The 144,179-nt window shown below is 43.6% G+C and overlaps 2 protein-coding genes across 21 annotated transcripts; both read right to left on the minus strand.

Annotated features, from left to right (window-relative positions):
• Positions 1-65,244: 65,244 nt before the first annotated feature.
• On the minus strand, positions 65,245-99,124 carry CYLD (CYLD lysine 63 deubiquitinase). Of its 20 annotated transcripts, none has more exons than XR_014551213.1 (18): positions 98,998-99,124; positions 93,134-93,816; positions 92,483-92,785; positions 91,141-91,246; positions 88,295-88,390; positions 86,420-86,536; positions 84,071-84,450; positions 81,764-81,929; positions 80,563-80,704; positions 78,850-78,972; positions 77,978-78,069; positions 76,984-77,050; positions 75,388-75,520; positions 75,186-75,294; positions 72,891-73,009; positions 72,494-72,710; positions 69,695-71,255; positions 65,245-69,393 (listed from the first exon to the last, which is right to left on the minus strand). XR_014551213.1 is itself a non-coding variant. In XM_083626019.1 (17 exons), the coding sequence occupies exons 2-17, from the start codon at positions 93,605-93,607 to the stop codon at positions 71,071-71,073; spliced, it is 2,829 nt and encodes a 942-aa protein (XP_083482145.1). In that variant the 5' UTR covers positions 93,608-93,816; positions 98,998-99,124; the 3' UTR covers positions 65,245-71,070. The 20 variants fall into 20 exon arrangements, 12 of the variants coding, with proteins under 12 accessions (XP_083482145.1, XP_083482139.1, XP_083482138.1 ...); XR_014551214.1 differs by having other exon boundaries at positions 92,618-92,785; positions 98,998-99,123; XR_014551215.1 differs by having other exon boundaries at positions 98,910-99,067.
• Positions 99,125-105,680: 6,556 nt separating this feature from the next.
• WFDC1 (WAP four-disulfide core domain 1) lies at positions 105,681-120,253 on the minus strand. Its single transcript, XM_083626135.1, has 6 exons — positions 119,709-120,253; positions 110,558-110,753; positions 109,259-109,342; positions 107,699-107,839; positions 106,981-107,022; positions 105,681-106,390 (listed from the first exon to the last, which is right to left on the minus strand). Exons 1-6 carry the CDS (start codon positions 119,832-119,834, stop codon positions 106,332-106,334), a joined length of 648 nt encoding a protein of 215 aa, XP_083482261.1. The 5' UTR covers positions 119,835-120,253; the 3' UTR covers positions 105,681-106,331.
• Between the last annotated feature and the right edge of the window lie 23,926 nt (positions 120,254-144,179).

Here is a 144,179-nt window from a genome sequence, read left to right on the forward strand (position 1 = left end):
GACATCTGAAGGCAGCCCTGTTCAGGGAAGCTTTTAATGTGTGACATCTTAGTGTATTTTTGGTCTTTGTGGAAGCCGCCCAGAGTGGCTGGGGAAACCCAGCCAGATGGGCGGGGTACAAATAAATTATTATTATTATTATTATTATTATTATTATTATTATTATTATTAGAGCATAGCAAGAACAGCAATAAACTACCATGGGAAGAGCAGTAGCACAGTGGTATAGCATTTGCTTTGCATACCAAGCTTCATTCCCCAGCATCTCAGGGTAGGTCTGGGAATGTCCCTTGTCTGGAACCTTGGAGAGGTACTACTGGTCCGTATAGGCCATACTGTGCTAGATGTGACTTGGTATAAGGCAGCTTCTTATATTCCTCTCCCCAAACTTGGATTGTTTGAATGGTTTACTAATCAGCTGCAAACTGCAATAAAGGATGTTCCATTTCATGCCAAAGTTAAGCACTTCCAAGTCCTACTAATGTCACTGGGAGAGATTTCAGCCCCATCTAAGTCAACGGGGTGTAAGAATGCTTCCCTTACTCCGGACTGTGTCTTAAAATGTTACCCTATTAATCCCATCCTCGCTTCTTTCCTCCTGCCCTTGCAACCTCCTCTGTTTATCCCAAGATCTTTCTTTCTGTGACATTGATGTCCAGCCTCAGTAGGTTAAAAGATAAGAGTCCAATTGATGCTGAGTGACACGCCAAACTAAACTTGACCTCTGACCTTTCCCCCCCACCTGCACTTTCTATGGACCCAGTGATGAGCTGCCAATATCGTAACAAAAAAACCACATCCCTTATCTTGTGTTTTTTAAAACAAAAAACAAAACAAAAAATTGTTTCCCGTATGATGTAGATATTGATGGAAGGGAAGGGAAGGATACGAAATGGCAAAATTAAAACCATGGGTCATCAGCTGCTAGACCCAGGACCTAATCCAGCCACCTGAGGGTGGGGCTTCCCATCTAGCATCCTCCTAGGGAATTTGATTCACTGCATAATTGCACTAAAATGCTAATGTATTTGCACAATGAGTTTTTAAGGGGGCAGGAATCACAAACTGATGAGGGGATGTGGAGAGCTGATCTGAAAATTGCAAACATGAGAAATGGAGAGAAACCAAACATACCCTAATGTTAACATTTCTGTATGCAGTTTCGCTTAATGCATACACTTTTGCAAACCTGTTTTCACAGATACAATGCATGTTTGCATTTTCACAAATATATCACATAGCATGCTGCTGATGGGAGGTCAGTTAAGTACTCCCAGCCTCCTGCACTGACCACTATTGGGAGAACCGTAGGCAAATGACCTGTACACAATCAAAGAAGGCAGAAAAGAAATATCTAATGCTGTTTTCTTAAAGGTGTGCCTTTTGGGATTTGGTCCATATGCCTATCTTTGATTTTCCTGCACCAAAGTTTAAGAACAGCTATTGAGGAATAGAAAAATACTCAAACTTGCTCAGACATCCCAGGGCATGGTCTGATCCCCACACGTTTTGCTAAAGCTTAATAAATCTGGGTCTGGTCAGTGCCTGTAAAGCCTTGAGTTCTATTATGGGGGGAAAAGTCTGGATATAAATGTCATGATTTTTTTAAAAAAAATACTTAAAAATATTCCTACCTGTCACTGACTGCCCCTTCCAGATATGTTGCCTGCCGATTTTTCCAAATAACTTAATAATCAGATGGTGTTTCCAAGCTCAATGCACCTAACAGGATTCTTTCTAAGATTGCTATTATTACAAGAGGCGGAACAAAGAGCGCTCAGTTTTACTGACAGTTGTGATTATAATGTATGTGATGTGCACATAGCTTCCTTTTATGAATTTCTGTGTCTTCATGAGGCACAGTCATGTGGATTGCATAGGAAGCAATGGAAACCAACACAACACAATGAAGATGTTGTTTTTTTGATAGCAGGTTACAATATCTAACTATATATGCAAACCCCAGCTGATGTGCACTTCTATTCATTGACTAGCTGGATCCCCATTGGATAGTGGAATCCACCACTTGCTGAGCACTTGATGCTATGTAATGTGAGCACCAAGCAATAAAGAAGGGTATTTCCATTGCTCTTAGCTTATCTGTGATTCCTGAGCTACAGTTTACGGTACCTTCTCTCCATAAGGAAGGTTTGATATGGACCTCACAAGTTGAATATAGTAGAGACTGTCCACACCTCTTCTGAAAACAGCAGATTCATAGTGCATCGATTCTGTATGGTGGTCAATGTTTGTAAGATGAGGAAGCAGATCCTTCATGTACTTGACTTCATATGCTAAATTTGGCTTCTCTCTTCTGGTATCACATCATGTGCCATGCGCCAGTGGAGTGATACTCACCAGGTACTGATGCTTAAGCAGTTATATAGTACTTTAGAGGAAGGGTAATCAACACAGTGCCCTTCAGATGTCATTGGACAACAACTCCCATCATCCCATGCTGGATGACGCCGGTGGAAGTTATAGTCCAACAGCATCCAGAAAGCATCACACTGGCTGCCTCTAGAGTAACCCAGGTGCTTTGCATGCATTATCCCAGGGGTCGCTAACATATTACCTTCAGATGTTGCTGGACTACAGCTCCCATCATCCCTAGTCAGAGACCACACTGACTTGGACTGGTGGGAGTTGGAGTCCAACAACATCCAGGGGGCACCATGTAGACTATCCCTACATTATCCTTTTGTAAGCCTTACAGCAACTCTGTGAGTTGGGTCAGCATTATTAAAGACATGCCACAGTGCATCTGTTGGAGATAGGTCATCAGCAAAAATAGTGACTTGCCTATGACTACCTAGCAAGTTCATGGTAGGGATGAGATTTGAGACAGGGACTCCTAGAACTTTTGACCACCTCCTTCATTTAAACAAGGAACACTACACAACACTACTTCACACTTTTGAATCAGATGCCTCCTTCAACATGAATGGAACGATCTCATGTAGTTTGGGTATCTATGTGTACGCCTCAAGGAGTCCCTGTGCTTTTAAGCATTTGAAATTTCAGGCCATCATCCTAAGTATGATTACTTGGCTATATGTTCTACTGCAAGTAAATTTCATTGATTTCAATTAGAGTGTAATTCTTTACCAAAGTAGCTGAAACAGAGTCTTGGGTTTTCACGGTCTGTTTAACAAAGCAAAACACTTCTTCCTGCCAGCGAAAAAAGATTTAGGCTGAGTACGTACCATCCATTTAAATCTCATTTCCCTACTTCATACAAGAATCCTGGGAATTGTAGTTTACCCTCACAGGACTACAATTCCCAGCACTCTTGACAAATGACAATTCCTGGGATTCTTTGTAGGAGTGTGTGCTTTAAATGTATGGTGTGCATGCAGACCCAATATTTCTGCTGTAATTTGATGCTGAGTAGAAGAATTCCCATTGTATTGGGCTGAGTTTCATTGCAGCCTATCAACATAATGACATGAAATTGACCCTTAAGACCGAAGTCAAATTTTTAAAAACACCACCATTCAAACCACCCTTTTTCGGTGGGGTGGGAAAACATGTTCTGCTGAGAAATCAGAGGCACAAGTCTTCCAGCACTTGCTACATTTGTAAGTTACAATTGCCAGGTTTCCAAATTGCAGTTTGAAAACATATCCATGGGCAATTTTGATTCCACTCAGTCCCTTGTCTTCTGTCATGTAAAGATGTCAAAGCTGTCTCCTCGAAATAAACGGTGCTCAAGCAAACCGTGATTCTTAACAAGTTACCAAGGAACATGGTGAAATCTCTTCTTTTTGTTTACTACAGCATGTCTTGATTACATCAGCAACATAAAGGAAGATGCAATGGCAAAGCAAATGAGGATGACTTAATTGCAACAGTGTCTTGTGGCCACTTTGTAACAGCAACAGCACTCCTAGACCTCCTGGTTTATTCCCCAGATGTGGGGAATATTGTGCTGTTTGCCTGATTATAATGCTAGAGCTTTTGTCCTGTTTTCTAATGTTCCTTTTGCACTGCAATACCTGTTATGGGCTGGTGGCTTTTTGATCAATATACCACCATCTTGCACTAAATTTCATTCTCGCCATTGAGCATAACAAACACAACAACAACAAATTTTAAATTTATATCCCACCCATCTTGCTGGGTTTCCCCAGCCACTCTGTGCGGCTTACAACATATATAAAAACACAACAAAGCATCAAACATTTATGTAAAAACAAAATATCCTATATCCTATGTTGTGACACATCAATGAACAACATTGGACAGTGTCACTATTCCTAGGGTTGCCCTATGTCCAGATTTTCCCTGATACGTCCAGGATTCAAACAACGAAAATAGCGCCGGGGAGGGAATTTTTTTTTTAAAGCCAAAATGTCCAGAGGTTTGGGGGCACAAAAAGCTGTGCCCTGGAAGGGGAAGCAAGCGGTCACTTCCTCTCCTGCCAAGAGCAAGGCCTTTGCTAGCTGTGCAGTGGAGAACTTAGAAAGAGGTGGGGAGTGTGGACACAACTACTGCCTGCCCAAGCCTGGCACTGCCTCTGCAGGTGTGTAGCACTGAGCTGTGTCATCGCAAGAGCCCTTAGGCCACCTTCTCAAAATCAGGCAGGCTTTGGGAAGGTGGAAGGTGGAAGGTGGAAGGGAACGTGCTCCTAGTCCACAGGTGTTGGCACAGAAGGGGCCTAGAGCAAGGCTTGGGTGACTTAAGGTGGCTCTGGGTAGGGATTGTGCAAAAAATACATAAGTATCTCAATAATTTTGGTGGTTTTCTTTAAAAAGGCTCAACAATTTTGGGGTCTTCCTGGTTTTCACTTTTTGGAATATGGCAACCCTAAGCAATAAGTTTATTTTATTTTTATAAAAAAACAAACCAAGGCAGGTAAAAGGAACGCCTCTTCCCATCTGTGTGAAGGAAATGTGAACTTGCCATTGTTATTCCTTCTACAGAATGTTGGGGTCTCACTCTGGGGTTGGGTTGAAATGCTCCACATCTGTTCTGTTGGAAAAGGAATTCTGAGCAGGGGTGGGTGGGTGGGGGTGGGAATAAAGCATTCTCTCTCTCTCTCTCTCTCTCTCTCTCTCTCTCTAGCTCAGGATAGCTCAGCATGAGGCTTTTAATCTCAGGGTTGTGGGTTTGAGTCCAATGTGTTGGGTGAAAGATTCCTGCATTGCAGGGGGTTGGAAGAGATGATCCTAAGGGTCCCTTCCAACTCTGAAAATCTAAATCTAAATTTAAATCTAAAATCGCACCCTTTGGAAAGGAGCCCATAACAGCCCAACTGTGCAGAACTGAAATATGCTAGCCGTCTAGTGCCTAGCCAGCCCCTAAAGATAAAGCGTAACTTATTCAATTATTTAATAATAAAAACCTTAACAACGTTGGTTTTTGAAATATGGCAAGCCTAAGAATTCTCCCACCCAAAACATAATTTCCCCAAAACACCCAACCCAAAACTTTGGTCAAGCCAGGCATAGTCGGCCATTTGGTGCCAAAGAAGGATAGAACTTTTTTTATGTATGCTACAACGGCAGCAAGAATACTTATAGCAAAGCACTGGAAGACGCAAGATCTACCCACTCTGGAAGAATGGCAGATGAAGTTGATTGACTGTATGGGACTGGCAGAAATGACTGGCAGAATCCGCGACCAGGGAGAAGAGTCGGCAGAAGAAGATTGGAAGAAATTTAAGGACTATTTACAGAAATATTGCAAAATTAATGAACTTTGAAAGATGCTGGATTGAATTTATGTGGTCTCTAGCTGTTATGGTAAAAAGAATTGGTATAAATATTGTTTAAGTTACAAAATTTAAGAAGTAGAGTGGAAAATAAGGTGTTAGTTAAATGGAATGTTAAGAGATTAGGATTTGCTGGATAAACAATTTGAACTAGAAAACAAGAAGGGGAGGTATGAGGAAGTCAAGGAAATATGTTATTGAAAATTGGTATTGAAATTGATTTGTTTTTAATATTTTTTTTTCCTTTTTCTTTTTTGTTTGTATAAAATTGAAAATTCTAATAAATATCTATTAAAAAAAAAAAAACTTTGGTCAAGCCATGGCTTGGTAACATTAGGCTAGGCCTTAATGCTTAATATAATGAGGCTGGTGTTCTGCAAAGCTTAAAACACACAATAATGTGTCTTTTGTTGTGAACCCTCAGGGTACATTTTTTTCTTCCCTGCCAGTTGAGCTTATTTTGATCAGCTGATAACATAACTCACAAATATGCCCCTTGTTTTTACTGTATGTGTGAAAATTCACCGCTATGGACTTTAAGGCAAAGCATTCAGCTTGTAACAGGCATGGAGGCAACTCCTTTGCATATCAAATGGACATTAAACGCCTCTGTTTTATAGATGCAATGTGTTAATTGATGAATAGGAGAGAGAGCTGGCAAAATGGACATGAAATTTGGCATTTGTCAATTGTAGGTCTTCACTCTGCAGAAAAAAAATCTGACTCCATTTCAACACGTGCTTTTGACTCAAATTTTTTAAAGATGGATTCTATTTGTCATTGTGGTGATTTTTTAATTTAATTTTTTTAAAAAAACCATGCTTTTTGCTGAAGTGGCTTCAGAATTTTATAGCCCCACTCCAACCTCAGTAAAATAAATAGCAAAACATCAGAGCCTCTGGTATCAAAAAGTCATTGCCGCATTTCCAAGGGTCATAAAATAATATTCATTTGATTGATGGCTGTCAAGATGACAATTGCACCTCCAGTTGGGAATCTAATAGCCTCCAACTCTATTCTTGGCCATGATTTATTTCAGGATTGTTATCTGTGCTTGCCTCCCACATTTCCACAACCATATGTTGACGCAGATGTTGGCATGCTTCCTTTGTAGAGAGGTGTTGCTGGGATCTGTTCTGTGGAATAAACAGCTTTATATTTATTTACTAGCAAATGAAACTTGCATTCTGCATGCACAGATACAGACTCTTGGCTGCAACTGAAATTCCCTCCTCCCCTGAGTTAAGTCTGAAGAGGCAAGAGAACTTTGACGGTCCACCTTGCCACCCCATGTACAGCTGGGCATGTTCTGGACTTGAATGCTGGGCATTGGCTGCCAGTTTACTATTGGGTAAAGTTCAACGTGCTGGTTTGGGCATATGAAGACTGATACAGCTGGGGAGCAGGATAGCTGAAAGATAATCTCACGTCTTATATACGCAATTGATCACTGTGCTCCACAAGAGAGGGCTTCCTGAGGATACTATCGTTATGAGGAAGTCTGTTCCACACAGTACAAGAATCAGGTCTTAGTGTTGTAGCACCCACCCTTTGAAATTCCTTCCCATTAAAATATTACATAGGCACCACCTCTGTTGTCTTCTCAGCACCTACAGAAGATCTTCCTCTTCTAACAAACCTTTCAAGTAGAAATCATTCCCAGTCTGCTGTGGAATTGTTTTCCAGATGTTTCCATAGTTTTATTGTTTATAACAATAATAATAATAATAATAATAATAATAATAATAATAATTTTTTTATACCCCGCCCTCCCCAGCCAAGGCCGGGCTCAGAGCGGCTTACAAGCAATAATAAAAACAAGATGAATGATTACAACTTAAAAACAAAAATAAAATACAACATTAAAATAATGGAACATTAAAATATTAAAATGTAGCCTCATCGCAGGAGGAGAAGGAAAAGAAAAAAGGCCAGGCGGAACAACTCTGTCTTACAGGCCCTGCGGAAAGAAATCAGATCCTGCAGGGCCCTGGTCTCATGAGGCAGAGCGTTCCACCAGGCCGGAGCCAGAGTTGAAAAGGCCCTGGCTCTGGTTGAAGCCAATCTAACTTCCTTAGGGCCTGGGACCACTAGGGTGTTGTTATTTATGGACCTTGAGGCTCTCCGTGGGGCATACCAGGAGAGGCGGTCCCATAGGTACGAGGGTCCTAGGTCGTGAAGGGCTTTAAAGGTCAAAAGCAGCACCTTAAATCTGACCCTGTACTCCACCGGGAGCCAGTGCAGCTTGAAAAGCACTGGGTGAATATGCTCCCATGGCAGAGACCCCGTGAGGAGCCTCGCTGCAGCATTCTGTACCCGCTGGTGTTTCTGGGACAGCTTCAAGGGCAGCACCGCGTAGAGCGAATTACAGTAGTCAAGCCTGGAGATGACCGTCGCATGGATCACTGTGGCCAGGTTGGGGCGGGAAAGGTAAGGGACCAACTGCTTGATGCGGCGAAGGTGGAAAAATGTCGCCTTGGCTGTTGCTGTAACTTGCGCCTCCATGGAAAGGGAGGCGTCAAGGATTACACCCAAACTCTTAACGGAAGGCAATGGCACTAATTGGGCCCCCGCAAGAGAAGGGAGTTGGTCCCTCATCCCCATGCCATCCCGACCCAGCCATAGGACCTCTGTCTTCGAAGGATTTAGTTTCAATTGGCTCCCATGAAACCATCCAGCCACAGCTTCCAAGCATCTGGTCAGTGTGTTCGGGGCCGAGTCGGTGTGGCCATCCATCAGCAGATAGAGCTGAGTGTCATCAGCATATTGGTGACAGCCCAGCCCAAAGCTCCGGATAATCGGGGCAAGGGGGCGCATAAAGATGTTAGGGGGGCCACTAGGTGGCGCATCAGAAGATGGCTGACAATAACATCTCTCCGACCCACACGAGGTAATTTGGAGGCTATGATGGAGGTAATTAGCTTCCTTAACCCCCCCCCCCGGGATTGTGGGGGGGACGGCCCTTCCCTGCTGTGCCCTATACCACCCCCGAATTTGTGGGGGTGGGGGCACTAGGCACAAAGCCCTCCTGTGGGATTCCGGCACTCCTGGACGCCGTCCCTGATTCACGCCGCTAGTTGCAAGCATCTTCAAAAGAAACAATTTGGACGAGATAAATTGCACATGCTTCGAGGAAAAAGGGGAGTAAAGACTGCTGACAGAAGAGATCTCTGATAACAAGACAAGAATAAAATATGAGAAGATACGTCAAGATACGGTATGACAAATGACTGAGGGGGGAGGGGGGGGAAAAACCTGCCTTCCTTTTTCTTATTTGATTTAACAAGAATCCCCTCCCCTAATGAGTCAGAAACTAAGGACTTAAGCTGTGGATTTAAGGCTGTGTGGAGATAAACTTTCGAACCAAAGCAATGTTTCAAGATGAAGCTGGAAAGCTAAGAGTTTTTGAATGACGCAGTTAAAAATGCCGTCGCCATTTTGGGAGGCATTGTTGGAGCTCTTGGGTCTGGGAGGAGAAAGAGAGAAATAGAGTTGTTTACATATCGTGGATCAACTCCTCGGTGGGACTTAAGAGCGACAAATGCCAAATTCATGATGGAAAGAGCGATGCTATCTACGAAGGAGATATATGGAAACCATCTGGACTTAGTGGAGGAACGGGAAATCCACACAGGATTATTATTTTGCTTATCGGCTTAAGGAGACTAACAGAAGAGATCGTAAAGGAAAAACAGAAATTATATGAACAAGATATGATGTGGAATGGGACTGATTTGGACATTAACGCAGTAATAAGAAGATGATTTGAATCCCCCTTTGGATCTTGAAGTATGGGTTCCCCCAACAAAATTTAAAAATTTGGCTTTGTAATTTGGAATTATGTGGTGTGATTTAATTTGATGTGATTGGCCAGTTAATAAAAATTATTTTAAAAAAAATAAAGATGTTAAAAAGCATCAGGGAGAGAATTGCGCCCTGCAGCACTCCACACACCAAGGAGCGGCGCGATGACATTTCCCTCCCTAGTGCCACCCTCTGTCCCCAACCAGAGATAAAAGAGCACAACCAGTTACGGGCTATGCCCTGTATTCCCACGTCTGCGAAGCGGTGGTCCAGAAGATCATGATCGACCATGTCAAAGGTGGCTGACAAATCTAAAAGGATCAGCAGTCCTGACCCGCCTCAATCCAGTTGTCTACGGAGATCATCTGTTAGGGCAACCAGAGCCATCTCCATCCCAAAACCAGGACGGAAACTGGACTGAAATGGATTTAATGCCGATGTTTCCTCCAGAAACCTACCAAGCTGTTCAGCAACCGCTCTCTCAATTACCTTACCCAGGTATGGAAGATTTGAAACTGGGCGGTAATTGGATAGGTCTAAGGGATCTAATGAAGTTTTCTTTAAGAGTGGATACACCACCGCTTCCTTCAGTTCCCCTGGGAATGTCCCCGTGTCAAGGGACAAATTGATAATTTCAACCAGGGGGGTCCGCACAACATCTGGACACTCCCTAATCAGCCAAGACGGGCACGGATCAAGGAGGCAGGTGGTGGGCCTACCAACTTGGAGGAATCTATCCACATCAGTAGGGAGTATCCGATCGAAATGGTCCAACACTGGACCTGAAGTCAGTCGAGGGGCCTCCAGTTCAGTCACTGTATCTAAATTGGCAGGGAGGTCACGGTGGAACAACAGGACTTTCTCCGCAAAAAAGCTCGCGAATGCCTCACAACTGTTGATCGAATTTGTGCTTAAATTTGGTTGTCCTCCTAAGGACGTTATTGACCTAATTATTCTAAAAAGTTGTGCCGGGAGAGAGCTAGCGGATGCAATGGAAGCTGCAAAGTAAGATTTCTTAGCAGCTTTAATAGCCATCTCATAGGCTTTCATAAGCGTCCTATAAGATGTTCTTGAGGCTCCGTCACGAGTCCGTCGCCATACTCGCTCTAGCCGTCTGAGATCCCGCTTCATTTTCCGGAGCTCCTCAGTAAACCAAGGGGCCCGGTTTCGACGGGGTCGCAGAGGGCGCTTAGGCGCGATCTCATCAATGGCTGCCAAGAGCCGGTTATTCCACTCCTCAACAAGGTCATCTAATGAGTTGCCAGGAGGAGCAGGGTTCCGCAAGGCTTGTCGGAATCTATCAGGATCCATCAGTTTTTGCGGACGAGCCCAAATAGGTTCACCACCCGAGCCGGGGAGGAGCGGGAAGTCAGTCTTGGCTTTCAGAGCGTAGTGATCAGACCATGGCACTTCCACAGCGGGGAGCATGATCACATCTATGCCAGCCCCAAAGATCAGATCCAGCGTGTGGCCTGCTTGATGAGTGGGGCCCAAAACAAACTGGGAGAGCCCTAGTGTTGCCATGGAAGTCACTAGGTCCAGAGCCTGTGAGGAGGGAGCGGCATCGGCATGGACGTTGAAGTCTCCCAAAACCAGTAGGTTTGGGAACTCCAAGGCCCAGCCCGCCGCCACCTCCAGCAGGTCTGACAGGGTGGCTGCAGGTGTGCTGGGTGGTCGGTACACCAGCCAGACAGCCAAGCTCTCCTTGGTGCCCCACACGAGACCAACACATTCAATGCCGGAGATCACCGGTGATGGCAGAGCTCTGAAAGAGCAATCCTCCCGGAATAACAACGCTACTCCTCCCCCCCGACTCACAGTCCACGATTGATGGAGGACAGAGAAACCTGGGGGTGTTATCTCATGTAGGGAGACTACTTCGCCTTCCCGTACCCAGGTCTCCGTCACGCAAGCCAGGTCAATCCCCTGCGAGAAAAAAGTCACGCATGGTGGCGGTTTTGTTGCCTATGGACCTGGCATTGCACAGCACCAATGACGGAGGTGTGTAATCCTTGCTCTCCCTACCCTCATCCCTTGGGATGGGGCGTAGATTGGAAGGGGTTCGAGGATCACTGCATCTTGAAACCCTTCGCCGATAGAGATTTCTAGCCCCACTGCCATTCCTCCCTAGCCCTTCAATAGTGGAAATCCCAGATCCCATACTAGCCTCCCCAATAGATGGGTAACATCCGCTCAATAACAAGTCATCCTTGGGCCAGGACTCCTGGGTCAAAATGGTATGGGAAAGAGGTGGAGGTCTGATAGGGTAAGTATCCCTAGAAGATGAAACCCAACCAACCGCACCCCAAGCGGGGGGGGGGGACAGTCCCATGGTGTTTGTGTGTTTGCCACCCTGGACTTCTTTGGAAGGAAAGTTATGATTAATAATAATAATAATAATAATAATAATAATAAAACTGTGTCCCAAATTTGAGGTGCTAATGTAATGAGGTGCTCTATTTTCAAACATTTCTAGTAACCAGAGTGCCTGGGGCTGAACTAGAACAGGGGTTACCAACGTGTTGTTGGACTCCAACTCCCATCAGACCTGACAACTGGCCAAGCTGGCAGGGACTGATGGGAGTTGGAGTCCAACAATAGCTGGAGACCACCACATTAGCTACCACTAGAGTAAAGAAACCAAAGTCCTATCTTGCCCAGTGCTGTGTTTTTCGCAGAAGCTAAACAGATACCTCTGGGAAACCCACAAGTATGAGGACAAAAGCCTGCTGTTGCTATCCGGCAAATGGCATTCAGACGTGTGGTATCTCTGATCCAACAGGTAGCATATAGTCATTGCGGACAGTAGCTATTGATCTGCATCATGACTAGTAGCCTTATCCACCATGAATAAAGCCTTGTCTGCACTATACATTTAAAGCAGCACTTTAATCAGACATGGCTTCCCCAAAGGATCCTGGGAACTGTAGTCTGTTGAGGATGTCAAGAGTAGTTATTAGGAGACCCCTGTTCCCTTCACAGACCCACAATTCCCAGAGTAGTCTAACATTTAATCCACCTTCCCAGTAATCTCAGATATAGTGTCCAGGTTGGGAAAGGCTAGCATTAAATAATAATAATAATAATAATAATAATAATAATAATAATAATAATAATGTTGTACTGTAATCAGCTGAAAGTTATCTGCTGCTTCCTTTCAACTTCTCTAAAGGTGGCCTGACGAAAAACATTTTGAGGATAAAATACTTGATTAGCCTCTCCCTGGTTTGTCTATTTGAGAAAGATAATTGAAAACACAATGGATTTTGAGGGGAGAGAGGGGAGATGGTGCATCCTTTGCAAACACATGCTATTTAAAATCTATAGCACATCACCTATATCAGCTGTGTGCTTTAATTACAAAAACACGATCCTTCAGCTATTGCAAGCGCAGGGCAGAGCAACATGGCTAGTGATGAGATTCTACCAGACAACCAAATACCACGTTTTTGTTTGTGTGTGTTTAAAGAAAACACATATCATAGTAACATAGGAAGCTGAGTCAGACCTTTGGTCTGATTATGTCAGTATCTACACAGAATGGCAGAGAATCTCCAGGGTTTCAGACCGGGCTTCCTTCATAGTCCTTTGTGGAGGTGCTGAGGATTGAACTGGGGACCTTCTGCATGCAAACCAGATGCTCTACTGCTGAACTATAGCCCTCACCCAACCTGCACCCCCAAATCTTATTAAACAATACCCCCCTTAGATTTGCTAGCTTTCACTTACGCATCTGCTATTAAGAGGGGCCCCATTTTCCAAAGCTAAATGCTCTCCTAGGTGAAAACACTAGTGTATACCATGAGAAGGAGAGTATAAAAGGAGGATCCAGATTTACAATATTAATACTCGTCTGGGATGAGCAAATGAGTCCATTTTGGTTTCTCATTCTTCCCATTTTTTCTCCGCATTTGCACGCCAGTTTGCCATTTTTATTTTATATTATAAAAAACCCTCATCAAAGCCCATCAGCATTTTAGTGCAAATTTCTCCTAATATGTACATTTTTGCATGCATTTTTGCTTATTTTTTATTTTATATTTGCAAAACAAATTCTCCTAATACAATTTATCTTTGTATGCTGTTTTCTCTATTAGATGCACCTACAGGCACTCTTCTATGCACCCTAGTTCTATGCACACATCACTTGGCTGGAGAACTGCATTGCAAAGTTCAGAGAAGTGTGCATTTCAAGGATTGCTGTGCTTCAGTTTGTATCTTGTTCTGCAAAGTGCAAGTGAGATCGGTTTGCCTGTAAATGAAAACTGAATTGAATTTCTACACAGCCGTTTTACATCAGGACCAACACAGTTGATGGGGATGGTTTTTTGGTCTACCGAATCCTAATGCTGCTAATCTCAGCAGCTATAGCAGTGCCTGGGGTTCTTGTAAAACAATCAGCTGCCAGCGTATTAACCTTCTGTTATTTTGTTTGCCACAAAGCGGGGGCCACCCTGCGAAACACTTTGCAGGCATTTTATTTGCTATGTTGATTCCTATTAGATATCATTAGGTACACAATAATTATTATAATTACGTGCATTGCTTAGGCTACCCTGCTAAATAACAACCACGTTTATTCAGAAGTCATAATTGCTGCATCTAGACTTTAAAATGAAATCTAATTAGATGTCAGTTTATCCTTCTAACCCCCCTCCAACACGCACAACCCCTCCATAGTAATCAAACTGAATATAGATAATGAAATCCTGTCCAGCAACCGGTTTATATTTCAAACACATTGCTACGTCTTATAGAAGTAGTATGTGCATTATTAGCAAAGAAACGTGGATGTAAGCTTTACTGCATGAACTAGAAATGTAAGAAGAGCCCTGCTGGAAGACACCAAAGGTCCATCTTGTTTTGGATCTGGCTTCTTATAGTGGCCAATGAGGCTCAAGCCCTCTCCTGCTATGGCATAAGGAAACAAGATGAGTTATTGGCCGATGCAGTCCAGCATCCTGGGAAACCAGCAAGCAGGACCTGAGCACAAGAGCTCTCTCCCTCCTGTGGGTTCCAGCAACTGGTATTCAGAAGCACTACTGCTTCCAACCTTGGAGGTAGAACATAGCCATCATAGCTAGTAGCTATCAACAGCCTTCTCCTCTATGAATTTGGCCAGGCCTCTTTCAAAGCCCTCCAATTGGTGACCATCACTGCCTCTTGCGGGAGCAAGTTTCAAAGTTTAACTATGCACTATATGGCTTCCAACTCTCTTTTAGACCCATAACTGTTTAAGCATCCTGACAGACACATTTAACATTTAGCAGGACCAGATTAACTACGCCCCTAAATACACTCTTCCATAGGTTCACCTTGTATAGCTTGCAGCCATGCAACCTCATAGCTCCTGAGACTTGCAAGTGACCTGCTTCTATTTTCTGAGGTAGTCCACTGCTTTAAAACTCTCTGCAGTTTCTGCGCGTATTTAACATATAGAATAAAAGAACAAGAAGAACACACATTTAAAGAAGACTGGAAAATGTTTACTGAATATATGGGTGGAAATTGTGTTCATTTAAAAAGGTTGGTAGAATTAAGATAAATTCAGCAGTGTAAATAAGTTTTGGTGGATGTAACAATGGATTACTGAACAGTTTAGTTCCTGTAAAATATGCAGGGATGTATGGTATGCAAGGGACGCTGGTGGCGCTGTGGGTTAAACCACAGAGCCTAGAACTTGCCAATCAGAAGGTCGGCGGTTCGAATCCCCGCAGCGGGGTGAGCTCCCGTTGCTCGGTCCCAGCTCCTGCCAACCTAGCAGTTTGAAAGCACCTCAAAGTGCAAGTAGATAAATAGGTACCGCTCCGGCGGGAAGGTAAACGGCGTTTCCATGTGCTGCTCTGGTTTGCCAGAAGCGGCTTAGTCATGCTGGCCACATGACCCGGAAGCTGTACGCCGGTTCCCTCGGCCAATAAAGCGAGATGAGCGCCGCAACCCCAGAGTCAGTCACAACTGGACCTAATGGTCAGGGGTCCCCTTTACCTTTATGGTATGCAAAATGAACCACGGAAAGAGAAGAAGGGAAGCCATTGATTTAAGGTTGTCTAAATGAATTTTTTGAAAGGAGGAGAGAGAGGACAGATTTGAGACAAAAAACGGCACGATCTGCTGGAGTGCCAAGGCAAAAGGTGGACCCTCCTTGATCTATCAAGCATGTGGGAAGGTAATGAGGCATTCAGATTTGTGACATAGAGGCAAGTTGAGAAAAATCAGGCTGGATACTTCTTTCCTTTGATGGGGTTCCTACTTCATGCTAGCAGTTTGAGTTTCTTATTAAAATGAGTCTCAGTGTGGTGTAGTGGTTAAGAGTGGTAGATTTGTAATCTGGGGAACTGGGTTCACGTCTCCGCTCCTCCACATGCAGCTGCGGGTGACCTTGGGCTAGTCACACTTCTCTGAAGTCTCTCAGCCCCACTCACCTCACAGAGTGTTTGTTGTGGGGGAGGAAGAGAAAGGAGAATGTTAGCCGCTTTGAGACTCCTTCAGGTAGTGAGAAAGTGGGATATCAAATCCAAACTCCTCCTCCTCTTCTTCTTCTTCTTCTTCTTCATCATCATCATCATCTCTTTGTTACTTGCAGGTAGAAGGCAATCATGTTGAAAAACAGAGAGTGGCTGGAGCCAAGCATTTTGCCCCAGTCCCAAAGTTGCACAACTACTCCTGTCTCACTGCTGGTGTCGTCCTGCTCAGGATCATGTCTGAAGGAGGGGAAGCTCCCCAGGCAATCTAGAACTGTGAGCAATTGGGATGTAGCAATGTTCCAGAAGCATTTGGGGGGGACAGAGATGGGAGGTATCGTTCCCTAATTGTCGCTGGAAGGAGAGGGGTGCAGAAATCACTTACCTCGCTCTATAACACGCACCCGACCATAACACGCACGTAGTTTTTAGAGGAGGAAAATCCATAGGCATGCCACCCGTAGGCATTCCCTCCATAATACGCACAGACATTTCCCCTTACTTTCTAGGAGGAAAAAGTGAGTGTTATGGTGCAAAAAATACGGTATTTGTCTGCCCTCCTGGATCCTGTACTGAAAGGACTAATACTTTCCTGTATTGAAAGGAAGCCCTCCCCCCAATACCAATGGAACATTGAGATTTGTTAGGTGTTTAAAAGAGAAATTATCATTTGAAATAATTCGTGCACATTTTTATGCAATTAAATTAATGCTTTGGATGTAGCCCTATTTTAATTTCCAGTTTACAATTCAGATAAAATTTGCATGTGGGAAAGTGCCTTTCTTCAAAGTGAGTACTGTACAGAAGATGGAGGGGGTGCAGAGTTATTCTGTCAGCTGAAAGACCAGAAACTTTGGGCTCCTTTTATCCTTGAAATCCTCCCAATCCAGAAGGTCTATGCAAGAACCCCATAATTTACAAATAGTGCCTGAGTTTGCTCCACCCCCCCCCATCCTCTTTTTCTTCTTTTCCATTTGTAAGCCAGAGGGTGGGAACTCTCTCATTGATGATATATGTAAGTTGCTCTTGGAACCATTGCAGGGGGCAAAGAGTGAGATAAAAATGCTATGAAATAAACTTGGAGCACGATAATAAGAACAGTCCTGCCGGATCAGTCCTACATTGCACCCCAAACCATGTCTACTAAGAAGTAAGTTCCATTGAATCCAGTAGGGCTTACTCCAGGGATGTTTCTGCCCTTTAATGCATCAGCATCATTTGCTTCAGGGGCACTTACCCATGCAAAATGAATGTCACCATTCTGTAATCATGCAAACAGTGCACATCATTGTTTCATATTACATACATATCATTGTTATCTGCAATTGCATATCATGTTTCCCATTCAGAATAGCACATGCAGAACTGCAGTGCAGATCAGAGAGTCACAGTTGCTCATTGGATGTGTAATTGGTCTAATTGTGCAGCAGCTTGCGCAATTAAGCTGCTGCTGCTTTTCAAAGAATCTGACAGAAATATCACAACCCTGCTGCCTGTCATGGATGCTTATCCACAACAGCAAATGTGTGGGCTTTGCTCCAAGAATTGACAACTCCCAATATTTTGCAGCCTCTCTGACAGAGGAAGGATGCCCTGAGCTGACTGCAGACCTGTGATTGTGACTACACTCCAAATCAGATGAGAAGCATACTGCGAGTTTCAAGTGCTGCAAAAATGTTTGTTGAAATTTGGAGCTTGTGAACACTGGCTAAAAGAGCATCTATCTGCAGAAATATCTGGTTATTTCATGCATCACAATGGGGCATTGAGCATCTGGAAATCAAAGCAAGCTGCCCACTTCTGATTCAAAAGAACCCAACAGCCCCAAACCCCAGACATTCTTGTCTCTTGCAGGTACACATACTTGATCCATCAAAACTGCCTTTCATACGGAAAGGTTTGCTCAGTTCTCCCACCAATGTGCATCAGGACTACAGTCCTAGCACGCAGAAGCTTGCTCTCTGTTAAGTGGACCATGCTGCCACATAGTGGAAGTCCAGCGCATCCTGTCTTGGTTGCACATTGCAATGTGTCCCACATACGTAAAGATGAAATAATGAGGCTTGTTCGTTCCTGTAATAATTAACGGTGCATTTGCACTCCACGTGGATCACTGTTGATGTTTACTGTTTCATCAAGTATGATGGATGCCTTGTGTTTGCAAATTCAGATTAGCATAATTTCTTAACCAAGGGACCCATGAAAAGGTTCAATTATGAAGCAATCTCATTAATACCAGGGCTTGTTAAACTAATAGAAAGAGACAAGCCCAACAGCTCTGATATGGATACGTGTGCCTCGAATATAATTAATGGAGAAGTATTCTAGGCCTGAAACAAGCTAGTATTCTATGAAATATGACATGCTGGAATAACCATGTTAATAGATGCCATGACGCCTGAAATCCAGTGTTTCTTAGACATTTTTATAACCTCTTATTTCCCATTAAAACACAGAGCCATGACAAAATTTACAACTCACCTAGAAAACTCTGGCCAAGCCTGGGCCAACTGCTATCATATCATATCGTCCCCCACCCCAACAAATTAGTGTTTTGTGAGCTAATTTCCATGAGTAGATTTTTTTCATCGAAACAGGAATGGGCCAATCTGTCAATTTCTGATTCTCTCGGTTTCTCATTTTTCCACTCTTCTGTTCCATTCTCCACTTCTCCACATCAGCCTGCATTTAAAAAAAAAAGTTCTCATGAGTACTCATCTACATTTTCGTGCAAATTTCTCCTTAATAGGCATACTTTCTGTGCAATGTTGCCTAATATACACATTTTGGCAAAGCAAGTTCCCCTAATATAATTCACTTTTGTATGTCATTTTTGCACATATACATTTCCACACACATTTTACCCTAGTGTGTGCATTTTCACCCCAGCTTCCCAGTACATCAGGGGGACACAACACTTGCCCCACCCCAGGCACCAGCAAACCATGCTACGCCACTGCCTAATTCCAAATGTCCGAAACCAGAGTAACCACTCTATTTTAATCAGCTGTATCTTCAGCTGTCTTTGCATTGAACCTACTGGACTCTGGGAGCTCCTGTAATAGGGTGGGGGACCTGAGGCCTTCCACATGTTGCTGGACTACAACTCCCATCATCCAGTGCTACTGGTTCTACTGGATGTGGTTGATGCAAGGTGGAGCTAGAGAACATCTGGAGGGCTGTGGGTTCTCCATGCCTGATGTAAACAAAACTGCTTTTGCTTTTGCTTTTTTTTTTGGAAGGGAGTCTTCTTGCTTCTCCCACATTCTTCCTTGATTTTCACATGGTCTAAAGCATTACCAGACCAACCCAACTTGTAGCCACTCCAGAGAGATGATTTGATGTCCTCTGTAGGCATTAATCATGCAGAAAGCATATATCAAGATGTTAATCAGATGTTAGCTGAGTGTGGGTGATTGCTCCACATTTTTCCACACCTGTTCATGCCCAGCCATCATCTTGCTACATCTTTGCCACACGTTTGATCGATACATGTGCACAGCTTGAAATTATTTGGCAGACCTTGGTATTTAGAGGTGGTTCTCCTGGCTATGGAAAAGCAATCCCTTGTAGCCAGGAATATCCACAGCAATCCCCCTATTTAGATTCATTTCAAACTGCAGAGCTATGTATCTATGAGGTACTTTATACCAAGTCTGATTATTTGTCCTTCCAGTCTGGTGTCATCTACAGCTGGGGTGAGGAACCTCAGGCCCAGGGGCCAAATGCAGGGCACTCTTCCCTATCCTCCATTCAGATAATGAAGGGACAGTCTCAGACTTTAAGGGGTCATTCCGGCATGACAAAAAGGTTGAGGTATGAAGCAGCAGCACTGAGAGGTGTGGCCTGGGGAGAATTCTGAGGGCCAGATGGTGAGGCCTGGGGTCATATTTGGCTAATGGGCCTGAGGTCCCCTCATGATTGAGACCATAGTGAGCTTCAGGGCCTTTAGTCCCTGGGGAAGATCTTTATGACTAGCACACTCTACGCTTGTACTGTTTTGCTGAGTAAGTGTAGCTGCCAGCCAACAAGCAACCACTTAAATAGATAAACAGCCTGCCTCTGCAATCAATTTTCCATCAAAAATATAAAATCCATACAACAATAACATCAACAGCTGTAAAAACCCAAACAATTACAACGTTAAATCAGCCATAAACACAACCTGGAGAAGTATGGGGAAATGAAACGGTGCCTGAACTTGAATAGTGTATACCAGGAGTTGGAAATCTTAGGCACAAATCTGGCCCTCCAGACCTTTCTTTCTGGCCCTTCAAACTCTCCAGAAGCCACACCACACACCTTCCTAGCTCCATACCCTTCTTTAGTGTTTTCTCTTGAGTAGAACATGTCCTTCAACTATGATAATGCTGCTTGTTTGCCTGGGTGGAGGATGGAGAGGGGTGTCTGCCTGTGTGTAGAAACCCCTGACTTTTGCATGGTTGGAATCCACCCAACTGTACAAAGGAAATATTCCCTTCCATTGCCCTTTCCCCTTGGGCCCCATCCACCCCAGGCATGTGGTCCCTAGATTGTCCAGAATGGAATTTACAGAGTTGCTTAAACAAGGGTTCTGCACCTTCTGCTGTAGACAATATGGAGCTAGATGGACCTATGAAGCGTCTCCGGAATAGCAGGGAAGTGTGGGTACCTTTGCAATCCTGCTAGGTTTTCCCAGCTGGACATAAGGTTTTCAGGAAAGGGCTGGGGTTCAGAGAGCACTTTGTACATCGAAGACCACAGATTCAATCCCTGGGATCTCCATGAAAGGCTGGGATAGATCCTTGTCCGAAACCCACCCAGACAATACCAGGTTCAATCAACAAATAGACGGAGCAGAAAGCAGCAGAGGATAGTGTCTGGTGTGACTTTGTAGGATTACATGGAAATGCTGAGTGAAGCAGAAGATGGTGTCGTTGGTGGAGATGGTCTGCAGAGAGATGGAAGATCAGGCCCCAAACTGAGCCACTAAACAGCCTTTCCTTGATTATGTGGCACTTCAGAAATGAAGAAGAAAAAGCCCCACAATGTCCTATGGAATCTATAAGTATTATAAGCATGCAGGGAGAAATAAAGATTTTTTTTTGGCAGCTTCTGATCGTTTCCAGTGAAATGGGTCACGTGCAGAAGACAATACATCCCTAACAATTCATTGTTGCGCCTTGTACCCACTTCCTCACACTAATTTTTGGACTGATTATCTCCATGCTATTGTGCTCTTATGCTCTTATCCAGTCATTGGGTTTTTTTTTTTAAAAAAAATATTTATTTATTATTCTTTTTATAATCTACAACACCGGGATTTTGAAAATCAGTTCGGGTCTTCCTGCATTATTTTTTTAAGGCCCAGTTACCAAAAATACTTTGGAAGGGATGAATGACTCATATTGTAGATCACTGAATTCTATAAAATATTCAGTGACTCACAGAGTCCTAGCAGAAACCACAGAAGAACCTCCCCCTTAAAAAAAAGAGGGGAGCCTATTGTTCATAGGATAAAGGTTTAAAAAAAATCTAAAAGAACTCAAAGCATTAAAAACCATGTTGTCAAATTTCCAGTAACCCCTCTGTGTGTGTCTCTTTAAAAAAAAAAAAAAGCAATGTAATGAAACCTAATAAGAGAAAGCCTGTTTGCTAGATTAATTTCAATTTGTAAATGTTGATTAGTTCCGTGCAAGGGTGTAATGATCCAGAGGGGAGGGGGGAAATATGACACTGGAAAAGGGTTTCAAAGAATATAGCAGCTGTGTGCAAAAGCCTCGCTGCTTAGAGTTACAAAGGAGGCACAGTTTGCTTTGGGAATGATTCAGCTCTTATTTATATGAAAAAGAAAAAGAAGAAGAGAAAAAAGGCCAATGTTTCTTTTCATCTTAAAGCAGAACATTTAAGGGTGCAATGTCCGCTCTCGCTGCCTTGGTACAATATGTCCCACTGCTGAAAATGAATTGACTGCATTTGTTAGGACACAAGTAAAAACTTTCACAGCAGCAACAGCAGCTGATCCCCTGCTTTGGGAGGGGTCTTCAATGATGCAATGTTCTCACATAGTCCTAATCTCTCTGTCTCCCCACCCCAGTCATATTTATTTTAATCAGTCCAGCACTGAGCCACAGGGTACAGGGAGCACGCCAAGTGAGGTTTCAAAACTTAAATTTGGTCTCCGGGGGCTGCTTCTCACTAAACATTTTAGTCTTGGGCATGCCTGTTAAATGTGCACATCTTGAAGCCACTTCAGTGCAGAAGATTCTTGCTGCTGCAACTTCCTTCTCATTTGCCTTTCATTTTCGCCGCTGCTGTAAGGTGTTTGGAGGGGGGGTCTTAAATTGGGACTCTGGCATGAGAGCCTGTGTGGACTCGCTCCCTGAACCAACACCAGAGTGGTTTTGCAAGGTGAGAAAATGGGTGGTCTGAGCGCAGCTGTGCTGCAGCACCACCACTGCAGGTGGCCAGAAGGTGGTACTGCAGCTCCTAGACCAACAGACAGAAGGAGCCAATAGAGTTCCATTGGGCTCTATAAAGTGGCCTAGCTCTTCAGTCCAATCCACTCACACAATCTTCTTTTCCAAGTCTGCTTGCCTGTCTCCCAGTCACCCTGACATCTGTCTAGAATTCTGCTGTGAAGTTTTCATTGCTCAGACCTGGTGACACTTCTCAAACCCCTTTGCGGACTTTCTATCTCTTTCTTCCCCCAGGAGAAACTATCTCTCCTTGTTTCCAAAGCTTTCTACTCAACCCCCGCCCCCCCGCCCCCCTCTCTTTCTGTGATTGCTTCCAGTTGACCTGTTTAATGAGCATTCATCTTATCCACTTGTTTGATTGATAGAATTCAAAGAGAAATTCAGTTTTGTTTGCATTTTAATGAGAAACTGCCTAATTTGCGCTTCTCCAACCAATACACAAACCAAAATGCAAATATCTGTTGAAACTCGTACTTCTCCCATTTTTGCGATGCCAACCAAACAATTGGTACAAAATTGCATAAATTAAGGGGAAGTGTTCTTAAAAATGCAAATATTTTTTTAAAAATAGCATGCAAAACATGCATTATATTGGGGAAAATTTCTTCCAAAAATGTGTTTATTACATGCAAAAATGACCTTATTAGGAGAAATTCACACTAAAATGCTGACATAAGAAGAGCCTGCTGGATCAGACCAATGACCATCTAGTTCAGCATTCTGTTCTCACAGTAGCCAATCAGAAGCCTCATTTGGGAAACCTGCAAGCAGGATTTGACCACAAGAGCACCCTCCCCTCCTGTGGTTTCCAGCAACTGGTATTTAGAATTAGTGCTGCCTCCCATGGTGGAGGCAGAACATAGCCATCGTGGGTAGTAGCAATCAATAGCTTGTTGTGTCATCTGCTCCTGACAAACTGTAGTAAATCTTAACTATGGCTAAGATTAACTATGGTGGACTCTCCTTCACTGTAGGCTTTTAAGTGGCCATCTGTCATGAATCCTTTAGTTGAGATTCCTGCATTGCAGGGGGTTGGACCAGATGACCCTGGGAGCCCCTTCCAATTCTATGATTCTATGAACCAATCTGGATTCAAACCATTGTTTATGGAACATCTCACGTCACAGCAAACCGTAGTTAATGGTTTTCTGTGAAACATAACTTTCTCGGCCGCACATGCTGGGCGGAAATAAGTCACAGTCCTTGGCTTGGCATTGTGTCTGAACTGGGATTGGGGCTTATGTCACTCCAAAAAAACAACAACCCACAATCAAATAAGGCTGCCTGCAGAACAAGCTTACAGATCCTGAGTGAAACCAACCATGCTCCCTGGTTCAGATCTCATAGGCGTGTTGGGAAGATAAAAGGGCAGGTGCTTGTGATTGTGCCCTCTCCATTGGAGCAAGAGCGGAATAAAAATGTCATAGGATTGCAAGTGCCAAGAAAGCTAATAGGACTGTACTTAAGTATTGATATTAGAAGAGGCAAACAGGAATTTACCTGGAATACTTTAGCCACTTGTTGCTTCTTGAAACATGAATGATAGCTTGACTACTTTTAAGAGTCGTGGTTTCCCCTACAGAATTATGGGAGCTGTCGTTTGTTATGGGAGCTGTCGTTTGTTAAGAGAGTTGTTAGGAAGGAGGTCCCTGAGAGAGCTACAGTTCCCATAGTTCCCTGGGGAGAGGGATTGGTTGTTAAACCATTTTGGAAACTATAACTTTGTGAGGGTAATAGAGGTTTCCTAAGAACTCTCAGCACCCTTAACAAACTATTTTTCAGTGTTCTTGTGGGTAAGCAATGACTAAACGGTGGCATCATAGTGTGAAGGATGTGAACGTGGTCTTAAATTATATAGGCATAGCTACCCCCCCCACACACTCATAAAAGGGGGTTCTTGCTTATATCCCGATTTCAAATACACATAGAGAAGTCAGCACCTGAATTCATGAACAGTGATGGATTTCCCTTCTAAGGTGCAAGATCATTGAACACATCAGGGCTTTCATTGTTATTAAAGCTGCAACAACATTTGTATTAACAAGTCACCTTTGTGTCTCCAAAAGGCAAGAGGTTGATAGGCATTTACTGGGTGGGCGGGGGGGGGGGGTAGGTTTGGAAACTGAAGCAGCAAAGAGAGCCTGAAATCCCACCCAATTGGAGAACACAATGGTGTCAGGGGAGGTAGAATTGTTCCTGCTGTGACAACTGAAGAAGAAAAATGAAGGATTTTCCCCTCCCCACAGACCAGCCCTCCCCTACCTCACTGTTTACTCCCTCCTAAGTCCAGGCTAAGGGCCAAAAAGAAAAGGGGGGTGGTTGAATTTTGGCAATGGTGACAGTGTAAACAAATGGGGGGGAGGGGTGTAGTGGGTGTAAATATGGCAGAAGGGGGTGTAAACTTCTCCCTGGTTATTTACAAGGCATTTATTTTAGATAAGTGCGGTTTGAGTGGGTGACCTCATAAGTGCCTTCTACCCTACACTGTTGTTAATTGTCTGCTTCTTGAGAGGAGAGATTAGGTTCCACTAATGGTGTCGCAGCATAAAAGAGAGATGGAAGGCACTGACTTTGGAGCTGAGAGGGAGGGAGAAACGGAGGGAGGGAGGAGACAGGAGAGGCTGAAAAAGAGGAAGAAGAGGAAGGAAAAGGAAAAGAATGTATTTGTGCTTTCTTTCCACCAGATCCGACAAAACGACAGCAGCAAAGGGATGCAAGCAGCAGGCCAGTCCTAAGGACCACCCTAGAATCATGGAATTGTACAGTTGGGACCCAAAAGGTCCTCTAGTCCAACCCCCTACACAAAATCTCTCTCTCTCTCTCTCTCTCTCTCTCTCTGTGTGTGTGTGTGTGTGTGTGGTGTCATTCATTCATTCATTCATTCATTGCCATTTATATCCCACCTTTTCCTCCAAGGAGCTCAAGGTGGTATGCGTGGCTCTCCCCACCCCCCATATTTCCCTCACAACAACCCTGCAGGCTAGGGTGAGAGCTGGTGACTTGCCCAGGGTCACCCATGGAAGCTTTGTGGCAAAGTGAGGAGGTTGAATCCTGGTCTCCCTAACCCAGGCATCCCCAAACTCGGCCCTCCAGATGCTTTGGGACTACAGTGGTACCTCTGGTTACAGACACTTCAGGTGACAGAAGCTTCAGGTTACAGACTCCGCTAACCCAGAAATAGTACTTTGCATTAAGAAATTTACCTCAGGATGAGAACAGAAATTGTGTGGCGGCGGCGCTGCAGCAGCGGGAGGCCCCATTAGCTAAAGTGGTACCTCTGGTTAAGAACAGTTTCAGGTTAAGAACGGACCTCCAGAATGAATTAAGTTCTTAACCCGAGGTACCACTGTACAACTCTCATCATCCCTAGCTAACAGGACAAGTGGTCAGGGATGATGTAGTCCCAAAACATCTGGAGTGCTGAGTTTGAGGATGCCTGCCCTAACCACTATGCCATGATGACTCTCATCCCCTTGCACATAAACGCTGCTGCTGCAGCAACAACATACCTCCCCACCAAAGAGTCACCAACATGCCGTTCCTCCCAGAACGACAGCTACCATTGGCCCTGGCCAACTGCTTCCTGTGGAGGAGAATGAAAATAGTAGCTTTGAGAAAGGGCTGGTTTTCAACAAGCCCATGGCACAAATGGAAGAGGTTAACTAACCCACCAACCTCATCCTGATCCTGGTACAGAAATCCTGTTAATGAAACAGACAAGGAAGGTGCACGGTTGTATAAACTTTTCATGTGCACAGATACAGATCTAAAAATGATTACCATAAAGGGGGAAAATGCATCTCACCACACTGGGAATGGCAGCAACCAGGTGACATCTCTGTCTCCTCAGGTGCTGATAACTGCTAGGGGACCCCTCCAGGTCTCCATTCTTAGAGTCGGAGGCAGCAAGCTTCTGAACGCCAAGTGATGGAAACTGCAGGAGCAGGTGTGCTTCTTTGCATTGAGGTTCTGTTTCTTGACTTCCCAAAGGCGTCTGGTTTGCTGCCGTGAGAACAGGGTCCTGGACCAGATGGGCCTTTGGCCTGGTCCAGCAGGGTTCTTTTTGTGTTCTTAAGCAGGAACAGACCCGCCACATATGACAATGAAGTGGCCTGTTTCAGGCGACACCAAGAGGGGTCATCAACATTTTCATTCTTCATTTGTATTCCACCTTCTCAATAGTTGAAACCATGCTCAAGGGAGCTTACAACATGAAAAGATTTACATAATTACTTGTTTCTTCTTTTTTTTGTGTCTTGCTCTGTGCACTTGTAATTTTGTACTTTTTAAATTTTTCAATAAAGAGTATAAAATAAAAAAAGATTCACGTAATTTCAGAAAATATAGCAAAAGTGGTCATAAGCAATAAATAGAAACGTAGCAAAATGTATAAAACAACATTAAACGATCCCCCACAATAGTCATAATCAGATCAAAAATAAAGATGCACAAATTTGATATCAGTTAAGCCAAGACAATATCCAACCTCTGGAGTATGTAGGTATCCTGAGAAGCAGGTCTTGAAGGATTCACAGTGAAGATGAGCAGAGGAAGGCAGGAACTGGAGTCTCAGTGGTGCAGTAGGAGTTCCTAGTGAGAAGAGGGTGCCATTTGGGCGCTAGGGAGCAAAATGCTTTGAGCCAGAATGGGCCCTGAGTCAAGCAGAAGGGAGATACATCCCACTGAATCTTGTGCCTGTTTCACTGCAGGCTTGTGCCAAGGTCCTCCATTCATTTCTGGAGGAAGCCCTTGTTTTGCCTTTCATCACAGCCACCCTCTGCTCCCCAGAGCTGTTTCGAACATGCTCCTGCCTCTGACCTCCCTCTCGTCACCTCTGTTCCTTGGCCTGCTGCAAATTTGCCCTAACATTCTCTCTGGGAGCGCCTGGAGCTTGAAGAGGCTGGACGTGACCTTGGCTTTGATCTCGGTGCCCTCCCTTCTGGCCCCAATCAGTTTTGCTACAATTCTCATGATACCCACAGGGCTTCCAGACAGAAAGAAAGTGTTTCGGGAGGCAGGTAGGAACTGTGATTGGCACACTCCAAATGGACGGAGAGACCAGCTTGCTTCATGCTAATTGCAGTTTGATTTGGTAGAAATGCCCAGTGGTTATTCTTTCTTTTTCTTTTTTTCTTTTTTCTTTTTTTGCATTATGTAATTGTGTAATTTTTTGCATTATGTAATTCGGATGTTTACCGTATATGTTAATTTAGATTTATACTTTCCCTTTGAGTGGCTTCCAAAAGAATATGAAAATATGTCATAAAATAAACTAATATGTTAGTATTAGCAAAGGATAGCAACTGAGGGCCACATCCCCATCTGAACAACCTTCCGCAGGAGACTTGAAGTCTCCAAACAACTCTTGACAAACTAGAGTTCCCAGGATTCTTTGGGAGATACCATGACTCTTTAAAATGGTACGATGCTGCTTTAAATGTATAGGGCCTTAGTAAGGTTCACATAAAAAGTGAACCCAACAGAATTCCTTCTCTATCCCCATTGCAATCTACACATTGTACAGAGGAATTAAGAATACAGGCCTCATGGAGGGATTGTCTCATTGAATTGAATTGTATTTTTGCTTTAAAATGGGTACAGTGGTACCTCGGGTTAAGTACTTAATTCATTCCGGAGGTCCGTACTTAACCTGAAACTGTTCTTAACCTGAAGCACCACTTTAGCTAATGGGGCCTCCTGCTGCTGCTGCGCCGCCGGAGCACAATTTCTGTTCTCATCCTGAAGCAAAGTTCTTAACCTGAAGCACTATTTTTGGGTTAGCGGAGTCTGTAACCTGAAGCATATGTAACCCGAGGTAAACTGTATTTGTATTGTAGATTATTCACTTCCCTTCATTCCCCACCCCATTCATAAAGAGATGCCTGTAATATTCTGGAAAAACTAATTAAAAGAAGATAATAAGCAAACAAACATGTATAACAATCCAGCAAACAATTCAACTACCTTGTCTTCAGAGGGCTGGGATTCTTTCACTCTTTGTATCCAACAAAGTGTGATGGGACACAGGTAAAACATTACCTGAGAGCCATAAAAATATCACATTAAAAGTCAGATAGCTTTTATGGCACATATTAGTTCAGCACATATTTTCCACTCTCCCCGACTCAACGAAAACATATGATGCCATCTTTTCATTTAGTGAGAATAAGACAGTTGTATGCCTTCGTAACCCACCATTTGCCCTCCTTTTGCATCAGGAAATCTCACCTCTCTGACACATTAAGCAAAGACAGAGAGCACAGTGGTGGTTAATGTCCTTTGGGACTGGTGGAGCAGAAGGCAAGGGGGCCAGAGGTAGGTGGCACAAGAGACAACAATAAGCAGAGTCAGCTAGCTCAAGTTTTGTCACCCTCCTCTTTCATGCTGAGTCACTGGAAACATGAAAAGTCCTAATTTCAGAACTGAGAGGGGAGTTTGCAGGGGAGGTCAGATCTAAACAATTCTCCAACTTGTCCTGGAAAATGATTAGGTTTGTCAAGATCTGTTCCACAAGAACCCATGTTAAGAGACACTGCTTTGCAGAAATGTATAAATGAGGCGAAATTGCCTACAAAGACACTTAAAATGTTGGTGAATTTCAAAAGTTCACAAACTGATGTGGAAACATGCAGAACAGGGTTTAAGAATTGGGGGGGGGGTAAGAAACTGAGATAAACCGAAATGGACAAATATGCCCATCCCTAGTGAGTGAGCCCTCTGCTGCATTTATGTCCTAGGCAGATACCTAAACATGCTGGTCCTTGATTCTAACCCTAAGCTAAGTAAACAATCCCACAAAAGACTCCTCTGACAATTTCCAGTGTAGCTCACTTGATGTGAAAATCCATGTGAAGAAAAAAACAACAAGCAAATAACTAAATTACTGTACCAGATTAAGGGGTGGAACTGCAGGGGCCAGGGGAGAGAGACCAAGAAATAAAAGTGAATAGTGTGTTGAATGACACAGCGTTAACGTCATCTTTTCACCCCATTCCTCTTCCTCCATATTATTATTATTATTCTTTTTTAATAAGAGGCAGGCATTTTTACAGCCAGATCCATGCTGAGCTTTTGACAACATTTATATGACACGCATTGGCCAACGAGATTAATCACAGATCTGGAGCTTTAAAGATCCCCGTGAGGATAGGATTCGGTGCCTGCTTTCAATATGAAGATAGTTTTCCGAATGGCAACTTGGAGTGCAGCATGTTCTTGCAAATCTTCCACTTATAACATGCCTGCTTAATAAGAAAACACACTTGCCTTTGACAGTGAAAAATTGGACCCATCACTGTGTTAGCAGACGCGGTTTGTATCATTTCCCCCACCTCCTTTACTGGTTCCACCTAGACCTCAGAGAGCCCCGACATCCCGCAAAAGCAATGACACTATTACAACCTGACAAGGGCATATGGAGCCGCATTCCAAACACGTGTCACCTACCGTAACTCTCTCTCTCTCTCTCTTTCTCATAATTCCAGCTTTAACAACGAGTCCAGCTGTAGAAAGTAATTAAAAAAGAAAGGTGAAGGTGACATGATGGGACTCACTCAACGAGTGCAGCAACTACAAGCAAAAGGGGAGGGGTCTATAGAGAAGTTGGGAACCTCCATTAGCGGTAAAGAGAAGTTGCAAGCAAACCCAACCTGCTGATCTCCACAACAGATACAGACTGCTCAAAGAATTATGCCCTCACCCCTGAGGGCTCTGGGAACAGTGACCGACATGGACAAGGGAACTTTAACAGCTTAGAGTTTTGTCTAAATATACGTAAGCAGTATCTTAATTGTCCAAAACAAAAAGATATTGCCCGGGTCTTCTGTGGGAAGCCATGAGTGTTCAACTGGTATAGAACCCATAATAGTGTGGACATGTCCTTGAACAGTCTGTTTCTCGCACAAGATACCATGCGCTGCCTGTGGAGAAATCCAGGTGTCTTCCCCTCAAGGATGCATTCCTTGGTCTCATCCAAGAAATGTGAAACCCTGGAGAGTTGCTGCCAATCAGTATACTGAGCCAGATGGACCAATGGTCTGTCTCGATATGGCAGCTTGTTATGATGTATAGTTGCCCCAGAGCATTGTGGGAAATCTAAATGTTGGCCACCCAGCAATGCTTAGAGCCACAGGTTGAGGGAGGGGAAATTAAATGACAGCCTATGGGAAGGGTTGATGGTGGCCCTCTAGCAGCTGCCCCCAAATGGTAGGTGCTAACACCTCCCATCTCCAAGGGTCTTTTCCTCTCCAACGCAAGCCTGCATTTTATTTTTTTCCAGATCCCATCGCATCACAGGCGAACAAGCATTGATCTCGCAGCGCATCAAAGAGCTGCCGTTAAAGCCACGGCATTAAAACAGGATTCTATCGATCCTGCTTTGAGGTTCTTGATATTGATAGAAATAATGTTTTGACTCAGACGTGGTTGGCGTCACCAGAGAAAGAGAGGGAGAGAAGGGGTAGCTAATGCCCGCGTCTTCTGGGTATCAATTACAGCGTTTTCATCAAATACTTTATTACAGAGACTGGCAAACAAGGAGAGAACATCTAGTGTCATATGCCATGTCTCAAACCCCTCTGTGGCAGAGATAACAATGGATCCATTCTGTAAGCTGACATATTTTTTGTTTTCTAATGTATTCCACCCTTTTGTGTCTGCGTATGCTTAAATAACAGGCACAGATGTACCGTTTTCCAAAGGTCTTTGACTTGCCATGAGGCTACTGTCCCTACCAGTGAAATAAATTGATTACTAGCGACAATGTTAACTATTATACAAAGAGCACAGCTCGGGGGGCCCTTTGTTTCATTTTAAAGCAAGGGGGAGAGGAAAAGCGATTATTTGTTCCTTATGACAGTTTGCAAGATTTGCCTGGTAGCGGAAGAAAAGATTTTTTTAAAAAAGAAAATAGAAGGGGGGGGGGAGATTGCTGATGAATATGGAAGGGGATGGCACCAGGCCTCCCAGACAGATCTTCAAACTGGCCCTCCATTATGATTTATTCAAGAGATAAACACAAGAGGTATTTAAATGGCATGGGCCATGATCACTAAAAGGAGGACATCCGTAATGAAAAAGTATGCTGTACTTGGTACTTAGAGGTAGACAGCCATTTGGGATCTGCTTTAGGGTCAGTCTGCACAAATAGCAGCAGATCACATGAGAAACTTGTTCCAGGACTGTACCATACCCGGGTGCAGTAATGGACCAGATGAGACCAGTAGGTTGTGTCTTAATCCAAAATTGAGGTACAGTTAGCTAGGGGTTTGTCTGCCCAGCTGAGGGATGTCCAGCTTGTTTTGGAGGGATCTGCACTCCCCCTTAGAACAGGGATGAAGAACTTGTTGTGACCCTCCAGAAGTTGTTGGACCACAACTCCCATCAGCCACAAGCAGCATGTCCATTGCTGAGGGGTAATGGGAGCTGCCATCCAACAATATCTGGAAGGCCACAGGTTCTCCATCATTGCCATAGAGTTGTACAGTTTGGCCCATGAGGCCATTTCTCCCAAACACACCCACCTACTTATCAGCTGTCATCACTGGGGACATCAGTTGATGGGCAGGAGGGCAGGGTTTAACCCTGCATTGGCTGCACATCCTGTTTCCAGGAGGGAAGAGGATTGCACAACTAATGGAGCAGGATTTAATCCACACTCATCAGCTGATGGGCAGGGGCTAAAGCCCTCTGCAAAAGTTCCCTTTGAAGAAGCTCTGCACTTCCCCTTTGAGGTGAGCAAGCCAGCAAGAGGACTGAGCAGCCTCTACACACACCCTCCTCAGCCACACACCAGACTTCACACCCTCTTTGAGTGATTTTAGCTGACAGGACTGTGTCCTTGAATTTTGATAATGCCTCTTGCTTGTCTGGATGAAGGACACAAAGGGGAGGTGTGAGTATGCATAGAACCTAGCCTACATTATGGCAGACTTCACATTCATTGCTCTTCCAGGATAACCAGCCTCATATATTCAATATACTTAAGACTAATTAATGTGTGAAGGGGTTAATACCCTAGAGTAAGCTGTCCTGCCAAGCTTAGCTAAGTCCACTTCCCCTCATCTTGGGAGGAACTAGGTAATAAAGTATTTGCTCCCTCCCTCAGCCCACCTGAGAAGTTCAGCATGCAAAGAGGTTTGAGCTGGTTGCTCCAGCTCAGACCACATGGCTCTTAACAACCCTCTATTGAGTTCCTATGCTTTCAACCACTTTGGAACTTACATCATTTTGGAACTAAACTAAGTTTTACTGCATGTGCAACAGTTCTGACTGTATAGAAACACACATGAATCTGACCTTTGGAGAGTTTGCAAGTAAACCATTTTTAACTTGCTAAATGTGTGGTCTTTTCCTTTGGAAAAGGGGACTATTTTGGAGAAATGAGGGTTTCCTAACAACTCTCAGCACTTTTAACAAGCTACAGCTCCCAGGATTCTTTGGGGGGAGACATGACTGTTTAAAGTGGCATCATAGGCCTTTAAACATATAGTGTGACTGAGCCCTTGTTTACAAAGGGACATCAGTGAGTTATGTAGGCAGTTTCTTTTAATCCTCCTTGCTGCATTTGTTTTAGCTCTGACCCTAGCAAGATAGGGCAGAAATTGTCAATATGGTGCCCTTGAGATGATATTAGATTACAACTTCCAGTGGCCAGGGATGATGGCAGCAGTAATCCATCAATATCTGGAGGGCAGCACGTTGGCTATCTCTAGAGCATGTTGATGGTCCAGGTCCTCAGAATATCAGTTGGCCATCACGACTCACTAACTCAAGTATTTAAACCTATGCAAAAACTTAGGGAGCTGGTTGTTCTTCACTTTGCCTGGCAGCTGAGCGCTGCTTTAACAACAGGTATGTGTTATATGCTAAATGAGGCATGGAACAATTGCCTTAGGTTCGTGTTAATATCCACAAGCACAGATGTGGAGCTCAATAAACATGACAAGCTATACAAAAGTGGGGGGGGGGAGATTTCATAAGCAGGCAAGATTGAAATACAGTAACTGTATTTCTCCTCCTCCCCTCTGCTCTGCTCCCCACTTATAAGTAGCAAAATAAACTGACTGCAAAAGTGGGGCAAGCAAATCTAGAGCAAAGCAAGTGTTTCTGCAAAGGAAGGTTCTGAAGACATTCAAAGAGTGCACAGCCTGAATTGTGAGTGAAACAAATCTCCTGCTAAAACCTTAGTGGGGTTGCCCTGTGACCTTGCTTGATTCTCTTTCCCTGTCCCTCTTCCATGGCTGCTAGCCATGATGGCTATGCTCTGCCTCCATGGTTGAAGGCAGCAACCCTTCTGAACACCAGTTGCTGGAAGCCATAGGAGGGGAGAATGCTAGGGTCCTGTCTGTGGGTTTCCACAGGCACCTGGTTGGCCACTGTGAGAGCAGGATGTCGGACTAGATGGGCCACTGGCCTGATCCAGCAGGGTTCCTCTTGTGTTCCAAAGGATTTATTTGTGGGGTGGGTGTGACATGACATGGGGTAGGTGTGGTCTGCATTGGGCTTGCTATGTAGGCAGGATTGTCTGGAAGCCCTGACTTCATCAATCTGCATTATCCCCACTCTGTGTTGTTGCTCCTGCATATGCCCTTGACACCTCCAAGTGCTAGGATCATGCCTTATCAATCAATACTTGGAATCAAGTCAAGTGGGGGCAGGAAGGCAGGCAGGTCTGGGGCTGGTATGGGTGGGCAAATGTGTTCTCTCCATTTCTTCTCTTTCCACTCTTTACATTTCACCAGTTCTTCATATTTCCACATCAGGGTTGTTTTTTTAAGTCTTCATGAAAATTCATCAACATTTTAATGCAGATCTCTCCCAACAAACACTTTTTTAAATGCAATGCTGTCCAATATGCTTGTATTTTGCAAAACCTGTTTCCCTAATATTTTGCATATTTTATACTATTTTCACTAAGACAGGCATTTTCATGCCACTTCTCCCTAGTTTCTGCACTTTTGTGCATATTATTTGTCCAGAGAGCTACATTGCAGAATTCAGAGAACTGTGAATTTTGAATGACAGCTGTGTTTCAGTTTGTGCATTGTTTCTGTACAGGTGTGATATAATTTGTCAAATACCTACCTTAGGGGTAGCTAACATGGTGCACTCCAGATGTCATTGGACTCCAACTTCCATCAGCCACAACCATCATGAACAATGATCAGGGATGATAGGATTTGTGGTCCAACAACATCTGGAGGGCATAACGTCGCCTGTCCCTGAGTCGCCTGTAGCCTTTTTGGGGTGGGGGATTACATCTCCCAACAGCTTCTTTGGCTGGAGAGAAGAGGAGGGAGGGAACAGTTCTCTGTGGCTTGCACATGCCATTGGTAGGTAGGGTTGAATGGGAAAGGGCTCAGTGGGTGAGTTGGAAGGGAGCAGAGTGAAGCAAAAGATAGTGGAGGGGCATTTCCCCACAGCTTTGATGAAAATCTGAGCCAGGGAAGAAATGGGTGAAGAGGGGAGCATTAATACCTGCTTAATACTGTAGTTAGGACAAGTATTACAAGCTCTACAAAACTCAGTGTTTCTGAGCCCAGAAGTATAACTGTGGAGACATCACTACATAGTTTCAGATGAGGCTTTCCTGTTTCTTCCCAGAAGTCATTGCAGCTGCATAAACCAAGCCAGTGAATGTTGTGTCTAGGGGGGATCTGAAACTATGTTTACCAGCAGGCCAACAATCAGCCATGACTCTCAGGAACAAGGGTTAAGGGTTGGCATGGTTAGGAATAGGCCAAGGCCCATGGTCAGCAAGAGGCCCACTGCCAGGGCCACCTAGACCTACTGCGATGAGGAGGTAGGCTCACTGAGGTGGGGGACGACGACCATGGAAGGTGCTTTGCTAAGGGGCCTTCCAAGCTCTGGAGGAAAGTTCCAAGTGCCAGATGGAGAGGCCTTTGGCTTTGAGCCCTAATATTCCCTTCCTCTGGGCTCCATGGGCTTCTGCTTGAGGTTTTCTTTCTGTACATTCTGTCCATCAGCTTCACATGGTGACATACTTTGTGCTTTTACAGCTCAGGCTACAACTCAGGGCCAGTTTAACCAGGGCTACTGCAATGACAGGAAGAGCAAGCATGAAAATAAACCATCTTTAACAGCAAGGATTGATACAAAACCATAAAACTTCCCCATTCCCAACCACTGGGCCTAAAAGCTTCCAAGAGAAAGTAAATGAAAATTCATGATACTGTATTGTGCCCAAGAGCCAGCTTAACTACCGGCGCTACACAATTATTTATAGCTGGAAACTATCAAAGGGAATTGCTCGCCAGCCTCCTTGCTCCACGCGGTAATTGATGTGAAGTGAGGCATCGCATCCCCCGCTGACCCTGGCATAGTGAAAGTCAGATGGATTACATCAAACCCAATTATGATTGATATGATCAAAATCCATGATGCACGACATGCCATAACAGGTTTCCTAAGTGTACCTATTGATTGATTCGGCAAAGACAGGAAGAGAGGGCTGGGAGGAGCATGCGGATGCTCTCCAGTGTATCACAGTGGAGTGGCCTATGAAAAAGGGAGGAAGAACAACCCTCTGACAGCTTCTCAGAGTAAATATTATATATGCACATATGTTTTGGTGTGTGTTCCTTTCTCAAAGAGTTGCCTCCCTGATGCCTCTAGTTCAGAGGATGCTCACAAAAGGTCTCAGTAAAGAACCTGTCAAAAGTTTGTTAAAATCAGCCACATCCACCTATGTACCTACCAGCACTCTGACCTATGACACATGCGAATGGTCTCAGGAAATACCCCCTGAAAAAATAAACAATGTACAAGAGGCTGCTTGCCCTTCCTGCTCAGTTCCAGTTTGCACTGGTTCCACCTCTCCTACATAAACATGCCCCCTTAAACACACCCATGTGCCACAGGATGCCGTGATTAGACACCCACCCTCACATCCCATACTGAGCAGTGGAGAGGTACAAACATCTCCATGAGTGTGGCAGTGGCTGATGTACATAGGTGCCTTCCCCACCCCCACCCCACTGATGGGACTGCTGATGGCAGGCATGCCTGTACCATGTTGTGCTCCTGTCTGCTTTTCTGCTCCAGACAGCAACAGATGATGGGAGTTGCAATCCAGGAGTATATGGCATTCCAACGGGGAAGGTAGCAGTTGATATTCTTTTTGTGACAAGGCAAGAACAGGAAGTCTGTGTACTAAATGCATTCCCAGGAGGTTGCTGTAGAAAGCCAGAGGTTTTATGGACACTAGTCATGGAACCACCAGAACATCAACATTATAAGAGCTGAATAAGTTTAAAAGTTACTGGATCACATTACTGCTTACCGAGCAGTTGGGTAGAATACTGCCTGCACACTTTTCTTCCTTTCAACCCAAGTAAAAAGGCTAGATTAGTGTTTGCCAACCTGGTGCCCTCCAGTCTTGGACTACAACTCCCATCAGCCTCAGCCAGCGGCTGGAGTTATCCTGGCAAGTTCACAGATGTGGAAAAGTCATCCCAGGTTCTCTGGCCTCAGGATTCCCCAGTGTTGGATTTCAGTAAGTCGAGCTTCCCTGTGGCAAAGATGCACTCGACAAGCACAAGGGCCAGTGACCGACCCAAGTGTCGTAACACTGATGGAAAACGGTCTTTGAAATTCATAAATTCAAGGCAAACCTGTTTTACCGGGGCTGATAGTGCTGTATTAGTTGTGGGAAGTTAATGAGGTCCTGTGTTTGAGTACAACCAGATTAAAATGAAAAACGAACCACATTACATTCTGTTTCAACAATTATTATCAGTTGGCTGTAATATAAATATGCAAATTTACCCAGCTTGAACTTTCACATTCTCTGTAGAGACCATTCATCTCTTTAAAGTATTAATTTAAGTTGTAAAAGGATCCATACATCACCGCCGTGTCATTTTGAAAACAAATATTAATCAATTTTGGGAGGCTCAGGGTTGCTGCGGCGCAAGCGTGGCGTCCACTTACGTCGGAAGCAAGGCAGTGGCAAGGGGAAGGGAATTTACATATTCATCCTTGACTTAAGGAAATCGTATGATAAATACAAGCACGAACACAAGAAACTCAGCAGACTTAAGACCTTATCGTCATCTAGGCTACGACGAAAAGGACTGTGTTTGCATCCTCAATGCAACAGTATGCAGATTAGGAGTAAACGCCTTATTCCTATCTGTATAACCTTGAAAACCAGGGACAGCTGATGTGCAGGTATAGGTTCCTCTTACTCACTCAAAAAAGGAAAAATGGAAAACATTGCAGGAAAAAAATTGTAGAGAAGGGTGGTTTTTAAATAAGTTCCCTGAAAACACTAAAAGGATATAATCATAATTCCAGTGTATAAGAGTTAGCTTTTTCATTATGAGGTTGCTTGGGGAGATGTTTCTGTAACCAACAATATAGTGCCCCTTCTCTTCCCCCAAAAGTTATTTACAAATGATAAGTATTCTATCCAGCTGAGCGGCCCTCCAAGGTTTAGGCCAGGACTGGGGAACCTGCAGCTCTCTAGAGATACTGTTGGCTGTTGGGCCATGCCAGGCTGAGGCTGATGGGAGTTGGAGTCCAACAACACCAGAAGGGACACAGGTTCTTCACCCCTGCTTTGGACCTTTTCTTCCTCTTCCCCTTCTTACCTAAAGGACTGTTTTCTCTGCATGAACTTGCTGGCGTGTTGATCTCATCTGCAGGCATCTGTCTGCAAGCCTGGCATTGGCACTCAATATCTTGGGGCAGCTGCCAGGGCACTTGTGTTCTGGAAGGGTCCATCACCACTGACCGCAGGCTATTTTCTCTGGGACGGTTGCATCTCAGAGCAGAGGTGGAGTTAGCTGCTCCAGCACCTGGAATGGCACACATGCTGTGCACCTGGGGGTGGGGCAAGCATGGGGGCGCCGCCTCCCCCAGCGAGCGTCCCAGGATGGCAGCGCGGCAATGTCACCCCCTTCAGGGATGACACCCAGGGCAACCCCCTTTCTCTGCCACTGTCTCAGAGCTGCCATTCTAATTTCGCACAAAAATTCCTTCAGAGTATGGAGAACTCTGTGCATTTTAGATACAGATCATAAAAACACCAGCTGTATGTCATGAAACGTATTCTCTGAAGTTTAGGGCATGAAACAGGAGCACAGGAAGCTGACTTAGGCTGAGTCGAACCATTGGTCACTTACCTCAGAAACTGTCTACACTGACTAGTAGTGTCACGTTTTGGTCTCATTGTGGAAAGAGGCAGGGCTGGAGACCCTGCTGATGAACCATGGACAGCTCCAAGTGACCAACTTGCTACAACCAGGTTGGGATCAGATTGAGGCCTTTTCTCCTGCAGGCTCCACCACTTGAGAGAACCTCGGAGCCTTAAAGGGCCAACCCTCTGGCCTGAAGAAGATCGCTTCTCCTTCATTTCATCGCCTCCCTTGCTGGTGTGTACTCCCGCTGCTGCCAGACTGGTGATGTGCAGTGGGAGGCAGCTGGTTCTTTCAGCTCAGGGAGAGGTTCCTGTGAGGCTCCATGCTCTGGCCCTGTAGGCCCCGGTGGTCTGGGATGTTCCTCTTGGAGTTCTTAGCCAACCACCTCAGGAACAAGGGTCTCCCTATCTTCTGCAGTCAGCTCTGTGTCCTCATCCAAATCTGGTGCCCATGCGGCCTCTGGCTTTATGTCCGGATCACAAGAAGCACTGGTCCATCTAGCTCAGTATTGACTGGGAGCAGCTCTCTGGGGTTTCAAATGGGGCACCTGGAAACTGGCTGTGATTGGAGAGGGGAGATGGGCACGGAAAGTGCTTTGCCAGCATGCATGGACACTCTTTGCATCTCTTCTTCCCAGAAGCAGAGTTTCTTTCATTTTGTACCACAACTGAACCCGAAGTATGAAACTGCCCCCCTCTTTCCCCCACCCTCCCCTCTCATCAATTTTAAATTGTTTGCACGTAAAGCCAGGATAAGGCCCTAAATCTGCTTCAGTATCGGCACTAAAAAGTGAATGCAAAGCCAACTAACTAGACGTGGAAAATGAAAGTTTGACTGGTGATTATGTTCCCCGTAAGGTGAACTCTCTTCTTGTCTCTTCTTTGATTAGCACACAGCCATGCCAAGCATCGCCACCAAGTTTTTATTGCACTTTAAATCTTCATTTGGAGATGCAAAGGGGCTCTGAATGAAGATTTAGGACTCCATAAAACTGCCTGGCAGTCTCTGGCTATCTTTGCTGCAAAAAAGGGGGGTCTGAAAAAAACATATTATTCTATGCCGCTTGAAAGCATCTATCAGCCTCAGTGTTAAATTTTGGGTACAATATCTACTGGTTCTAGCCATGTATGCAAGTGTGCTTGGTGTAATCCCGAATGGTATCTCCAGAGAGGCTTTGGAGAGACCCTTGCCTTAAGCCCTAGAGAGCTCTTGCCTGTCAGGGCAGACAGTACAAATCTAGATGAACCAATGATCTGACTCAGTATAAAGCAGGTGCCAGCATTCCGAATGAAAATCTCAAACACACCACACACACTGTAGCTGCTACACTTTCATCGATGCTATTGGGGCAAGCAAGTTTGGGCAATGTGGTCGCATTTACCTGGGGAAACCCAGCCAGATGGGTGGGGTAGTAGTAGTAGTAGTAGTAGTAGTAGTAGTAGTAGTAATAGTAATAGTAATAGTAATTAGTCTACACATATACTAGTGAAAGGAGTCTGATTGTAACCATAAGGTAAAGGTAAAGGGACCCCTGACCATTAGGTCCAGTCGTGACCTACTCTGGGGTTGTGTGCTCATCTCGCTCTATAGGCCGAACCAGAGCAGCACACGGAAACGCCGTTTACCTTCCTGCCGGAGCGGTACCTATTTATCTACTTGCACTTTGACGTGCTTCGAACTGCTAGGTTGGCAGGAGCAGGGACCGAACAATGGGAGCTCACCCTGTTGGAGGGATTTGAACCGCCGACCTTCTGATCGGCAAGTCCCAGGCTCTGTGGTTTAACCCACAGCGCCACCCGCGTCCCGATTGTAACCATACTGAGCATTTATTTCTCAGGGTGTTTGCTGTTGCTTCTTTCAAGGCTTTGGGGTAAAGCAGTGTGTCCATAACCCCCCACCAAAAAAAAAAAAAGTTATCAGAATCAGTGTCCTCCATACTGGGGAGAATGTCAGGGCCAAATAGATAGGGTCTTTGGCCTCTGAGTCTGAGGTCCCCCACCATGGTGGAGGGGGAAAGTTGCATGTACCCATTTCTTCAGTGACACTCAGACCAGGCAAGCTCAGGAAGCTGCCCCCAAGACCCATGTTCAATGAACTTCAGTCCCCCAAGCCACCTCTACTCCAAAGCTCCTCACTTCCCACCTCTAGACACCCAATCCCTGCTGGCAATCTCCTTCCATGAATATGGGGATCCAGTCACAAAGTATTTCTTTATTGTGGGTTTCCCTTCAGACCGTAACCTTAATTTAATAGGGGTGTTTTTTTAATGCATCATCTGTCTGCAAAAGTTCCCCCACCCCCTTCAAACAGTTCCCTGAAAAGAGGATTCTGTGCAGACCAATATAATTTTTATATATTTTTAAAGCTCTCTCCATTCAGGGCTGTCTCCTGATATACTCCTTTTGGCTACAGTGGCACATTATACAGCATCCTTTAAAAAATAAAGATTATAAATGGCAAAGGTGTCTCGGGGTAAAGCTGCTAACAACATGGCATGTGGACTCCATTGTATGCAGTCTCCAGCTGTTTTCACATGGGATGAATTGTGACTAGGGAGGAATGTCATAATCTGGTTTTTACGGTAAGTGATGCTGCAGTAGGCCTGGGGATGGTTTGTGTGAGCGGGAAATCACAGTGTTCCTTTGACACTGAGAAACCTGGGCTTGGCTGGGTCATGGGAAGCAGACTGAAGCATGGCAGGAACTAAGTAAAGAAGGGCCCTGGTGGATCAGGAGAAGACCCCATCTAGTTCAGCACTTTGTTCTCACTGTAGTCAAACAAATGCCCAATGGAAGCCCACAAGCAGGACCCAAGTACAACAGCACTCTCCCCACTTGTGATCCCTAGCAAGTGGCTTTCAAATGCCTCTTACAACATAGGCAGTATGCTGCCACCATGGCTGGTAGCTATTGATAGCCTTCTCCTCCATGGGTTTGCCCAATCCTCTTTCAAAGCCATCAAAACTGACAGCTATCACTATCTCCTGCAGAAATGTAGGTGTCACTCCCAGCTTTTCTCTATTTCTTTCTTCGATTTCTTTTAAATGCAGATTCAACAGAAAGAAAGAACAGCAGCTGGCATGAAGAATAAGAATAACCCATCAACCCTAATGTTAAACATCTTTATTGATATATAAGCAGTCCATACGTCCAAATGGACATCCAAACAAGACTGGCAATTGCAAGACACAGGTTCATACATAGACAGCGCAGTGCTCAGAGACAACGTTGTTGACCCTAACTGGCCATGGTTCTCCTGGATCCAGCCTTGACCTTTGGCTCCTGCATTAACAAGGAACAAGCAGATGGGCAACAGGAATGAGGCTTAACTTCCCAGCTTCCAAGTGCTTCTATTTGGCCACTTCCCCACCCCACAAACCCCAGCCAGGATCTGAGATTCTGGGAAGCCCAACAGGTGGAAAACAGCTAGAGATGAGCAAATCTGTCCCTTTTGGTTCTCCCCATTTCCATTCTTTCAAATTTGAGTTCAGTTCTCCACATTTCCACATCGTGCGAATTTCTTCCAAGACACTTCTTTTTGTACGCAACTTTGCTAACACGTATATTTTTTTGCAACGCAATCCCTCCTAACAGAATGCAATTTTTTTGCATGTTGTTTTCACACATAGGTGCATTTCTGTGCACACTTTACCATAGGATACACATATTTGTCCACGTTATCTGTCTGGAGAACAGCATTACAAATTTCAGAAGTGTGTGAATTTCAAGGGATGCCTGCGTTTCAGTTTACCTAATTCACATTTTCTGAAACAATAAGCAATTTTACCTTTAAGTGAGGACAGAATCGATTTTCTCTCCCACCCCTAACTGAGCAACCCAGGAAGAGATATTGCAGGTAATGAAGCAACAGGTGGGGAAGGCGTTAAGCAGTGGTGACTGATCCATCAGGGTGGATGGGGCACAGCCCCACCCACCTCAGCCTGCAGCAACCTGCCTGCCTTCTTACCTCCATCCAGTCCAGGAGGAGGCAGCACTGCCTCTCTGTTGCCCTTGAGGATCTCAGCAGGGACAGGGGGTGGGCACTAGAATCTGTTAACTTTGCCTCCCACAACTGCTAGTCTCCCTGCCTTTCACCCTATCCATTCCACTGGGCCCCAGCCACCATGGGCATTAAGCAACCCTCTGCTGCCCACAGATTCTCCCTTGCAAAAGCGCTGCCCCCTTGCCTCTGCCTTCGTGTTAGGCAGGAAAGCTTGAGATGCACGAAGTGAAGAGGTCTGCATACCCCTCCCCTCCGTGCACTTCCATGTCAGCAGCTTTCCGCATAGCATAACAAATATTAAAAGGCGAACGAAGTCTATTAGGCAATTACCGAGGGGGCTCGTGAAACAGGACTCGCCCCTATAAAGCCAATGAAGTTATGACAGCTGCGGCCCGAGAGGAATCAAGGCAGAATAAAAGAGCGTCTCTGTGGCAGACAAATGATGATAAAGTGAGCCTTTTAGTCAACAGTCAATGGAAATTGACAAGGCCAAAACCCACAACTAATGAACAGCCAAACCTTTGCTACTACCGGTAAAGCGCTACTGAAAGTTTCATCTGAATAAAAGGGACGGAGATTGAATTTAACTGATCTTTGTCATTTTGCTTTGCTTAGAACACATACACATATTTTTTCCAAGAACTGCATGCATTTTTTCTGTGCCCGTCTGGATTGCAAAATTGGGGTGTAGAGAAGATGCAGTTTTGTCTGCCACATCACAGGTGCACCAAAATGGACTTGAAAATAGCATGGACTTCAGATGGCTTCCACGTCACATGTCTCAAATAATACCAAAAGAGCCATTTTGTCGTCGGATGCTCTAGTCGGACCAGCTCTCTGTTTCTTAGAGACGAATCTCAGCTATAGAGCTGTGTTTGCCTGATGGACACAACGCACCACATCCGATGGGTGTGGAGGGTGTAACAATCGCACACAACAATGGGACAGCTGCACATTAATAAATATGTAATGTTCGATTAAAAAATATGGATAGTATTTCTTCCTCCTCCCCCACTTCAATCCCCCCCCCCAAAAAAAAACAGCAACCCAATTGTAGACTACCCCCAAGGCAGAAGATGCGATCTGGCACGCATATTTCTTGCTGGCTTTGGAAATCTAAAACTCAAACGCTTCCCTGTCCCAGCTGTTTCCCATTGTTCCTGTTTATCAGCTCAAAGGGCGAAGAGAGGAACAAAGAGGGGAAAAAATTTCGCTTGCATTTCAAATGTGCCAGTCAGTCACTGCATTGTTAAAAGAAGAAAGCTTAATTGTCTCTGCTGCCAAACTTTCTGGTGAATGTCCAGTTTTTAAGAAAAGCTATTCAGCTGTGCAATTTGTTTAATACATGCAGGGAGGAGGGAAACTGCACATAAAAATCACATGCTTTCCAGAAGGGAGGGGAGAGGAGAGGAGAAAAAAACCCATATCCATACATTGCAGATCTGCGATAGCTCCATCGTGGCATTTGAATTCATAAACGGATCTGCTAAAATGATGGTGTTTGATGCAGCACTGTCCATGTGCGTGGTGCTTTTAGAGCAACAACCAAAAATGTACACATCCCTGCCCCAAGGAGTCTGCAATTCGCAGTTGTAGAGAGCTGCTTGGGGCACTATCCAACATTCCTGCACAGCCAATAAGAACATGAGAAGAGCCTGCCGGATCACGCCAATGGCCCCTCTAGTCCAGCATCCTCTTCTCATAGTGGCCAACCAGATGCCTGTGGGAAACCCACAAGCAGGACATGAATGCAAGAGCACTTCCTCTTCCTGGGTGGCTTCCAGCCAGTGGTATTCAGAAGTATTACTGCCTTGGGCTATGGAGGCAGAGCATAGCCATCATGGCTAATAGCCAATGATAGCATTATTCTCCCAGAATGTCCAGTTCCCTTTTAAAACTATCCATGTTGGCAGCCATCACTGCCTCCTGTGGGAGTGGGCTCTGGTTAGATGTTAGTCCTACTTCACCCACCATTCTTCCTCTTTCCAAAAGTGACTTTTGGACTATAGAGCACTCTAAAAATTATCAACTTATTTTGTCTTCACAACAGCCTTGTGAGGCAGGGCTAGGCCAAAGGACAGCATCTTACACAGAAACACCCAGTAAGCAGCATAGAGGAAGGGAGTTTTGCTTTCTTTTAAAACAGAACAACACATATTTATTCTGATCTTAAAGCTGCCTTTCCCTTTGCCTTAATTTCTCTCCCCTTATTGTTATCTTCGACTCTAAACGGATTCATTTACTTAGCACAGCCCCTTTTTATTGCGGGGCAAGTCTTTGTCTTTTGAGCCATAAAGAATAATTGGCAAGCCTTGGCAGAGCCAATGATATTATTGAGCCTGTAATTGTCTTGTGTCTTTGTTTACAAGTCGGAGAGTCAATACCATATGATTGACACAAGGCCCAGCTGCATTAATGTCACATGCAGAAGAAAAGAAAAAAAGAAATGTGGGCTGAGAGTGCACCTCTTTTAAAAGATTTGGAATCTTTGACTTTGGATTGGCTAAGGAAGCCAGCGAGGAACACCGGTCATTATCCCTGATGATGAGAAGAAGAAATGTCCTCTCTGCTGCAGAGAGGTACATACATACGAAGTCTCCCTCTCGTCATCTTTCAGGATTAGTCTGAAACTTAAAGAGGACAGGCCAAATTCATGGAACATAAGGCTATGATGAAAGCTGTCCTATGCCTCTGAATACCACTTGCTGGAAAGCTCAGGAAGGAAGAGGGCTCTTGTGCCTGGGTCCTGCTTATGTGTTTCCTACAGGCATCTGATCAGCCATTGTGAGAACAGGATGCTGGACTAGATGGGCAATTGGCCTGATTTAGTAGAATCTTCTTGTGTTCTTATAGACTCACTGATGTTTTGCTGCATTAATTCACAGCACCTTCCTGCCATCAGGAAGTCTGTAATCTAAAAGTCTAAATCAAGCTTTTTTTTTTTAGGTGCATAAGAGAAAATGGCAAAACAGCGGCATTTATGATCAGTAATCCCAATTAAAACAAGCCTTTTCTTCTTCTTTTTTAAAGTCACAATCCATCATCCCAGCATGGAGAAATGAAACCCACCCTCCGGACATGAGAGTGTCATAAACAATTGATTTGACATCAGGATAATTGATATCAAGCAAGCTGTTTTTAAAGACATTCAGATGCACAAAGATGCGGGAGGCATCAAAATAGAGGCAAATCTCAGTGACGTTACTAATGCACCAGCTCAGTAATTCAAATCCTCTCCCTCCCCCCCCTATTTTTATTACTCTTATTATTTTTATTCTTTCCATCTTGGCTTCCAAAATTAATTCTCTCCATAATTTCTAACAGAATGGCTCTGATATTTCCAAAGACAATATTACCTCTAATGAAATAAAGCAAAACACCTGTGCACAGACGGAATGAGTTCCATCCTCAGCCATGGAGTCATTTTACCTCTAGTTCCTTGGTCAATGAAGGCTCTGAGAAAGAGCATCTTCTCTGCCTCTTCCTGCGGCCCACCTGTTCTTTTCATGTTTTCCTGATGACACATCTCCAGCCTCAGCGACATTTTCTTTTTAAGTCTAACCACCTTCGTCAGAAAGAATAGATCAGGATCCCAGGAAACAAATTCACTTGAAAACAGCCTTTGAAGTTCTTTCAAGCACATAAATGGAATAGAGAGCCTGCTTTAGACCAGGAGCAGCAAAGCAGAAGTTGCTGGACTACAACTCCTATCATCCCTGGCCATTGGGCATTGGGCATGCTGGCAGGGGGTGAGGGTGGGTTGGATCCCAACATCTGAAAGGCCACAGGCTTCCCCACCCTGGCTTTAGATAAGGAGAGGGAAACTGGAATGTAAAACCCACGCAGAGAAAAGCTGTAGTGGCATTAGCTGCAGAATTATCTAAATATGTCAGCTCTCTTTTGTTTTAAAATGGTAAGCTCCTAGTCCTTATGATTGCAGAGATGTACTTGGAAGTATGTGGTTAACGCCTGCTAATGGCGATATGAATTGATCAAAGGGCAGGGATTCAGTGATGGATATAGCTTCTTACCAATCTTCTTGACTAGCACAATTAGTCAAAAATCGTGCAGCTTAATCAAAACTGGAGTATAAATTGTACAAAATGAGAGAGAGAGAAAAGTTAGAGGCAGATATCCTTCGTTTAAATGATGTATACAAGGTAGAAGAATGTGGGCTACCCAGACACAACTTTGTGGTTTTGCAGCACAGGGCAGCCTAAAGAAATGTGCATTGTTTTTGAACCATGTGGCTCTTTAGATTTACAGAGATGGGGAAAATTTTAAAAAACAACAACAGGAAGTTGTCATCTCTTGTGAAAAAGGCCCTTAACTGCTAGCAATCTGGTATCTCTTGGCAAAGCCCACTGGCTAATTCAATCATGCTGTCAATATAATTAATAAGGGCGGGGGGAGGGAGGGGCGGGATCTACAGAAGGCTGAGAGAAACAAAGAGAGCTAGACGGACCTATGATAGTAATAAAAGATGACTGCGGAAAAGAATTGCATTATTCAGTCTCTGCTATTGATGTCATAAGCACAGCCATATGCTGTGCAAGCTGCGGTGCACACCCCAGGTGATCTCAGGTAGAACAAGATGCACTCTGCACTGTCTATCAGTCGAGCAGATGTTTGGGAGAAGGAGACAGGACTGCATGTTGCTTTGGTTTTTAAAACCGCCCTAGATCAAGGTGGCCCTAATGGACTTTACATAAACTAACCTACGTGGTCAGAGTAGAGCAGCTATAGATTCTGGACACCCATAAATCACGTGAATAAATTGCCAGTTGTGCATAAATGACACATCTCAAGTTGACAAGCACTACCAGAGTATTTACTGCGGGTGACAAGAGCATCCTAAAGCAGACCTGTTCCCTCACTCAGTTCACCTGCAAGATCACCTTACTCTACTCAACCACTTGTTTCTAACATCAGTCTTTTAGTATGGCAGCATCTACACTTTGGAACTCCCTGCCTATCGAAATCAGACAGGTGCAGCCTACCCAGACATATAGAAGGTTGGTGTGTATTTCATCTGTTTTTAGTTTATTGCTGGGTTACCCCCCCCCCCATTTTTTTAAAAAATGGTTTTTTCCCAATGCTATATTGAACCTATAAAGACAAACACAAAATCAAATAACATAAATAATGTAAACGTTTGTCAGTGTCTAATACATTTTAAGCTAGGTCTTCTAAGCATCGAATCAATTTCCCGTCTTCTCCATACACGGTTTAAACAAGTATTTACATAGTGCACAATCATATCGGTCATCAGAGTTAAAATATTATTAATAGTTTATCTTCATCACTTAATCCATGTAATGTGGAAGCTATTCAAAAGCTGTCACAGATTTCATACTGTTACTGTATCTCTTAAATACATCCCATTTTGTAGTAAAGGTTTGATTCGACCCGTCCCTCATTCTTTCTGTTAATTTGTCTAATTCTGCATATTCCATTAGTTTTTGCACCCACTCCGACCAGTGGCGCAAAAAATGTTTTAAATAGTTGTTTTAAACTGGGTTTTTTGTTTGTTTGTTTTACTGATAATTGAATTGTTTCATTCTCTTTGCAAGCCATTTCAAGATTTTTTGTTTACAATCAAGCTGTGCGCAACTTTTATGAAATAAATAAACAACTCCACAATATCTAAAAGGGCTGTTGCGTTGAAGACGAAGCAAACTTCTATTCTCCTGCTATGGAAGGTAGGACCTGAACCAATGGATTCAAGTTCCTAGACAAGAAGATTCCTACTAAACATCTGTTAGACCATGAAACAGACTCCCTCAAAAAGTGGTGGATTCTCCTTCACTGGAGGTTTCTAACCAGAGGTTGGATGTCCACCTGTCATGGATGTTTTAGTTGACATTCCTGCATTGCAGGGGGTTGGAATAGATGACCCTCAGGGTCCCTTTCAACTCCACTGTGATTCTATGATCCATTGCATTAACACTTGTGGCTTCCTGTTTGTGGACAGATCTTCAGGTAAGTTAATGCAACAACCGTTGCAGATCCAACTCTGGCTGGCTCCAACTCTTGGAGTCCATCTTCCATCATCCTTGACTATTGGCCCTGCTGGCTGGGGACTGATGGGAGTTTTGAGTCCAATAACATCTGGAGGGCCACAGGATGCCTCAGCCCTGATCTACAACCTGGTAGATAAATGTTTGCTGCCCCACAGAAAATAATTCCGGTACCTTGGATTTAGCTGTAGCTGTAGCTGATTGGGGAGTAAAGGGGGGGGGGAGGAAGAAAAAAAAAGGAGTAGCACATCGTCCCAAACACAAGAGGGTGGCAGCAGAGGTTCATTACCTTTACAACTCAGTTTCTAATTCCATGCAAAAATAAATAAGTTGTGCCACTTCTATATTGAATTTATAAACATTTTAAAAATTACCCTTACCATCATGAACAAAAATCACCATGAATGCATAATAAAATGGACATCTGGAGGGGGTGGGGCATACACTTAGCCTGCAATTGTAATTCTACCTACCTGGTAATAAACCCAATTTAATTCAATGAGACTTACTTCTGAGTAGACTTGGTTAAGATTGTAATTTTAGGAGGACTTGACTGGCCTGTTTGTGCAGATGGGGGAGCAGGGGCACAAATGGTCTGGGAACTGTCTGTTGAATTTGGTTCTCTGAACAAAAGTTTGCTTTCCCTTTACCCGGAGGAAAATTGCTACTCTCCACTGCTTTTCAAAACGTAATAACTTTACCTGCACGTCAGTGACTCAGACCCTGGCTGGTCCCTGAATTATTACCGTGAGATGAAACATTTCTTTAACAAAACCGAGGCCTTTAATATCTCCCCATCTCTGTTATTAGATGGACAAATGAATTTCGCTTTGAACATAACATGCGGCATTGTCTGAAAATTGCCGGTATGAACTGAAGTTGGCAGGTATTTTCTTGCTCCCCTCGTCAGTGATTGTCATTTATTATATGTTGCACCTTTCTCTGTCAAACGTTGTGGGCGCGTGATATTGATTTGTGTCTGCTTGCCAAGCAAAGGTCACTTTGATCAACATACTACAAAACCAGAAAAAGTAGGGTTCTGACATTTCATTACCTGGGAGAGGGAGAAAAAAACAAGAGGCCTAAAATAAATAAGAATATGTTTGAGAATTGAACACTTTAATATCGTGGTGTGGAGTTACTATAATTAACACAAGGACCACTCTAGTAAGGTTAAAGTGGGGGTAGATTGACATGCAAGACTGTTGTGTATGAGACCAGTACTGTAATAACGTATCTGTGATCTTGAAGAGGAGAAGCATTTGTGTGTTTTTTTAAAAAATACATCAGTTTCTGGAACGTGAGGTGTTTGACTTATGATAGATACAACTTGAGCAACACTTTTGATGAGTTGCAGGTTGGGGATTAAAGGGGCTGCGGGGGTTCAGAAAGACACAGACATTTTAAAGAAGTTGGAGCCATTGCAGGAAGTTTCAATGTAAAAGAGGCTAGCACCAGGGTATTTTCAAGTCGCCTTATACTGGGCTCAGTTCAAGGTTCTGGTATTGGTATACAAAGCTCCACACAGTCTGGGACCAGGATACCTAACAGAGTTCCACATCCCCTAGATAAAGCAACTAATCGCAGGAGAGGGCATCTGGCAATTCCCATATTTTCAGGAGGTCCATTCCACACAATTTGAGAATGGCCACGCGGCCTGCCTTTCACCCCTTAAAGTAGTCTGCTGCGCTCAAATATGGTGGAGGACCTTGGCCCATTAACAGTGTTGATGTTACGTTCAACTGCCCATCTACTCAGCTTCTATGCATGGAAAAAAGGGATGTGCACCTTGTCCTTCACCATAGGTGCCAACTCCTAAGGGCTGAGGCACTTTTGTGTCATCGTCCCCCATGCTGGCCCCCTCAATGTTCAGAGGGCATTTGGCTCTGCCCCCTGGTTCCTCATGACATTGCGTGCACAACATCAGGATGCCATGTTGGGCCCCCTCAATCATCCCGAGAAGATGGCACCTCTCTCCTTCACCTCCAGTGGCACAATGTCTTTGGCTGGCCCTTAGAGAAGCTTTGCTGCCTTCACCACTTAAGAAGAGCCATGGCTCAATGGTAGAGCATCTGCTTTGCATGCAGAAGGTCCCAGGTTCAATCCCTGGCATCTCCAGATAGGGCCAGGTATCTGAAATCCCGGAGAGCCACTACCATTCAGCATAGACAATACTGAGCCAGATGGAGCAATGGTCTAGCTCGGCATAAGGCAGCTTCCTATGCTCTGATACCTGCTGGGTTCTCAGACCATGGAAGGCCACAGTTGATGATGTGGTACTCAGGCTTGCATTATTCTGCTGCTTACTGGCTTGGGAAATATGTTTCAGGAAAATAGATTGCGAAGTTCGGGACTTTGCTCTATAAAAACAAAACAAAACCCCTGTGTGTTTTAAATTTCTCTTGAGTAAAGTTTGAGCAAGGGGTGGGTCATAACACATCATCCATTTGCTACAAGGACTGTCAACCTTCCCAACTGGCAAATGGTTAACGGTAAGCAACAGATTTATAACCTGACATAATTAATTGCCGAGATAGTGACATTTCCCATATTATAGACAATTGTGAATTATGAGCCCAGCTGTTAGCCTTCTCATTCGCTGAAATCGGTTGATATATATGTTTATTCGAGGTCAGCTCGGCCTCATCCATTAGAAATATTGTTTTTTCTAAACATTACATTGATTTAATTTAACTCTAATCAATTTAAAATGGTTCTGACAATTAACAAAAGCTTCAAATATGACCTTAAAGTAATAGGATTCATTAGCTATGTTTAGGATTAAACTTATCCTAATAGGGCCATTTTTCTTCCAGAGACTGACCGGTGGTCAGTCAAAATGAAATCAATTATTATAAATTATACAGTTTAAGTTGATTATGTAGTGCCTGCTAATTTGTATAAATAAGGACGTCAAACAATAGGAGCCATTTATTAATAACTCTTTCTGTCTGTCCTGGGGGCCCCTATCATACATGCTGGTACAGCTGCAGGGTCATCTGTTAACTATGAAGTGTTATATTTGCTGCTGCCAGACATGCATGCTAATTAAACCCATAATTAATTGTAACAGTTATAGTTAAAGTCAAAATGCTGACAGCATTTCTTGCCCTATTATTCATGGTAATCAACTGAATCAAAGAGAATCTAATCAACAATTCATATGCTAGCCAGGGGATCAGAATACGGGAACAGCCCCAAAGGCAGCTGGTACCCACAGGTCTTGGGACACAATAAGAAACATAAACCTCTCAAATTGCAACACACCAACATGAACTCGTCTCCATTGTCTTGCAGCGCAAACGCAAGTATAAGTCATATTTAAGGATTCAAAGGCTTGGCCCACATGTAGCAAGAGCGTCGCATCTTGACATGCCAATAGATGCAGATAAATAAGTAAAGTAACAAATGGCTGGTTGGCTGCGAGGCCTGCAACTGAGAACTCTAGGGCTTAAAGAAGGAGAAGCATGCTGCTAGCAGCAAGCACATCACTAGTAGCGATGTTTAGAAAACTAAGGGCACTTTCAGACTGTTACTTTTTTGCAGGTGGAATCCAATGCCCAGCTGGGAAATTCAGGGCAACAAAACCCACTTCCAAAAATAATCTGAGATTTTGCAGTCACAAAAGTGATGACGAAATGCACTGGGCAATGTGGGATGGCAATTGATGGTTGCAAAGTTGTGTAATCTTTTCACAAGCAAATCAGGGTAAGTGCTAAATAGTCATTTGGAAATAACTTAAGTCATTTGTTTCAAAACTGGTATCTTTACGTACATTTGTTTGTTCCTGGATTGTTGCAAGACAACCTCCCAGAAGATAGTAGTCCCTAAGTTGGGAGACTGGAGCGGGCCAGAAGGCCACCTGGTTCAGTGTTTCAGCACCTTTTATAGGGCTACCAAAGATGTTAAGCCCCAAAGCTCATACCAACATCTTACTAGCAAAATGCCCATCTTCAAAGTGAGGAGGGGAGGATGGAACAGTCCATTTCCAGTCCATTCACTTTGCAGGGGTCCACTCATACACCTGAGTGCTGATTTGCTTAATGCCTTTGTGAGCTACTTTGAGCCTAGTTTGGAAAGGCAGAATATGAATGAAGAGGAAAATCAGTTGAGCATGTGCTCTTCCTTTAGAAGATATTCTCCTAGAAACAACTCTCCTAGAGGCAACTATAGGTGGCCAGTTACAGGTTTGAGGGAAGTTTTCTATTGTAGTCAATTGAACACATGTGCTTGGTTGCAGTGAGTGGCCAGTTTCTTCTGTTTGCAAATGTGTCCATTGGCCCTCAAAAGGTTGGCAACTCTTGCACTAGGAGGTGTAGGCTCACACAAATGGGCTCTGTTCCCAGTCTCTACGCACCAGGCACAATCTCACTACCGGGGACCATGAACTCACACAGCTCCCAATGTGGAATACAGCCCATCTCAAGTCATGCCTTCAGCTCCAAGCATTCAGTAGAGGACCAGGACATTTGGAGCAGGGCCCAGCCAATGCAATCTCCTCCTCTTCCTCCAGACCTTGACCAAATACATGGAACTGGAGATGCAAACCTTGGACTTCAGCCATTGGCTGTTGAAAGCACCGCCCATTTTCAAACACCTCACTCACAGGAAGGTGATCGCCTCGATCAGCACACCTACAGCCAGTCGAACCAGGTGACCCATCCTTTTCATTCATTCATCTGTTTGACACCATCCGTTAGAAACAAGAGAAACCACACAGTCGTTAGTTCTCGAACGCCTCGCATTGCAATTCTTAAGAAATAATAACCAACTTTTAGCGGCGGTTCCCCCTTTGTTCCTCCCCCGCCCCACCAGCCCGGTTATTGAGCTGAAGTTAATGGCTGGCTCAAAAGTATGTCAACACAACAGCTGGAGAGCAACACTTCCTTGTAGCTTTATGTGACAGCATATGCCAGCCACTCAGAACATGTGATAATTCAAACTGGGGCTGATACTACAATAGCAGATGGGCTGCAGCATTGTTATTCTCACTCCAGCTCCCAGCCCTTGAGGGATCACTAAATAAAATCAAAGCAGATGGACCATTACAAGCTCATTCGTGTCCGACTACAAGCACCTCTGCCTCCCAGTCGTGATATACGGCAGCTTGGCATAAAATGACACGGCTGGGTAACATGACCTAATGAAAATAGCATCCGACTTGGCAAGTGAGGAATGAGGGTAAAGAAATATGCACAGATCTATTTATCATAGTTCTCTTTACTTTGAACCGAGGGTGGCTTCCGCCTCCCCTTCCCCCGCGTAATGGTTTCATTCCTCTGCACCTGATGCGCTCTGCCTTGAAATTCCATCACAGTCCAGATTTAGATGTGCTGCAGAACAATGTGGTAGAGTGCTGGGGATGGAGAGGAGGCTGTACCACTTCAGGACGGCAGGTGGTGGTAGTGGCACCATTTTCGAATGCTTAACAACAACAACAACAACAACTCAATGGAGGTAGAAAAGTAGCACATTAGAGATTAGCACATCCTTCCTGAAGTGCTCCCCACCCCAACCTGATGTGGAACATTTAAAAAAATAGTATTTCCCTACTTGCAGTCTGAAATGGTATGGCCTGCTGTACAAACTGAGGACTCTACCATCTCACTCTGCTGCTGAGACAGTCCCAGCCAGAGAGTACAGATGTGGGGCAGAAGTTCCATCCGAGTTCTAAACTGGGCTAAAACTGTACTCAGCATCTCACTTATTTTTTCCCCTTAGCATCCTTACGCACATCTTGAAAGCAGATACAGCACAATGGCCAAGGCTGCAATTCTAAGCACATTTATGACGGAACGCACTGAAGCCAGTGGAACCTCTGGGCAAACATGAGTGAGAGCCAGGATTTCTCTAGTGCAAATATCTGCTAGGGAAGCCACAATGTTCGGCTTCACTTTTCCTCTCCCCCTCCCTTAGAACAGGGTTAGACCTAACGGGCTTAAGTGTAGATGTTTGCTGAAACTTAGGATAAACTAGTTTTGTACAAATTTGTGTACACCATTCCTGCCCTTCAGGCACACAGCTGCTGATTTTGCAACTCTCTCATTCTTCAGAAGGCTCTTGTTTTCAGATATGTATTATGTTTTATAGCTGTGCTTGAGATGGGTAGGCAATGCATTATGAGGCTCTGTATTTCAGAAGGGTTTGAGTTGTGGAGGTTATTGCTGGGTTGACAATGTGCATGGTTTGATATGTGGCTCAGCATGTATTGCTCATTATGGATGATGTATCATTATGCATTATCTATTACCATGTATGGCTTATTTTTTTGAATCATATCCATAGAATTATTTTGCGGTTTTTTGCATTGCATTACATAATTATGTCACATTGTTTATTATGGTCTACGTTGTAAGCTGCCCCATGGTCTCCTGACAAAGGGCAGGATGTAAAGTTTAAAAATATGTAACTACATTTCTTTTCTTTTTCCATTTTCTGCACCTGCATTCTCAAGCAATTCCTTCCAACATTGCTTGCAAGAACTTGAATTCATATTGCCCCACATTTTCATACATGTAATGATCTGTTTTTGGGTTCTCATTTTGTTTTGGTTTTTATATTTAGTTTAAAAGTTTTGTAAGTCAATTTAGGTGACTTTTTTTAGAAGGGGGAAGCAGGGAAGCAACTAATACATGTGAATAAATAAATAATTCCATTGCTGTCGTCTTTCCTAGTCTTGATACCATTCACTAGTCCAGCCTCTCACCACAACTGCTGTACAAGAATGGAGTTATGCAAATCTACTAACGTGAGTTGGGTGGAAGACTCTGAGGGAATAACTCACTCCAGGGGATCTGCCTTTTGAAGGCAATCAATTACCAATTCCTGCATCTTGATTATTCAGGGAGAAAAGAAAGCGTGGAAGAACCGATATGGATGCGATAATGTGGCCTGGAGAAGAGTATTATGGGTAGCACCCATATGACATGCGAGTTCATTTACATGTACAACAGCTGCTTGGCTTCGCCGTCCTTGAGAGATCATCACCTGGCTTGCAAGAAGGGGGTAGGGAGGAAGAGTTTATCCACCTTTAGGCATATTGCTCTGCATTGATTAATAGCTGCTGCTGCCCATATCATTATACATTTAAATGCAGCATTATGCGCCACTTATTCACTAATTTATTGTAATTGAGAGCTGGGAATAGAAGTACCTTTGCAAATTGCTTCCATAGGCTTGAGATCAAAACAGCACAGAGAATCCAGTCGATGATAGGCATGGTGAGTCCAAATAGCCGGCATAAGTGTCTTTTATACAGCTAAAGCCAGTGCTTCAAATGGAGATGGGGGAGGGCTGTAGCTCAGTGGCAGAGAATCTGCTTTGCATGCAGAAGATCCCAGGTTCAATACCCAACATCTCCAAGAAAAGCTGTCTGAAACTGTGCAGAGTCCCTGCTAGTTACTTTAGACAAGGGATGGGGAATCTCAGGCTCAGGGGCCAAATGAATCTCTTCAGGTCTCTCTATTAGGCCTTTGAGATTCACTTCAGGACCACCCCTTCCCCTTCTTACTGGCCTCACTTCACATCCTCCATGAGTGCATTTGTGAGGCACTCACAACTTTGATAATGCCCCTTTCACACCTGGATGGAGGATGGAGAGAGATAGGGGCGGACCAAGACATTTTGGCACCTGAAGCAAACCACAAAATGGCGTCTCCCTTCCCACCAGGGAAGGAGGGGTGAATGAAGATCTACATCAGGAACAATGGGGAGAATAATAATCTACACCAGGATCTGCTGCCCCTGCGGATCCTGCTGCCTGAGGCAGTCGCCCCACATTGCCTCCTGGGTGGGCTGGCCCTTGAGAGGGCTATGCGAATGTATGTAGACACTCCACTACTGCACAGAGATGAGCTTTACATTCATTTTTTTAAATAAATATTTATTAGAGTTTTCAATTTTATACAAAACAAAAAGGAAAAAAATATATTAAAAACAAATCAATTTCAATATGAATTTTCAATGACATATTTCCTTGACTTCCTCATACCTCCCCTTCTTGTTTTCTAGTTCAAATTGTTTATCCAGCAAATCCTAATCTCTTAACATTCCATTTAACTAACACCTTATTTTCCACTCTACTTCTTAAATTTTGTAACTTAAACAATATTTATACCAATTCTTTTTACCATAACAGCTAGAGACCACATAAATTCAATCCAGCATCTTTCAAAGTTCATTAATTTTGCAATGTTTCTGTAAATAGTCCTTAAATTTCTTCCAATCTTCTTCTGCCGACTCTTCTCCCTGGTCGCGGATTCTGCCAGTCATCTCTGCCAGTCCCATACAGTCAATCAACTTCATCTGCCATTCTTCCAGAGTGGGTAGATCTTGTGTCTTCCAGTGCTTTGCTATAAGTATTCTTGCTGCCGTTGTAGCATACATAAAAAAAGTTCTATCCTTCTTTGGCACCAAATGGCCGACTATGCCCAAGAGAAAAGCCTCTGGTTTTTTCAAGAAGGTATATTTAAATACCTTTTTCATTTCATTATAAATAATCTCCCAGAAAGCCTTAATCTTTGGGCACGTCCACCAAAGGTGAAAGAATGTACCTTCAACCTCCTTACATTTCCAACATTTATTATCAGGCAAATGATATATTTTTGCGAGCTTGACTGGTGTCATGTACCACCTGTATATCATTTTCATAATATTCTCTCTTAGGGCATTACATGCCGTAAATTTCATACCGGTGGTCCATAACTGTTCCCAGTCAGCAAACATAATGTTATGTCCAACATCTTGTGCCCATTTAATCATAGCTGACTTAACAGTTTCATCTGAGCTTTACATTCATTGCTCCACCCACTGTTGCCTCTGGTCCCACCCAGCACCGGCACATGGCCCCCAGAAAGGAATGTGGCAAGAAAGGCTCATTATCCCTGCTGCAAATAAATGAACTGGATCAGCCTTCCCCAAACTGGAGCCCTCCAGATATTTTGGACTACAACTCCCACCAGCCTCAGCCATCATGTCCAATGGCATAGGTTCCAACACTTTGAAGCCAAAATCTGAGACACCATGTCCCCCCTTTTCATTTTTTCATTATTTTATAATTTTTTATTAGTTTTGCATAAAGGTTATACACCATAAACATAACATTTTCACGCATTAAAAAAGGGGTTCTTTCAAACCTTGAGACCTCCTTCCTTTCCTCCACAGGTTCCAATTCTAAATTTTATGTTCCCGCTTTTCTATCGCAAGAGCATAGTGGCCATTTTGGTTGCTGTGATCTCATGTGATTTCGCACCACAGCGCCCCCCCCCCCAGTATTTTTTCAAGCACAGCACCTGGGATTGAACCTGAGAGTTTATGCATGCAGAGCAGATGTTCTCCCCCAAAAGCAAGAGCAATATATAACAGCAGAAAATGGCGCAGAGCATCAACCCCAAGGTAGCTTTTTGCAATACATTTGGGTAAGTTAAGGCTCCCATCTGCCAGCTCATTTACAAGAAGACCTTGCACATGTAAATCTACGTTTATGTAGTTTCTGCCTTCTTAAATTTACTCACCTTTAATTTCCATACAGATGGAACTTTGGTCAAAAATTTATTTGAGAAGTCACCTTACACCAGGCCAAGCTGTTGGTCGATCTAGCAAGGTATGATCCACTCTGACTGACAGCAGTCTTGACGTATCTGCTACATGAGAGACTGCCTCACCCCTTACACACCCAATGCATCCTGCAGGCGTCTGTCTCCTTGCAGTCTCCCAAATACCAGAAGGCCACTTCACAGCAACTCAGAGCAGGGCTTTCAGTACACCCTGCCTCAGCATCCCTGCTGAGCTAGGACTGGTACCCACTACTTCTGCTTACAGCAAATAATTGGAAGACATTCTTGTTTTGACAATTTCCTGGCTCAATAATTTTTATTTGATTTTAAAGTATCTGGCCTGGGTGCTTATTTGTATTGTTTTCCAAACCACCTTTAGTTGTTTCTGCATTGCTTCTAAACCATTTTTAAATGGTTTTCATTGTATGACTGCAAATCCCCTTGAGCATTATGAAAAAGGTAATTCATAGATTCATAAGAAGGTAGAATAATAGAATGATCTTCCTTGATCCTTTTAAAAACTGGAGATGTCAGGGGCTGGACACTACCAAGGAGACCCAGTTCATTAAGCACAGTCTCTCTCCTGAGGTGCCGTGATCACCCAAGGTCCCAGTTTCAGCTCTGGACCACACTAGAGGCAGCTTGAAGATGGGTGCTGGTCCTTCTGCTTAGAACAGGCATAGGCAAACTCCAGCCCTCCAGATGTTTGGGACTACAATTCCCATCATCCCTAGGTAACAGGACCAGTGGTCAGGGATGATGGGAATTGTGGTCCCAAACAACTGGAGGGCCGGAGTTTGCCTATGCCTGACTTAGAAGGCATGTGCTCCGCCCCTGAGTTTTGTTATTCATTATATATAAACAATACACCCAGGGCCCATGCATTGCAAAAGCTGTGGCTACCCCATTCAGCTGCTAGTCTTCTTATGCAGACACAGTGTGCTGGTCTGGGTAAGGCTCAGGTCCAGGTCCAGGTGCCCTGGACACATCAGATGTGTGATGTGGACATTTACAAAGACATGAAGTTAATCTATCTGGCCTAGACCAGACCCTCTAGGTATCCTGATTTTCCAGTGATGCCTGTGATTTAGAGAAGCCATCCTGGTTTCTGATTTGATCCCGGAATGTCCCACTTTTCCTTAGGATGTCCCTATTTTCATTGGAGAAATATTGGAGGGTAAGGAGTTATCCGACCCCCGAGCTGTTTGAAGGCAATCCTGTATAGGGAAGTTTTTATGTTAATAATAATAATAATAATAATAATAATAATAAATTTTATTTATATCCCGCCCTCCCCAGCCGAAGCCGGGCTCAGGGCGGCTAACAACAATCAAATAATCAAACAATCAAATAAACCAACATTCTAAAAATATTTCATTATAAAAATTAATTAAAATCAAGTTGATGGCAACCATTAAGCAAAACTCTGCGCAGGTTGCCAGAGGAGGGAGTCAGGCTGCGCCCTGACCAAAGGCCTGTTTAATGTTTTATTATGTTTTTATATGTGTTATATATGTTGGAAGCTGCCCAGAGTGGCTGGAGCAACCCAGTAAGATGTGTGGGGGTATAAATAGTAAAATTATCATTATGGAATGGGACGTCCCTATTTTCAGCAGAAAAATGTTGGAGGGTATGCTAGACGCAACTGCAGTTAGTAAGAGTGTGCCATGATTTCTAGCAGAGGGCTGTCCCTGCTCCACCAGAGAATAAACCTAGGACTTTCTGCATGCAGCACACTTGAGTGAGTTCCTTCCTCCTGCTTCCTAACAGATTAAATCAGGGATAGCCAATTAGGAACCCTCCAGCTGTTGCTGGACTACAGCTCCCATGAGGCTATGGCAGCACAGCCATTGGTCAGGGATGGTGGGAGCTGTAGGCTTAGAAGATCTAGACAGCATCATCTTGGCTATCCCTGCCTTAAGGGCATACAATCCTGATTACATCAGGCCACAAAAGAATGGAAAACCTAAGTTATACAAACCATGCAAAAATAGAAAACCTATTTTCCTGGCAGAGTAGCCCTGCTTTTTAAAAGGTGCATCACAGACAGAAGTTCAACAGGCACCCCTCTCAGTAGGAACATGCAATAATGGAAGAGCTACACAAAAAAGGCATGACTGTCAAATAATTGCAGGAAAATCAATATTATCACAGCAGGTACAAATGAGGTTTGATGTGTGGCCATCGAGAGTCACCACTGCTGCAACTTCATTATAGGCCCGTCGTTGTTTTCACGACCAAGACCGCATATCTTCAGCCTTCTGTTTCAATAAAATGATTTCCCTTTCAATTTGGGCTAATACTCTTTCAGCTCTAGTGTAATTGGCTATGAATTGAATTGACACACGCTCTGCTCATTAATATACACTAGGTTTTAATTACTTCTATACTCAGAGGTTCATAAATGATCATCTCATGCAACCCTCATAGCTTGCCTGACAGCAGGTGTGAGGAACCTTTAGCCCTCTAGACGTTACTGAACTACAACTCCCATCAACCCCAGCAAGGATGGCCAACTGCAACTTTTGGAAGGTCAAAGGTTCCCCACACTTGCATTTACAGAGACTGTGTCTGAGGACCAATCCATGCACTGTAAGCTTCCAGTTTGCTTCACAGATGTGCAGCAGTCAACAAAAGATAGGGCAGGCACGGTTGTCATTAAAAAAGAAGGAAGGTGTCATCAAAATAAAAAGATTGAGTGAACATAGGACATAGCCTTATTCAGAGTCAGACCACTGGTCCATCTAGCTCAGTATTGTCTACACTGACTGGCAGTAGCTCTCCATGATTTCTGGCTAGGTTTCTCCCAGCCCTACCTGGAGATGCCAGGAATTGAACCTGGGTCCTTCTGAGTGCAGAGCTGATGCTCTACTACTGAGCTATGGCTCTTCCCTGAGAGATGACCAGAACAGATCCAAGTTTGGAAAGAAAGTCGAAGGAAGAAGATGCAGCTGCAATTTGATACAGCTCTTCCTCTTGAAGAATGTGGTGGACACAGCTCTTCACACAGCAAACGACTTGAGTCGCAGGACTAGGCAAGCAGTCACGCACTCCTTTGAGCGGGCTGGGCCTGTGAAGTTTGTTGGTGTCCTCAGTACCAGTTCAGTATCTTACTCCCAGTCACCACCCCTAAAGGGGAAGGCTCCTCACAGATAGAAGCCAGCGCTGCCTCTACTGTAGGAGATGCCTGACCAGGGGTGGGGGTCCAATAACAAAGGGGCAGAACACCTTGTGGTCCCTCCCCTTGATCACTGGCTTTCTTCTCCAGCTCTGACATTTCCTGAAACCCTGATTTCACTTCCCCAACCTTCTAGGACCTTCTCCATGTCTAGGTAAAGGTAAAGGGACCCCTGACCATGAGGTCCAGTCGTGGCCGACTCTGGGGTTGCGCCGTTCATCTCGCTTTATTGGCCGAGGGAGCCGGCGTACAGCTTCCGGGTCATGTTGCCAACATGACTAAGCCGCTTCTGGTGGCACGTCCCTTTTCTCCATGTCTATCCAGTCCCAAATTCCACAATCTCCTCCCACTCCTCTTCAGGATCTGACCTTTCTCTCCAGGACATCTCTGCAGGACTCATGACAACCTCTGCCTGGAGAGCAACCACAAACGAGAGCATCCGGTGGAGCAAATGTCCGATCCAGCATGAAGCGACTTCATGTCCTTACCCTCATCTTGAGCAAGCTCCCTCCCTCCCCTTTGCTACTTCTTCAAAGCCCTTCCTCTGGCTAATTAGCCAACTTTCTTGAGTCTTAAGGAGGAGAATCACTGCCAGCTGGCTAGCATCCCAGCGCTCCTGTCTGCCAGACACTCAGAGAGCAAGCAAATGTTTCTGTCAATGTCCATTGAGCAGGGGACACAGAGCGCCCAGTGAGCCTGGGCCTACCAATGACTGCAGAGCCTCAGAATAGTTCCATAACTGGGTCCGCAGAAACCAAAAGGCTAAGCCGCAAGATGGGCTCAGTATTTTCTTTGCTGCCAAAGGCAGATTAAAATCCACCACAATGAAGAGAGAGACTCAAATATATACAAGCGGCTTCTGTATTACACTAACGGCATAATCAGCTGCATGAATTTGAGACTCTTTGGATTATTGATAAACAGCCAGTTTCTGCATAGTCGGTGGTTCACAGCATTTGTGGTATTTGGGATTTTGTATTGGTTTGGGAGGAAATGCTGTTTATTTAAAGCAAACCTATACAGAATCCCAAGCGATGAATGCTACAAAGCACCAGCTATGGATCGCCGGTACAAGTCTGTTGCAGCAATGAGCCTCTTTCAAGTTCATGCAACTGATGGTTGGGTTCTGATTCCTTAGGGAAAGCTCTATCAGGTGCCAGCTTCCAAAAATAATTGTCTCTAGTCTGGCCAAGGGGGTTGTTTAAATGGTGCTGCCTGAAAAGTCAGTAATCACTCCACAAGACTCCCCCCCCCCAAAAAAAAAGCTTGTGGAGCAAAAACCAATTTTAAGGTAGGTTAGGTTGCATTTTATATAGAAACACAGCTGGTAACAAAAACCAGTTTTTCATAAAGGCAATGGCAGGTTTGAAGGCCATCCACACAGGATTTTTGCTTGTTGTTTGGAAGGTTTCTCCTGCCCCACAAATCAAAATTCGCTCTCTATTGCTGGGTGTGGGAAGTTGCACCAGTGGTCCTTTAGCCTGCTGCTCCTATGCTTGAACTTGGTGGTAAAATTTCACCCACTGCCGCACTAAGTCACCTTAGGGAGACTCTAGCCTCCTCTTCCCCGCTCTTTGAGGGTCCCTGGCACACAGCAGAAGAGAATGGGTGAATGTACCTATAAATCTACTTTTTTTTAACATTTTGCTTTGTCGCTGCAGGTCTTATTAAGGAAAAGCAATGTCCCTATTCTTCTGCTTAAAGAACTGTTTGAAACCTGCAGCTGGCCTGAAGCCCAACTCTTCAATATAGCTCACATCAAAAGGATTCCCACCCCCACCCAAAATTGGCCTATTTTAAATAATCACAGAGTTCAAAAGCTATCCGATGGTTTTCTAGGATCTCTTAGAAACATAACAAAACCACCCAGGAAATTTCTGAAGTTCAGCCAAGTAATGGCATTTGTGGGGGGTAGGGGAGAGTTGTAAACCGCCAATATTTGGGACTCCCAGCCCTGTGTTTTGAAATACAAGAGATCCAGCGGGAATTATGGGGTGTTGGTCCTCCTATCTTTGTTCAGCTGCTGTTGACCAAAATGCAGTAAGAGGTCTGTGGAATAGTGAAAAGAACATTAGGTCTGGATGAAGTCATTTCAGGCTCAAACAAGGTCCTACAAAACTCATGGGATAGTTTTGCACAAGCCAGGAAGGAAAATGCCTTACCAAAAAAAAAATGTAATACCTCTTCAGTTCATTCCATTTTCACAACATTAAAAATTCACACCCACTTTTGTGCACATCTTTCCTAATACTGTATGCTCATTTAAGCATTTGTGCACCTTTCTAGGGCATATTTATATATGTTATTCTAAAAACCACAACACATTTTTGCGCACACTCCCTCCCCTGCTAAATATACACATTTTTCTCCACCTGTTTTATGGTCTGAGAACTACATTTCAAAATCCAGAGGAGCTTAGGTAGTTTTCTCAGTTGTGCCAATTAATCGATCTGTTGGTGGGCAATAGACAAAATCCCTGGGTGGAGATGGAACCATCAAGTTCAAAGGATGCCCCTCTGCAGATGCAAGCTTTGCTTCCCACAAGCTCCCGCACAAAACTGCAAAACTCTGTAATGCTCTGTAAGCCACATTTAAGGTATGGGAAGCACCGTGATCCAGATTAATCCCAAGAACATCCTGCCTCCCTCCATGCCCATATTAAATCATCTATGTTTCAACAAGAGGTGGGGAGTTGGATTCAGCTGACAGGCCAGATCCTCCTGTTCTCTGACTCTTGGATTCAGCCACCTGTCAATCACCTGAGAGCATCAGAACGTCAGGTGAAGCATCCACTGGCCCGTGTGGCAGCCTTTCCCTGCCAGACTTTCTGCAACCATTGTTCAGCGCTTATAGTAAGTTTCATTCTTTAGGCAGGAACTGGGTTGTGCTATGGAGGTCCACTAGAGTTATGCATCCAGTTTATGCCCCAGAACCCTGGTTCAAGAAGTGTACTGCACATGGATCTACTTAAGGCCTGTGGTTTGATACAGCGGGACTCTACTTCTATCGCTCTGCACAACTGTTATGCAGATAATATGAGCTAGCCCCCCCACCCCACCCCACTATACCACCCTATGCTCCCGGGTAGGAAACCGTGGGATTAAAATGTGATTAACTCATACACATTAAACCCTTACTTAAACATGCTTAAAATATATATAAGCAATTATAACTACTGTTCAGCTTGAGTATGTAAAATAACTGGGATAATGTGAACAAATTAATTGGCACTTAAGAAAAATTAATGCAAATTAGTTGCATTTCACGGAGCATCTCAGCAGAGAGGGGAAGCAGGCAGCAGTTGTATCTTTTCGCCACAAGATGGCACCTGATGCATGTATTTCAGCCAGAAGCTAGCAGGTGGCAAAACTGAAAAACAGAAGTTTTGCCATTCCAAGTTCAAGATACATAATGAAAACAATGGTTCCACAGCTAAACATATTTTAAATAAAATTACAAAATACTAGAGCTAAGGTGTGGGTTGAGGGAAGGATTGGGCCGCCCCATTAGTGCAAGGTAGTCCTTGAACATGCTATACCCAATGCACAGAGGCTAGAGTACATTTCAAATGTGGGACTTCACACAGGAAGAGTCACATGTGTAAACTTTTGGGTCTCAAGAGTGATGAAGTTATGCATCAGACGGGGAACCTGTGGTCCTCCAGTATTACTGGATGCCAACTTCCGTAAGCCCGAGTGAGCAATGCCGAAAGTCAAAGAAGAATGCGGAACCTCAGGAAGGCCCCAGGACTCCCCATCTGTGCTATACATTATCACATTTTCCCCCTTGCCATAAACCACCCAATGAAGATCATGTAAACACCACAGAATAAACCCCTTTCAAGGATCAGGTGCCTTTCAAAGCTCCCCCAAGTAATTTAGACAGCCATAAAAATGATAAGTTTTAATAAATATGAATACAGAAATAGGATATGGTACAGTCTCTTCTCTGGGAAATTAAGGCTTAATTACAGCAACCCGATATAAAACACTTCTCTAAGCTCTTGGTGGAGACAATCTACCGAGGAGACGACTGCACTCGAGCACAGGATGTTTATTTAACAAAAACACCAGGAATTGTGCAGGCCAATGCAAAACACGCTTTGTTACAATTGCGGAATAAATAAAACCCAAAACCTCAAGAGAGGCAGTCTGAAGAAAAATAAAAAGTTCCACCTTCACGTTCACACAAACGCAGCTCTTCTGTAACCATCTCAGCCCTGGGAGCATGACACCAGGGTTTGGGCACCGTGCTAACGTTGCAACGTCTGCGAGAAAACCTGAAACACGACCTAGAAACAAAATGATTCCGCATCTGTAGACATTTCATTCTGTATATGCGAGTGTTTAAATGTTCACCTTTGTACAGCTGACATGAGAAGATTAAAAGGACAGTTTCAGAATGCCAAAACTACAATGCGCAATACAAAAGAGGAAGGAAACCAGGGTGCGTGTGAGGATTTTGTTTGGGTGTTTTTGAGGGGATGAGATATGTAAAGATGGTGCTAGTTTTTCTTCTTCTTCTCTATTTCACATCACAGTCAGAAGGGGGAGTTCACAGATGCATAACTGCTAGGGAGGAACTGCGACAGCAAGTGATGATGATTTGAAGATGGGAAAACCACCACCACAGATCAAAAACCACCACAAAAAGCAGGGCTTATTATATACACCACCTCAACACACACACACACAGCACTTTTCAATGGAGGCAGCCCAAGTATTGGGATGCATGCTGTCTCACTGTACACAATGCCAGCTCTCGATGCTTTGTTGAGTTTAAAATAAGAAAGGCATAAGGAACAAGGCCCCTAAAGTACAGATACGTTCAATTTTGCTACTCCCCACCAACTACCCAGCCAGTGGAGCAGGAGCAGAAGCTCCGCAAGTTACATGATCATAAACAGTGACTTAGCCACCTCAACCGCGTCTCTCATCCTCTTGCACATTTCCACAAGGGTCTTATTTTAAATATTTAAGGCTTCTCATAGAGTCAAGTAACAGAAGCCACAAAAGCAAAGTGGGAAAGACTGCTGCAACAGCATTCAGAACACAAGTATCAAAACACCAGGATTACGAGCAACAGAACCAGAAAATGCTACAAATGAAGAAGAGGGTGTTTTTCAAAAGTTCAAAAGAAGGGGTCTTTGGGGATAAATGGAGCAGCCAAGTCCCCAATTGCTTCCTGCAAGTGGCCCATACGTCTTTTGCAAAAGCCAAACTATGGCAAGCCACAGGTAATATCTGGCAGGGTAATCTCCTCTACATTGCAAAGCAGATTTGGGAAGGTGTTTTGCAACAGAACAGGGGAGAAAGGGAGCAGTTCTCAGCTCCATCCAATGTCCCAGAGCAGTATACCCAAAAGCAAACACAGGTCCTTAAAGCACTGACGAAGGCCAGGTTACCCTTGATCTAAAGCAATCCCTCCTAAGGGAGTTTTGTTTGCTTTGCATCAAGGGGCTAACTGGGCAAATCATTATGTGTGGCTGCAGTATATGACGTAGTCTGAATTTTATAAACAGGATCAAACCTAAAAGATTTCCAGAAAGTTGGACAATTGAAGTTCACAAGTTCCTCCACTGCAAAAAAGCAACAGCCCACCCCCACATATAGTTTAATCTCCTTCCCAAAGGTTTATGAAAGGTGTTTGACCTGTACAGTTGCAACATGCATTTAAATCTGTAGCTTGTTGCATCCACAAGTCTCAGGAACAAACCCTGTGTACTTTTGCAGTGGAAAGTTCTCCCTCAAAAATATGAATCATCAGAGAGATGCCTAAAGTATGTATCCAACACATTTCTGCTCTAAAATGCTCTATCCACTTGTCAGTTAACATTTTACCATTGTCTCACCATGATTCAATTTTAAGTCTGGCCTCAGATTTAAGACCGGAAAACTACGGCAATTGATGGAGACCAGGAAGCAGTGTTGTGCCAGGCCCTATTCACACATGCCTTTAGCATAGGCTACCTGCTCAACAGCCTGCAGCAAGTAAGAACGACCTCCAAGAGAACATTTTGCCAAAGGTGGCTTTCTTTGCTGCAATGTTTTAAATTATTTAGATTTACTGTCAGCTGCCCTGAGCATTGTGAATACAGTGGAAAGTGTATAAAATGGAATTTTTATAAGTCAATCAATTTCTCTCACTATTGGAAACAGTAGTTTTTCAAACTGTTTTGGCATCTTCAGGGAAGCTGGAAAGCACACACACAAACCTTAGGGCCACAGTTAATAGTTTACAGATAACAGCAGCATAGATGCAAAAGGGGGAACGGTGCAATCTCGTTCTAGTGCTGAGAACAAACACTAGAAAATGTTTAAGTATAAATGATAGCGGTGTTGGCCTATAAGAAATATCCCAAAATCTGTATTAGGGTTACCAAAATAGCACTAAAGAATACAGGAGCTTTCAAAAAGCTTGGGTACTATATAGAGTCGGGATCAGGCAGAGGACGAAGTGGCAGAAACGGGGGCAGGGGGGGAGAGGAATTGGGGAACTTGGGCCAGAAGAGGGAAGATATCCCCTTCCCACTCTGATTTCAGTTGCTTTGGAAGGGGGAGCAGGGATGCTGGCTGATGCATGAAGTCTCAGTAGAGGCAGAGGAAGGCTTTGATTATTTGGAGGGGGGGCGAGGCTGAACAAGTGGTGGTAAGGACTGAACAACACCTGAACAGGAAGGTGCAGCTTTTCCTGGTCAGAACCAGGTGCCCCCTTTGCAGATGGGATGAGAGATGACCACCCCAACTGAGCAGGAACTTGCAAACTCTGCATTTCCACAAGGCAAGGGAACAAATCACTCCTTATCTTCAAAAGCTTAGGGCAACTTTTGTCACTTCTGAATCCTACTCCTGGATCATGCCCTGTGTCTGCTGCTGAGTCTGTACCGTTACTTGCCTGAAGGTCTTTTTTACTTCCAAATTAAGAGCCACTGTCTGTAAATTGAGTGCAATTTAAAATGGAACTTTTAAAAAAAAGTCTTATTCAAGATGAAGCCTTGCCTCATCCTCCTTTATGCCTTCACCCAGAGGGTTGCAGCCAATGAGGAAACAGCAGCCACTTCCAAAGTAGCAGGAAAGAAGTTGTGAGACAGTTGCAGACCAGGGAAAAAATAAATGGCAGGAGTAGTCATGGGGTTGAGAAAGCAGGTGGCAGGTATTGGGGGCTGGGTAGGAGTCCCAGCCATTTCACTACATAGCTCCAGGGGCTTTTGCCACCTCTGCTATATTACAGCAAAACAAAGTGGCAACTTAAAAGTGAACCAACACAAGGTGGAGGTGGGGAGAAGATGGACGATTTCATTTTATGCGACTTAATGACTACAGAGTTCGCATCCCAAACCAAGTGGAATTTAGTCCTATGTAGATGATGCAGATATTGCATCCCACGTGTGAGTGTTTAGCAGGCCTGGATGCTTATGAGGCAGCCAGGTGTGCGGGTGCAAGCCTGCACTGCAGCAAAAATTCATCCAAAGCAGCCCTAAGTGTCTCTTACTCTCTCCTGTTTCTAATCAGCAACCTGACTTAAGACTACTCATGGTGTCTACCCATTCACCCACCCCAAGCTAAAAAAGAAAAAAAGAGACTACAATTTCTCCTTGTCACATTCAAATTTTGTTCGTACTGGATGTGCACTTAGCTGCTCTTTTTAAAAACTTAAGGCAACTACAACAGGAGATATTTTTCCCAACTGCAGAGAACTATTAGACTCAACAGTTCATAAAAATATTAAATATACTACAAGATATTTGAGAGCAACAAGTAACTTTTCATATGTACTGAGCAGCAAGTCAAATGGTTTGACTACACACAGACCTTATTTGATCCTTTTAATATGATAAATGTGTAAGTCATCTCCTAAAAAAAGGAAAGAAAATAAATTCAGTCTAAAGCATCAGCTTCCATTTTATAGACTACAGACTTCTGAGCCAATGATGTTCCCTGAGGCAAAAAGCTGAACATACTGTCAAGGATGCTGCCTTGTGCCTTGAACCTATTAATATTATGCATGGGTGTCTGGAGAGGATATTTTATCCCACAACTTGAAGGTATGTATTGCACTCTCAAATCAAGTACTGTCAAATCCACCTCACAAGCAAGGTGCACCTGATAGTCCCATACAGGCAAGCAGAATAAGGACAAAAGACTATTTTTTGGGTAGCCAACATGGTGGACTTCAACTGTTATCAGGATTCCCATCAGCCCCAACCAGCCTGGCCGATGGTGACAGGTGATGTTGCAGTCCAACAGCATCTGAAGGACACCATGTTGGCTGCCCCAGCCTATTATTCTGTACTATCTTGATTGGCAATCACACCAACCGTAGGGAAAACCACAGCAACAGAACTTCCTCGCCAGTAATGCCTTAGCATAGTGGGCAGTGGAGACATCGTTTCCCCTCAAAGAAAGACTGCGGTGTACATATACTACACGGCTTAATTTCTTATGTGACCTAGATTTGATTTTCACACACACACAAACTAGAAAAAGACACTTTTAAAAGGTTAGCTCTTTAACATCCCTGCTGTTTTTGAACCTTTCTAAATCAACTTTGCCACCTTCTTTTTACCAATCACAGCTGCAAGTCATAGGATGGTCTTTGACTCTCAGAAGTAAAATTACACTGGAGTCAGAAGTTCCAGGGCAGGGGGATTAAAAAATCCATAAAAGCAGACATGCGGGAAGTTTGCTAATACCAGAGTATAAGAAGCAGTTTTTAAAAGCAAACTTCCACTGAAAGTCAACACAGTGCCAATGTAATACTTTGAAAGTATGGAATACCTTTCAGAAGAATTTTATGTGGGTGCACCCAATATGGAAGCATGACATCAGAATGAGTCATCCACACAACCTGCTCAGAGATGATCCTGCAAACAGCATCCAGTTCACAGAATAGACTGAGTGAGTTGTGTGGATGAAGGAAAACTCCGAAATGCTTCCAGCTATGGGAATTAGTCTAAACACCAACTTGTAGCTACAAAACATTTACACCAGCTTAATCTTCACCGTTTTCCAGCAGGCAACCATTAGCTACAAAGGGAACACTGAGCATTCTTGGTCCAGGGGAATACAATGGAGGAAACAGACAGCTAATGCGTTTTGCACACTCACTCAACACAATAAAATGTTTTGTTCTTGTTGTGATTTAACTTATACCAGGTCAAAATAAGCAAAACAAAAGCCTCAGTGCCAAGATTCAGGCCAGCATCCAGTGTATTACAGAGGTGAAGTGCCTTAATTGTACAACCTGTACAATGCTGGAGAAAACACACATATTAATACAGTCCTCTCCCTTAGGCTTTGTGGTTCCCTGGATGAGGTCTATGCAGAAAATTACACAAGGCAATTTTGAAACACATAAAACTTCACTCCATGTACACAACTCCTCTGAAAATGCAACCTAAACATTTTAATAGCTTCATTTAGACTTTTTATTTTTTTAGAAAAACCCTACATGCACACGCACACACACGCACTTCCTAGAGTGCAAAATGCTTATTAAGTACTTTAGCAACAGAACATTGCATTGTAAGGTTTTTTCCACCCCTTCTTTAAAATATGCACTTCTTTTGCCATAGACGTTTGCTTTCCACCCCCTTTGAAGCATCCATTGCCGGCAACAGATGCACGAGCAAGTGCGCCGACAGTCCTGCTGAATCTTCTTGGGCCACAGTCAAGTTGCTGGGAAGCTGCTTCCCTTCTTCCAGACAACAACTTTTCACTTGTACAAGCTCATGGTTGGGCTCTGATACATGCACATATAAGCGTCACAAAGTAGCCTTCGTGCACAGCCTTGAATTCTTCTCGAGTCCAGCGAATGCAATTCCTCAAGGGACATTTTCAGGTACTCGCCAACTTCTGGGCATGGAGTCACTTGAGGGATATTAAAGCCATTCTGTCCGCCTTTTGAGAGAAGAAGGAGAAGAAGGAGAAGGAGAGGGCAGATGGTTAATTCAAGGGGGTGGGGGGACACAATTCATTACCAACTATGCAGTCCTGAGCCTGTAGCCTCCCATTGGTGTGCAATGGTAAGGAGCATGAGTTCTCCTTGATGCCAGTTAAATCTCCACCATGTCATTTAAAAAAAAAAAAAAAGTTGTAAATCAGTTTGACATTCAATTGTAAATCTATTTAAATGCCAATTCTCAACTTCAGGTCCCCATTCCGCATGACCAGGGAATGAAGGAATGAAGACAACGGATAGGACTGAATTGGGGTGGGCAACCTGTAGCCCTCCAAACGCTGACAGACTTACAACTCCCATTAAACCTGCCTACTGCTGACCAGGGATGACAGGCATTGTGAGTCCAACAATAGCTGGAGGGCCACAGCCTCCCTATCTTAGGGCTAAAGAGAGAGAAGCAAGCTCAACATTTAAGCATGTGGAGGCACTGAGAGCACGGAGCAGTGGCAACCCCAGATCAACAGATTAGCAAGAGAAGATTGAGGCTGTTTTAAAAAAATTTCCCCTGTAAACAAATGCTTCTTCACTGAAAGGGAAGGTTGCCGGGTGAAGAGATGTACTGCATCCACTCAGGAGACATTCATAGTATACAAACTGCCCTTCTGTGTATACTCCACCTATTATAACTGTCATTATTCCAGTTACTGTTTTTTTTTAAAAAAAATTTATACCTGAAGGTAAGCTCTTATAAAGGGCACATATTCTGTGCATGTCTTATGCTGGACTCAAAGATCTGACATCCAGTATCCATTCATTTATCACATTTTTACCCTACATTTCTTCCCAAAGGCTCAGGGTGGTTTATGTACTTTTGCCCTCTCTTGTCTCTTTCACAAGAGCCCTGTGAGGTAGGATTGGTAGGCAAGTGCCAGGTTCAAGGTCACCCACTGAGCTCCATGGCAGAGTGGGATTTGAAGGCGAGTCTCCCTAGCTCTAGTCTTGACACTCACTACTCTATTTCAAGCTTATTTTTACTATATTCTGGGTTGCTATTAACACTGCTCATTCATATTATTAAACAGAGAAGGTTCACTACGTTAAGTTTAATTCAATTTACACTAGTGGCCAAAATTGTGGAAACCTTTTGGAGAAAGTGTATTTCCGAGGTTACGGTTAAGGTTACGCAAAGCTACATGAACCCCAGAGAAAGGAAATGAGGCCAATTGAACAGACGTACCATCCCGATCAGCCATGCTGTCAAAGAAGAGCCAAGCAGAGTCTCCCTTGCCGTATTTAACGAAAGCCACATAGTGGCTTGTCTCTATACAAAGAACGGCAAATAACTCCATCTTCTGACAAGGTATGCAGCCGTGTCTCCAATCCCAGTCTGGTAGATCTTTAGGGAGAGACACTGGATTGAATTTATGACTCTGCCTTTTGGGATGAAGGTGAACCTGTAATTGACAAGGAGGGTTAGAATAAGTTTTTTGCAAGGTCATTTTCTGCCTTACTGTTTTTCAAAGGAAACCAAATCTCACAGTTCTCTGAGAAGGCACCCACTGTCCCTGGAGAGATTCCTGGCGCTGAGCTCTGAGCAGACACCAGTCCCAAGACATTCTAAAAGAGTAACATACCTGAGTGTTGCAGGTTTTGCAAAACTGCTTGATCTTCCCAGCAGAAATGTCGGTATCCTCGTAGCATTCTCGGCATTCATACATTGCAAGTCCTCCACAGATACGGCACTGCCTAGGAGCTGTATTCAGCAAGATGAAACTATCAAAATTGTGTATGAACAGTGGAAGCAGCCATCCCTTCAAAGCTGTGTTAGTCAGCATGAACATGTTAAGACAAACATAGGCATGCCTTAATATAAACAGGGGGGAGGGGTGCTTTTATAGCAAATCATGATTTTGTGTACAAAAATTGGGGTGAAAGACTTAACACAGTTTGATATACTGTTGAAACCGAACAAGGCGACACTCCTACACTCCAACACTGGAGTGATTTCTCCAACACTGAAGCAAAAAGAAAAGCAACAGCCCTGTTTACAGCACATATATTTCACTCATGCACGTTTATAAAAGAAATACATCCGTGAAATAAATCTCTACTCTGCAGACACAAGCCATAAAGAATTCCTTCAGTTTTAAATTCATGCAAAAAACACACCAACCCTCATGGTTGGTTGAGGGAAGGTGAACAAAATGGATAGAATGCTTCCATTCATAATTTTGATGAGAAAAAGAAAATACTTTTCCAAAGGGCTACACACAGAAATTAAGCTCAGTTCTTCTTCTATTTAACAATTAATAAGCTGATGGAGAAGAAGAAGAACCTGAAGGCCCTCAAAGTACCTCTGAAACTTAGCAGAATGGATAGGATGGGAGACCACCAGGGAACTCCATACACATCTAGAATAAAGTACCGTATTTTTCGCTCTATAACACGCATCTGACCATAACACGCATGTAGTTTTTAGAGGAGGAAAACAAGGAAAAAATATTCTAAACGAAACAGTGGATGTATGATTTTTATGGTTCATGCTGTGGCCACAGACATGTGATCTGACAGTGAGTTTGGGGTAGCCCAATGCAAAAATCCTGAGGATCCATGTGGATCCATGCTTTGTAACCACGTTTTAAGTGGGGAGGGAAGGAAAAGAACTCAAGGGACAAGGAGCACGCGTGGGGTGTGTGGAGAAGGAGCTTTTCTGCGAGCTGGGGGGGGGGGGGAAGAGCACTGTTGCTTTAAAGGTATACTTAAGGTATTTGCCCTGTGCCTGGGTTTTTTTTCCATTTAACAGTTTGCAGCCTTTTCCTTCCGCTCCTTGTTTTGAGGCAGAATAGATTTGAGCAAGTGAGGAGGACTTGGATTGCAGGGGATTCGCCATTAGCTGTGTAAAAGCGCTCCTCCTTGCAGCCTGAATATAAGCAGCCACCAGCAGCAATAGAATGGAGCACAAAAAAGCGGTAGGGGCACTAGGACCCAGACAATGCTCAAATCTATCCTGCCTGAAAATAAGCTGCTCCGTCCCCGCGGATCAGCTGAGACGCGGGGATTTGCGAAGTTTCCCCCTCTCCCTCATGCCCTCCCCAGCCTTTTTTTTTACTTCCTGGTTTTCACTGCGCTGGCTCAGAGCTCGAGGTTGGTTTTATTTTGCTGCTGGTTGCTTAAATTTTATCTTTCCTGCCATCCCTCTGCAGCCTCACTGCTCTGTTTAGAGAGCGCACGGACTTTTGCTAGCTCCGTCCCTCCTCCCGTGTAAGCGGCTGCTGCCGGCTTTGCTGCCATGACTCTCCTTCCCTCCCTCCTCCCCGGCTCCAGGTCGCTTTAAAGCAAGCAAAGCGAGAGCCTCGTAGAGTGTGTAAGCGGCTCCCGCTTTGCTTGACTGATGGCAGCCATGGCTCCGATCCGTGCATTCGCTCCATAACACGCACAGGCATTTTCCCTTACTTTCTAGGAGCAAAAAAGTGCGTGTTTTGGAGCGAAAATTACGGTACTTGTGACTTGCTAGATGTTGCTGGACTACCATTTCCTACAGACCCACTCAGGTGTTAAGATCAGCGGAGAGACCCTATTGGTCATTTGACCACTCCCAAAAGCTTGAAGGAGAGTTAGGTGACAGCCCAGGAAAAGGTATTATCGGTGGCTGCCCCTAAGTCATGGTACTTCCACCCCACAAATGTGCATCTGGCATCTTCATTGTACAGCTTTTGGTGAATGCTGAATAAACACCACTTTATGCTGCCTTTCGACACTTGTTTTATTTCATAAACTTTATATACTGCTTGATTGTAGATTGATTCACATGGCTTATAGCACCACCAGTCTGTGCAGTAGCCAAACACCACCAAATACCAGAAGCAATAAAACTATTTCTAAATACTCTATGATCAGCCATAGTGTCATGAACAATATTTTATGCTCACTGTCTTCCAGTAGGTCTGTGATATTTAATTCCAGTGATGGAAAGATTTTGTTGAACATTTTGAAGTCCTTTCCAAATCGAGGCATCTGAATAATCAGACATGAGGGTGCCTAGCAAGAGCCAAGAAAAAAATGCAGCTGTTTTAGTGAAATTATATATCCAATGCGTAAAAATTTTATGAAAGCAATTAATATCCTCCAAACCTCTGCAAATTTCAAGTTGCTGTTGATAAAAGACCATTCCAGTAGCTGCTGAATTGTAGGAACTCCAACCTTCTCATTCTTGTCCATAAAAATCTGATAGAAGTAGCAGTCTTGAACCTTTTGACCAGCTGATCTAAGAAAAGAGAGTATTTTCAAAACAGATTTTGATAAAAAATGATAAGGCTAAATGATGAACAAAAGGACATTTAACTATTCTTTCATCCATTTGGACAAATGTCTTCTGTTACAAAAACTAAAAAATAACTTTGGGAAAGGAGTGGGAAAGATTAAGCATTTTGTAAGGCAATTAAAAAAAATAGAGCTGGATCCAGATTATGTTAGTTGATCTCAAGTCCCATTGTTTTCAATTGGATTTAAGTCATGATTTGTCACATTGTGGGATCCAAGTCCAACTAATTTAGTCTTAATCCAACCTTCTTTTCCTACATGGGTGTTCAAGACAGTGTTTAAATCCTCTCAACAGATTACCACCTGTTTGTCAGCTATGATGTTCCAACTAAGAGATATAGAAATACCTGTCGGATTACCTGGGTTTCAGTGTTTTTTGACAGCCCTTTCACTATTATGTATTAATTAAGACCATTCATAACAAAGCGAATACAGTAATGTTGACTCCCATAATTCTGAAATGAATGTTCAGCTATACAGATTGTAACCGCTGTTTAACAAGGGTCATTTGAACCCAAGCAGATGTACTGCTGAATCATATTTAATACTTAACAAGGGAGAGCCAGGGAAGGGAAAGTTTGCACGACTGTGAAGGAGGAATGGATATGAGAGCTTGTGGGGGCATCCCAAACACTCGATATGACAAGGATGAAACTAAAACTGCTTTATATTTACTAACTTGCCTGGTAGTCATAGCCAATCAGGAATTCAATGCAGGGGAAATTCAAGCTACTAGTTTATCAGGTGAGCAACTTTGTGTGCTTATTAGGCAGAGCTAAATTTTTGGCCCAGTGTGAACATGTATAAAAAATTGGATTGTATGCAGTACAACACACAGACACCCCTCCCAAAATCATAGCAATTTTTGGAACAGAGGTGTGGGGGGGGAATCCTCAATGTCATAAACAGTAGTACAAAATCTAAAGAGATACACAACTAAAGGCCCATACACTGAAGACCACTAGTTACTAGATGCCCCCCCTTTTTTTACTAGTCTGCTTTTAGTGATAGGAGGGGCTGGTGGTGGGTTTTGTTATTTTTTTTAATAGCAAACTAAATATGTAGGCTGTGATTTTACGTGGGGTGTAGACAAGGCAGTCATGGAAATGCAGGGGGCTGCCAGAAGGAGGGGCAGAGTGCTTAGTCCTGCCGCCCACCCGGCATCCTGTAACCCACTTGCCTGTGTAAAGTTCCTTGTTGCCTATGATCACCAGGCAAAGGATTAAGCTCAACTCAGTTTTCACAGCATTTCCATCATAAATCGATGTCTTGAATGCAGTCAGACTTATAGAATTTTATACCTCTAAAAAGCAGGTTTGAATTTAACCAAACATTCTCTGAAAGCTCATGTTCCTGGAAGTCCGAAACTTCATTTTGAAACATGACTTAAGCAGAGTAATATTTTACCTTATTTTTAACAGTGGCTCTACTCTCAAAATATGATGAAACAAAATATTCAAGAATTCTTCAGGATCTGGGGGAAAAGAGAGTTGTATATCAAACAAAGACTAATATGTAAGACCCAAATAATTATAAAATAAATGTTCACATAAAAAATCATTTTAACCAAACTGGCAAAGAGCAGGGAGCATATTTTATAAACGGTTGAATACAAAAAGATTTATAAAAACAGTAAAATAGTCAAGATTATCAAGACTCAATTTCTCCATTATCATTCTAAAAAAAATACAAACTTAGCTGAAACTCTTCAATATTCTAATGACATTATTATGCACACAAAAAAGAATATAGTACATTAACCTAGCTATATTAAGCATTAGCCATCTCATACCCAACATCACTCAGGAATTCTAAGCAGAAAAAACCCCAGCTGTTATGAAATCACTGGTTGAAATAAGTGCCATTTCAAAATATTCAAAATGGCACCCAATGGTATCCAAATGATTTCAGGGACTTTGGTTGCAATATCTTAAGACGTGTCCAAATGCATAGCTAACAAACAACTTTCCAAAACGTGTAGTGGATTGTCTCTAAAATATGCTCTTAAAAAGCCATATAGCCAGAAATATAGTGTAAGCACGGTATAAGAGCACAAGAGAGTTAAACTAAAACTCTGAGGGCGGAAACAGATTGGGTTGTATCCAATCAGGTCATTACATAAGCACAAGGATTGCGCAATGGAACCCCCCCCCTCCCCTTCCCACATGCCTCCTGCACCAATCCCAAATCAGCTCTGGAGGACTGGGGAACCTCCAGAACAGATTGGAGGTAGGGTCAGACAGCAGGGAGGAGCGGAATGAGAAGTTCTTTCCCTCACCAATGCTACAGAGTTTGGTAAAGCTCAAATAAAATTGCATTTCATTTTTGGTAATCCACTTTGGGATATACAGTGAAAAGCAGTATATAAACTTCTTAAATAAAAAGAAATAAATCAAGTTACCTTTCTCTTCAGAGGTAAACCCTGAAGCTGCTTCCACTTTTTCCAGGATTTTCCTCAGCTTCATTATTTTTGTTGCACACACATATCCATATCTAGAATAAAAAGATGAAGAGTCTGAGGAGAGAGAGAAATGGTGAACCTCAAAGGGATATGGAGCTTTAAGGCACATGGGGATACACAGAACTGGCAGAATGGGTAACTATAAAACTTCCTTGTTCCACACATTAGTAGAGCAGAATGAGAACAAGCAAAAAAGAAAATGCTAAGGTAACCTAATAATGGGCTCTCAGTTTCTGAAATCCACATTTTGAAGAAGTATATCGGTTTTCTGAATTGAGGGCAATGCAGCTATACTCAGAGCCAACTTGTTTTGAAGCCTCCATACATATTCTGAATATATGCAACATTCTTCCAACTGCTCTTCTAGGAAAGAAAACAAAGGGCCCTTTCATTTTCTCATTGTACTCATCCCAGCAGAAATGATATTGAGTTCCACATCAGGAATGCCACACCTTGCTGACAAAACCCAGGGAGCTGGAACTATATAAAAAAGCAGTATTGGTTAAACAAGAAAAGAGTTGAAAGGGCTAGGTAGAAACTGGGGGGGGGGGTGATTTAGCAAAGTTGTTTCCAAACTTTCTGCTTTCAAGGAATTCTGCCAAAGAAATACCTGCATGCTACATAGGATTCTGGATCACGCTCTTTGGTGCAGGCCACATATCTAAGCCTTCACCATCTGCCTGTATTTGCCAATAATACACTCGACTCTTCACCTATCTATACATTGTACAGGGAAGGCTAGAAATGGTAAGCAAGGAATACATTTTGAAAACTATTGAAAATTTTGAAACAATTCATTTGCCCGTACTTACATTCTGAGAGGATTGACTATCTCTGTCCGCAGAAGCTCTTGAGTTTCACTGTAATATTCTACATCATTTTTCTCTTTTGGTCTGAGCAAGACTGTGTCCAAAACAGAGCTGAATGCGAACAGGCTGAAAGAGGGGAGAAGCTAATTTCAATCTGGAAACACAGCAACAATAGAGGATACCCTAAAGCTGAGGTGCTTGTAAAGGGCATCTCACTCTTGCATTGCCACTATGGACTGCTGCTACTAACAGAAGAAACTAGAACTATTCCTTACTGCCAGCAAGAGGATCTGAGTTTTGGCAGGGAATTGTTCCAGTCTTGCCAAAAGCTGAGGCTACTATGCATACTACCTTACACTTTACAAAGGAAGTTTGAGCCACTTTGCATAGTATACAGAATGTGAACTCTACCATCAAATATTAAAAGGAGCAGCAAGTAGAATAAGGAGCAGACTAGAAGCAGGAAAGATGAAGTTAGCCAATTTTGATTGAAAGACATCAGAAGCATACCATCCCTCCCAGTTTCTTGAGGGGAAAATGCAAGCTTGCTGCCAGGGTGAGATTCAGCCAAAGCTGTCAAACAGCAGCCAGAAGTGCAATCCTACTCTCAAGAGATTATGATACTCAATACGACTGTCATACAATGAAATGAGGGCCTTCAGAGAGGGTTTTTCCTTTATTTTTATGTTTATTTATTGACAGTTTTATGGCACAGAACTCACAGTCATCTACTTCCTGGAGAGAACAGCTGGTTAAGGGGCTGGCTGCTACATCACAATTTTATGTGACCTAGCAAGCAGATGTGGCTCTGCTACCACCACCCTACATGAAAGTGGAGGGGAAGAACTCTAAACCCTACGGAAAGTTTTAAGCCAGTAGCACAGGGATGAGGAATCTGCAGCCCCCCGGATGCTGATGAACTCCCATCATCTGTGACCACTGGCCATAAGGACCAGGGCTGATGGGAGTTGTAGTCTAACAACCTCTGGAGGGCCACAGGTTCCCCATCCTTGCTGTAGAAGACAGTGAGACAATGACAGGGAAGGATCAGGTGCTCTCCAACTGGTAATGTAGATTGTGTGCTTTTTTGCCTGGCTGCTATTGCTACTCTCATGTTTGCTTGTTTTTTGTAAACATGTATTTTTGCGTTATTGAGACAGGTGTATTTGCTGTGCCAAGGAAGCACAACAAATCAGAGTTAATTTTGCAATTTCTGGCTACTTCAGACTCCGCTGTAATGGCCATCTATCACAAAGAGCTAGGTATTCTGTAAGTGCAATATAAACACAGAGGCTGGTCGTGTTACATCCCATACTGTGGACAAGGCCACAACAGAACCCCAGTAGTGTCACCTCATTTGATCCATTAACAACCTTCCCCATGGACCTTCACCTGCCACTACTTCCTCCTCCTCATCCACTCATCCAGTCATGCAAGAGGCAGTGAGGTGCTTCCCAGCCTCCCCAAAAAGAAATCTGACACAGCAGATCAAGATTAAAGCATCAGGAAATGGCTTCACTGAGAAAATCACCCACACTGAATTCCTCACCTTTCCAGGTCAAGCTACTTTCAGTGAACTCCATTCATTGCACAGCAAAGCACAATAGAAGGCTAATGTCACTCTACTGAACTTTCATCTGAAATATTTGCGCTGTTTGTTGTGCACTCATGTCCTTTCCCCTCATCTAGGCGTTCAAAGGACAGCTCCTTACTTACCAGAACAAGGTGGAATCCAGATAGCAGGAGTTATAGTGACCCTGAATTCCTTTCTTCTTTCCAATCATTGTTTCTAGACCTTCTTTTTCCATTTTGGGGGGAGTGTTTTCTTCAACCACTTCACTTAGGTAACCCCCAAAAGCTTAAAGACAAAAGGTTGAGAGTAAGCAAGGGACTCAAACTCCTTCGTGGATCCAAGAGTTGCAGCAGCAAGGGAGAATGAAGTGGCAGTGTTTGTCCTTGGAGGAACTGAGAAGCAGATGGTGAGGCCTCGGGGGTTCTTTGACTGGTATGGCTTGCATAGAAGTAGCTACCTGCTCCTCCTCCACCACCTCACTCCCTTGGCTTTGGCGGTTTAATTTCTCCCACGTACACAACCAAGCCATATCTGATCATCCTGCCTCCCTTTGCATCTGGACGTTCTTGCAATTTTCTTGAGTGCCTCCCCCCGCCAGACTTTTTTGCCGTCGGATAGGGCAGGGGGCTGTGCATCATGAAAATAACTTCTTCCAACACAGAACAAAGGTAACCTGCTAGCAATAACAAACCAACACTGAAGATGCTAGGGTGAAGTTATTGAGGACAGTTCATACATGTCAAAAAGCTCAAGTGTCCCAAGCCTGTAGTACTTTTCATCTTCAGTATCCATAAAAAACAAGGATCTAAAACCACAGAGGCCATCTTCGTGCTGATCCTTCCAAATACTAGCTATAACTGACACTAATTTCAAATATACTGCAGATGCCTTAAGTGTAGGAAGCAACAGCATGAAAACTAGCATTTCTTTTACAGACTTTTCTTACTTAATAAAGTCTACTGGTTGCCAATTTGCTACTGAGCCCAGTGTTCAACACAGACATATAAAGCCCTACTTGACTTGGGTCCAAAATACCTGACAGAGCGCTTTTCCCCACATCAGCCTGCCCGGATGCTGGAGCTATTGTTACCGTCCTGGGCTCCTTCAGGATGAAGGGCAGGATGGGAATTTAGTAAACAATAAAACAATAATCTGCTTGTTCAAGAGTTTTTCATTTGTTACCCATTTGAAATAAGTTTTGTTTTGTTTTTAAAAAACCTTTTGAAGGTGGTAACTATAAATAAATTGATATGGAAATGTATTAAATTTACTCCTAATCGAGAGAGACTTAGTTTTACATGGCTAGACAGAAATAGGAAACAGAGGGAAAGAAAAGAGCAATACCTAAGGAGTTGCAGCGTTCAATCTGGTTGGACACAGGCTGCAATGAAGCAAATCTGGAATCTGGCCTGCAGCTCTTCAACTTAACGAAGAGAGCCTTCTTGGGTGCACAGGTAAAGTATCGAGTTCCTTTAAATGTTCCATCAGTACAGCCTGCACATTCGTCTTCCTGGAAAAGGCAAACAGGCAGACTTACCTGCCTTAATGGAAAAACTAACACATGCAGCACCTTGGAAGCTATTCCTTAATATCATATTTGAAGCACCTAATAGTTTTTTGGCTATGAAGCCATGATCTGGGTGCAATCCTGTAAGCATCCTCCAGTCTCCCCAAGAGCCTCTGCCGACAAACGGCCAAAACAAATGGCAGTCAAGCAACAGCAGTGTTTGACAAGGTTGCACTGTGTGTGCCAAGTCTGCCATATCAGCTCTAAAGGGTTGACCTGATTAAGCCACAGCAACATCATGCTAAAAGCCACATTAAGCAATGCCATCTTCTCTGAAAATTCTATTTACAATTGTAAAACTATTTTGGTGGGGAAAACCTAAGTCAACGGAGAAAGAGACCACCTATCTAAACACTCAAAACTCATGGACAGCTCAACATAGAACTGAAAATGCAAATTTAATAAGGCATTTGGAGAGAGCAAATCCAAGTGCTTTGCGTACCTTTTGAATAGATAGCTCAAAACTTTCATTTTTAGTCTGCTAGCCCATTGTAGGTGATGGGGGAAAATGAAAATATGAGTGCATTCTATTTTTCACCACCCCAATTTTTCCCCAAGTGTGATGATGGATTGTTCTGCTTCCCTCCCAGAAAACACATCAGCCCACAGCAAGTTCCATGGGGAATTACTGTATGCAAAGGTACCAACATTTGTTTAGCCATGCGGGAGTTGAGCATGCATGCTATTAATTCTTATTAAAAATGATTTTAAGGATGCTGTGCAGTGCAATCTCTCTCTAATGTCAACATCAATTCATTATGCCCAAAAGTTTTTTTGCCACTTGCTAAGAAAATAGCTTACTAGCTAATACAGCAATACATATACAAGCAACAGGTTTCAACACCAGTTTACATTTCCTGTTGTAATTTGCTTCTTTACAGGGAGAAAGCAGATACTGAGTACATGTAAACTACGATAATTAAACAAGTTTTACATTGCGAGTGTATCCAGCATCTAAAATACTATCATCCTGCTGGTATTTAGTGGCTTTCAAACAGTTTCAGGAAGGAGAAGGTCCAATAATGGCAGAGAGGCTTCTCTGGAAAACAGCTTGCTTATATTCCCCAGCAATATAAAGCTACAGAGGGGATGGCAGCAAGGCCCAACAGATCTCACCAGTACCCTGCACACACACTTCTTGAATGCCTTTTCCCAGAAGCTTCTGCAGCATGCAAGGGGTTCAATGTTGATGTGGAAAGGGATCCCTCAAGTAGAAAAGTTTTTAAAATGCAGTTCTTTAACCTAGAATTCCTGGCAGAAAGCACTTCCTTTGAGACTGTCTTGCCACATGAACAGAAAAGGTCAGACAACTCCAGGTTCAAAGCCATTAAACAAGGCAAGAATCTCAGCTTTTCAAATAGTCATGGAATCACTGAGTGTATGCACACACATACACACTGAATCCATACTATTCCAGCTGCTCATTCACCTCTTTATCACTGCAACTGACCTGGATACAGTATCTCCATGCTACTCTTTCCAGTCAAAGCCAAAGGGGCAGCACGGAAAGGAGAGGTGCAATTCTGCCACTTTTCTGCTTGCCTGGAAACACAATTGTTACTTACCTCTGTCAAGGAAGGCAAGAGGTAAACTGAACATCTATTTGAAGAGGTAAGTGGGGCAAGGTAAATCTGTGCTGTGAACCACGCTACAACTTTCACACTGCTAAGAATCAGATTCTACTGACGCCACAAGTTTGAACTACAAAGTTCAGCAGAACAAGAGCCCTCTGCAGGTGTCGTCCCCCTGCTCACGCAATTACCAACCTTTTTAAGGAGTGTGCTTCTGTGTCCCACCCCACTCTGCCAACAGCCCCCAAGCCTCTGCAGGAGGGAGATGTTTCTATTCATGAGGGCTCCACATGCAGTTTAGAACTATGATCTGGAGGACTGTGGAAGTGGTGACTGCGATACAGAGTCGGCAGGGACAAGAAGCAAGCCCTGCTCTCCCAATCGCTATGTGATGGTAACTGCGCAGAGGGGAGAACACCTGAATAGGGCTCAGGTGTCTCTTAAAAGAAAAGAAGTAGTAGCCGGACATAAAATGGGCAGGAGTGGCAAACTTTTGAAACGAACGTTATTTACCAGTTCAAGCCCCGCTAGCACTTCGTTGACTCCCGGAGGCTGCCCAATCCAACGGATTACTCCGTAGAAAGGTGGGTTCTCTTTTACTTCCGCCAAGGAACCTGCTTCTAGCCCATGCATGTTGATGGGCGCTACCATCGGCGGTGTGCTCTCCTGGGTGGCCCCTGCGTTCCCCTCTCCAATAACCGACTGTACAGATAAAGAGAGCGGACTGTGTCCAATAGCATTGCTGCCGCTGGACATCTTAGTCAGACTGAAAGGCAGGGAATGGAATCTGTTTTCGGCAGATAAAGTGTTCGTTGGGGGAGGCTGCAGCGGCGGCGAAGAGTGCCCAAACCCAGTAGAGGAGTCGTTAAGGGACTTTGCAGAATCTTCAGCAACTGTTGAATTGTTTTTAGAAAAACAGTAAATAAGCATATGAATTAGAATAATATTTACTAAGTGTCTGAACTAATGCTGTGTGCTTTCTACACAAAAGGAGTAAAATATGCATGGCATCTCTCTCTTGCACTAGATTCTATTCTGAAAGAATGACCTACTTATATTTAAAACAGCATACTCTGGCAATTGCTCAGAAAAAGCCAAGTGAGTTGAGGTAACAAGGGACAGGCATTTTCCCCATCATTTTTCCAAGGGAGGGATGGGGGAGAGAATGAAGAGACTCAGGCTACAATCCTATACACACATTTATGGGAGTAAGCCCCATTGGACATAATGAGACCTACTTCCAAGTGAATATCTATGCTCTTACTCTGACAGAAATCTTCAGAGGAAGCAGAAAGATCAGAAGGACATCAGATTTTTCTTTAATTTGCCAGTCAACAAAACTGATGAACGTTTAGCTGCAATGTAAGGATGTTACTTTAATTACAACTAAAGGAGTGGTTTTTCTACTAAATTCTATGAAACTGGTGTTCTTGCTACCAGTCTTCTGCGTTGATCCCAACCTGCACTGAATGTTTGTGTTTGTTGGGGTTCTTGCATGCTTTCAGTTCATGCAGGCATCAGAAGTACCATACAAGTTTGGCCTTTGCTCTGTACGAACTGTACGTACACCCTATAAAGCTTTCCTCCAGTTTCCTCTCCAGTGCACAGGGTTCCTATGGCAGATGGGTTCTTCAGGAGACAAGCTGGCACGGAAAGGGTTCCCTGAACGTAGAAAGTGTGGAGACCACTGTTCTGTATTCTTCAAAATGTAACTTCCAGGGTGCATTCTGCATTTGTGTTGGCAGTTTATTATTATTAAAGAAGACTATTGGGCAACTCATTAACTACAATCCCATATGCGGAGAGATGGAAAACAATGCATTTGTACTACAGATTTACACTGGTTACACACTACTAGCTTAACTGTTGTGGCTTAAAACATTAGGAATTGTAATTCAGCACAGCTAACAAGAATTCACTTAGAAAATACTGTTCTCTTTCCTCCACCCCCAAATTACAATTCCCAAAGTTCCCTGGGGAGAAGCAAACCTAGCATGTGTGCAGTGTAAATGTTCTCAGAAAAAGAAAATGAAGGAACTGGGGAAAACATATACAACAGAAAGATTTAAACTGAATTTCATGATGCATGTTGACTTAGCTGGGTCCTGTGTCTGAAAAAAACTGAATGCTGCCACTGTAATGGAAAAGTCTGTAATTCAAAAATGTAAGTTTGCACCCCAATCTAATTCTAGCAAAGGCAGGACCTGTCAACTCAGAGGTTCCAAATAATAAAGTCACCAACACTACCTGAAGATATGTAAATAAATCATGAGTCAATGCTCAGCATATGAGATCACAAGCTGAGATAGTGGTAAGTTACTATTTATAAGCATCTTGCATCCTGTGCCTACAGTCCAGCTGGTCTAATAAGAAGACTAGGCTCAAATGTGCACAGAATGTAGCCTAAGGAATTGTCTATTATGGGTGAAAAGCTCAAGTTACTATGTGAGATGTGCCAAGTAAAATGCTTTGAGTTATTCAATAAACTTAGGCCAGGATCCAAAGAAGAAGGAAAACTAACATTGTGAGCCCACTCATTTTTCTCAGAGCCCCCAACCAAAGCAAACTGCTTCAGAAAAAGAGGGCAATTTTCAAAAGCAGTTTGTATAGGGGTCAGCTGTGCAAATGAGACAGTGAAATAAATTCCCCTGGGCTAGCACCAAGCCCCTCATGTGAGCTCTTTGGATTCTGGCCACTACACAGGATAATAATACACATCTCAACTGAAGTAAGCCCTTTAAAAGTCTTTTGTTAGGGAGTACACACAAAATGTGGCCAGAATAATCTGAAGGCAGTATATTTAATCATCATATAATTTGTTATTACGCCTGTGATCAAACTTAATGTCTAGTCTCTCATTACCTTCATCAATACACCATGTGTTTTTTGATTTCATCTGTGGTTGGGAATCTACTGAAGAGCCATTTAAAGTGTAGAAAATTTCTGATCTGTTTCTATTTCCAGGGTCTGAGAGTGCACCTAAGACACAAACCATGTCATAAAGGAGACAAAGGGCAGGAAAAAAACATAAAAAATGCTGCATTATGGAAAAAAACAAGCCTTACAGTCCTTTAAACCAAGTCTTCCTGCTAAGCTTATTAAGAGTAGGGTCTGTAAAAATGTCATTACCAGAGTCTAACTTGTACAACTTTAAGAAAGAAACCTGCCAATCATCTGGTCCAATCTCTGCAACCAAGGTATAACCCCCTCGGCACCCATATTGTTAATGTTCTCAGCTTGCATTTTCAAGCTACACAGAGAGAACCTTTCAAGTTGCAAACAATTAACTGTACCTCTTTAACCTCCTTCATCTCCTATTCAGTGGAACTCTGTTCCCTTTATTACTTGCAGGAACAATTCAAAAATATGGAGCTTTCACTTCAGAATGTTTACTTCCAAAGGAACGTACATGGAGGATTTAATTGGCCACTTTAGGTTAGAATTACTTGACCTTTCTGCTCTTAGAGAAGTAGCTGTCTTTAAGATGCTACAAGGTTTTGTGGGGTTTTTTGCTGCAATGGGATGAACACATTTCTTAATGGATCAGCTTCTGTTGATTCTCCATAAGGTTCACACATTTGATGAAATGGACTCTAGCCCACATAAGTTCCTGCCATAATACATTTGTTAGCCTTTAACAGACTGCAAATTGCAGTAATAACCACTTTTAATGCTTTCCAGAGCAATGGAACAAAGTGCTTTATCCGTTTATTATCTTTATTTGTTAAATTAATATTTCACCTTTCCATCAAAAGATGCTGAAGGTGACTAACAAGAAAAAATACAAAGCTTAAAAACATCCCTTAAAACCAACACACACAACAGCCAGTTGCCCAAACTGCAACTTTTACCTTGGCTATAACAGTCAACTTATGAGGCTAAATGTTATGTCTGAATAAAAGTGTATTTGCTTCCCAGCACAAGGTCATCAGAGATGGGCTAGTCAGGCCTCCCTTGGCAAAGAATTCCAGAGTCTAGAAGCAATCACCAAGGTAGCACTCTCTTGAGTTACCAACGGACGTGCTTAAGATGTTGGTAAGACAGGAAGAGGGACCTCTACCAAAGATCTAAAAAAAAAACCAGGCATGCTTGAATAGGAAAATACGGTCTTTCAGGTATCTGGTCCCCAAGTCAAGTAGGGCTTTATATGTAGCAACGAGCACTGTGTATTGTGACCAGAAAACAGTCAAGTAACCAGCAAAATTGTTGTAGCATGGGAATTACATGCTCCCTATACCCAGCCCTGGTCAACAGGCTGAGCTGCAGCATTCTGAATCAGCTGATTTCTGAACACTCTTTAAAGGCAGTCACAGGTAGCGTGTTACAGTAATACAAACAATATGTAACGAAGGCATATGTCACTGTGGTCAGAGCCGACTGAAACCAAGCAAAAAATTCTACTTCCATAGCCATGTGTAGGCTATTCGTGCACTCAGTCTGGGGGAAGAGAAATCCCTCCCAGTTTTACAAAACAAGTGCAAGACAGGAAAATCCTCAGAAATGTTTCACAAGATGTACAATCTAACCTCCTTTGTATGCTAACTATGCAAGCGAATGTAGTATCTTGTTACACATTCCACTTATTGGGGAGCCACTGTTCTACAAAACATGTGGGATCAGTTCTGTGGAAACCCACCTCTGAACCCACAACTCCAAGGGACTGCATGTCACAATCCTCATGTACAAGGACAGTAGAAATACCTGGCACTTTGCTAAATAGTAGTTGAGTAAAAGTACCTGTAGACTTTGGCTTACTATGATTGAATCCTTTGTCACAGCCACTTCTAGATGTAAAGGCAAGTTTGGGAGGTCTCCTGTCTTGAGACACAGCCTCTAAAATAGAGTAGAAGGTTAAGATATCTTACACCATTACACAGTACATAGTATAGATAGCATTAGCTTTAAAGCATCAGTTTAGTACAAAATAGACGCACCTTTAGGATATAAAGCAAGTCACAGTAATACTTGTGAAATCCAGAATTTCTTTCAGATAGTCACTTGGACAAAACTAATCAGTTGCAGGAACACTCACATAAGTAGAAACCATAATATGGAAGGCAGCCTCCCTTGGGACCCATACAAAACTGTTAAATAAGGATGACTATAGCTATTAATATATACTTTTAAAAACACAATGGGACATCTAGCCTAGCCTTTTTTTTTCTTCCAAAATCTCAGGGCATAGCTCTGTTTTACTGACACTGAAGCAAAAAAGCTGGATTTGCTCTCACAGAAGTTTTAGAATATGTTTCCTCCCACACTGCACCAATCAATTATGGTGAACCTTGTAAAATGCTGTATTGAGAAATAACGCAGCCAAAGAAAAATTCCAAAGTGATCACTGGCTTCATGTTATGGTAAGTTTATTTGCTTCATATGTGGTTTGGAAGAAGCAAATACTTATCAAACTTAAAAAAAGATAAAAAGCCCCCATCACTGAAACTTTTTTTAAAAAAAATCTTTTTGCTGGAGATGTGATTGAACAGCTGCAGCAACAACAATAAGAAAAAGACTGAGGAGAAGAAAGCTAGGCATGCATAAAAAAGCAGTAATTCAAATAGAAAATATTGTGCTTTTTGCTAAATTAGACTCCTCACCAAAATAGTATGGTTATCATACCCACAGAAGACTGCCATTTACTCTGCATAACATCTGAGGATTTTTAACCATGCCATGTATTCACTAAAGAGTTCAAATGAAATGTGTCTTCATGTTTCATAATCGGAATATAGCTGTTCAATTGCATTTTAACCAAGTTGCCCCTGGGGAATAACTCTATTAAAACACTTCAGTTACTTTCACTGGAGCTCATCTCTAGCCAGACAGTGAAGAAAGCATCTTTTCGAAAGACTGATCCTTCAAGAAAAAATGTCCTAGTAGGTTTCTTTAAGAAAGAAGTAGCAGGAGCAAAGCACTGCCTCAAGTTTGTACAATATGACAATTATGCTTAAAATGGCAATCTGTCTATAGCATCTTCCTTACAATTAAAAGTCCTATTTCATTTTTTAAAAAACCACTTTGAAGAGTGTGTTGTTTCCAAGTTAATATTTGCTCTCATGTTCTCTAAAGTTCATGTACTGTACATCACAGATCCTGCTGCATCCTATCACTTGAGTAATACATTGCAGTGACCCATCCATCTCAGTTAACTCAAAGTGGTATTAGCTCAAATGTAACAGCATTAGTTGCACCTGGAACTTCCTGCTGCAGGAAAGAAACTCTCCTCGGACAGCAGCCTGGCCTCCCTTTTAAATTCCAATTCCAATTCCCCTTTCCCTGGTGAAACTCTAGATTTCTGACACCATCATCTCACAAGACTGCTGTACAAAATTCTAGCCACCCCGGCAGCCTAGCCATGACTTTTTCTGTTTAGTGCAAGGGTCAAAACAAGGTCTGTCCAACAAACTAGCATTATGCTTATTCCTCCCTGTGGTTCAACTTAGTAGAGCCTGACTGGGCAAACCACCAAATCTCTCCCTGTTCAGGGAGGGCATTTGTTAACCCTGCCACACAGCCAAAAAGCCAAGCCGCAAAAGCTTCCATATTGTAGCCCCATATGCAGCATAGAAGTGACCATGCAGCAAGAGCTTCTGAACAGAAAATGCAGCACTCTAATAACAGGGAAGAAAGAACAGATTGCCTGTGGCTCCAAGCACTGCTCACAAGTGCCAATTCTTTTGTCGGAGCATATGTGGGCATCGCTGGAACATATTCCTTTGAAGAAAGTGTAAGAAAACAATCCAGTGCACAGTGCCCTTCTGATTAAGCAAATATTACTGCATGAAAAATGCAGAACCACCTGGAAAGGCATTTATGTGCTATATTCACTATCTATGTATGGCCTTTAAAATACTGACTGGGAGACAAGTAATTATGTAGACTCAGTTATTAGCGGCAAATAAGAACGGTTTTGCCTTTTCCCTACCACATACAATACAGTGGACGCTCGAGTTGCGAACGTGATCCGTGCGGGATGCACGTTCGCAACCCACATCTGCACGCAGGCTGCAATTCGGCACTTCTGCGCATAGTGCGATTTAGCGCTTCTGCGCATGCGCGACCGCTAAAACCCGGAAGTAACCCATTCTGGTACTTCCAGGTTTCAGTCCGTAACCCGAAAAAAACGCAACCTGAAGCGGCTGTAACCCGAGGTATGACTGTACTGCAATACAGCAGTAAAATTCATCAAATGAGACAACCCAGTGCCACATTGCAGTGACCATAAGCCTTCAACCTTCAAATTCTAACACCAGGAAAGGGCCAAGGAACCACCAATACCAAAATACAGCACTATGTTACTATGGCACATCATAGTGAGAGGGAAAGAAGGGAGATGCATATACAGAAGCATGTAGGAGTCACAGGAGCATATCCAGAAATAAAGCAAGACAAGGCAGCAAAGCAATAATATAACCAATCAATAGTTTAATGGAGTTCCCCCCCCACCCCCATATATGTTTAAAACTAAAGCAAAATGATTGAATCCTGAGCAACATTAAAACTACAATTAGACGCAAGGATGTGTGCTAAGAACTGGGGTTTGCTCACTTTTCCTTTTTATAGACAAAATATACAAATTGTACCTGGGATAACATCATTGATATGCAAGAGAAGTGTGCTTTCAACACTTGCAAAACTGCAGAGCTGTTGTCCATTGTATCTTCCGTCCCAATTTCCAATTGGATTATCCTAAAAATCGTTTTAAAACACCATTACACGTTGCCCAAGTGAAGATACTCAAGAAACCATCTACATGGTTCAATTAAAGTTCTTGGCTACATGCAGCCCAGACAGGAAGCACGAGCTTTCACAAGAAATGCAAACACTTGCTCTGCAACAACATTTCAAGTGTCACACTTGTAGTGTTGTCATTTCGTCTTCCACATTTAGAGAAACAGATTGCATTCTGCAATGTTGTTTGGTTACAAATGTGCCACAGACACTAATACACTGATGATGGCAACATTGAAACAAAAGCAAAAAACACTCCTCCCAAGTGGTGGGAGTAAAGCCAAGCAAAGTTTGTCAGCAGCACAGAAGTTCCACAACTGAAGCCAGAAGTTTCACAACTGAAGCCATTCACAACAGGTACATAAATGGCTTTCATGCCTGAAGGATATATTTCATCTCTCTGGCATTAAGAGGCAGCTTCCAGCACTGGGAAGACTTGCCTACCTCCTTAAAGAGCAAGGATGAACAAGTACATTAAGGTGCAATTTTTTTCATGTTGAATGCCTACTAATATTCTAAGGGTGTAATAGTTCAGTTTCATTCTCTTTATTTCAAGCCTCAGTAAGTCTTCTGGTTTCAAAACACAAGTAGGAGAAAGACGAGGATCAGCATATGTTACTGTAGTGCTTGAGAATTGCACTCAACATACAGAATTACATTACGCCAGAGCCTCGCATTTTCCTTGCAGGCAAAAATTGTCGTGGCTGTATTTTCAAAACTATAAAAGATCAGTAGTGCCAACCCTGGAACATTATTTAGCAAAGCAGGCTGGTCATTAGAAGCAAGAAAATGGGTATTTTGCCTGGCTAGTGTCAGGTAAGATTTAGTAAGGCCCTGTAAATAAGCCCACATAAGTTACTAGCGCATACAATAAATTTACTAGCCTGCCTAATGTGGATACACATGGGCAATCATTTATGGCTCAGCAAGGGAGAAATAAAACTTTAGTAAAGCTGCACCATCTGATCCCCTGGAGGAGATTCTTTCTTGCCATGCACGATCAGGCAAGTGGCTGTTCCCAAGCCTAACTCAATACATTTTTACCCAATGCTAAAAAAAGCTGCTGGGTGGCAATTATACATAGCAATCGAGAGCCATAAGTAGCTTGCCAATATTCCATCTCTCCCCGCCACTATTGCATGTACTTCTATTTAACACACATGCAAAAAGTTAAGAATCAGGTTAATTTCTTACCATGTCCACTCCAACAACGTATCCTAAACTCTCGTTTCCTGGTAAGACATCACAGAATATAACTGTCCCATACTCTATATTCTTTCCTATCTTCACAGAAACCCTGGAGTTGAGTTCCAAAGGAGGAAGTTCTACCTGCATTGAGTCAACTGGAGCTGCATAGTCATTCTCCAGCTCATTGTCATCATCCTCCATCAGCTCTAGTTTGTCTAGTGCAACAAACACTCCACAGTCCTCGTCACATCTGAACAGCTGTTTGCCTTGGTACTGTCCATCAGTAAAACCCTGGCCACGGCCTTCTTCCTAGGTTTGCAGGAGAAAAAAACATAGCTCATTAAGAACTGTCATAGGAGTAATTAAAATGTTGGTCTTCAGGGAGACCAAAGTTGAAACCTATGCCTGGTCATGAGGTTCATCCAGATCTTAGGATGGTTGCTCAACACTCTGAGCCCAACCTACCTCACAAGTTAGTTGAGAGGATAAAATGGTGTGGGGATCAATATACTTTGGCCTCTGCTCCTCAGAGGAGAAATAGGATACAAATATACTAAGTAAAAAGACTCATACTATGCACCTTTTCAGAATGTTTCTACAGCAACACACAGAGTCTGTTTGACCCAATGCATAGAGCCTTAGAAGAAGAAAACTTACCAGAAGCTCCACTCCAAAAAATATCCCAGAGAGTGATCTTTCTTGTATTAATGGTCCTCTGAAGCGAACAACTCCAGGATATTTCTCATCTCCTAATCGCAGCTGTACTTTCACTGGTGAGCCGACCTCAATGTGGAGACCCTTGCTCAGCCTACCTTTACTTTTAAATATACTGTATCTCTCCTCACAATTGGTAATTGCCAAAAGCAGTTCTGCTCGCTTCTCATCTATATCAACAACTTCTTTTTCATCCACGAAGAGGACCACATGGGGCTGCTCCAAAATCTTGATTCCTATCTGCAATTTTTTGCTTTTTGACGAAGGGTTGCTTCTGGTGTGTCCTCCTGAAGAACGGTCTTGAACGAACTGGCCAATGCTTCCCTTGGGTACTTTCAACAGTTTTTGAGTCTGTTTGTCTACAATGCTGCATTCCTGGAGAAGCAAATAAAATATACGCTCTTCCCAATAGGACATGCTGCCTTTTTTTTTTAACTCCACAAACCTAGATTCAATATGGTTCAAGCTTTGTATGAGTACAAAGAAGAAACGTTCAAGAAAGCCAAGTTGCCAACATAACTGCCAAGGAATTAGATGCTCCTACTAAAGGGCCCCTGTTCGATTTCCCATAGTGAGTTAATGATTCTTCATCCATGTCCTAATGAGCTAAATCCAGAACGGATGACCTGGACACAAAAATAAAAGATAGTATCAGTGGCAGCTGAAGGATGTCATAGTAAGAACAAAGCAAAAGAAAACAAACCACTTTCAAAAGAAACAACACAGGTTTTTATAGATCTATGACAGCAACCAGCTGGCAAGAGAGAGATACTTGGGTAGCCACAAAGGTCATACTGAAGATTTCATCTACATAATAAAACTGACCTAATGCTATATTTGCAGCCTCACTTTCATTGTGACTGGAGATATCTGGTCTATATAATCCTTATTTAAAACTTGAACAAGTGCACACCTGTTTCTGCTTTGCTACTGCAGACTAGAATAGTTTCCCCATTTTTAAGAAGAATGAACCCAATATACAGGATTCATTTGTTTATTGTTTTGGAAAGAGACAGACAACAAGAAATATATCACCGCACAGAGGACTACAATGCAAGTTCACAGAAGTACAGCTCAATTTTTTTGCACACAAAAGCAATTCACCATACAGTTTCATGAAAGCAGCAAGTGGATTAACCATTTCCAGAAATAGCTTGGTGGCAGTGAACTCAATAGTCATCCTCAGATTGAGTCGAAAGTTGTTCTTAGTATGACATGTTTCCCAAAGAAGCACAGGACAAAATAAATCAGAGACAAAATACTTAACAATTAGAGATTGAAAAGGGCACCAAAGTTCTTTATAGGTGCCTTACAGCTAAACTGGCTGTAAAAGGATCCTCTAAGATGAGAATCAAGGGAGGTTTGAATCCCCACCCCCAACTTACAAGACCATTAAACAAACACTACCATGTATAAATAATATACACATGCTTATTTAACTGCTCAGTTTGTCTATGCGACTCTTCCCATGCTGTGCGGGGCTGTTTGCAAAAGTGCTTTCAATTACCCCATGCTTTGCTTTGAAGTCCTAACAGTCAGGGTTTCAAAGGGCAGCATCACCTGCTGTCACTATGGTGTTTGGCGACTGACAAGTGGGTAGCTCCATCCACCTGTCAAATTTGGCCCTTCAACTTGCTTCTTCCCCAAAAAATGTCTCTGGGTGGTTGTTTTTCACGTACACACCTAAAGCAAGCTATATGAGGGAAAGTTGGTTATTTGTTACATATGCACCCTCAAACACCTATTTGCCATGGTGGTTAAATGTTACTGCACTGAAGGCTGCAGGATGAGAACAAATGATGAGAAAAGGTCATCACTGTGCTTCTGATTGACCCAGAAGAATCTGGTGGGGCTGCTGTTGGAAGGAGGATGCTTAATTATGGTCTGATACAGCAAGACAGTTCTTAATCTTTTGACACAAGAAACAGAGAAAATCTAGAGCAGAAATACTACTCAACTGTGTGTTTCTTTCTGAACACAGGAAACTGCCCTATACAACTGTTCCATCTAACTCAATATTGTCTGTACAAAAAATGGGGAACCTGTGCCTCCCCCCATGTTGCTGAATGACAACTCTCATCATCCCTAGCAAGCATGGTCATGCTTACTGGTGCTTATGGGAGTTGTAGATCAGTAACATCTGGAGGGCCAAAGATCCCCCATCAGTGCTGTAAACTGACTGGCCACAGCTATCCAGTGTTTAAGACAGAAATATTCCCCAGCTGCACCAGGTGACGAACCTCGGGTCTTCTGAATGCAAGGTGTGTGCTCTGCCTCTGAACTATGACTTTTGTTTGCTGGCAATGTGATGTTTATACAGGCTTTACAATGTTATGATTTTTATTCTGTTTATTTTTGGTATCATGTTTAATTGCACTGTGGTTTCGTTGTTCTCTTATGCTACATCATACATTACCCAGAGGACAACTTGAAAACAAGAGCATGAAGGCAATAGGCCTCCCTCATTTTATTTATTAGTATCACAATTGGTATTCAGATGTAAACAACCTTTGAACATGGAGGCTCTATTTAGCCACTACAGCTAACAGCCAGTTATAAATCTACCCCCCTCCTCCATAAATATGCCTAATTCTATTTTTGTTTATTTTTTAAAATAACCACTTAGGCAAGCCATCACCACACCTTGTGGGATATAATTCCCCAGACTCTTATTTCCTTAAAAATTTACTGTGTGGCATACACTTTTGCTATTTATTTTTTTAGCTACATTTATAACCTTTCTTTCTCCCCACCCCAAAGAACTCAACGCAGCAAACATGGCCACCTGTCCATTTTATCCCGTGAGGTAGGTTGGCATGAAAGATGCTCAGTCTCAAGGCCAGCTCTTCAGCTGAGGGCAAAATCAGAGCCCAGGTCTCCCCAGCCCGAGCTGCAACACTAAGGCACCACTGTGGTATAGCAGGATAACTCACTTTTGTATCCAATGAAATATCATTATCAGTGAATGTATAACATGCATGCACATATACATAGGTGCACACCTTCGGAGAGGATGGAAACACTCAGCCCCATAGGCTATAATATTCAAAATTTGTACTGTTTGTGGTACTTCTATGCAAAGCATAGGAGAAGCACAGTGATAGTGCAACATGCCAGGATCTGGCCATAACACAGCATCAAAGGTAGGAATATGTTGCGGCCAGATATTTCTGTGGGAAATGGTTACTGTGATTGTACATGTTTGATTTCTGTGTAGAAATGGTACACACTCTCTGTACCCAATGAATTTCTTGACCTTCGGGGCATATTGTTAAACACTCCTTTGCAGCATCTGTCTGAATCTCTCAACATGATGGACAGCAACTCCCAACATTCCTCACCCTTAGTCAGATTGGTGGGGCTGATGGGAGTTGTAGCCCAACAACATCTGAAGGGCACCATATTGGCTATACCTGCTCTAGAGTGCTGGACTAGAACCTGAAGTCCAGGGTTCAAATCCTCACTCAGCCATGACTTAACCTACCTCACAGGGTTGTTGTGATGATAGAATGGAGAGTTCATTGTAGCAAAGGTGGGATATAAATGCAAACTAAATAAATAAATCAGGCAAACAGTTCACACATCTTACAAAGAGGGATCTGGACCAGTCCACAACAAGTATGTCAGACTTTTGAAGTGAAAAAGGACTCAATTTTGTGGGCTTTCTGCAACACACACAAACATGGCTACCCCCTTGGAACAAGTTAACTATGCATGCTGTATGGAAAAAGCTGTTTGGCAGTCGATATCAGAATTAAATGTAAAAGAATCACCAAAGTAAGATAACTAACTACTGTAGAAGACAGATGAAAAATACCCACTCCCCCCAAAAAGCACATGAAAATAAGAACACATTTGCCAAACTACATAAGAAAAAATAAGAAACTACTTCCCCCAAATAAAAAGCAAGTAAGAACACAAACAAATATTTGTTGCCAATACTACTACTACTACAATGATCATGAAGCAGCAACATCAGTGTGCATGGCACTTTACAAAGTGCAAGAGGGCAGGTCCCTGCCCTGAAGACGCCTTCAATTAAAACTGAGTTTAGCATTTTAATGCTATAATTGTACATTGCCTGAAGCCTGTGTGAACCACTGAGGCCTTTGTTGACATGGCAGCCAGCTAATATGCTAAATACAGGACAATTTTTAAAAATTCAACACTATGGAAGGGAAGTGGGAGCTGAGGTATCCAACTAAATTCTTATGCCACTGGTGGTCATTTTCTTCCATGGGTTTAGGCTGAGTAGAACAAGGATTGTCTATAACCAATATTAATTACTTAATAATAATGAGTAGTATTTGTATCCAACTATGTTCTTATTCAGAGGAGATCCACTGAAATTAATAAACTTGTCAGCCATGTCCATTTTACTTCAATGGATCTGCTCTGAATAAGACTAGGATTATCTATAACCAATGATGGAGAGAATGATAGGTAGGTATTTGTATCCAAGTTCTAGCTTAGAGTAGACTCACTGACATTAATGAACCTATGCCATGTCCACTTCCTTCAATGGGACAAGTCTGAACAGGACTAAGATCATCTACAAGCAATAATAATTTGATTGTAATATATAATATCCACACCCAACTATTCAATTCCAGCTCAGAATGGACCCACTGAAATTAACAAACTTAAGGCAGTCATAGAGACGCAGGTTGTGCTGTAGGTTAAACCACAGAGCCTAGGACTTGCCGATCAGAAGGTCGGCGGTTCAAATCCCCGCGACGAGGTGAGCTCCCGTTGCTCAGTCCCTGCTCCTGCCAACCTAGCAGTTCGGAAGCATGTCAAAGTGCAGGTAGATAAATAGGTACCGCTCCGGCGGGAAGGTAAATGCTGTTTCCGTGCGCTGCTCTGGTTCACCAGAAGCGGCTTAGTCATGCTGGCCACATGACCCGGAAGCTGTACGCTGGCTCCCTCAGCCAATAAAGCGAGATGAGCGCCACAACCCCGGAGTCGGCCATGACTGGACTGGACTGGTCAGGGGTCCCTTTACCCTTTAAGGCGGTTATGGCCACTTACTTCAATGGGCCTCCTTCTGAGTAAAACTAGGCTAGTCTACATCCAATAATGATTTTATACTCGTAACAATAAAATAATAAGAATGGCCAGTACTTGTACAGTATATGTACCCAACCACTCTCCAGAGAAGACTCCCTGAAATCAATGAACCTGCTATGCCAACCATGGCCATTTATGGTCTAGTGCTAGGCCGAGTAGGATTAAGACCGTCTAACTAAGCCAATAATAATTTTATGGTCATCATCAACAGCATCACGGGTAAACATTTGCACTTGGCTAAAATTCAAGCTCAGGGGCTGGTCCAGAGCGGGAGTCCGCGAGCACCTCTGCCAGCCGCGTCCAATGCGCCTACGCTGAGTAACTAAGAATAATAAGGATAATACAGAAAGCGAAAGGACATATGAAGCGGGAGGCAGCGCAGGTATTCCCTCCCTCCCTCCCGGGACCCGCAATGGGCGCTCCATTACGTTCCTTCTCCGCGAATGCTACTCGCCGCCGGAGCCCCACCCCAGAAGAGGCTGCAATCGTCTCCCCGCCGCCGCCGCCACCCCAACCCCTGCTCCGCCTCCGGCCCAGCGGCGCTGCCGGCATTACCATCCTCCTGCTGCTCCCTCGCGGCTCAGGCCGCAGCCGCCGCCCCTCCCGTCTCCCCTCCGCCGCCGCCGCCGCCTCAGGGGTTCCTCCTCACCCGCCGCCTCCGCCTCCTCCACCTCCTCGCCTTCCCCATCCTCGTCCCCTCAGAGGCGCAGGCAGCGGCTTCAAGGCGCGCACCCTACCCTGCTCTTGCCACCGCGGATGCTGCCATTCCAGCTCTCCCTCCCGCCTCCTGGCCGCTCGCCGCCGGTTCTTCCTGCCTATTGGCTGCCTGGCCCAAGTCAATCCCCGCCCCCTGCTCTCCTCGACGGAGGGAATTTCCAAGGCCAAGCTTGGTTGCAGGCGCAGCGAAATAAATAAATAAAACCAAAGAGCCCCCTCGGATTGGCTGAGCCGGCGGGTTTCTGCCTGCTCAGTGGTTGTTTGGGAAGAAGGCGGGTGCACCTCTCCCACCTATAAGCGGAGAGATTGCGCTGATTAAATTGGCTGAATCATCCGTGCTCCCGCCTACGTCCCTTTGCCATTACTCGTTGTTAGAGTGGCGGGGGTGGGGAGTGGGGAGCCGAGGGTGGGTTTTAATTGGATAAAATGTGGCCTAGCCCCCGCTAGCGATTGGCTGCAGTATGGAGGCATAGAAAGCCTTTCAGTACGTAAAGGGCATGGCTGGTGGGTTCCGTCTGCTCCGTTTCTCCAGCTGGACTTGCTGCTGGTTTCTTGATGGACAGGCAGGAAAACGGATTGCTATTTATTTGTTCCAGTTCCAAACTTTCAAAGAAAAGAAAAAAGCAGAGAAATTGATTGAAAAAATAATTTTGCAGATATTCTTTTTAATTTAAAAACTGCATTTAAAACTCTTTACATCTGAACATCAGTACAGTGGTATCTCGGGTTAAGTACTTAATTCGTTCCGGAGGTCCGTAATTAACCTGAAATTGTACTTAACTTGAAGCACCACTTTAGCTAATGGGGCCTCCTTTGCCGCACCGCCGGAGCATGATTTCTGTTCTCATCCTGAAGCAAAGTTCTTATCCTGAAGCACTATTTCTGGGTTAGCAGAGTCTGTAATCTGAAGCGTATGTAACCTGAAGCGTATGTAACCCGAGGTACCACTGTACTTTAAAAAACGAGCCAAGTAGCCTAATACTGAGAGTTTTTTTTATTAAAAAAAACCCAATAAATTGGTTTGTCATGCCTCTGCATGCCCAGGTTTCCTCCCCACAGCCCATCTCTCAACCCTAGACAGTGTGACACACTGCAAAGGGCTGTAGCTGAATGGCAGAGCATCTGCTTTGCATGCAGAAGATCCCAGATCCCATACTTGAGATTGCCAGGTGCGTCTGAGAGAGAACAGTGTCTTAAAACCCAGGAGATCGACTGCCAGTCACTACTGACAGTACTGAGCTGGAGAGAGCAATGGAGTTTAAGAAGTAACGCACATTTATTAACTTCAGCTAGAATAGGGATAGCCAGAACTTGGAAAACCTTGCAATTAATGAATATTGTCCACTGTTCCAGCAAACAGCCATAATGGAAAAGTTGTCGCAAAAACTGGAGGCAAGGGGAGAGAAAAAACAATATCATTTTTACACTGTATAGTATGATTTCATTAAATATACAGCTGAAACAACACATGGATGAGAAATTCCTACAACTGACATTGCAATATGGTGTAAATAAGCAGGCAATACTCTTTAGTTCACTCTTATTATCTTGTCCTTTCAGAGTTGATTTATTTAGGGATCCACTGAAGTGGCTTACTGTAATCATCTCATTATTATGTATTGCAAAATAATATGTTCAGTATTTTATCCCCACCCCAGTGATCCATTTTCTGTCAATGTCATGTTTTATGATTTGTGTACAATTCTGTAACAGAAAAATAAAAACAGAAGAGCAATGGTGTAACCCACTGTAAGGCGGCTTCCTATGTTCAAATGAACAGCTGTCTCCCAAGAAATGTTTTGCATGAAAAAAAATTCAGTTCTTGGCATCTCCAGGTAGGACTGGGAAAAGACTCCTATGTGAACCCCAGAAAGCTGCTCCTGCGAGTCCCAGTACTGAGGGCATTTCCAGACTGCTGCTGTTCTGCAGATGGCATTCAATCACATACCAGCAAGTTCATATTGTGCAACTGGAGTTGATTTTGAGTTCTCCTTGCACAACAAACCTGCTTCCCCTATTATTAAAAAAATGACTTTTGCAAAAAGGAAAGTGATGGAAAGATATACTGGAAAGTGTGGGATATCATTTGCTTAACACAAATGTGATCTAAACAAATCAGGATGAATGCTTGAAAAATAGCTGGTGCTGCCTAACCTCCCCGAGAACTTTGTGCAAATCAGGGCAATTTTTCAGTAAACAGATTGTCTAGAAGAGACTTCAATGAACCAATGGTCTGGCTCCCTATGTTTCCTAGGTATCTATGTCCTGCTGACTGTCGCAATAGGAGGGGTGTCACCTAGAGAGGCCCGGAGGGCTGTTTTTGGCCCCAAGGTCAGAAGTTCTCCTTCACCCTACTTTAGGTTGATTAAATTGCAGTTTAAAATATCCCTGAGAAGCACAATCTTCTGCATGTTTACTCAGAACAGCAGCCCCGCTGGGTTCTGTGAATTTTACTCCTAGGAAAACATGTTGGCCAAAGTATTTCTGTCTTTGACATAATGAACAGCTGGCAAGACTAGGTGGGTCAATGCAACTTAGATTTGAGATAATGAATTTTATTCCATATTTCAAAGAGCGAAAATCTGGACACAAAAGTTATTGATCTTTTCATTGTTCATCTTCCGTCATGGTCTTTCAACACTTCCGTCATGCATGGGCTGCCATACGTACGGATTTTCCTGGACATTCACTGATTTTCCACCCGGATGCCGTTTACGAGGGCCGAATACCGGCTATGTCTGGGAAATTCAAAACGTATGGCAACCCTAGATATTGTTACCTTTTTAGGTCAGCTACAGCCATGTTGATTTTCAAGGTGAGAGCAGAGTAGATTTGAAACCCCTACCTATTAACTGATAAGTACGGCCCTAGTGGGACACTTTAAATCCAGGCTTGGACACTTAATCACTAGCAGTTAAATATCCCACTTTTTGACCATTGAAGTGTGCTTCAATGGCTCTCAGGCAGAAATCCTTGCTGAGTCAAGTGTGTAGCTCTCCATGGTCTTCCATTGCAGTTATGTGAGCAGATTGCAAACTTCCATCCATTCATGGGCAGGGAAGTGATTAATAACAACCACACTGCTACAATTAAAAAAACCAACCCAAATAATAAAAATAAATATTCATTAGATGTCTCAAACTAACTTACACAATAAAAAAAGAAAGAGCAAAGGTGTTGAGATCAAACATAAAGACAGCAATAAAGTCATCCAAAAATATGACTCATGGGTGAGGACTCTGAAAAATGAGTGAAAATGTGATCCGCCTGGGCAGGAGCTGAAAAACAAACAAAATCATGGGTCACATTTTTGCTCATTATTTGAAGTCCTGGTTGATGGGCCACATTTTTGCTCATTTTTGGGAAACCTGTCCAGCAAGCACCATCTGGCAGCAGCATGTAGAAAGAGGCTGCAGTTTGCACTATTATGCCACCAGATGGCAGCTGTGGGTAAAAAGAGGTTGTACCACCAGGTGGCTGCAGTGTGTAAACAGAGAAAGCGATTTTGCAATACAGTGTACCTCGGGTTACATATGCTTCATGTTACATACGCTTCAGGTTACAGACTCCACTAACCCAGAAATAGTACCTTGGGTTAAGAACTTTGCTTCAGGATGAGAACAGAAATCGTGCTCTGGCAGTGTGGCGGCAGCGGGAGGCCCCATTAGCTAAACTTGTGCTTCAGGTTAAGAACAGTTTCAGGTTAAGAACAGACCTTGGAACGAATTAAGTACTTAACCCGAGGTACCACTGTACTGTACAGTAATGGGTCATAGGGCAGCAGCAGTAGGTAAAAAGAGCCTGCATTTACAACATTTTGTCACTAGATGGTAGCAGAATGTTGTTTCAGGAGAAAGCAGGTATTTTACTCACTTAACAGAAAGAGGGAGAGGGAAAATGTCAGAGAGGAAAAGTCTGTGGTTACTGTCACACAGGAATTTGGTGTCCTCCAAGTTAAGCTGTCACGTATCTTCCAGGCATCCTCTTCAAAGAAAAAAGGGAACTTTAGATGCCTACCTGAGAAACGTGAGGGACCTGAGCAACTGAGTCTGGATCCTGAAAAAATTCATAGCTGCCTTTCCCACCACCATCAGGGATCCAGAATGGACTTTGTAAGAAGCTGACTATCCTCACAGCTTCCTTGAGAGTAAACCAGACCAACTAGGGTGTAGTAAATGGGCTAGCATTAGTAGAGTTTTAGAACTGCAGTTCTTTGGCCTATTTTGTATTCTGTTTTGAACTTTTTCCTGCTTTTCCTCGTATTTTTTTTTTAATTTTTAATAACATTTCCTGATTGAAGCGCTGAAGTGTGTGTGATTGCCAACCTCAGGGTTAGACGCTTGGCATTCATGCTGCTGGAAGTTTAGGATCAGAGTTGTAGGAGACCAGCATGCTCTTCTGGGATCTGGGTGAGACACAAGGAGTATGGGCTGGCTTTACACTCTCACTACATAGGATAAAGCAGCTCTCCTTTCTCCTGCAATTTGTGTGTCCATTGGACCGAGGAATGGGCAGAGGTAGAGGATGGCCAGCAAGGGTAAAGGTAAAGGGACCCCTGACCATTAGGTCCAGTCGTGACTGACTCTGGGGTTGCGGCGCTCATCTCGCTTTATTGGCCAAGGGAGCCGGCGTACAGCTTCCGGGTCATGTGGCCAGAATGACTAAGCCACTTCTGGTGAACCAGAGCAGCATACAGAAATGCCGTTTACCTTCCCGCCGGAGTGGTACCTATTTATCTACTTGCACTTTGATGTGCTTTCGAACTGCTAGGTTGGCTAGTAGCCATTAATTGGAGGTTGTTTTGGGATTCATTTATTTTTATGAATTGCACGTGTTTCTGGTAATTGTGTGTTTCATTGTGTACAACTCTTGGAGACCTTTTTGCATAACAACCATCTAACAGATTTAATAAATGTTCCTTGTAATTTTTAGTTGATTGCAAACATATTTGATCGATTCATTGGCTAAACCAGGTTGCATTCCTAGTTAAGAACCTGAACAAGATGCCACAAGACTTCACAGGTTTTCTGAGCTGCAGGGGGCGAGGGAAAGGTCACTGCCCCTCATTTTCCTTTATGTCTGCACAAAAGGCGTTTTCCCTCTGGGCACAGAAGAGAAGATTCTCTAAGGAGGAAAAGTCATTCCATAAAATGATGAGGCATGCAGCAGAATGGGTCATAAAATATCCTCCTGAAAGGTTTCTGTAGGAAACTTTATCCAGCATTGATCCAGCCAAGCTTCTGTCTTCCCTTAGAAGAAAAGCAGAAAGCTGCCTTTATACTGAATCAGAACCTTGGTCCATCTAGCTCAGTGTTGTCTACACTGACTGGCAGCTCTACTGCTGAGCTGCAGCCCTTTTCTTAGGCTTATCTTTAAATGTACCCAGCATCAAACAGCCCTCCAAATAGAGATGTCTTCCTACGGAGGAGTGTCCTCTGCAAAGTAGGGCACACAGCCACCCTAGCCAGCAGTGAGCAGTGGGTCCTTGGGCAGCCCCTCCTGTCTGCCTTCTTACTTACACCCAATCTGGGAGGCACCACTACCTGTCAGCTTCCTCCTCCTTCTAGTCTCAGTATTGCCCTCATAGAACTTAGCAGGGAGGATGGAAACAAAACTAGAATTAAGTGGTTCTGCCTCTCATTTGTTCTGGTGCCACCTACTGTTCAGCTCCCTGCCTGCTACCCTACCAGCCTCAGTGGGCACCAGCCACCACTGGAGGGTCCTTGGTTGGGGAAAAGGTAAAGGATCCTTGGACAGTTAAGTTCAGTCAAATTCAACAATGGGGTGCGGCGCTCATCTCTGCTTTCAGGCCAAGGGAGCCGACATTTGTCCACAGACAGCTTTCTGGGTCATGTGGCCAGCATGACTAAACTGCTTCTGGTGCAACGGGACACAGTGACGGAAGCCAGAGCACACGGAAATGCTGTTTACCTTCCCTATTTATCTACGTTCACTGGTATGCTTTCAGACTGCTAGGTTGGCAGGAGCTGGAACAAAGCAAAGTGGGTGCCTGACATCCACCTCATTTATAAATGAATCATCTGCATACAAATGGATTGAATTTGCAAACAGGTCATCGACACAAAATGTGGCAGTGGGGCATGATGCTGCTCAGGATTTCATCCTTCCATTTCATTCCATTTCTCACCACCATTTTTCATTGCCCTGCCCCAACAGTCCATCAGCATGGAGGCTACTGAGCATGCTCAGTCCTCATTGGGCTATTGTTGCTCCCCCCAACCTTTCCTAAAGGTTATATGTATGTTTGCATAAATCTGGAATTCCCGCAAGCTTGCTGATAACTTTTTTCTTCTGTGCAAATGCTGCTGATTTTATTTGCATTTATTTTAACATTTATTGCCCTACCTTTCCCCGCAAGGAGCTCAAGTCCTCCCTCTCCCCATCCTTTCTCACAACCCTGTTCAGCTGAAAGACAACGACTGGACCACAATCACCCTGTGAGCAGAATTTGAACCCTGGTTTCTTAGTCCATAACACCATACCACCTGTTCCTATATTGCCATCACAGCCTGGACACTGGAAATAGAAGGGATGGTGATAATACACTTGGCATGTGCAGATTAGCTGTATTTCCAAAGCAGTTGGTATCTGGGCAAGGGCAGGGGGATGGAAATCTGTTCACCTATATCATACAGGACCGCTCCATTTGAAATACAACAAAAGAAATAAATAGACAGGGCAGTTTCGCTGGACAAGATACATTTATTGCGTGTTTGCAAATGAGAAGACGTTACTGCCAATCAGAAACTCTATTACCGAAATATGAATGATAGCGAAAGGTCAAGCTCAGAAAACACAGAGAAGAATACAGTGGCTTTTAAGAATGCAGTGCAAAGTGACAGGTGAAAGTGTGATCCAGGAAACTAGGAGTTAAGGTCTGTGTTTATTCAGCATTTCTCTACAAGACATGGTTTCCTATCTGAGTCTTATCACTGGTCGGGGCCAGCGGTAGCCAAAGTGATGGACCCTCCAGATGCACTTGGACTACAGCTGCCATCATCCTTGACTATTGGCCATGCTGGCCAGGGCTGATGGGAGTTGGAGTCTAACAATGTTAGGGCACCACCAGGAATTCAGGACAGGGGTATCTAATGCAGTGCCCTCAATAAGATGTTGGAATATGACTCCCATGGTCCTTGGCCGCTGAGCAGGCTACCTGGGGTTTGATGGGAGCTTTAGTGCAACGACATCTTGAAGGTGCCATGTTGTTTTGTTCTGGATCTTAGATTGTGGGGAAGACCTGAGAGCTGCAGCAGAAGGCAGAGGCATCGTCGCGCATTTTCACGCCGTGTCCCCATTTATTGGGAGAATCCCCCCGAAGGCTTTGCCAGAATTAACCAAGGTGTTTCTGCTGTTGTTTGACGTAGCCCACCACGTTATTGGAACTGCCTCCTGTAAAACAACAATGGGCAGAATAGATGTTAAAAGTAGACATTTAAGAACGTGAATCCATTCAAGAATTTCATGGTGTAATGGGGTTATAGAATTACAAGGTGAAGACCTGCTTTGTGCGCAGGACAGAGGGATAGGAAGAGAATAGCAGCTGTTTACATATGTAGAGCCCTGTTTATCAGGCCAAAGGCCAACCTAGTCCAACAACCTGTTCTCATAGGGCCCAGTCTTTGGGAACCCCCAAAGCAGCAGCCCTCTCCCCATTTGTAATTTCCAGCAACTGGCTTGGAATCCTAGGAAGGAATTCATGGTGGTTCAAGTGGACCGTTGAATGATTGTTAATATGTCTGGGTTATCTCATTCTGCTCTTGGTTATATATATGTGTGTGTGTGTGTGTGTGTGTGTGTGTGTGTTTAAACTGACTTTTATTGTGCATTAATTATCCTATTGTAACCCACTTGGGGGGCACTTTTCAGGACCAAAAAAGCAATATATATATACGTTTTGAAACAAGCAAGCAAGCAAGCAAACAGCAATATGCATTTAAGCTGAATTTGTCATGATCCAAATTGCAATGGTGGAGTCTTACCAAAATATTCCTTGTAATATTTAGGCCTTAGATTCCACCCATCTGGGGAGAAAAACAAATGAAAATGAGCTCCAGATTGTAATGACTATCTTGCATTGACCACAACATGCTAGCTGGATGTTCTCCTGACTTTGTTGAAACCATTATGTTGCATAGCCCTTTAGAAATGAGGCAGTAACAAATCTGAACTCCGGACATTATAGGGAGCTTACCCAGTTTCCTCTATACCAGTGTGTAGCCAATGCAGTGGACTCCAGAAGTTGTGGACCACAACTCCCAATATCCCTGAATATTGGTCATGCAGGCTGGGAATGATGGAAGCTGCAGTCCCAAAAAATCTGAAGGGCACCATGTTGGCTTTTCCTTCTCAATGATCTGCAGAACACTTACAGTCACACCTAGTGTCTGGAAGCCAGAAGTACAGAAGAATCAGAAAAGATCAGCATTGACTCGCACATTATGTGTATGGATCAGAGGTGGGAAACCTCAGGCCATGTGGCCCCCAGCCCCCCCCCCCATTTGTGCTCTTCTCAAGCACTTTTGCTGGAATGTCTCTTCAATCCTGCTTGCCAAAACAGAGAGGTGTGTGCATAGAAACCTCTGATTTGTGTGTGGCAGAAATGTACCCTGCTGTACACAAGAGTCACGTTTGTTGTTGTTCCACCTCTTGACCCTCAGAAGGTCAAGGGCATGTGACCACCAGAAGGTGTAGACCTACCAGAGTTCCCACGAAGCTTGATACACTGGCCCCTGTTGGGAATGCCCTCAGCGGCATTGCCAGGATTAATGATGTGGCATTCATATCCTGTTGGGCAGTGCAGAGGCTCATCTCCATCTTCTGTGGTGCTGCATGCTTCGGCTGTGGAAAGAGTCGTAGGAGAACATGAGAAGGCCCCCACCAGGCCAGGACAAAGGTCCATCTGACTTAGCATGTTGAGGCTGCTGAGTTGACCAAGCCATGCTCAAGGGTGCTCCCTGCTGGCTTGGTTTGCTGGTTGCCTTCTCAGCCCAAAGGTGACAAGAACATGACATGGATGCAGTTATGTGCCCACAAAACCTCTCTGCTCAGTTAGTGGCCCACTATGTCTTTTAATGTTCCTCCCTTGAGCCTTGAACTCAGATCTCTACCTGGGACAGTTGCAAATCAATTGACTTTGGGGGGGCATTTTTCCTCGTCATTAGATAACCCTGATTGTTCATCTCTATTAGGCTATGTGAATTAAAGTAGCTTTTCCAAAAGAAGTCCAAAACCTTGGCCCAAGAGTACAAGGTTGCCAGCTTTCATCCTGCCCCAGCCTCTTCTGCTTTTAACAGCTGCTTGGTGTGTGGGCATTAGCAGGTGAGCACGTTTCTCTCTGTGCTGTGAAAAGTTTTGTGAGTTGATTTCTGCATACTGAAGTTTGCTTAAAAGCACAAGAGCATGCCAATTCAGTTTTTCATGATCCGCTGGTAACATCAGAGAGGGAGAGAGACAGAGAGACAGAGAGAGAGAATCTTGCTAGAAAAGAGACCAGGTTTAGTTAGCTTTTGCTGCCTTTCTCTGGGGAGCCATAGCAGAGAAGCCTCATGCAGTGTCAGAGTGTCTCCACTTAAAAGGCCAGAGAGCAGACAGAGCCTTTGCCTGAGACTCTGGAAAGCCACTGCCAGTCAGAGTAGACATTACTGGTCTGGATGGGAGGCAACTTCCTATTGTTACACACACTCCACTCTCCAAGTGGAGATTTCAGGGGTTCCAGCACATAGGTCAGTTTGGGTTTCCTTGGAATGAAGGTCACCAGAGATGGTGATATATTTTTATTTGTTTACACATATGCACAAGCTGGGCATAAGACGGAAGAACTCGTACTATTAAAACTCTAACAGATTTTGCTTCTCCATTAGGTTTCTTGCGGGGGGGGTGTCTGTGCCCCAAAGCCACAGCTTGGGGTTCAGCACAGAGCGCGAGCCAGACCTCTGTGTCTTCCTAGCTCCGGTCAAGACCAGGTCAGGTCTGTTCTCTTACACTTGTTTATTGCATCACCTCCAGACAGGTGAGGGGAGAAGCCCTATCTCCTGGAAGTATCTCTAGCTAGTAGTATTTGTACTGTTTAGACATGCAAAGAAATACTTTGCAGGCCTAGCTAGAGTCCTTAACTTAAGAAAGAGACTGGACTGACCATTTTGCCAGGATCCTCACCCATCCTACCCAAATTGGATGCTATACCCAAATTGGGAAACATATTTGTAGAGCAGTATCAATATTCTGACACCTTCCAAATGATGCACACATTTTTCTGACCTTGTAAAACTTCTTCTGGTCCGTCGAGAAGCCAGCCATTTCCACCCAGCCAGCGTGGCTTGGGCTGAACCAACCAATCCAAAACTGTTCCAAGAAACCAGACATTGTTATGAAGAATGAGAACACTGAAAAGTGAATAGAAGAACTCAAGGGCTGCTTTGCTATGATGGATCTTTGGTTGATGCCACTCAGTAATCTGTCAATTGACAGTGGGCAGATGGATACTCCAGGGAGATTCATAAGCAGGGTGGTGGTGGTGGTATTTTCCTCCTTGGCTGCATTCAGACATGCAGAACATTGCACTAGTTTTTCTGATTATAATGCTAGTGCTTCTGTTCTGGTTTCTAACATTGCTTTCACATGGCAGTACCTGTAGCATTGGGGAGCTGTGGCTTTTTGATCAATATACCTGCAGGCCATGCTAAATGTCATTCACATGGTGACGAACAACATTGACACACACCATTGGACAATGTGGCTTCTCCCACACCCTTTCAGCACATGCGTACTTCTGTTCCCCCATTATTCCCCCATGAAAACAGCAGGAAAGGACTTTACTCCCATGGTTTTCTGGGTTAATGGGCTTCCAAATGGATATTTTCTGGAAGTAATTAACACAGAACTGAGCAATAAGCTTCCACTATGTTTTGCTAGATTTCCAGAAGTGGCTTTTATGTCATTTGAAATTTCATAGATCATAGAATCACAAAGTTGGAAGGGACCCTGACAATCATCTAGTCCAACCCTCTGCAATGCAGGAATATGCAGCTGCTTCTTACAGAGATCAAACCTACAACCTTGGCATCATTAGCACCACACTGAGCTATCTAGGGTCAAATATAAAGTGGGAATTAACAGGTAGGTAGCCGTGTTGGTCTGCCATAGTAAAATAATAATAATAATAAAAATCCTTCCAGTAGCACCTTAGAGACCAACTAAGTTTGTTATTGGTATGAGCTTTTGTGTGAAGAAGTGTGCATGCACATGAAAGCTCATACCAATAACAAACTTAGTTGGTCTCTAAGGTGCTACTGGAAGGAAATTTATTATTATTATTTGGGAATTAACAGTTAGGGAAACACTGGGGAAACGGAATAAACTGCTGTGGGAATTCAGCCTTAACACTCAACATCTGATACCGTGCAGCTGAACCTGGAAGGAGCACTTACCATTTTGATCTGCCAAAGACAGACCTCCATGTATTCCTCTGATCGAATATTTTACGCTAGAGATCAATAACACCCTTTCTCTCTCTCACCCCTCATCTGGTCCAGCATGACATATTATGGGCTGGCATACCTGGAGGTGGGGGCACTGACTCCAGGCAAGCATAGATGCACCCATTGTAGCAGCAGCGCTTGTGTCTCTCGCACTCGGAGTCCGAGCGACAGCTGGGCACCTCGCACGCTCGGTCCGGCAGCGTCTGCGGTGGAGGGGGGCAGCGGTCGTTCTTCTGGTAAGGCGTTCCATGGGAATGAAGGGGGTACTCGTAGTCCTAAAAGAGGTAGAACATATCCAGTCTTTATTGAGCATTTATTCTGATTTGTTTGCGGGGAGTACTTGGGGGAAATAGGGCACTGCCCCACCAACCTCAGTCTGCCCCCAGCCACTCCTCACCTGTCTGATTTCAGGGGACACTTTTGGAGGAGGGGGTAGGGTGGCTCCTTAGGTATTGGCAAGAAAGAAAGATAAAAGAGGACACAGATTTGCACTTCATATCCTAGTTAATGTATAGGCATACATATAAATTTAAAAATAATGACTATAATTTAAACAGAAATATAATACATCTCTCCAAAGTAGGGACAACTCTGTCCAGGTGACCTGTATGGCTCCTTTTCTCTCTTCTTAGCGAGTTTTATCTTTCAACCAGACTTGGACCAAACAACCCTTAAAATAGAGGACTCCTTCAAACAGGACTATTAAAACAGCGGGGAGGATTCCTAATTTTGAAGATAATCATCCAAGGTAGAAACTTCCCAGTTCAGGATTTTACATGTTTCTCCGCTGCAACTACTTCCAAACCTACCTACCAACTGAATGTAACTGAGATGTTGTTAACCATTTTAATTAGAAGTAAGTGTGTGTGTGTGTGTGTGTGTGTGTGTGTGTGTGTGTGTACACACACTATGCAGCCTTAACTTCAGCCATTAAGATTTTGAAGGTTGTCTGCATTACTCAGATGTTCCAGCAGATGGCCCTAAGTGGCAGCTATAACAGCTATGAAGAGCCCTTAATTTAGGGACCATCCATTAACACGTATCTCGCTTTCAAAAACTTTTCTTAATCCTTCCATTAACTTTGTTACATTTTAAACTGACACTTCCTTCTTCCTTTGTCACACCTTGGTAAAGGTAAAGGTAAAGGGACCCCTGACCATTAGGTCCAGTCGTGACCAACTCTGGGGTTGCGGCACTCATCTCGCTTTATTGGCCGAGGTAGCCAGCATACAGCTTCCGGGTCATGTGGCCAGCATGACTAAGCCGCTTCTGGTGAACCAGAGCAGTGCACGGAAATGCAGTTTACCTTCCCGCTGGAACCTATTTATCTACTTGCACTTTGACGTGCTTTCGAACTGCTAGGTTGGCAGGAGCAAGGACCGAGCAACGGGAGCTCACACCGTCGAGGGGATTTAAACCGCCAGTCTTCTGATCGGCAAGTCCTAGGCTCTGTGGTTTAACCCACAGCACCACCCGCATCCTGTCACACCTTGGTACACCCTTTTAAATCTCCATGTGGGTTGTGTGGGATGCATTTTGTTTCTAGTGAAAGATTGTTTGCACCTCTGTTCGAAAGCTAAAGTTGCACGTTAGGCGGTTGAAGATTTCAAGTATTGCATCACCTGACATCACTAAGATGCCTGGTGACTGAGAGGTGGGCAGCCCACCCACCTGTCAGATTGGGCCTTTGTGGGTAGAGAGATGAAGATCTGGCCTGCCGGCCAGAAAAGGTTTCTTATCTCTCATGAAATTGCAGAGTTGGAAGGGACACCCAGAGTCATCCAGCCCAACCTGCTGTAATGCAGGAATCACAGTTAAAGAATCCCCGACAGATGACATCAAACCTGTTTAAAAACCTCCAATGAAGGAGAGTGCACTACCTTCTGAGGTAGTCCATTCCCCTGATCTGGGACAGTAAACTGATTGTAATAATCTGGATTTTATGCTATGATGTGTCCTTTTTTGTGGGGTATAAAGATAGAAATCAGCACAGCTGCCTGAATTTTTTGAGTCTCTTTAGGTTGTGGTTATGGAAGCCACCCTTTCATTTGAAAAGTTGCCAAGACATTTCTAGATCTTTTGCCTCTGTAACAATCATGGCTCATAGCCATTCATAGACTAATCTTCCAGGAATGTGTCGACTCTAGTGCTATTTAAGTCATCAAAGTTAACAGTCATTCTCACATCTTGTGGAAATGAAGTGCGTTTGTTTAAAAAGAAGAACATTTAATAGTCCTAATAAACTTTTTGCAAGGGGGCACAAACTCTTTGCAACCCCCCCCCCCCAATGCTTTAAAAAATCTCCCTTTGGATAAAAGTATTGGTGTGGTGTGGATTCTGAAAGCAGACAATAGAGTCAGATGCTGAGCCTACAAGAAGTCCACAAATGAAGTTAATTGTCTCTTCTTTGTGATGACAGGCTTTGATCCCCTCCTGCCCCCACCATGTTTCATATGCCCGGCAGTCACTATCTCTCCCCCAACCAGTTCTAGTCAAATACAAAAAGCGTACCTGAGATATTTGAGATACCTGACATACCTGACTGTGGCTCTCATTGATCAGAAGGAGCCAGGGGTCACTCCCTACTGAGCCTTAAAAAATCTGGGCTGCCCTTGTTTAAGAATGGCATGGCATGGCTTGTTTGTTTGTTTGTTTGTTTGTTTGTTTGTTTGTTTGTTTGGATGTGTCGAAGAAGAGCGCAGAGTGCAGACTGCTAGGAAAAAAGCATACTCACAAACACACCTTGGCTACCTTAAGAGCAACAAAACCCCAGAGCCCCACCAATTAGCATTTCAATGCAACAGGAATTTAGGAAGCTGCCTTATACAGAGCCAGAACACCTTCCCATTTAGCTCAGTATTTTCCACACTGACAGTTGTCCAGGGTTTCAACAGGGGTCTCTCTCAGCCCTACCTTGAAATGCTGGGGATTAAACCTAAGACCTTCTGCATGCAAGAAAGATGACTTTCCACTCACCTGTGGCCCTTTGCAATGCTGTCTTCCCTTTGATACTTTTCTGATGCAATTTCTTATCCTATTAATGGACAAATAATGGTTGGGGGGGAGGCAACACTTTTATGTGGGAAGGGGGTGTGTGATTGTGATTGTGTGTGTGTGTGTGTGTGTGTGTGCAAATGATCTAGACTGTGTCTCTTGTGTCTAGCCTCTCCATCTCCCACCTTAATGGCAACCAGTTCCTTGCCCCACACCCCTGAGGCAGGTATTTCATTTTTGCCTCCTGGTACACCCGCTTTTGCTCACAGATCCTTTTAATCTAAGAACATCTGGGGTCTTTTCCAGTTCAGTAGCACCTGGATGACAGGTAAGCTGGAAAGAACATATCCTGGAGGGTTTGGGCACCGTGCCTAATTGTCATGTATTACCATACTGTTAACATTGTTCCTGTTCCACTGTGTCATCCCTCTGGGCTGAGATTATGCAGCTACACACACACACACAAAAATCCACAGACACACCAAGCTCTATTTTTATCATAGTACATGATATAAATGATGTTGACAAACTATATCTGATTGCCATTATGTTTATGAGACAAAGCCCCATTGTTCCAGTATGCAAACAACACCTCTAGAAGATGACTGTCTGTTCACTTCTAGCTTATTGTAGGTCCCTGCAGTCTCTGGAATATTCTGTTGCAATTTTAATCGTTTCTCAGTTTCTCCCAGGATAGCTCCTTTGTATTGAATACCTTCAATCTGTCTGTTCTTCTGGTACCAGCTAGGTTTCTTCCATTCCTTATCATCAATAAATCTGGAGGTAAGCACCCTCATTTCCACCTCTGACTTTATCATAGGAGGGCTAATACCATGTTCTGCCAGTAGGTGTCACTCTGTACGGTTTCTCCCAGCATAAGAAGGTTATTGCTGCATTCTGCCACTAGGGGGTCGCTGTTTGACAAATTGCTTTGCTTCATTATGGTTAACACATGGATCAGTAATGCTTTGCTCCAGGTAGCACCAGAAACTCCCATGTGTTCACTCATGCAGACAGAGTTCATGTTTTAGAAAAGAGGCCTCTAGGTGAACCCATGGTTGAGTTTTGAGTTGAAAGTGGGCCTTCTGACTCTTTCTTCTCCAAATGAAATGGTGTGTGTGTGTGTGTGTGTGTGTGTGTGTGTGTGTGTGTGTAATGTGGGGTTTTGGGGAAGGATATGATGGAGTGGAAAGGTACTGTATATGCATTTATAAAACATGCTAACATGTTCACAGCCCCTTACATGCACAATTTTTTGAAATCATTTCAACAGAATGATCATAATAGTGTGATGTCAAGTTCCAATGAAATTCATTTGAAGAAGCGGCCAGCCACATTCTAGCTGTAAACTCAAAGTTTCAGGCAGAGTGGGGGAACTAAAAAAAAGGACCCATCAACACATCTGTAGAACAGATGATGGTTCGTGCAGTGCTTTCAGATCCATGTTATCTGCATGTATCTAAATTCATGGCAACTCTCTACATCATTCTTGTTGGATTATTAATTTTAAAAAGCTACCTGACTGTATTCTTAGTAATAACGTATTGAACCCATTGGGACCTGTTGACTTGCATTTCAGCATGAACCCACTTAACTCACAGCTCCCAAAACACAGCCATCCTTTATTTGCACATTTCTGAATTTGCAGTGCAGTTCTTCAGCCGAGTCGTGTGCAAAAATGCACATAGTAGAGAAAAGCGTGCATAAAAATCCATATAATAATGAAAACAACTTACAGAAATGGATATTAGAGAAAAGCACTTGCCAAAATGCATGCATATTAGACAAAATTTCATACAGAAGCATGTCTGTTAGGAGGATTGATCATTAAAATTTTGGTGAATTTTTGAGAGGACCTTTTAAAAATAAATAAATCCCAAACTGATAGGGAAATTCAGATAACTGAAATTCAGATGTTTTTGATTTTTTTTTGCAGGGTGGGGGTGGGCGAGGGGACCTGAGAAATGGAAACTGACAGATTCTCCCACCTATTTCTGAATAAGTGTGTTTCAGACCTGAGCAGTGGCGTAGCGTGGGGGTGCAGGGGGGGCTGGCCGCACCGGGCGCAACATCTGGGGGTTAGGGTTAGGGGGCGCAAATCCACGGGTTAGGGGGCGCAAATTACTTGCCTTGCCCCGGGTGCTGACAACCCACGCTACGCCACTGGACCTGAGTGTGTCTGTTCTTGACCTAATGGACCACATAGAAGCAAAATTGTGCAGAACCTGTCTACTAATAACAACTCCCTTCCAATCTAATTTATGAGTGGACTTTAAAACTAATCAATTCCCTGACCTAAGTCCCCCTGAAATCACCCCTTTTAACGCCTTCCTTTTTCAAGGAGAGCCCTCTCTGCTGCCTTTTGATCACTTTCCGTTCTTAGTAATCCTAGAGAGTTCCTGCTAACAATAATAGGAAATGAGCTTTCAAGGAAATGGCGATTAAAACGCCTCGTCTTTTCAACCTCAAACAATACTTGAGGCCCTTTTGACTTCCACCTGACCTACAGTAGATTTCCTCTCTGAAGAAGCTCAATCCCACCCAATACCGCTTGGCTCCTTTCCAGTGCTTTTTTTCTGGGGGGGATGCAGGGGTACGCATGCCCCTAAACATTTTGTGAATCTTTGTACTTTTGTCCATTTACTGTATTTATTTCCCCCAATTTGAACTATGTATAAAATGGTGATTTTCTTCAGTCAAAATGAGAGTACCCGTAAACATTTTTTTTAGGAAAAAAAGCACAGCTCCTGTCAGTATATATCACTGCACACACCCCAATCTGTTAGCGCCAAGAGACCCTAAGGCAGTGATGGCCAAACTTGGCCCTCCAGCTGTTTTGGGACTACAACGCCCATCATCCCTGACCTCTGGTCCTGTTAGCTAGGGATGATGGGAGTTGTAGTCCCAAAAGAGCTGGAGGGCCAAGAAGTTTGGTCATCACTGCCCTAAGGGCTCAGTTTCCTTAGACTGAAGGCCAATGAAGTCTCTGGTGAGACAGAGAGAGAGAGAGAGAGAGAGAGAACCTGAGCAGAAGATGGAAAGGCAGCAGTAACACTCCATCATATCATGCTTCCCCATTAAGTTTGGGATCCCCAAAGCCATAGTTTTGGATTAAGCATACACAGCAAGGCAAACCTTTGCATCTCTTTCTAGCTTTCAGCTCCAGCCAGACTAAAAGCTAGTTTCCAGCCAGCTGAAAGTGTGGAGGATGGAGGGCTACCCATCTCCTAAGAAAGCATCACTACCCAGTTGTCTCTATGGCAACATACCTGTTCTTTACCAGCCATTTAGACATGCACATAAAAACACAAGAGCCTATTGGATCAGGCCAGTGGCCCATCTAATACAGTGTTCAGTTCTCATAGTGGCTAACCGGGTGCCTGAGAGAAACCCACAACCAGGACCCAAGCATCCCTATTCCCCTCAGCTCCCAGAGTGGTTTAGCAACCACTCCCTTGTCCCAGGGAACTCTAAAAATTGCAACTTTGTGGGGGGAAATTGGGTTCTCCTAATAGCTCTCGGCACCCTTAACAAACAATGGTTCCCAAGATTCTTTGTGGGAAGCCATGACAGGTGAAAGTGGCGTGATTTTGGGGGGGGAATGGTGCAGATAGGGCCTAACCTAGGATTGGCTCTCTCTAGGCAGCCACTTTCCTTCAACTTTGTGGTCATTATCCCGCCTCTCTCTGCAATATCAAAGCCTGGCTAGTCAGGGCCAGAATTATGAGCTATATGGATGAATGCTCCCTAAGATTAAGCCCATCTTCTCAAGCCTCTCTGTTGCAGGCATAGAAACCTCCAGTGCTCTTGGTGCTTTGATGCAAGCAATGACAGAAAGGCTCAGCCATGGATCCAGATGAATGTGGCTATGAGTCCTCCCACTTCTGGGAATCGGATGTGGGTGTGTGCATGTCATGCTTGGAGCTGATGTATTGTTATGTGCGTCTGATAATTGACTTTAGGTTACAAGTGTAGCCACACTTTCCTAGAGCAAACCCCATGGAATTCAATGGGATTTACTTCTAAGTAGACTCAGTTAGGCTTGCACTTTCATTGCATTTTTTTGTTTTGTTTTGTTTCTGTTTTCGCATTAATGTGCTGCTCTGGAGACCTTTGGGTCAAAAATGGGCATATAAATCAACCATCATGTCCCACCCTGCAGTTTTCATACTATGGGGCCTGCTTATCCCCTACACTGAAACCAAGCCCCAGTGATGAGCCCACCCTCTGGAGAAGACCTGTCTACATTTCTCCTTGGGGCATATTCAAAGACAGTGGTCCTTCAACATGCAGGAGGGTGGGCAGCAAGGGAGGGGAATCCTGAACCTTGCCAGCTCAGCATATTGCATGATTGGCAGCTTGCCCAAAGCGCAAATACCATGAAGGCATCTTTGGAAGTGGAGAGGCAAGTAACAGCAAGCTTCCTAAACACACACACACACACACACACACACACAGAGAGAGAGAGAGAGAGAGAGAGAGACCCCCACCCCAATCCAGAGAGATCTTTAGAATGCAAGAGAAGAGAGAGAAGATGGCAAGTTAGAGTGTCAGATCAGAAGCTGGGAGACCAGGGTTCAAATCCCCACTGGGCCATGAAACTAGCTGGCCTTGGGCCAATCACAGTCTGGCACTCTAATCTGCCTTGCAGGCTTGTTTGTGGATGAAATGGCAAGCAGGGGAAAAACCATGGATTCTACCTTGAGCTCCTTGGAGGAAAGGTGGGTTAGAAACAAAAGAAATAAAAGAGTCGCTGCAGGAGCCCTCTCTCCAATTTTAAAATAAGAATAATATATATACACCAGAAGACAAGACCAAAAGTAAGAAGAGCCCTTCTGGGGTCCATCTAAAGGCCCATCTATTCCAGCATCTAACTGGCAGTCAGAACAGCCTAGCATACATAAATACTCATTCAGTTAATGTAATGATCAAGACATCCGTATTAGTGTCACATCAAAAGCACAGATTCATAGAGGAGAAATACTAGGGATGCAGTCAACCCAAAGAATTCAATAATTTGAAAACAATTGATCACACACGCAGGCACAAAAGAATCAATGCTTCATTTAAGCATTCCCAATTAAACAAACAAGAAATCATCAGAGAAGGCAACCCCCTAATAAATTTGAAGAAATGTGTATTCCGTTTCAAGACCACATCTGACCTCACACTTTATTTTCACTTATATGGCTGCATTGAATCTGCTCTGCTCATATAATTTCCTGGCTTTTTAGTAAAATTATAAACATATGTCCCTCTTAATTATCGCTGTTTTTAAACTTTATTGAAAGTAAAATCAGCTGCTCTATGTATCTAGATCCCATTGAATTCAATGGGGCTTAGTCCCAGGTAAAAAAGGTAAGGTTGCCATCTTAGACTTTAAAAATGATTTGTGGCTATTTTTATGTAAGAACACAAGAGCCCTGCTGGATCAGGCCAGTGGCCCCTTTAGTCCAGCATCCTGTTCTCACAGTGGCCAACCAGATGCCTGTGGGAAACTCACAAGCATCTGTGGTTCCCAGCAACCAGCATTCATAAAGTATTACTGCCACTGAAAGTAGAGGCAGAGCGTAATTTTGTGGAATCTATATCTTCTACCCTGTGCTGAGATCCTCTTTATGAAAGGCAGGTTATAAATAATAATTATAAGGGACCAATTATGTCTTATGTGTCCCTTAGAATTGAATGGGGACCTTTAGGGTGTGGGTTTAGCCCCTGTCTGCATATTCCCAATCAAACCTCTGGTTCTTGGTTATTTAGCCCTGTGTTATAGATTATTTCCCCCCTTTATTCACTTATTTGCAGAGAGGAGAGCTGCAGAAACTGAAGCGGGGGTGGTTTACAAGATTTTTAAAAGGGGGAAAAGTGATTTCCTGGCAAATAATACTCATAGAGTAGACCCAAATCCATTGATCTACTGGGTAACCTCTAAAGATACCCCATTTCTTTTGCTTGTGCACCTCTGGTTTTTCCTTTAAGGAAGACCCAATGCATTATCCATCCCCAAATGCAGCACACTTCTTCAGGACACAGTAAGCTGCATTGCACTAAGTCAGCCCACTAAATCCATCTAGCTCATTACTGTTTACACAGGCTGGCAGTGGCTCTCAAGGGTTTCAGGCGGAAAAGCCAAGGATTAAACATGGGCCCTTCTGCATATTCTACCACTAGACTATGCCCCCCCCCCCGCACCTCTGGTTTCCCTGCCCTCCACCTTCCAAGCCAAATCTACTTACATCATATTTCTCTGCCAGCTTCAGGTGTGAGGCTCTTCTCCAGCGCTTTTTTCCACAGCAGCAATGTGGGGATAGGAGAAGCGTCAAGCACAAAGTGACCACCAAGAAATAGTGTCTGCACCCCATTCTGACACACGCACAGACCCGTCTCTTCTCCTTACACCGAGAACAATTAACAACTCCCCGACTCCAAATTCAGCAAGGACGAGGCTGGCTTCAGATTTCTTTAGCGCAGAAAGAGGAGGTTGGTTTTGGTCAGGCGAAAGTCCAGCTCAGCCAGCCCCTTGCATGCAAGCACACACAGCTATTAGTCCTAAAAGACGGTTGTAGGAGCTCTGGGTGCGACTGAGAACGTTGTCGGAGAAGTTTCGTGCTTCCAAGTTTGATCAGGTTGTCCGATCTCGCAGCTGCTCCAACGGCTGTGCCCCCCACCTCCCTGGAAAGATGGAAAGATTATTTTTAGACCTTTGTTTCAACATCTGGCACTCCTAGAGAGAGAGAGGCCCATTCAAAGCCAGAGAGAACGAGAGGATCAGATGACAGCTGCTGTAAGGAGGGAATGGGGGGGGGGTAGCCGAATTTGTTTTTTGTTTTTTAAAGGTCTCCAAGGAATAGGCAGGGCAAGCGCAAGCAAAATCTCTCAAGTCTTCCCATGGCAAGGCTCCTCGCCATGACTAGTGTAGACAATTTCTCTTTCAATCAGTTTCTCATTTTTCCAATCTTGTGTTTGGTTCTCTGCATCTGTTTTCTAATGGATCTTTTTTTAAAGTCCTCAATAAAATTCATAAGCATTTTTCTGCATTTTTCTCCTAATATGCACATATTAGTACACAATATCTTCGAATATACCTGTTTTGCAAAGCAATTTCCTTTAGGATCATGCATTTTTGGATGTTGTTTTTCACGGACGTGTATGCATTTTTACCCTAGTACATGCATTTTTGAACACATCACTTGGTGGTGGGGGGGGAGAGAACCGCATTGCAAAAACTCAGAGAAGTCCAAATTTCAAAGGGTGCCTGCATTTTGGTCCATGCATTGTTTCAGAAAATGCAGATTAGCTAGGTTCACCTTCAAATGTGATCTGACTCCAAGTTCTCCTCTGTCTCGACCCCGTCACATGTGGTCTGCAATGGCACAGCCCAGACACAGAGTTACCCCACCACCACCACTCTTGGCAAAAAGTCAGTGATACTCCTCAGTAAATGTGTAGTAGGACCAGACTGAAAAGTTTAGAGCCCTTGCCTGTCTCTACTTATGCAGCCGTGCAGTGAACGAATTAAGCCATATGTGTCTTATTAAGGAGGTATTCCCATAAACCCAGAAAGTGCCTAGTGGGTTAAATTAGCACAAAGATGTTGAATAGGGCAATGCATTATTCTGCTGAAAAGAGGAAGCTATCTCAAAAGTAGAAGGAAGGATTTAAAGCCCCCCCCAACCCCAAGAACACCAGACTAGAGCCAGCCAATGAGCTTGTTTTCCCTTTGGGCTGCCAGGAAGGGAGCAAGGACATATGTCAAGCAGTAAAAAGACTCCTTGTGGAATGGCTGCTTGGGGCTTATTCAATTCTTCAAAGCCTTATGCAGTTGAGGCCCAAATACCTCAAGGACCACTTATCCCCACATGAACTAGCCGAGACCCTGCGGTCTTCATCAGAGTCCCTTCTCTGTGTGCCTCAGCCAAGGGAGATGCAGAGGGTTGACATATGAGAACAGGCTTTTTCAGTGTTGGCCTCGCGTTTGTAGAATGCCCTCCCCAGTGAAACGCACCTGGTGCCATCATTGTCGGTTTTTAGGAATCAGGCTAAGACATTTGTATCCACCCAGGCTTTGGTAGTTAGCCTCTACTGTGATGCTCATCTTTTAATGAGGTGAGCCAGCACTCATCCTTCTTACTGTATTGCTGGATGCACAAAGTCAGAAAGAAAGGAAAAGAGAGAGAGAGAGAGAGAAAGGGGGAGAAAAGGGAAAGAAGGGGGAAACCACAGAAAGATAGATAAGAGTAACAAGGATTTCTGGCTCTTTGTCCTGCTGCTACATATACAGTGGTACCTCTGGTTACATACTTAATTTGTTCCGGAGGTCCGTTCTTAACCTGAAACCGTTCTTAACCTGAGGTACCACTTTAGCTAATGGGGCCTTCTGCTGCCGCCGCATCCTCATCTCATCCTGAGGTAAAGTTCTTAACCCGAGGTACTATTTCTGGGTTAGCAGAGTCTGTAACCTGAAGTGTTTGTAACCTGAAGCGTTAGTAACCCGAGGTACCACTGTAATATGGACCTAACGTGCATAATACATATAATATGTAGCTTCCATAAAGTATGTGGAAGCCTATTGTGTAAGAGATTGTGCAATCTATTGTGCAGCAAAGTTACCAGCAACTTGCTTATGCATTCTCTTGAGCAACCCTATTCTATTGGTATTCACCAATGGAACAAGGATACCACTAAGGTATACAGCCCAATGTTCTGAAACGTCTGTGCTGAAGCATTAAAAACCGCATACCTCAAATAACCTATGTGGAACATGGCTTTGGTGGTACAGTACAGTACAGTACACCACTGACCCAACGGTAGCAGGTCACACAAAAAGCCTGATCCTGTCAGGAATGGGAACGTCACTGCAGTCGATCACCCAGAATGGAAGACAAAAGTGTTCTGTCAAGGACGCCTGTCGAGGGTTTTGCTCCGAGGGCATCCAAGGATCCAGAGGTCATGTCCGACCATGAAATTGCTCAATGGGAGCAAAGCCTGCCTTGGAGTTAGCTGCCTCATCCATCTTCTCATCTTCCTTCCTGCCCTGCATTTCCTCAGAGCATTATGAAAATGTCCTCACTGCCATGTTCCACTCCTGCCAAGGCTGGCCAATGCATCTCTGAAGGCATCCCATTTTTTTTACAGCATTGTTGTTTCGCTAATATTTCTATCTTAGCAAAAAAAGCTTAAGGAGTCTTCAGGAATAAATTTTCAAACATTCCACGTAATTACTACCATAATAATTTTTTATTTGCTTATTTAATTCCACACATTTATACCCCACCTTTCCTCACAAGAGGGAGCCCAGGGTATTCACTGCATGCACAGTTATAAAAGAAAATGTTATGAAAATGATGTACCGATGGTATGTAACACCTGTGAAGTTAGCAAAAATGTATAAGATAAGTAACAAATGTTGGAAATGTAAAGAAAAAGAAGGTACCTTTTTTCATATGTGGTGGGAATGTAAGAAGGTAAAATGCTTTTGGGAAATGATTTATAATGAATTGAAGAAAATGTTGAAATATACATTTGTTAAGAAACCAGAAGCATTTTTACTAGGCATTACAGGTAATGAGATAATTAAGAAAGAAAAGAAGTTATTTTTATATGCAGTGACAGCAGCAAGAATATTGATGGCCCAGAAATGGAAACAGGAGGAATTACCTACGATAGAAGAATGGAGAACTAAAATGATGGATTATGCAGAACTGGACAGAATGACAGGAAGGATCCGGAATCGACGAGATCAAAGATTTACAGAAGATTGGGAAAAGTTTATCCAATATAAGCAAAAACTGAGTGATAATAAAATTACGTTTGTAAGCTTTAAGGAAGCTCTGTGAGGGGAAAGGGTTAAAAGGGCAGAAATGTGTAAAAAGTAACAATAGGAAGGAATGGCAGACAAATTGAGGGAAGTCAAAAAAGAGAAGATGTAATTAAGATGTATGGAATGTATAAATTTGTTTTTGTATTTGAAAACTAATAAAAATAATATATATATATATATATATATATAAAGAGGGAGCCCAGGGTGACTAACAAATATATTTCAACAGAAAATGTAGTAGTAACAAACAAGCAAGCACACAGCACTCGAATAAACACATCCCACTTGTGAGCACATCTGAAGCTCATGAATGTATTAAGTGTGGTAGATGGTCTTCTGGGTTGTTGTTGTTTTGTTATTTTACATTTTGTATCTGCTGTAATTTTCTTGTGATAATATTGTGTTAATCTGTCTATTGCCTTGGGAGCCTTCGGACAAAACAGCATAGAAATAAACCAATGAATGAATGGCAGTACCAATAAAATATAACCAATAAAAATAACCAAGATAAACACAGTAAAACTGAATAAACTTAGTACTGTTGCATATTTAGTTAGTTCTGTTGGCGTTCTTCCTAAGTGTCCCTGCAAACAGGCATTTTCTCATGGGTGTGCTCTGCACCAAGTTCTTGACACAGTAGGCACATTCAAAGCCATAACATGCCACTTTAAACAATCATGGCTTGCCTCAAAGAATTCTGGGAAGGGTAGTTTGTTAAGGGTGCTGAGAGCCATTAGGACACCTATATTCCACTCAAAGAACTACAGTTCCCAAGGTTCCTTGGGAAGAGGGACTGATTGTTAAACCACTCTGGGAATTGTGCAACTTGAAATTGCCAACATGTGATTGAGGGTTGTTGCAGATGACTTGTCTATTGAGCATCTCCCCTGAACCATGTGCAGAGAGATTGTATAATGTTGGCTATTTAATGATTAGCCACTCTTTATGCATCTGCAGGGAGGTTCTATGATCTTTTGAGAGTTTGTTCCACAACAGCTCCAAATCAGCACGTGATTGAATACCGCCCAAACATAGTGACGGCCTGGAAGACCCCATATCCTCATTTATAAAAACCCACAATAGGAACGCAAACTCCAGCCTCTCCATTTAGCCATTCATTCCTCTAGTCTCACGCCATGTGAATTTCATCCACTACGGAGCACTCAGCCAAGCTTTATCAATGCACATGTTTTTAAACATTTGTCACCAACACATGCCTGATTCCTTTCCTTTTAAAGATGCTTACAGGCAAACATTTCAACTTATCTAAATTTAGAATTAACTTTGGAATTTTTCTGTTTATTCCATGCATGGGTAATATAATCACCCAGAATTTATTTGAGAATAAGGGAGACAGATTCAGGCAGTAAGAGCATATCTACACCACAGAGTCCAACTGAGAGTTTTGCAGGGGTTAAGACAGATCGTGTAAGACAGATAGCCAGTTTCCCAGACTGTCCCTGTACCGATGCTGATTTCTCTCTTATCTCTTTGATGTTCAGACTGATACATCTTAGGCTGCATCCTGTTTCAGCTTCCTCCTCCCTCTCACACACTTTTCTGTGGATCTATCTTTTGAAAACAAAGAGGCAAGCATGGCATTTTTGTTTGTGCAATTAGATAATTAATTAGGATAGAACTCTTTCCTTTCAATAATGTACTTCCTTTAATAAATAGAAGCTTTCTTATTTTATACAAAGTCAGTCTGAGTCTGAATGCCTTTCAACTAGATGCTTGCTCTAAGCAAGGTGCCATTTAACTAAAGTTAATTTCTTCTTCTGCATATAAACTCTATAAACTAACATCGGTTTCATGGCCATTTAACAGGCACAGCTCCCTGCCCCCCAGGCCCAGGCAGCCTTTCTCAACCTTGGGTCCCCAGATGTTGCTGGACTACAACTCCCATCATCCCTGATCACTGGTCCTGCTAGCCATCCTGCTAGATGATGGGCATTGTAGTCCACCAAAAATCCGGCCCTGTGCATACATGTCAATTTGCATGCATGAACATTAAAGCTCAGTGCAGTGCACAGCCTAACATTTGACACACTGCAGCTGCTGAGGTATGTTTTGAACTGTCAGGAAGAGAAGATCTGGGCCTCTGGGATTTTCTAAGCAGTAACTGAATTTACTCTCTATCTTAAGAATGGTTTCTGCTGAAAGAATGAGTTCCCTGTGTGTATTTAGTTGATTTATAGTGTTGGTTATAGTCAGGCTACTGCTGGAGACCAGGTCTGGAAAGTCATAAAACTGGCAGATGGGAATTTCCAAGAGCTCCAGATGAAACACTGTCTGTGCTGGGCGGAGCCTTCTGCTCATTCTGGAGACAAGCAGGTTCCTCAAAACAATACAAGGGCACTGCTGGCTCAGATCAAGAGTTCCATCAAGTTCAATATCTCCTGTCAAATGTGGCCTGCCTCATGCCTTCTGGTTGAGCAAGAAGAGACATGATAGAAGCTTATAAAATTATGTATGGCATGGAAAAAGTGGATAGGGAAAAGTTTTTCTCCTCTCTCAGAACATTAGAGCTTGTGGGCATCCAAGGAAGCTGAATGTTGGAAGATTCAGGGCAGATAAAAGACAGTACATATTCAAACAGCACATTGTTAAACTATGGAAGGTTTTTATCTGCAAGGCTTTATACAGTTTCCTAGCAGGGCTCCCAACACAGGCCTGAGACAACTTTCTTATAGCCTAACAGGGGAATTGAATGTGGATGGGTTGCCAGGACTCCTGAATACAATACACATTTTGCTTCTGGCATCCATCCTTTGAGCAGAGCCATAGCTATGGGATGGGGCTGGACTATCCAGGTTTTTTTTGCCCTGGGTGAAGCCTCCAGAGGGCCACCACTGAGGCTCCCAGCCTGTGTGTGTGTGTGTGTGTACAGAAATATACATGGGTGAATGCCAAACTGGGTCTCTGACATGGGTGAAATAAAGCCTAGTTTTGCCCCTGGTTTGAGGTAAGGTTAACAACATTTCAGCCACCCTCTGCAGCTGAGCCTTTAACATCGGCTTAATGTCCAGCTGTTAGTCAAGGATACAAGTGACGTTTGTGCTGCAAAAAGCGTCATTTGCAGATATTGACAGATCAAACCACTGTCAAAAGCACAGGAGCAGGCCAGACCATTTCTCCGCAGATCATTTGGCAACCTTGCTTTTTTTGCAAGGCATATTGTTTTAGCTGTCATGGCTTATGGCCAGTAGACGTATATTTTGCAAATTCTTCAAATACCTCCTCCCCCTCCTTTTTCTTTGCTGTATGTATGCATGTGTGTGTGTGTGTGTGTGTGTGTGTGTGTGTGTCAAACCTGACATTGCTGCTATGGCTGTGGAGTTGCTTCCAAACATGAAAACATAATTCTCACTCTAGGGCAGCTGAGCTGGCTGCCAGAGTGACAGGGGGAGGCCTTACCTTCTGCCAGAACTTCTTTGAGAGATTAGACAACTAAACCTTGTATCACCACCACCCCAAAATCAAACCCAAGATTGTGTGCATGCTTTGTTTCTTTCTTTTCTGTGAAGACTGTGAAGTGACCACAGCTTGAGAGGGCAGGATTCCTGAAAGCCCTCTGAGAAAAGACTCCATATGGAAATTGTGCAAGCCAAGGAACACAAATTCTTTCAGATATGGCTTTAAAGGAAAATCTCTCTCTCTCTCTCTCTCTCTCTCTCTCTCTCTCTCTCTCTCTCTCTTGGGTGATAATGTCCTGTTTTACAGAGAACAGTTCACTATAGGAGCTCTCTATTTGAAGGACTGTCCCATCAAAGCCTGCTTTAATGACAAAAGTTGGTCATCATATATCCATTAATTTCAACAAGTTTACTCTAAACATGACTGAAGTTAGATACAGCCCAAAGCACCGAGAGCAGGAGCCTTGAAATCACTCATCAATAGAGTGCTTTATACCAGCTGCACCTGGTGCTAAAGCTATGGCTATTCCTGGACCAGGAGAGCTTGACCACATGGGAGTCACCGACTTCAAGGCTGGACTGCTGCAATGCACTCTGGGTGGGGCTTCCCTTGCACCTGACCTGGAAGCTGCAGTTAGTGCAGAATGCTGCTGACAGGAGTGAGACGCTGTCTACATGTAAGAACTCTGCTCAGAGATCTGCACTGGTAACCCATTTGCTACCAGGTCAATTCCAAAGTGTTACTGTTGGTATATAAGCAGTTTGGGTCCAGTTTACTTGCAGGATCACCTTATTCCATATATGCCCACTCAACTGCTTTGATCTGAGGAACTAGCACTTTTGCAGTTACCACATAATAGGCATTCCGTGCTTGTAAGAAATCCATCTTTTAGTGTGGTAGCACCTTTGCCTTTTGATTCCAACTAGGTGCCTTTGCTGCACTCTTTTCAGCGCCTGCCTAAAACATTTTTGTTTAGGCACACCTCTCCAGATATGTAGAAGTTATGTGTGTTTTATCTCTTAAGTACCTGTTTTTAACTGGGGGTTTTTCAGTCAAGAATTGTAATGTTTTATTTTATACTTTTGTAAAACTTGCTTAGCGTCTTGAATGTAATAAAGTGGTGTATAAATTTTGATAAACAAATAAAGAAAGAAACAGCTAGCAGCTGAGAAGCAGACTGAACTGGCAAATAGCTCAGCTGGTCATCACCTTCCCCACAATGGAGATATATACTGTACTTCTATTTCAGTTAGAGCAAATATTTCTAAATTTGCATCTACCCATGCACAACAGCAAAATGTGTCCTCTTTGGCAGTGTGATGTAGTGAGTTAGAGAAAGCCCAAGTGGCGTAGGAGTTAGAGTGTTGAACTAAAACTTGAGAGTCTGGGCTTCTAGTCCCCACTCAGTCATGAAGCTCTCTTGATAACCTTGGACCAGTCACCCTCTCTTAGCCTAACCTACCTCACAGGGTTGTTGTGAGGAAAAAGGTGGGGGAGAATCACAACATCTTCTTTGGCAATCACTCATAGCTGAGTAAGATTGTCTTCCATGAACACGCTTTTAACCGTGAGTCCGTAAGTGACTGTGGAGGCCAATTCTGAATCCACACGTCCTTCCACAGTGGGGACATAGGTTTCTGGGTGGGAGTTGATCACGGTGAGGGTTTGCCAAGCGTGCCTTCTTCTTAGGACATTTCTTCCTTTCGTCCTGAATTTAGCTTGTTTTGGTAAAGGCTGTTCTCCAATTGGAGTGCTCATAGGCCAGTGTTTCCCAGTTGTCGATGTTTCTACTACATTTATTTTAGATTTGCCATGAGAGAGTCCTTAAACCTCTTTTGTTGACAACCAGCATTACACTTTCCATTTTTAAGTTCGGAATAGAGTAGCTGCTTGGGAAGACGATAATCAGGCATCCGCACAACATGACCAGTCCAGCAAAGTTGATGTCAAAGGATCATTGCTTAACCTAGCTCACAGGGTTGTTGTGAGGAAAAATGGGGAGAATCACATACACCACCTTGCGCTCCTTGGAGAAAAGGTAGAATATAAATGTAATATCTATATCTATATCTATATCTATATCTATATCTATATCTATATCTAATGTGCAAGAAACCACTCGTGTGAGGAGGGAAGGCTGAGGGTCAGATGGAGATGTCCCATGGACCCTTGTATACAGCCCACAGTCTGGAGGGTCCCTATCCCAGAAAGCAATTCTGGTGTCCCCCACCCCTCCCTTGTTGACTGTTGGGTTGGGGTTAGAGATAGTCTGGCACCTGTTGATTTCTGAAGTCTGCTGCACTGCCTCTTGCCTGAGCCCAGAGCATTGCTTATCTTTTCCTCTTTGGCTGCTTGACATTTAATCAGAATGTCAGATGCAGAAGCCTGAAAGCCATGGCTTGGGACAGATTTTTTGGTTCATTAAAGTCCTGTTCTACTAATGGTCTGTGCGTGCTTTCAGAGGCCAGTGAGCTAGACTCCAGCTGTTCAGGCCTGGAGCTTGTTAGAGTAATTTTCTAAAGATTAGCAAGCATTGATTCCCCAGGAAAGCTTCCCCCTCCTTTTTTTAAAAAAAAAGACAGGAAGGGGGTGGGGGAGATTGCCCAGTGCCCTTAATCGCTCCTGACTGCACCCACAGTATGCATAATTTAGGAAGCAAACCTTTCATGGTTGTGGTTGGAAAACAGAGGAGGGAGCAAATGTGCAGAACTGCTTGCCTTTAGAATAATTAAAAAGCCAAGGACATTCCAGCAATGCTGTTAATGACAGCAAATATTATGTTTTTATTTTACGTATGTAATTGGGTGGTGGTAGATTTTCCACTCCAACCCCCTACCTCCCAGCAGCAGTAACTGGCGGATCAGCCCATTTCCATGTCAGTTTCTCATGTGCTCAATCATAGGACTCTTCTGTTCCTATTTAAAAAAAAAAAATACATGAAAAATGTACGTTTAAATTGTATCCATTTTGTTTTCATTTTTCATTCATTATTTGCCTCAAACACTTGGCATTTTCAAATACCGGAAATGCTTTTCAATACATAAAAAACACAACACCCTGAAACTATATTGCAGAGTTTGGAGCTGTGTGCAATCCACTGAGAGGTGCATTTCAATTAATGTTTAAACCCAGGACTGACAAATAAGACTGGTTCACTTTAGCATGCAGACTGAACAAATATCTCTTTCGCCGCTGTGCAGCAGAGTTCCAGTATTCCTGGCAGTCAGAAGTACAATAGGTGCAGCAGACCTCCATCACTTGATCTCCATGCTTAGACCTACTTTTATTTTTTATTTTGTATACCTTCATCCAAAGATCTTAGGATGGTTCACAGCATAAAAATATGAGATAAAAAACACAAAATATGTAATAAAAATAACAGAACAAACCAAACCAATAGCTGCCACCCAACCCCCGCTTCCACATTTAAAACTGTGGACAAAGGGATATTATTTCCTTTCCAGAAAGTAGGAAATGGGTTTATGTTAATGCTTCTATAGGCTAATGCAGCATTTAATGTTTAACAGTCACTAGCAAATACAAAGCAGCTGAGTCCAAAACTGAGGGAATATTAGCAGTAGAAAGTTGAAGACGAGAGCACATTAGACTGCAATCTCGTACACACTTAGCTCACACTCCCATTTATCGTAATATGGCTTCTGGAGTATATTTGCAAAGATGTTTGGAGTGTAGATTGGAGTGTAGATTTACACTGTGTTTGGAGAACCTGGAAAGGAGAGGAATGGAAGATGGGGCCAGGAAAGACTTCTCTAAAAGAGAAGTGGGACTCAAGGAGGAATTTAAAGGAAGAGAGGGAAGGCCAGTCAGGGAAATGCTTTGGCACATCAAGGTGACAAATTAGAGAGGAGGCCGCAGCTAGAAAGCTGCAACCAAATGCCATCTGTTTTTAGTGCAAGGGATGGAGTAGAAGGTTGTGTGTGGAGGCCTCTCTTTCCATTGCCCTCCCTGTAACCTCAGCTTTTGTGTGGAAATGCATCAATCAACAAGCAAACATCTCAGACAGGACCTTACAGCAGCTCAGGGGCCAGGAGGTCAGTAAATGTCTGAACCGTATCATTGCAAAATTTCCTATCATAATTGAGGTTTTCAACTCAGCTTGATATATGCTGGTTGTTGCTTTTTTAAAAAAAGAAGAGTGATAACAAACCTGCTTGCTAGATTTTCAATATCTATGGCAATAAGAACATATGGAGATTTTGCGTGATCCAGCCAAAGACTCATTTAGCCCAAGTGCTGTTCTTGCAGTGGCCAACCAGATACCTATGAGAAGTTTGCAAGCAGGACCCGAGGGTGGCGGTTCTCTCCTCACCTGTGGTTCCCAGCAACTGGCATTCAGAGGCATTAAAAATTATCCCTGCCTCTGACTATGGAGGCAGAGCCTAGCCATGATGGCTAGTAACCATCAACAGTCCTCTCCTCCATGCAAGCCCCTTTCAAGAAACTGAGTTGCACCCAACTCAGGTTATAAATATGCAGTGGTATCTCGGGTTGCGAACACCTCCATTGGGGAATGTTTTGGAACTCGAATGCCGAAAACCCAGAAATAAATGCTTCCATTTTTGAATGCATCTCAGAAGTCAAAAGGCTTCCGCTGAGGTACCACGGTATTTTTCTCAATTTTCTCTGTAAATTTGCTGACCGCCCTTTGCGCCTCTGCTTTCGGACATTTCAGAAGTCGAACGGTCTTCCGGAATGGATGATGTTCGAAAACCAAGGTTCCACTGTACCTTTTAAGGAACAGAGCCTGTGCATTAGGAAAAGAGAGGGAAGGACACTGAGGGAATGGATTGGCTGACCACAAAAAAGTGTTCTTAAACTTCCTTCTCTTCCTCTTTCTGCTTTGGAAATGTTGATTGAGGGACAAACTAATGAGAATGTTGTTTCTCTAAAGCAAAACCAAAGCGGAGGTTTGTTGCTTCTAATATTTAGTAGTATAGATTGCATTTATTTATCCACAAAGAGCTTAGCACAGGCTGCATTGACTCTTATGTTTGGCTGCCTTAGAACAGACTTTTGCAGATGTGGCTGGTTTATAACTCCCATCAGCCCTGGCCATTGGCCATGTTGGATGGGACTGATGGGAGCTGGAGTCTAAAACATCTGGAAGGTACCAGCATAGCTGTCAACTTTTCCCTTTTCTTGTGAGGAATCCTATTCGGAATAAGGGAATTTCCCTTAAAAAAGGGGAAATGTTGACAGTTTTGGGTACCAGGTGGGGCTCTTGGTGGATGTTTAACCATGAAACAATCTTAATCAGGGATTTTTTGCATCCTGACCCACAGAGTCTGGTAGTTTGAGGGTTTTCTTATGTTATTTTCTTTAATTAAAGATTATATAAGCAGAAGCCGTGGTATAAAGAAGCCTGAAACACTGAAATCTGGATCCACTTTGAAGCAGCTAATCTGCCTATTGTTATTTCTCATGTGGTCAAAATACATTTAGTAAACACAGTGTTGTTTATTCACAGGAGGCTACGTCACTGGGCTAGGTTCAAGCTGGTGGTACTGGCATGCAAAGGACTACACAGTTTGGGACAAGGATACCTAAAAGATATTCTCATCCCTTCTACACTCAAACTTCTGCAGAAGAGGGCATCCTGCAGATATTGTCTCTTTACGAGGTCCATTCCACATCATGTAGGCATCAACCCTTTGATCAGACATTACTACTACTAGTACATCACTTTACTCATAAAATAAGTCAAAGGAACCTACAAACTATTGTCTTTCCAGCACTCGTTCAGTGACTTTCCTCTTTCAACAAGCTTTTGAAGTGGAGATTTTAAGAACATATATCACGATTGTGTGAATTTTAAATTGTTTTATACTGTATATGCAATTGTTTTTATATGTGTAATAGGGTTCTTAAAAAAACCAAAACCACAACAATCATGTGTAATTGATTTGATTGTTTAAAATATGCAGTCCTTTGGTATATGGCTTTGAGATAGGGATGTGATTTTTCAAAATCTCTGTTATAATTTTCTAAAACTCGCTCGCACTCATTCCTTATCCTGACTTCTCATGAGCCGGCTCAGCGGCCCACAGTCCCATAGGCTCATTACTCTGATGCTCGGCTGCCTTGTCAATTTCTTTCTCTGTTGCGTGCCTGTTGCGAGGTCTTCCAATTAGGCACAGTGGAGTCTGCTGGGAACAAGGCATCCATCAAGGAAGGCTAAGCGGCAGAGCTGAAGGAACAGACTAAACAAGATGTAAACTGGAAGGCTCTGCTCCGCCCTGTGCACTGCCACTCCACATGACTGAGCAGGGTTAGATTGGCCAGGTGGTAAGAAAACACAGGCCAGGCTTCAAGTGAGGAGCTGCCAGATCCTTGGCAGGCTCCGGTTGAAATGCTAATAGCAACCAGGTCTAAAAAACTCGCCGGTGAACAAATACAGACTTCAATACACGGTTGTGGCCTCGCAGAGCAATGGGCCAGATGCGGCCCTCAAGTCCTATCCATTTGGCCCTTGGCACTCTCAGACAGCCATCCCTCCTCATTCCTCAGCTGTAGGATGCTAGCATCCAAAATGCATAAGTAAAGGGTCAATTGCAAGAACTATAGAACTCTGTGATGTCATATATCTGAGGCAGTTGTGGCAGTTGGTACAGTTATGGCAGTTAGGAGAACAGTCTTAACAGTTAGAGCAGCATGTACGCTGTGTTGTGCCACTGTCTGCCTCAGAGAGAGTTTAACCTATGTAAGACATATTTAAGAAACATCCACCTGCTTTGTGTTTTTAATCTGCATCTGCAAGTACAAGTTATTGGTTCTTTAAACTTTCAAAGAGCGTGTCTTGCATAGTTTTTTATAGGAGGGGAAAAGAGAACTAATTAAAGGGTCAAATGACCCAGGGCTATCTTCCGCATTCCCTAGCAAATGGAAACTAGAGTCTAATTCCCACATCATCAGACCTGCTCAACACCCTCCTGGAATGTAAGAACATAAGAAGAGCCTGCTGGATCAGGTCAATAGTCCACCAAACCAGCATCTCCTCACAGTGGCCAACCAAGTGCCTGTGAGAAACCCTCTAGCAGGATCCAAGCACTCTCCCCTCCTGTGGTTTCCAGCAACAGGTATTTAGCAGCACTTACTGGATGCACAGGACACGGGTGGCACTGTGGGTTAAACCACAGAGCCTAGGACTTGCTGATCAGAGCCTAGGACTTGCTTGGTCCCTGCTTCTGCCAACCTAGCAGTTCGAAAGCACGTCAAAAGTGCAAGTAGATAAATAGGTACCACTCCGGTTCTGGTTCGCCAGAAGCAGCTTAGTCATGCTGGCCACATGATCCGGAAGCTGTACACTGGCTCCCTCGGCCAATAAAGTGAGATGAGTGCCGCAACCCCAGAGTCGGCCACAACTGGACCTAAAGGTGAGGGGTCCCTTTACTGGAGGCACAGCATATTCATCCTGGCTAAATAGCCATTGATAGTGTGGTGGTGGACTCCTTGAAGGTGGCCCTTCAGCAGATGGATCAAGTGTGGGTGATCCGCAGAGCTAAAGACCACCTTCCAGATCTTGCCACTGTCACTCAAAGGGAACTGGAGCAGGTATCCCACCATGCTCTCTAGGCACTGCTTTGCCAACACAGAAAAGCCAAAGAGTGCCACTTTCTGCTGCTCCATGGAGGGCTGCTTGGGGTTTTGGAGAAAGGCCTCCAGCAGCAGCTCGACCTGCACAGCTTTCCCACTGAATTTGTCCAAAAATTGATGGAGCAGGGCATGGATTTTCAGTGGCATGAAAATGTCCTTGACCGCAAGGTCCCTGGTCAGGTAACACACTGCCTCCAGGAGCTGCTCTGGAGGCAGGTAGGCACCAAAGACCATGGGCAGAGCATAGCCATTATGCAGGAATAACTCTGGGGAAGGTCCTTCAGTTGGGTTGAGGATCCACCGAGCCCTAAGGATTGCCTCCCAGCCCCAGGTTGTTTCCTTCAGCATGGCTTCCTTGCGCCGCATGACAGGCAGGAGGTTGCAGAGTGTCTCTGCTGCCTCACAATCACAGCCGGCATCTGGATCTAGCACACAGAGACCAGGACTGCCACCATCTTGCCCAGGATGGATTCTGGAAGCTCTACAGAAGGGTGTTTATTTGCTTCCAACAGGAGGCCTGAAAACTTCTGAAGAGCCTTGCTGTGGACCTCTTTCTTCCAGCTCTGCAGGCCAGCCAGGACAGAAGCTAGCTGGACCTGGAGTTCTTCCTGGCTGAAGCCCTCCATGGGCAAAATGCCACCGGGCTCAGCAGCACCCAATGGTGCTGGGACACTCAGAAGAATGTCCTCCTCTTCTCCTAGGCTGCAGACTGAGATGGTGTCAAACTCAAAGCCAATGCTCATGGTCATCAATTTTCAGACGGCAATCGGTCAGATTTAATTTTCTGCACATACCTACTTCTTCAGACAGCAGATAATCTAGGAACATTGTATTTTGATAGATGGCCTCTTTCATTTGGGAGCTTTGGTCTGAGAGTAAATCTAACACTGTGGCCATGTGATTGGTAATTATCTCTACCACGGCTTGGATGTGGATAAGGCGATTCAAGACATACACTGGGGTACGGTACCCTTGCATACCATCCTGACGCCAAGTGGCTGGGCCAAATTCTTTAATGATATGAGTGGTGGGCCATTCCTGGGTTTTCCATGTTTGGGTACCTCCTATCAAGGACGTTTCAGCCGATACCTTGTGCCTCAGATCATCATACAGTGGGACAGCCAGCTGACCTCCTACTTCACTGGAGAGGGAAAAAGAACTTAGGCATGAGTATCCCTACATAACAAACCAAAGAGCCACAATAAATGTGATAATGTGTACCCCTGGAAATCCTTGAGTGCGCTTCTAATAGAAAAGTTATGGTAACCGGTTGCTTTATGAAACTGATGATTTTGCAAGTTGCCGCCCCCCAACTGGGGCAGAAATACAGCTAATATGTGATGGCTTAAAGATATGGCTTAAAGCTAGAATGTAAGTTGCTACATGGTACAAGTAACACAGGTTCCCAACTTGCACAGTACCACAATGTAACAAAACACGGTGAGAATCAAACCTGAATCAGCACAAATTGCCAGAGCTTATTGCGCACGTGTAAAACATGAAATGAGGTAATGATGTATATGATTGGTGAAAATTCAAATGCTTTGTTTGAAATGTTCTAAATACCACCACCTGGACCACTGGGTGGGGTTGCAGTTTTGCAGAACTATCCGACTGTAACCTATTGCTTTGCAGTAAACGTTGGACTCCCAACTCCTCACATTTCTGAGTTTTTTATTAACATAGACTCAGGAGATAAGCTATTTTTGGCTCACAACAACAGTCCTCTCTGAATTTTTCTAATTGTCTTTTAAAACCATCCAGGTTGGTGGCTATTAGTACCTTCTGTGGGAGCGAGTTCCATAGTTTCACTATGCATCGCATGATGTGTCCCTGAGCTCTAGCAACTCTGGAAGATAGGAAACCAGTCTAAAGTGCCAAGTTGAATCTTCTCAGAGGGTCTTGAGAAGGTTTTGTCCAGAAAAGGCAGACCATAAATATTCTTCTTTTATCAACCACTTGCCAGACACAAATTTAAGAAGAAATTCCCTTCCCTTCACCCTTGTTCTCTTTCCCCACTCCTTCCCAAATTCAGACCGAAATTCTCCTCAGAGAGGTTTAGGGTCCGTCCTAAGCTAAACTATTAGATTCACAACCTCTTTTTCTGTAGTGATACAGAATATGATGCAGAAGAGTGCATCTGAGCATGTGCAGTGAACCCTCCTCTTACCACTAACTAAAACAAAAGTCTTTAGGTTTAATCCATGGCTTCTAAATGCATTTGAGCCACGAGATGTCTTCTGTTAGAAATTAAGCACAGTGTTTCCTCTGAAAACTCATTTTTTGATGATAAATAAAATTAGATTGTAGCTCCCTCTTGTGGAAGCAACACCATTTAGCTGACGTTTAAGTTTAGCAATGCCAAGGAATGCATACAGTACTTGTATAGTTGCATATTTATCTAGCATACTGAAAGTATTCTTCAAAGCACTGCAGCATACTAGCACAGAAACTCTGTGAGGCAGCAAATCAGCCCATGCTTGTAATAATCCAGTTTTGATGGAAGTTACTGTTGCTCTTAGTGTATCTGACTTGGTAGAAGGCATCTGGAACCAATGGCCTTCTGTCACAGCAATTCAGCTTTCTTGGCTGCAGCTGGACTTCAGCCCTCACTTATAAACACTTCAGGAATTTGGGATAGCCCTGACCTTCAAACAAGCATCTCAGCAGCTGGTCCCAGGAACTTGGCCAAACAGCTGCATATGTTATACTCTGTGCTTTAAAAAAAACAAAACAAAACAAAAAAACCAACAGTCCCCGAATTCTGTTGCCAATGTTATTTTCCCTTTGCTAATTTTCATATTTTCAATTTCTTTTCTTACCTATTAAAGGAGAATGGTAAAAAAGAAAGAAAGGGAGAACTTTACAGCAGTGAACTGGTATTGTGCAGTGTGTTATCTGTAAAATGAATTCAAGCTCTACTAGGAGCTAGTTTATTATGAAGAGTGTTTATACAATTCCCTGGCAGGCCTCTTAACACGAACCTGCACCAGTTTTGTCCTCCCATCTCCCAGAGGGAAGAAAAGAATCTGGGTTGCATTGAAGGGGACAGCTCATAGTTAATTCACAGTGCCTGGGTGCTCAGGATGAAATATTTCTACCTCATGGTGGAAATGATACATAGAGTACTAATTGACTCATTTTCCCCAGGAGATTTTTTTTTTGTTCCGATGAAACCATTAATATTTTACGAATCAGTCCTAATAAAGGTGAGGAACAGTGTGCGGAAGGACTTCCTTGCTGGCAGGAATGACAATGATGTGGTTTTGTATTTCCAGTTCCCACCAGAGTGATTACGTACATTTTGCTGAGCATCAGCAAATTCTATCCAGAGCAGTGCTCATTCTCTGCAGGAGACAGCCTTTTGTCTATGTATGTATCCGTATAAGAGACCAATTCTGTGCTACAAATATGTTTGCAAACGTGACATAAAGGTTGGCAACGTTAAACCCGATGTGTGAGAATCCCTTGCAGATGACCACAGTATCTGGAGACAATCAGTCAGGTCATGTAGCCACAGCAATGAGCAGAGGAAGAATGACTGCTCAGATGTACCATGTACCAGCACAACTGGATGCATTCATCTGCCCCAGTTGCAACAAAACAGGTCTTTCCTGTATTGGCCTCTACAGCCACACCAAGCGCTGTAACTCTCCAGTGACTTGATTTCACCCTCAAAGGTGCACTCCTTCATATTCTCCCAAGATAGACGGGTGCCCACCAACAGAAGATTGTGTAGTATGTGAGAAAGCGACTGGTTGAATGGAGGAACAGCAAAACTGTGGATGAGATCACACATGACCTAGAGACTGTTGGAAAGAAGAATTTTAGACCACAGTCTTATGCATCCAAGTTGCAGGTGGAGGCCTTGACTCTCTCGGTGGGTGAGAGTGATAATTATTATTATTATTAATAATAATAATAATAATAATAATAATAATAATAATAATAATAATTAAGAAGACTGTGCATGCAGTTTACAAACTTCAACCTAATAGGAGCTGGCTGCAGATAATAGCACATAACTTTGGTGGGGTCTGCCTTCCTCTGCTCCCCTCTCCCAATTAACCTCTGTCTCCGGGGCCTCCACTTGGGCCATAAGCCAGGGAGAGTTTTACAGACTTTTCATGTTGGTGACACACTTTTTAACATGCATCAGGAATTCAGTTTTACTAGCAAAGCGGAGGTTAAACTAGTCTCTTTCCAGCTCCAGGAGGAGTGCGGGGAGTGTTTGCGCAGCACACCTACACACTGTAGCTGACACACTAATGTGTTGCGACAAACAGTTTGGAAAGTTCTGAGCTAGGGCAACCCTATGACATCACCAGGGACTGCCCCTAGGTCTTAGGTTTGGAAATCTCAGGGTCTGGGATGTTCCTCCCATGGCAACCCTATTCTTGCATAAAGATGCACAACACACAGCTAGACTCTAGCCTACAGGTTCTGCTTGGTCTATTGATCCAAGATAGTTGTCTGTCTGACTCACTACAGTGCATTTAAATTCAACCCCTCAAATAGTTGCCAGGGTCAATAACAATTTGAGGAGGCCATGGCGGTGTGCAGAGCATGCCTGCGAAACTGATTTGCAGACGAGTGAAACGGAAACTGGACTTAGGCTTCTCATTTCCGATTGAGTTGGAAGTTAAATCACTTCACATATGGCACTTTACATAACATTACAAATTAACAACAGGGCTCACACAAGGCAATGAGAAATGTAATCAAAGGGAAATGAGTGGAGGCATAAACACAGCAGGGCTAGTTATCAAGAGCAAATGCACATCAGACTCACTTGGGGTCGCCAGCTGAAAATGATAAGAACGTAAGAAATGCCCTGTCGGATCAGACCAAAGGCCCATTCAGCCCAGCAGGCTGTCCTCACAGTGAAGAACCAGGTGCCCCAACAGAAAGGCCAGAAGCAGGACCCAAGTAAAATCATTGCCCTCCAAGAGAGATCAGTACCTTAGAAAAATTATTTGGTTTCTCAGCACTAAATATGGAGGGGCCGCAAATAAACATCAGCACATGGAAAAATATTGGGTTGTATTCAATGCTGGTCTTACTCAAAGGGCACACATTCTACATGACTAACTTAGATCCATTTATTTCAATGGGTCTACTCTGAGGAGGACTTAGAATACAACCATTGGCCTTCCTCAACCCTAATCTGGAATGACGAAATAGATTTAATCTCAGCTGCAGCCTCTACTGCTACCCAACCTAGTGTCTTCCAGTTGTTGTCAGACTACAACTCTCATCATCCCTGACCATTGGCCATATTGACCAGGCTGATTGAAGTTGTAGTCTTGAATATATTGAGGGCACTAGGTTTGGGAAGGATACCCTGTTGCCTTTTCATTGTGGCCTTTCTGAACTGTAGACGTCTGGGATAGTACTGGAAAAAATGTGCCTCTTCTGTTGTTGACAGATTAGAATTGCATTTTAGGAAGTTCAGTTGTGGGTAGTGTGTCCTCGTCTGCTGAGTGTCAGCATTGCTTAGACTAGCAAATGAATACTATCAGGACAAGAGGCAGCCTTCATTGAAGCTGTAGTCCAATCCCATTCAGCACATTTAAACCTGGTGATTTCCTGTGGGAATCCCACAAGAGGGCACCAGTTCCTATAATCAGCATCTGAGTTCAATCTCAAGGATTGCAAACTATTGATCTCCAAGAGAAGAGTCTTTCTTGTTTCAGTTGGTTCAGTTTCTACAGCTAACTTGAACGGTTCTTCAGCCTGATCCATGCGTGGAGGGCAGTGACACCACACATTACCCCCCTAACCTTCAAATATGGATATGCACAGTGAATTGCAAGATTTATGTGTTGAAATCAGGCTACCTGCAATGGATTTCATGCACTGAAAACCCAGTGTGCAGCAGCTGTGTAAAAGGTCAGTTCCATGCTAGAATTCATAATAAAACTGTCAGCGGCATAATGCTGTTATACAAATCTATGGTGCAACCACACTTGGAATATTGTGTACAGTCCTGGTCATCTCACCTTAAAAAGGCATCTGAAATATACTCGGAATCGAGTGTGAATTTCATGCTCTTTATTCAGCTCATAGTAGTAATGAATGAAACTTTCCCCAAAACGTCTAGCTATATATACATTATTTACACAATGGGCCCAACGTGATTGGCTAATTCCGTCTGCTAATATAGGCCAATCAGGTTGTGGATTCATCTCCTCCAGAAGCCTGATTGGCTGCTCCTGCAGGCCAATCAGGTCACTGATTCACTTCCACCTGGAGCTGGATTGGGTGGCTCCTGCGGACCAACCAGACTGCTGCATTCTGGATCCTATTGTTCTAGGATTCAGCTCAGTACATAACAGCATCTCTCATAATACTAGAACCCAGAGCTGAATGTTGGAAAAATTAGGACATACAAAAGGGAGATACTTCTTCACACTGTGCATGGTTGAACTATATGGAATTTACTCCCATAAAAGGTAGTTACAGCCACCAACTTGGATGGCTTTGAAAGAGAATAAGGGTATTGTGGGCAACTAGCCGTGATGGCCAGACTAGGATCCACTTCCACTGTTGGAGAAAGTATGCCTCTGAATACAAGTTGCTGGGATTCACAAGTGGGGAGAGTGCTGTTGTGCTCAAGTCCTGCTTGCAGGCTCCCCAAGGGCATCTGGTTGGACACACTGAAAAATAGGACTAGACGGGCCTTTGGCCTAATCCAGCAGTTAGGCTCTTCTTATGTAGGCCATGGGTGGCCAATATGGTTCTCTCCACAGGTTCTTACTACATCTCCTAGAATCTTTTATTATGGATCATGCTATGTGGGGCTGCCCGCCCCGCCCCCCAAGCCTTGCGATCCAAAGTGGCCCCTCCCCAACCCCCCAACCTTTCAGTAGAAGGAAAGGGGACCTTGTTGAGAGTATAGGACTAGAAAACCAAGGGAGGGGCAATGGCATAGGTGCCAACTCCCAGGGGACCTGGGTACCCGAGCACCCACACAATTCCCCATGAAAGGACTGGGCACCCATAAATTTTGGTGCCAGGGCCATGCACACTGCATGGCACCCACGGCCCTGGGCACCCATGGTCACGGGTCCAAGTTGGTACTCCTGGGCAGTGGAGTGTTCTGGCAATGGGCACGTTCCTTTCTGCAACGTTTTGTTGCAGGTTCTATTTGTTTAAAGCTAATTTCTCTTTCCCCCCTCCCCCTCTCTTGTTCTTGCTGCTGACCACCCTTTCTCTCTTAATGAATGTATTTCCAGCTTGCTACTCACCATCCTCTGCCTGGCTAGGCTTTTCAACTTTTCTCTTAGCTTCTGTAGCAATTAGCAGCCGACAGCATTCATCCTTGTAAAAAGCTTCACCAGCTAATTCCTGCAAGACAGGTCATTTTTAAACCAGCTATGCCATTTTTTCTTGGTCTGTTGCCATCTACAGGTTACCCCAGGTCACTTCTGTGACTCCAACAAGTTTTCCTCAAAGTGTTCCAATAGCGGCCATCGAACCAAACTTTTCGATTTCCCTTATTTCTCTAAATAAGCATAGCTGTGGCCCAGGAGAAAACTTTAAAAGTAAGGTAAAATTACATTACAGTAAAACACATTTGATCCTTAAAAAAAGAATAAGCACCCTGACATGTAGCTTTTAATATCCATCATTGCACATTCACATGAGACGTTTATTTTATTTTTGAATAGTGCCATATAAAAGGTGGCTGTGTAGACAGAAGTCCTGTCTTTTGGAGTTCTTGACCAGCATTGATACATTGAACGGAAAGCACCAGGCTGCAATAAATAAAGCATTTGGATAGAAGCATATGTATATCTGATTGGAAAAAGGGAGAAGTATTTCATTTCAGATCTCCTTTTCCAAAAAGTGTGAGAGAGGCTTCTGCAGTATGGAAAAGAAGATCTGGTCCCATTTCTGAAAGAACACGCAGTCTAATTTTGGAGGTGCCAGATTGAAAGCGGTAGACGAGAGTTTGTAAGACGGCTTGATGAGGTGGGAGGAGAACATTTGCTCAGGATCTGCATTTTTCTAGGTTACAGGGAAATAGGGATGGTCTGGGTGGCTTAATTCAGTTCCATCTCAATCTTGCTGGCCCTCATTCATAGCTCTAATCTGTGCTGTTTGGAGCTGATTTTTATTTTTATTTTTGAAAGAGGCACATCAAAATTGCATGAATTCTGCATGATTTTTAAAACATAAAACACACATTTGAAATGTAAGATATGCCCCTTTCCATTTTTAAAAGTATGTAGAGGCAGTGTTTTTATTATGCTTAGGCTGAAATACTCTGGAGAATGGTTTCAAGGCTAGCCTTTATGTAGCGCACTAAATGTCAACTACTTTCCGCATTTGCAAGACATCAGTCTTTTAGTGTGGCGGCACCCATTATTGACACGGTCCTCTTTTGGGCAGCTGCTGAAAACATTTTTTCCAGCATGAGCCAGCATGGTGTAGTGGCTAGAGCAGACCTGGGAGATCCACGTTCAAATCCCTGCTCAGTCATGAAGGGTAAATAATCTTCTGTCTAATTTACTGTAATTAGTTAAAGCTACAAAAATTTAATAAAAATCTTAAGTGAAAAAAGAATCTTCTGTCTAACATAATATTTGTTCTACTATATTATTAAATACTATTTTTTTCTTTTACACTGTTCATTGCTTTTTGTAACCTGTAATCAAAACAAATGACTCCATTGATTAGATCCGAATTTCATTTTTCTTAATTCATCCAACAGTTTTTCAACTGATCTGAGTTCCCCTTATTTTCACTGGAACTATGAACTTGCATGCACATTTTATTTGGTGGGAGAACTGCATAGCAAAATTAAAAGAAGAGCAAATTTTGGGAAAAGGCTGTATTCTGGTTTGTGCATTCTTCCAGAAAGTGTGAATTAGGGAAGTTTGCTTTCAGTGTGAACTGAATTGAAATTCTTCCTTGTTCTTTTTCCAGACTAGTGGGAATTTTGTCACTTTGTTGATAACCTTCCAAGGTAAAGGTAAAGGACCCCTGGACAGTTAAGTCCAGTTGAAATTGACTATGGGGTGTGGTGCTCATCTCACTTTCAGGCTGAGAGAGCTGGCATTCATCTGCATACAGCTTTCCGGGTCACGTAGCCAGCATGACTAAAGCGCTTTTGGTGCAACAGAACACAGTGACTGAAACCAGAGCACACAGAAATGCCATTTACCTTCCTGCCGCACGGTACCTATTCATCTACTTGCACTGGTATGCTTTCAAACTGCAAGGTTGCCAGGAGCTGGGACAGATCCACCCCATTGTGTGGATTTGAACTGCCGACCTTCTGATCAGCAAGCCCAAGAGGCTCAGTGGTTTAGACCACAGCACCACCCATGCCACCTGCCACCTTCCAAGGATACATCACATAACTTTTCTCCTTAAAGATACAGTGCAGGGCAAGGGGGCAGTGAACCACTTCTGGGAGAAGAGTGTGTGAATGGAGAAAGTTGCCGGGGTGGGGGAGGGGGGAGAAAGAAGAAAACAGATTCTGATTAAATTGACTGAGTCCATGTCAGGCGCGCGGAGAGCTCTGAAAGAGATTTCCCAAGCTCAAAGCCATAATCTACTCAGGAGCCATAAGAAGCATTAGAAAACAATTTGACAAAATGGGGAAAAATTGGTCCCCAGATATCAACGAGGGCAGCAAGGAAAAGAGAGGCAGAGAGTATATAAATGTGTTTTTGAGTTACTGGTTTAAAAACAGAACCAAACTGTTTTGTATGTGCTGCTCTTCTTTCCTCTGTTAGTTTTAAATTTGAATTTAGTGTATTGTATCAAACTAAGTCCTGCTCAAAGCAGACCCACTGAAATGAATGGCCCTAAATTTGTCATGTCACTGAACTTAAGCAGGTCT

This window comes from Podarcis filfolensis (genome assembly GCF_964270895.1).
Source record: "Podarcis filfolensis genome assembly, chromosome: 8".
Classification (NCBI taxonomy): Eukaryota; Metazoa; Chordata; class Lepidosauria; order Squamata; family Lacertidae; genus Podarcis; species Podarcis filfolensis.

Excerpts from the sequence above, each read along its gene's own strand:
- CYLD (XM_083626019.1), bottom strand. The coding sequence starts at position 93,607 with ATGTCCTATTGGGAAGAGCGTATATTTTATTTGCTTCTCCAGGAATGC. Across the intron at positions 91,247-92,482 it reads ACGTTGTTGGAGTGGACATG|GATAATCCAATTGGAAATTG; the intron begins GTAAGAAATTAA and ends AACGATTTTTAG. Across the intron at positions 72,711-72,890 it reads GCAAAACCTGCAACACTCAG|GTTCACCTTCATCCCAAAAG; the intron begins GTATGTTACTCT and ends TGTCAATTACAG.
- WFDC1 (XM_083626135.1), bottom strand. The coding sequence starts at position 119,834 with ATGGGGTGCAGACACTATTTCTTGGTGGTCACTTTGTGCTTGACGCTT. Across the intron at positions 110,754-119,708 it reads AGCTGGCAGAGAAATATGAT|GACTACGAGTACCCCCTTCA; the intron begins GTAAGTAGATTT and ends TACCTCTTTTAG. Across the intron at positions 106,391-106,980 it reads ATATTACAAGGAATATTTTG|GAGGCAGTTCCAATAACGTG; the intron begins GTAAGACTCCAC and ends GTTGTTTTACAG.